The 123,933-nt window shown below is 40.6% G+C and overlaps 9 protein-coding genes across 17 annotated transcripts; 3 read left to right on the plus strand and 6 right to left on the minus strand.

The window, feature by feature from the left end:
- Positions 1-10,852: 10,852 nt before the first annotated feature.
- On the minus strand, positions 10,853-13,593 carry LOC311255094 (uncharacterized protein). The gene is made up of 4 exons (XM_084349277.1): positions 13,461-13,593; positions 13,010-13,332; positions 12,671-12,800; positions 10,853-12,312 (listed from the first exon to the last, which is right to left on the minus strand). The coding sequence occupies exons 2-4, from the start codon at positions 13,305-13,307 to the stop codon at positions 11,964-11,966; spliced, it is 777 nt and encodes a 258-aa protein (XP_084205403.1). The 5' UTR covers positions 13,308-13,332; positions 13,461-13,593; the 3' UTR covers positions 10,853-11,963.
- Positions 13,594-13,641: 48 nt separating this feature from the next.
- On the plus strand, positions 13,642-31,916 carry stx18 (syntaxin 18). Of its 2 annotated transcripts, none has more exons than XM_084349276.1 (11): positions 13,642-13,841; positions 24,868-24,935; positions 27,017-27,132; positions 27,364-27,438; positions 27,681-27,747; positions 27,864-27,955; positions 29,907-29,998; positions 30,375-30,433; positions 30,876-30,945; positions 31,035-31,115; positions 31,213-31,916. In XM_084349276.1, the coding sequence occupies exons 1-11, from the start codon at positions 13,689-13,691 to the stop codon at positions 31,306-31,308; spliced, it is 969 nt and encodes a 322-aa protein (XP_084205402.1). In that variant the 5' UTR covers positions 13,642-13,688; the 3' UTR covers positions 31,309-31,916. The 2 variants fall into 2 exon arrangements, with proteins under 2 accessions (XP_084205402.1, XP_084205401.1); XM_084349275.1 differs by having other exon boundaries at positions 13,645-13,841; positions 27,361-27,438.
- Positions 31,917-32,277: 361 nt separating this feature from the next.
- On the minus strand, positions 32,278-37,648 carry LOC311254321 (neuronal vesicle trafficking-associated protein 1-like). Its single transcript, XM_084348032.1, has 5 exons — positions 37,559-37,648; positions 37,102-37,257; positions 36,703-36,819; positions 35,208-35,318; positions 32,278-33,676 (listed from the first exon to the last, which is right to left on the minus strand). The coding sequence occupies exons 2-5, from the start codon at positions 37,228-37,230 to the stop codon at positions 33,476-33,478; spliced, it is 558 nt and encodes a 185-aa protein (XP_084204158.1). The 5' UTR covers positions 37,231-37,257; positions 37,559-37,648; the 3' UTR covers positions 32,278-33,475.
- A 4,890-nt stretch (positions 37,649-42,538) lies between these two features.
- Positions 42,539-77,224, plus strand: tacc1 (transforming, acidic coiled-coil containing protein 1). 5 transcript variants are annotated; one of them, XM_084347838.1, is made up of 14 exons: positions 42,539-42,650; positions 64,336-64,445; positions 66,814-68,320; positions 68,801-68,842; positions 69,230-69,293; positions 69,951-70,140; positions 71,356-71,423; positions 71,897-72,028; positions 72,129-72,205; positions 72,330-72,373; positions 73,553-73,716; positions 73,800-73,906; positions 74,035-74,155; positions 75,419-77,224. In XM_084347838.1, exons 3-14 carry the CDS (start codon positions 66,885-66,887, stop codon positions 75,482-75,484), a joined length of 2,511 nt encoding a protein of 836 aa, XP_084203964.1. In that variant the 5' UTR covers positions 42,539-42,650; positions 64,336-64,445; positions 66,814-66,884; the 3' UTR covers positions 75,485-77,224. The 5 variants fall into 5 exon arrangements, with proteins under 5 accessions (XP_084203964.1, XP_084203963.1, XP_084203961.1 ...); XM_084347837.1 differs by lacking the exon at positions 42,539-42,650 and adding an exon at positions 57,102-57,246; XM_084347835.1 differs by lacking the exon at positions 42,539-42,650 and adding an exon at positions 61,629-62,312 and having other exon boundaries at positions 71,359-71,423.
- On the minus strand, positions 49,637-57,030 carry aggf1 (angiogenic factor with G patch and FHA domains 1). Of its 2 annotated transcripts, none has more exons than XM_084347840.1 (16): positions 56,931-57,030; positions 56,784-56,845; positions 56,313-56,506; positions 55,438-55,537; positions 55,154-55,347; positions 54,777-54,908; positions 54,445-54,645; positions 54,193-54,262; positions 52,578-52,689; positions 52,270-52,321; positions 52,069-52,170; positions 51,820-51,985; positions 51,066-51,145; positions 50,843-50,970; positions 50,559-50,658; positions 49,637-50,457 (listed from the first exon to the last, which is right to left on the minus strand). In XM_084347840.1, the coding sequence occupies exons 3-16, from the start codon at positions 56,496-56,498 to the stop codon at positions 50,218-50,220; spliced, it is 1,863 nt and encodes a 620-aa protein (XP_084203966.1). In that variant the 5' UTR covers positions 56,499-56,506; positions 56,784-56,845; positions 56,931-57,030; the 3' UTR covers positions 49,637-50,217. The 2 variants fall into 2 exon arrangements, with proteins under 2 accessions (XP_084203966.1, XP_084203965.1); XM_084347839.1 differs by lacking the exon at positions 54,193-54,262 and adding an exon at positions 52,862-53,303 and having other exon boundaries at positions 56,931-57,029.
- Positions 77,225-80,099: 2,875 nt separating the features above from the next.
- loxl2a (lysyl oxidase-like 2a) lies at positions 80,100-110,259 on the plus strand. 2 transcript variants are annotated; one of them, XM_084349710.1, is made up of 14 exons: positions 80,100-80,238; positions 83,151-83,459; positions 85,909-86,084; positions 95,137-95,345; positions 97,519-97,735; positions 99,180-99,363; positions 101,167-101,318; positions 101,401-101,568; positions 104,504-104,669; positions 104,961-105,201; positions 105,568-105,683; positions 105,817-105,953; positions 106,432-106,543; positions 108,975-110,259. In XM_084349710.1, the coding sequence occupies exons 2-14, from the start codon at positions 83,177-83,179 to the stop codon at positions 109,043-109,045; spliced, it is 2,232 nt and encodes a 743-aa protein (XP_084205836.1). In that variant the 5' UTR covers positions 80,100-80,238; positions 83,151-83,176; the 3' UTR covers positions 109,046-110,259. The 2 variants fall into 2 exon arrangements, with proteins under 2 accessions (XP_084205836.1, XP_084205837.1); XM_084349711.1 differs by having other exon boundaries at positions 80,100-80,234.
- Positions 107,466-114,707, minus strand: r3hcc1 (R3H domain and coiled-coil containing 1). Its single transcript, XM_084349712.1, has 9 exons — positions 114,575-114,707; positions 114,112-114,250; positions 113,241-113,378; positions 112,173-112,662; positions 111,755-111,933; positions 111,217-111,287; positions 111,027-111,122; positions 110,698-110,838; positions 107,466-108,733 (listed from the first exon to the last, which is right to left on the minus strand). Exons 2-8 carry the CDS (start codon positions 114,207-114,209, stop codon positions 110,729-110,731), a joined length of 1,182 nt encoding a protein of 393 aa, XP_084205838.1. The 5' UTR covers positions 114,210-114,250; positions 114,575-114,707; the 3' UTR covers positions 107,466-108,733; positions 110,698-110,728.
- A 232-nt stretch (positions 114,708-114,939) lies between these two features.
- On the minus strand, positions 114,940-118,015 carry LOC311254641 (golgin subfamily A member 7-like). The gene is made up of 6 exons (XM_084348515.1): positions 117,923-118,015; positions 117,307-117,429; positions 117,063-117,215; positions 116,600-116,701; positions 116,010-116,069; positions 114,940-115,741 (listed from the first exon to the last, which is right to left on the minus strand). The coding sequence occupies exons 1-5, from the start codon at positions 117,998-118,000 to the stop codon at positions 116,022-116,024; spliced, it is 504 nt and encodes a 167-aa protein (XP_084204641.1). The 5' UTR covers positions 118,001-118,015; the 3' UTR covers positions 114,940-115,741; positions 116,010-116,021.
- A 634-nt stretch (positions 118,016-118,649) lies between these two features.
- On the minus strand, positions 118,650-121,494 carry rplp0 (ribosomal protein, large, P0). Of its 2 annotated transcripts, XM_084349348.1 has the most exons (8): positions 121,412-121,494; positions 121,011-121,119; positions 120,717-120,892; positions 120,378-120,465; positions 119,669-119,815; positions 119,329-119,514; positions 119,077-119,217; positions 118,650-118,872 (listed from the first exon to the last, which is right to left on the minus strand). In XM_084349348.1, the coding sequence occupies exons 2-8, from the start codon at positions 121,062-121,064 to the stop codon at positions 118,717-118,719; spliced, it is 948 nt and encodes a 315-aa protein (XP_084205474.1). In that variant the 5' UTR covers positions 121,065-121,119; positions 121,412-121,494; the 3' UTR covers positions 118,650-118,716. The 2 variants fall into 2 exon arrangements, with proteins under 2 accessions (XP_084205474.1, XP_084205475.1); XM_084349349.1 differs by lacking the exon at positions 121,412-121,494 and having other exon boundaries at positions 120,991-121,128.
- Positions 121,495-123,933: the final 2,439 nt, after the last annotated feature.

The following is a 123,933-nucleotide window of genomic DNA, read 5'->3' on the forward strand; positions in this document are numbered from 1 at the left end:
ATCAGCCATTGTGAAACTCCCTTTAGCCTTTGTCTCTGACTCAAACAAGTTGTGTTTTTGGTACGACCTGCCATTTCAAAGGGGACCCTCTCCTCCGGACAAAGACCAGAGCCAGCAGGGCTCTCCTGAATGACAAAACTTTGAGGAATCAGTTGGTATTTACTGCTGAAGAGGTGGAGTGCATTAAGCCGAGAGACTGATTGTTGTTGTGTTTGCCTTTACTAATTGGCTGGAAGGCAGTAAGCTGCTGATACAATTCAGAGGGAAAACAGTGATCAGAGGAGGAGACGGAGGGGGAAAAAGGGAAGAAAGGAGGAGTGGAAACTGCAGATTAAATAAAAGCATGGTTGGTTGGCTTTCTGAGGGCTGATGAGAACATTAAGATTATAAGGACATGCCAGACAGTGACATGCGGTTAAACCTTGTTTATTCTAAACTAAATTATACTGTGTGTATTCCCACTTGTTGAATGAGATCATGACCCACTTTATCAATGTACAATCATAATGTCTACACAGTGTGTATTTACCACTACAGTGAGTTTATTTTAGGAGCATCCACAGTCCAATGGGGTCCCTTGTCCTTGAGGGAAATCTCAGCGACCGTCACTCCTAAATATGAAGGAGGGAAAACCTGGTTGTGTCTAACCATGGGTACTTGTCTGCTTAGTAATCAGGACAAGCTGTGGGGAGACTTGGCCTAAACCCTCAACCGCAATTTCTTCCTCCGCAGTGGAAGAAGACGAAGAGGGGGGAACGACGGTGAGCGTACGTTTCTGCAGGACGAGCAGAAAAGTAGCCATCCCTGTGATGCGTTGTGAAGAAACGGGGGAAAGCCGCAGGTCTAAAAGAGAAACACTGTATAAATGACACACTGTATATATGTGTTTGTGTGTGCGTGTGCACGTTCGTGTGCGTGTCACAAGTGGACCAAAGGCATGCATCAGTTCATTTTCTGCTGACAAGAGCTACCCCGAAAACAGAGACGCTACTCATCAACTTTTAGGTCAGAGGGAGCCCAAATTGAGTGTGTGACATACAGCCGAGTGGGAGACAGAAAAGGGAGGAGGAGGAAGGGGGAGAGGGGGGACTCGAAATCAATGCGAAAGCCAAAAAGTCAGGCTCTCAAATGGTCATGGTTGAAACCAGTATTCACAGTGAATTTCCGGCCGCGGTGCCATGCCTAAGTCCCCTTGATTATTTTCTGGTTCAGGGGTTGCCGCATTTCAAAGTCTGGTCTCTGCCCACGTCTGTGACTCGGTCTCGTTAAGAGGCCTACATTTCAGCGGGGAAACACACCGAAATCCTCAAGCAAAATTAAAAGTGACTATCAATCACACAGAGTTCTCAGTCTTCCATTCGGGGCGTGGTGGTGTCAGACTGTGTACCTGGACGTTCGGCGGCGTAACACTGCGACACTGAGTGGGCTGATATTTGAGTGTGTTTGTGGAATAGAAGGTTAAATTTACAGTGAGACGGGGAAACTTTCAACCTCGTAAAGCTGAGTGGCTTCTACAGTGAGTGGGCCTTTGTCCTCTGCGAAGATGCTTCAGTGGAAATGTACAATCACCCTCAGTCGAATGAAAAGCACCCAAATCAAATGAACAGTCCGAAGCAGAGCTCTTTCGACGAGGAAGTTGCTTTTTCAATTAAATGTGACCCAGAATCAGATATTGTTAATATACAACAGGCCGACATGCTCGGGTATTATTTGAGATATTGTTTTGATGTGTAGCACAAGAAGAAAAAGTGTTCTTTTTTCATTTTGAGCTGTGGTAAGGCTTTCAGAAAGTCTTATCCAACAAGTATCTAGTACATCCACATTGCCATTGTTAGAATTCAGTTTACTTGTCACGAGAAGTGCTGCACAGCCTGGGTAAATCAGGGTGACCAGATGGGTGAAATTCGGTACAGGGGAGTTGGAGGTGGGCAAGGTCATGTGGTCATGGTGGCAATGAACAGTAAAACACATAAGAGTCAAAAATTAGCGCTACAATTATGTTTATTTATGAAATCATCAACCCAGTCATTAATTCAACAACGTCATGACTTTGCCCTCACAGTAGCTGTTTGTTAATGCGCAGCACTACTGTTGACAGTTATTGAACAACAGCCATCATTCATGTTGGATATTAACTGCTGTAGCCGATGCAGAGACGGCTGCAGTGTGACACCAAAAAAGGGTTTCACAAAGATCAGTATTTAGTGTTTTATCAGGCTATGACTAATCAAACCCCTGGTTTAATCTAATTTTTGGGACAAATTAGGAGATGATTAGTGCTTTAGGACAACTGCTTGTTATTTGGGACTGTCCCGAACTTTTTAGGACGTCTGGTCACCCGAGGGTAAATGGCTAAATAATGTCCTCTGTGACTCTGCAGCAGCTTTTCCAAAGTTAAAAAATAACCCCTAATGATGTCTTCAGGGTTATCTTTGCTTGGACATGAGACTTAAATAAAAAACTAGAAGTGTGGGATTTTAAAGTGCCGGGCATTTAGGAGGCGAGGAGGGTCCAACCCTGCAATCCATTTTGCTCGCAACAACCTCTGACACATAAAATTGCAATGGAAACAGTCGTTCAAGTCAGGAAAACTCAGGGAAGGTCCATCAAGCCTGACTTCACTGACATAAACATACCTGACATTACAGCAATATGGCAGTAAGCAGAGTAACCTCATCATTTTTTTATTTTATGTGGTGTTTGTGTTGTGAAACACGCTGTTGCTTCTAAGTTATTGCCATTTCAATTTCTATTCAGTTGATTTGTGCTTGAGAGAAGTATATGAGAGCATGCTTGTGAAGTTCAGAGAGTTGCCTACAAATAGCAGTTTGCTGGGGGGCGTCCATGTTGCCCTTAGCAGATGCACTGGGATACATTTAGATTGGGAGTCAGGAATAATGACTCAGTATCTACTTCTGACTTGTAATGGATTGCAGTATAAAGAAAGACCATTCAGGTTATCGTAGCCTGTGCTTCTTCGATCTTGAGCATACAAATGCAAAACTAAAATGCTGAAGTAGCACTTTTACATCTGCAACTATTCATATGTTTACCTATCAAGGACTTTGATGATTTATTGTAATTGATTTATTTACAAAATATCGGAAAATAACAATGTAAATGCGCAGAATCAAACGTAGCATCTTCATATCACTTGTTTTGTTACATCAACAGTCCAAAACCTAAAGATATTTAACTTAAAACACATAAACAAAGAAAAGCAACACATGCTCACAATTGAGAAGCTGAAAAGAAGCATTTGCCATTTTGCTTAATAGATAAGAATCTAATCAACTAATTGTTTTGGCACCTCTTCGCATGGAATAATTGCTTTAGTTCTAGCAGTTAATTGAAATGTTTACGATACTCAGCGTTCTGTGGCTTTTATGTCAGACAAAGGCCATGACAGGCGAGTGGCATTTAATGCGTGTGAAGACTGACCTATCAAATCTTGAGAAAAAAATAATCGTCCGTGGGCTCAAACCCCTGCAGGACATAAAAGGAAAAAAAATGAAAGCATTCAGATGAGGGACAAAGTATCTGTTTCACATAGTCCCTGTCGCTGTTCATGATGCCCCTCCGCCCCCCGCCCCCACCAGAAGACATGAAAGAGCGAACCTCATAATAAAATGGAATAAACCATCCTCCAAAGTTGAATTATTGTAATTACGTGTAATTGAGTGTTTGGCAGCAAAACCATTTCCTCCTCGGATCCCGCATGTACTTTTTTGAAAATGACGATCACTTTGTTCTTGGCCCCAGCCACCGATTGACCTTCTCCAATTGCAGTCTTTCCTGAACGGCTGTGACATGAGACAGAGTGGGACTTGGGGCTGGGGGGAGGCGGGGGAGGTAAGGGGGAGCTGCGTGCTATGTTGTCACAAGATGAGTTACTCTCCACCAGTTCCATATGGTTTCAGTCATCTGTTGGGCTCATTTCTCTCTTTTCCCTTTTCTCTCTGCCTATTTATAAATACACGAAGCCGTTTGCGACGTTCAGGCCTTGGCCAGAGGCTGGGGTTAAGAATGGGAGAAACCACCAAGACACAAATTAGTTCTTGTTTCATTCCAGTGTCTCTGAGGAGGTTGGTTTGTTCTGGGGCAGAAGTACATGCCTGTACAGTAGAAGTACATGCCTGAGGATGCATAAAGTGGCCATTGTTTTCGAGTTGGGCTGGTCAGCCGACAGTCTCTCAAGAGAAGAGCACAAGTTTAATTGGCCTCAAATGGTCAACTGTCGTCCTGGAAGGCTTTGTCTGTGCGTTGTGGGTCAACAAAGATTATACAAAAATTACAGACTGTTACATTGATGGAGGAGAAAATTGCAGTATACTGTATGTTACCTATGCAACCACAGTATAACAATCCCCCTGTAAAATAGATTTCCTCTGTGAACCCGCTGACTCGTGCTAACGCCCATAATTCTCAGAGTCATTACGAGCTCAACATTACATTTTCAACATTACAGCTGTCCAGTGAGGATGAGGCAATGGGGCGACCAGTGACCTGCTCTGTAAATGCTTCCATGCAGCTTTTTACCCCTCAAAGACCATTGTGTCATTGTGAACGTACTCGTCCGTGTCAGCTCTGTCAAGTCATAATTGGGTGACCGTGCAGAAGTAGCAAGAAACTGTTCGGTGAATCCCCAACAAATATGTTCAACTTTAGCTCACAGGGCGAAGCAGTGTAACTGTCCGTTACAGAAGCAAGATGATTAATTCTGACCTGCAGGACTGGGTGACATCATATTACACTAAGCCTGTTTGTATTTTTGGTAAGACTTACATATTTCCACAGTAACAGGATGTGACTTTTTAAACCAGACAAGGTGTTTTTTCCTTGGCTAACAGGAAAATAAATGCAGTGCAATCATTTTTAATTAGTTGGTATTAGTTAATATTAAGGTCATAAAAAAGATAAAGTATTAAAAACAGCATATAGGAGAATATAGAAGGGTATAACAGCAAAAAATGTCCACACATCCTCATACCTAAACAACTGAAGTTGATTGTCCTGGTCTCCCAAAACATGCGACTATTGTTACAACACGTACCTGCCCTTCATCATATGGTCATTTTGTTTAGGAAAACTATTTGGTTAGGTTTAGGAAAACATTGTGGTTTGGGTAAAAATCCCTACATTACTTCTATAAGTGCTGTTTAAAAAGTACATTATCTAATTAACTTTCATTTCACTATGTTGGTAAGTTAAAAATAATTCACCATTGACTTCTGGATTCACACTGGACACGAACGGCAGTCTCCTGAATGAAAGTCCTGTGCTGTTTAACACATCTGTCCATCCCCTCTGACCTTTGTACCTCTCCTCCTCACTTCCTCCTTTGCAGCTATAATCATTTCTACAGGCGCTGGAGGTTGCTACCTAACAACAAACATACACATGGATCGTAATAAGCTGCTTTCATTTTCTATATGGTTGTTTTTCTGATGAGGACAGGCTAAAAAAAAGCATAGAAATAGAGTACACACAACAATAAAAAATATAAGCAAAAGGTGCAACAGAGAGAGAGGTGGAAAAAGTTAAGTTATAATGGAAAATATACATTTTTGTATTTATTCGAAGTGGTAAAGGTCCCCTGCTCCACTTGAACTAGTGACGTTGCAGTTCCTGGACCAAATCCCCCAATGGTAACAAAAGATTCTAAGACTTAATGTTATTGATACTTATAAAGAGTAGTAAAGTGATTAAACTGGCAGTTTACAATAAGTAGCATTATTAAGGGTTTACCAAACAGTAATAATTTTCAAGATAATTACATACAGTAAATTCGACTTTTGGTGGATCAAGCTAAAATCTCACTTTGGTCTTCAAAAAAATAAAAATAACCCATGAATTATAATGGAGAAATTGTAATTCTAGTATTCATAGTCGATTTGTCAGCGGGTATCATGCGCTCCCCCTTGATTACATGGACTCCAGCTCAAAAGAAAGTTGCGATTGGGAATGTCAGGTTGCCATTTTCTTATGATTGGCTGATGAAAGGTATAATTTGGGACTGCAAAGACAGCAACTTCAAAAGCTTCCAATGCCATATTAGGCTGGAATGTGAAAGCTGTCCAGGCAAAAAATGATCCAATTTTCTACTGGCTTTAATTACAAAGAGGATCCCCTTTCATTGGTGGGGCAATTGGTGTCCATTTCTGAGGACCATTGTGGAAAATGATCAAGTCAAGCATATCCAGAATGCTTAAATCTGGACTGTCGTAGTGTGGCCATGGCATGATTATATCATATTTGAAAGCATATATCCGTAGTCTCTGTAAGACGACCTCCTCAACTGATGGTAACTAAGAACCAAGAGACGTATAGTGCCAAACAAGACACAATGATAACATTGATAGTTCAATCACTCACTGCCTTAAAGTAGTTTCTTTAATAACCATTTTGTTTGTGCTTGTGGTGAGGGGAAAGACAAAATAAAATAAGTGGTTAAAGGGTAATGTGCCTTGTAACCATGTCATTTTAGAAAGTTTCCCTTTCTTGGTTGTCGCCACGCCAGCAAAATAAAAGCATAAATTGTGGTTAATCCCTAGAGCGGAGACATTGTGCCTGAAGCCTGCTGGTAATGGGCAATGCCCTTTCTAATCTAAATAAAGTTAAGCGTTTGTAACAGCGACTGCATTATAGAAAATCCAATTTGTGATTGCAACATCTGTACTTAACCTATGGGTAGTTCTTTGTTGGTCCAAGCAGCAAAGCTGCATGTCTTTTTCCGTGATTAGTTTTCCAGGAAACTTACATGCACATGACCTTGCATGCAATGCTTATGATTCATATGCAAAAACTCTGTCCTGGTTATTATGGTGGTAAAAATGAATTAACATCTAAATATTCTCAGACGTGCAAACTCATGCACAGAGTACAGAACTCATGTATATGCACAAAAGAGCCTTTTCTCACAGACACAGCTTATACACTGTATCATCCAGCCGACACTAAAATGATCACATTTGATTTGCTTGATTACCATTTGCTTGATTTGCTTGATAAGACATATAAGGAATACATATATTGTTATGGTTAATGAAATTAAAATGGCATCACAACAGCACCGACTCCAAATATCTTTTCTTCTGGGCTCTGAAAAGTCTTCTTCTATTTGTCTTGTTGACATAATGCCAACCAAAGCAAACTGCATGAGTTAATTCACCATCTTGGCCACCGCTTCCCTCTCTACCCCCACCTGTCAAATCCTGTCAGACCATATGTCATGAGGAGCAGGATGTTAGAAAAGAGACCATTCTCACACGTTTGGGTTGTGTCCAGAGGCTTATTTGTAAGCCTGCAGGGTGTGGCAGGTAAGCTTCCACCTCAAAGGGAACAGCTCCCTCCCATGTAATTGCTCCTCATCAGATCAAGCTGCATGACATTCTTTCAGACTGTTTCAAGTGACGACTGCCAAAAGACAGAAAGTTAACTGCCATCAAAGGGGACTATCTCCGTTGATCCAATCTGGATCATGGGCTGATCGGAGATCGTTGTGTCATTAGCTCAGGTTTCAGGCTACACCCCACTGATAAACAATACAAATACATCACACTGAGGGACTGTGAGCAATAAAAAAAACAAGAAAATATAAGGCTAATAATCAAGCAACATGCATAAAGAGGCCCTTAGACAAAACCATGTTCGTCACCCCAATAAGACATCCTCTTATCAGAGCGGGACCGTTCTAGCGAGTCAGAGGAAGGATGCATCCTCAGGCAAACCAGAGATAAGGGCCTTTGATAGAATTAAGCCAACGTCAAACAGCCAGTAGATGAGTTCTGTGAAGATAAAGCAGCCAGGACTGACAGGTCTGATAATAGTCCAAACAAAGAGAAAGTGGAGATTAAGGGGTTCCTTTTCAGGCAGTTAAGTGGACTGCCCAGAGGACACGCCAAAACATGGCTCATCTGTCAGGGACGGGAGGAATGGATACCATCACTGACGCTTCATCCAGGGGACAGATAGTATCTAGGAATGCCTATAAAGAATGCTTAGTCTGTTGTCCCCTCGTTGAGTTTATCATCAGTAGTCTACTTTATCAGCGTGTTTGCATTTTGCATTATTGTATGACACTCTTATTTAAGGCTAAAATAAAAACAATAAATGACAGAGACAAATATGCATAAAATACATAAAATGGTTCGTGGAATGACTTCGTTGGGAAGTGGTTACATTTCCAGTCTCGCTCCTTCACCCGTCGCTGTCCAATTAAGGCAAAAAACTACCTTTTAAAAAGAAAAACAGCCTCCAAGTAAACAAAACATAACCGCTAAGGTCAAAGGGCAGGCAATATTCATGTCGGCTTGACAACAGAACAACTATGAGTGAATTACTAATTACTAAAGTTGGTACCTCTGCAGTTGTCAGAGGGTACGTGGAAAGCCTACCAGCAACACTTATTAATCATAATGTTAATTAATATAATTTATAGTTAATTAAACTTTACTTAATGGTAATATCACTGATTACAAACAATGAAATGCTTTCTAAACTATTAATTAAAGGTAACTATTAAGGTAAGGGTTGTAAAGGTTAAACATTAGTTGCAAATTTACAATAAACAATTGCATAATAAATGATTTATGCAGCATTTCATTGTTTGTTAATAGTGAAAAAACTACTAAGTAAAGTTTAATTAACTATAAAATATAAATGTATTAATGACGGTTATTACAATATTAGTAGTAGTAGTAGTACTATAATAGTATTAAGTCAACAAACTCAACTGAGCTTTTTGTAATTTGAAACTTTTCTAAAAATATACACATTTGTGATAAACAAGAAAATAAACAGCCAAACAGGATTACAAATTGTAGTGAGTGAATACAACAGTAACAAAAAAGCTCAAATGAATCAAACTGTTGAAAAAAACTAAAAGTAATGAGTAGTGTGAGTATGTATAATGAGTTTGTAGTTCATAGTAGAGGCTGCTAATGGATAAACAGTTGAAATTGTTGGCTAAAAGTAAGTATGATGACACAGATGAATCAGCTAAACATAATGGATAAACAGAAATAGTTAAGTAGCCTAATACAACTTCATAGTTGAAATTTTTAACTGAAAATGATGGATGAATTATTGAAACGGTCAGATAAAAGTAATGAATAAACAGTTCAGAAGTTAGGCTTGTGAATAAACAGTGCAAATATGTAGCTAAAAGTAACTACAATGTGAATAATGTGAGAAAAGATGTCTTTTCAGCATCTGAAGGGAACACACTGTGACTCAACAAAACATATTTGGATCAAACTGGTTGCTGAAGTCGCAGCGTGTCATTCCTTTTCCCATGCTAGCCCAGCACAGTACATGCCTGCAGCAAGCTCAATTAGTGAGTTTTATGCCATGGTAAGATAAAAGTTAGGAAACTTTAATGCTCCGTTTGACATCTCATATCAACACATTAAGTATCATAAGGACAGTCATGCCTTTCTGTGCCCATAACCTTGGTCCTTGAAAAGCTGCTCTCTTTCCACAGTCAAAGATCGAATGAAAAAAACAAAAATGAGGGGTTACTGCTGAGGCAGCAGAAAAGGAGAGACAGTCACAGCACTCAGCTGTAACACAGTCTGGCACAACACTAACAAAGGAAATGAGCAAACCACACAGCAAATAACAGACTTTCATTCAACACTCTGGGCCCCACAGCTTACATCTGGGTGCCAACCTCAGTCACTTACAAATAAACGGATTTATGAGGAATATTACGCACAAATTACTACATTTGTCTAGACAGAACATTATTGTAGCTTTACTTACATTGGCATGACCAAATTCAATTTTCATAAATATGTATATTGGTATATGTCAAACATTTACAGCTTCCAAATTTGCACTTAGGTGTAAATGGCATGAATCAGCAAATAAACTACATTTCTCACAGTGTAAATCTATACATGAGTTATACTTGCTGCCAGATGAATTGAATTATACTTCCTACAAAGAATAAATTTGATTTCAAGAATTTGAGAATTTAATAGATGTATTTCCGCAGTTATATGACACAGTGCAATCACCTGGGAAAATATTTTAAGGTTATTTGAGCTTTTGTGAACGTATCACTTGTTCTGTTGTACTTGTACACTTGTGCTATATACTTCTCATGTACTAACATCAATAACAGTGACATCAGCTATCATCAAAATCTAATCAGTGTTTTCAGTCCTCAACAATATGTTTTCAAAGCGGTTTACACGAGAAATGACCATAAAGGGGTAGTAATGAAACATGTCTCATTCCAGTTTTCTTTGTACTGTACTGCAATGATTTATTTGTTTTTCAGTGTGAGACTCTAAAGTGGTAATACTGATCATAATTTTCAGTGTCATACACAACAAAAACTATCTTATGGTAGATCTTATTCTACAGTATTTGCTATATTTATTTTCTAAAACTTCAAAAGCACTGTTATCAGAGTTCAGCTTATTTGGGAAAGATACGCTGCAGCAAGTGGGAAGCCAATGAGGGCTCATGATCTCTCCCCATCATTGTTCGGCAAGTCACTTTCAAAATACAGTATATTGCATCTTACTAGTTACCTTCATTTTAAAGTAATATATTACATTACAATATTACTGTCTGCATAGAGTAATATAAAACTTATTACACTACTTTTTAGTTATTTTCAACAAAATGCCCAAATAACCTGTATAGAACAATTAAATAGCCTAAATCTTATAAATAAACGAATGGCCTTAGACACAGGGATGAGCAGGTAGACAAAGGGTCAAAGTCTGACATATTATGCGATGGGAATTTATATTTTTAATTGTAGGCTCAGTCATATGAAACACAATAGATCTATACCTTCTATCATGTCGCCTATAATGACATGACAAGACAAAAATCTTTTTCTATACCTTTTTATTTTAGTCCACAGAACAAGGAATGCATGGGCATATGTGATTCAAGAATGTACACTAGGCTTCATCATTTAGCCTAAGCCTACGAAATATGGCTCATTTCAGTCACACAGAGACTTAACAAACAACTTATAGGCTCGACTATATTAAACACACGCAAAGTCTATATTAATATGGTCATGTGCAGTGTGGATGGGATGGGATGCAATAAATGCTTCACTTCGGTCGGTAAGACAGATTGTAATGCGTTACATGACATAACTGTAGTAATACATTGCGGCAGTATTACTAGTAACGCGTTATATTACTCCGTTACTGCAACAACACTGCTCACCAGAGGCTACTAGTGGTGGGTTGTGGCACTTGCATGGATGGAGGTGAGACCTAAGGGGGAAAGGACTCATCTCCTGCATGCATTGCATGCTCCTGCTGAGCTGGTTGGGTAGAAAGAAGTGAATTGTTGCCTCATGTGTATCAAAGCAGACTCATGGTTGTCCACAGTTTCCCAAGGCCACACAACAAGCAAACATCAAAGAACTACAGTAGCAGCGACGAAAGCTGACTGTTGCGTCATCTCACGTTGTCCATGTTTCATCAGCTGACAGCCAGTTGTGTGAGAGCAGCAGTTGAACGGAATACTTTAGACATGATAAAGGTCAACTGGCCAATCCTAATCTGGGGAAAAACACCAGCAGATTAGGTATCAAAAACATACATTCATTTTTACTGCAATGACAAAAACAGACCTAGACCTGCAACAACACATCATTTGTAGGTCATCCAGGCCATGATTCCTGTTAGGGGTTGAACAATCCAACCCTTGTGAATCCTGTTTCACAATGATAGGAGAAGCCAAAATCAAAGGATTCAAAAAGCATAGCAATATTTCTAAATGACAGAATATGAAACACATCTCCAACAAAATTGGATTGCTGCTTTTAGTGTTTCACTACACTGTACAAAAACATTACAGATTTCAGCTTCAACACAAACAAATTATGATACTTCTTGAACTTCTGTTGACTTGAATAATCACATGGTCACAGGCAGGCACAAGACTCAACAAAGTGCAACAAGTCATTCTCAATAACTACTTCAGTCCTCTGGAGTTGGCTCTTCCATTTGCTTTTTCATCTGCTTAATTTTCAGTGTGTAATATTCCTCTTGCAGCTTGAGGACGGCCTCTTGTCTTCTAAGCACAGATATTTCCAAATCTGTTCGCTCTTGCAAAGTTGAGCAGTGCACTGAGTGTGGAAATGTAGTGCAAGGAGTATCTAGTGGTTCTGCAGAAGCTGTAAAGCCAGCAGCAGGATGAGCACTAAACTGCACTGCGAATGATTTAGGGATGTTAGTTAAAGTCATTTTTTGTTCTGCTGGAGGAGCGGATGGATCTGGATATGTGGGGAGATCAAGCTCTGTGTGGTTATTTCCATCTTCATCACAGCTGAAAAAAAAAGCTTGTCCATGAATATGTTTAATCAGAATTTAACAGTCAGGTCAACAAAATTACAAAAAACATATTTTCTCACTTCTCACATCCTCTAATGGACTCACTATGAGCTCACTCATCATCTCTCATGGGGAGAATTTATTTGGTAGAAAGTTCCACTGAAAACTGTTAACACTGAGGTTTGTAGACTATCCAAATGTTACTGGGACATTAGGTGCAAGTAAGGGAGAAAATACTGTATTATTTTTTGGAGACAGCAGTGTTTCAATAAATTACTTAATACAATTACGTTCTGCTCTGAGATCACAGTCTAAGCACATGAAAAGAAGCCAACAAATAAAGAATATATTACCTGTTATGTTGAGTTTCCACTAACTCTGAGACTGAAGAGTCTTCTCTATGCTGCTGCTGCATGTTTGAGAGGTTCATCATAGAAATCACGACTTGGGTCACAGTACTGAACTGTTCAAGGGACAGGTCTTCTGTGAATGCAAAGCCACGTTGTGCATTAATTGTTAATGATTACAATACAATATAATATATAAAGTGGTGATGTGAATTTTGTTTTATTCTCAACCCTAACCCTCAAGGTATTGGCTTTTATTACCAGCCTTAGATCATAAACTTAATGACACTAATCATTAGATTAGCATTCAACTTTTATTGCTAACAAATACCAGAATGCCCTCACCTGTACCGGCTTGCCTCTTCAGTCGCTTGATCTCCTCCCTTGACTTTGCCAGCAGGTTCTCCCACTTTTTATTACAGTCAGAAACTGTACGCTGAATCTGTGGAAAGGCATTATTGATGGTTTTGGTGATTTCCTCCCAGGCTTGTCTTTTGTCCTGGATTGAAACACCAGTTCTGCACTTCCCTCTGATTATGTTTTTCTTCTCCTGCATTAACTGAGCAAGAAGAAGACACTCCTGGTCTGTCCAGTTAGGTCTTCTCTTCTTGGTGGATGTCCCTTCAATAAGTTGTTGGGGCATGTCTCTGATGATTGATTTAGATTACCTGTAAGAACATGACTACATTTAATTTTACTATTAAAACTGAACTGTAAAGCCTTACACTTAAGTCTCTTCAAACTTAAGTCTTAATATTTAAGAGATTTTTGTAATTTTAAGATTTTCGCTACCTACCGAGTCGAAGAGTAACTTGATACCACGTCAGACGCTTAAAGGACGTGAATACAGTAAGGTACAGTGCAAGCTGTGTTTAATATTAACTGATAAAACCTTAAGGTAAAATATAAGGCTTTCCTCTCCGTCTCAGGGAAAATCCACAGCGTCGCAGGCTGATGACGTCCTCAACTGGTGACGTGTCAGTTTGTTTACAGGCGTCCCTCTCTGCGCTGCAGCTGCACAGACATGGCTGTGGATATAACTTTACTTTTCAAAGCCAGCGTCAAGACAGTAAAAACCAGGAACAAGGCGATAGGAATAGGCTTTGACTCTACCAAAGATGAGATTTTCAAGAGGAGCAGACCCAAGAGCGGCTTCTCTCCGAAGGCGAAAGAAGTGGTGAGTGTTTCCTCAAGCTAACTTTAGCTAACTGTGCTAGCATCGACACAAACTGACTTTACTTGTGATGACAGCTAAATGCTCGACTGTTGTGGTGAAACTGTTGCTCATGCTGTTTTGTAGAAGCAGCAGTAAGCCAAGGAAACGTGTACAGCACGTTGGGTAATTCTCCGACACGCTCGGTGATGTCAAACTGAAACTCAAGGCTGGAGTTTAGTACAATGTGTACCAGCTGTTCATAGTTAGCCAGGCCTCTCTCGGCAGTGTGTATACAGTATATATCATTATAAATACTGATGAATGCAACATTAATTTAATGGGAGTTAGGAATGGGGAACATGGATACAATAACAGTATATTTTTGTGTTATATTATATGATGACAAAGTAAATGTTCTGGCAACTCAAAAAAAAAGCTAACCAGTGCTAATCAAGCTAATTAAATCAATTGACAAATCAAGGCATTTAACCCCATTGATACTATAATCATATGAAAATCCACTATTGCCATTAAGCAGTCATACTTGTTGATTGGGAGTATTGCCTATACTACATCCAGAGATAATAAAGGGATAACTACAGTGATATAAAAGGTGTGGCGCTATCTCTCACATTTGACAATTTTATATGATCTTAGGTAGCATTATATTGATCAATATGTGGATTTTTTGGAGGGAATTGATGTGATAGCAGCCTCCTATTTACACCCTCTTACATAAAATTGTTATACACTGGAGAGGACAGCATAACTACATCTAGTAAAATGCTCCTGTATTGTCTTATTTGATAATACAGAAATATGATTTCTATTATCTTAGAAAAGGAACAAGTTCATGGTGTTGTACTGGGTAAATATTTACCATATAGTCTTCACTGTGTGTATACTTTAGTCATTTTCAGACCTCTCATTCAAACCAGAAACTTTGATCATATTAGTCCGAGGAGGAGCTTTATTTCCCTGCAAATATGTTTGTATTTTACAGCTCTCCAAAAGAAAATTACTTTTCCTCGAACTGTATTAGTGATGTAGTGGTATTCTATAAACTTAAACTTACTTTTTCCAGGTTACTGGATGCCTTGCCAGTCCATGTATCAAACACAAAGTAGCTTTCCAAAGAGCCATTCTTTACACAGCGGCCTTCTTCTGTCTGTCTTTCACTGCATCATTCTTGCCAGTTTGGCCGCCGCCGTCGTCTTGCATGGTGCCCTCTATTTTAGCGTCAAGGTCAGGAGTTGCAGCTAGCAAATGGGACATGGCTTGACATTAAATATCTTACAGTTGGCCGAAATGTCTGGTCTGAGTGCCTTTTTGGCACATATTTCTACATCTTTGGCACAGGTTTTGCTCCTAACTGCTTCAGACCAGAAATTCATGCATCATACATGTTGCAGCACATTGCTGCTCATATTTACTAGTGCAGTGGCAGGAAGGAATTGATTGTTTAGACTCAGGTATTGCTGCTTCCAGCGATATCATTGACCTACAGAGGACCCTGACCCTCTCTCTACATAGCTCTGGGTATGAGGTAGCCACCGACTGTCCTATAAACTCATGCATGTTTATTGCGTATTGCTGCATCTAGAAATGTGGGAACTGTCCGACTCTGCAGAGCGATGTTTATTGTTTGCAACTTTCTTGAGAACTGCTCATACAAACCACTTCACACTCGTCATGATGCTTCCTTTGGTCCTCAGCACTACACCCACGAGTGTGAAGATGATCGGATTAACTTTTTTGGGGGGAAAATCGGAGGTCAAACAGAGACTCCTTCCATTTTAGCGAAATTGCCCCTCTCTTAACCCACTCACAAAGCTTTGAGGCACTGAGGTCCTGTTTCTACATAGTTCAAACTAATGCTTCCTGAATATTATATTTCAGAAAAAAGTAAACATATCATGGCAAGCAGTTATCAATTGTCATTTTCAAGTAGACATGAATAAAAGCTGCAAAGAACAAGATAGATCACTTACAAAAAGTCATCGACTGTACACAGAGAAATAAAGAATACTAAAATAACATTGAACTCATAAAAATTCCACTATTTATACTTGAACCTTGGTCAGGAATTTTTCAGATCCTGCCCAATGTGGGCAGTTCAGAATATATGACTGCTCTCCTTGAGATCTGGGAAGACAAAAGCTAAGTTGTCTGTAAAAAAAAAAAAAAAAAACATTGGCCAACTGGCCAGACTGAGCAGTTCTTGGCCCAGAATATTTTGTGCCAACTGTCAGGTCCGAGTGCTGCTTCTACCCCAACACTGACAGGCCTGGATTCTTTGCTTTGACCTGATCCGGAAAATTGCCCAAATGTGATCTAAATTTCTACGAAGCCGAAACATTACTTATAAAAATAGTGGAGAGCATTCTCCTCGTTTAGTTTAGATTGAAAGGACCTGGCAAGTTTACTTAAAATGTCTTGAACTAATTAAAACAGGCATTCAACTATAGGTTACAATTACATTGTCAGCGAGGACATTTTTATTAACTCCGTTGAAAGAATTAGCTTATTGTATGTTGATTTAGTTGTAGGAAAATTTCACACAGCCTTAAATACATTGCTGAAAAACCACTCGTCATGGGACACTGACCTTTAAAGCTTGGCTGGAAGGGCAACATTGGCGTTTAATTAGTTCAGGAAACTTCCCAAAACATCTTAAATTGTATTCTTCCATTGACATGCAGAGACATCAATGGTTGGCAGTCGGAGATGGATCATTGGCAACTGAAAGGCTTTGCTCCATGTCAGCCAGAAGTCTGACAGCCAGAAGTCCTTGGCCTGACATGAGTATCATGAACACAAACCTCTTCAAAGGCACCTTGAAGAACCACTTTATGTTTCCCTCGGGGACTCAGGACTCTAACTTGTACCTGATGTCTCCAACCTTAAGTCTGAAGCAAACGTGAGTCCGGTCGCAGCAGCTCTGCACAACCAGGTTTTTGTTATGTTCTGTTACATTGATATTAGAAATGGTGGTTTAATAAAAGCAGTGGTGCTGATTCAAAGAAACCCAAACCTATCCTGCGGTGTGTGCCCTCTGCTCTCCTCCCCCCCTACTGCTGTCTCCCTCGCGCTGCAGATATAATCTCAAACCATCTCAGTGGAGCAGCTTTTGTAGAAATTGAAATTGCGAGTTTGGAATGTCCTGACTGCTTACAGTTATGTTGTGGTTTTCACCCACAACTCAACTATCCATTCTCCTCTGTACAGTCTGAAATAGGCTGCATTTTTTTGTGAGAGTCCCCTCTTCACATGTATGACTCCATAAACACACTGCAATAACATTTTCTTTCGGCTCTCGAACAATTTCTTGGGGAAAGCCGATCCTCCCAAGAGCCAGTGATTAAAGGTGGAAGATCAAAACAGAGAAAATATTAAATTAGGTCCCCAGTAACAATGTTGACGGCCGGCACCTAATGCACAACAGATGTGGGTGCCCTTCAAGACATGCATAACTCTCCAAGTTCCCACTGAAGCTTCACAAAAATAGAAAGAAAACATCAAAGTTGACAAATACACAGTGGTCCTATGAGGCTTTTTCCCTCTCAAAAAGCCACTCAATGAGAAAGGAAATGTAGCTTCTTTCAAGGCAATGAGGGAAAAAAGGCTTGATTGACTAATAAGAGGGCCAGTGTTTACAGGGTGGGGTTTGGTCAGGGGAATCTTTTTACCTCACAGGGGTCGGTTTGGGGCACTGTGATCTCCATTTCACCGCTCACCTCGTCTCTCTATCCACAGCATGCTGCCCTTCTCGAGTTTAAATGGAGGAGGTCACTTTAAAATTGGTAAATTGTGTGTAGAAAATAGTGCCTGGCTCCCTGTTGTGCCTTTAGTATTGGTATTCCAAAATTGGCTCCTTCTCACAGTGTTTTCTTAGAAACTCTGAAAAGTGTGGCCCTCAGCCAGCACTTAAAAGTATGTTGTGCTGTTAGAGGGCGGGGGGCTCTTCCTTATGACAACTTTCACATTGACATAGTATACTCGTATATTCTCAAAACATTTAGTTCTGAGAGAGTCTGGCTTACTTGATATTTTTGTTGGTGACGATCAAGTTTCAAAGTCCAAAGTGCTTTTTAAACATTTGCAATATCATCAAAGTCATGTTTTTGGGTATATAGTGGACTTTATTGGCCCAGATAATGTCAGATTGTGAACATGAAAGTTGAAATGATTTTATAGGATAATTTTCATGATCCTATTGGTGCTGTCATTCAGATGAAACTGGAGCAGATCTTAACAGGTCGTTATGGGCAGCGACAGAGGCAGATGACACACAGCAATAACATTTATGACTTGTCATTAATGTCAACCATTTAGGGAATTATGTGCACAATTGTGGACAACACGTACTGTTTGCATGAAGACTAAAAAACTGACGTAACTGAAGTTACTGTGACAGTATCTGAGATATTGGATTTATTTTCTTTATCAGAGAGCCTTTATGGATTTGTTTGGGAAGAGGGTTTACTTGGGACAGGTTTGCGAAACCAAACTTTATAACAGACAGAATTTCTATCTTTTGTTGTTCATTGTTTAATTGAACTAATCATTTTCAGTCAGTATTTTTTTAACTTGTCTAATCCTAACCTGAAAAAGACACTGGGATAACGTCAAGCTGATGTTGTAAAATTCCTCTATATTTTTAATGTAGAATTTGAAAATGTAAACGACAGTTTTCAGGGCATAAAACCTATGATCTGCTGATCTTTACAAATCCTGATATAATGGTCTAACGATGGCATCACCGTCAGTGCTGACAAAAAATGTTGAAGTCGAAAATCGAATCAATGATTTGGAGAATTGTGACACCTCTGTTCATGGTAGATGCTCATATAGCTAAAATGTACCTCCTCGAATGTTGACAACATAGCCTTACACAGGTCCAATTAATGTTTCCAAGAGTAAAAAACCCACTCATCAAGTCACAAACTACTTGGGCAAAAAGGTAAAAACTTGCTTGCATACAGCTGTCAAAGCTAAGACTGTACTCAGGCAGTATTTGAGCCCATGGGGAAGTGATTTGCAGGGATCACCCTGAGATGAACGTGCTGCTAAATGGTCTCTTTACCAGTTGGCCTAATCTCTGCGCTGTTTTCCCATGAAAGCCAGGCAAATTGAATTTTGGGGCATCTGCTGTCAGGCCTGAGCACAGTCTAGATTTTGTTTCACTGCGTGCAACAAAATGTTTTTGCATGATTCATGAAAATGAAAATGAAAGAGGAAAAAGTGATGAAACGGGGATTTGCAGATGAATGTCAAACTCTAAATGGTGGGATGGACACCAGATACTCTGCAGACTAAATAGTTTAAGTGGAACAAAAGTAATGTTGAGGCTCAATTTAAACATTTAAACATGCAGCAAAACCAAAGCAGCAGCTGTTGACGCTTTTTGAAGAGCGGTGTCAGGCTTTTGTCATTAGGCAATTGTAGTTATTGTGATTTACAATCACTGAAATACTACCAATACACATGACGGCAGGCTGCATACTTGACCCTGACACTCCAAAATACAGAGTCCAAACCATGAAACTGCAACAGATGTGTTTACCTCTAAAAGAGTCTGCTGTTCTTTTAGTTGTAGATTCAGAGGTTAGTGCGATCAGACATGGGGTATTAATTATGTGCCATCATTTCACATTAATAAACGCATCAAGTGAAACTAAACTAAAGCAGATAATGTTAAACTAACAGTAAACATATTGTTTACTTTTTAGTTGTTGTCACCATGAATCTACAGTAGATGAAAAACCATGTTTAAGGCGGAGGTCAACAGAAAAAGATTGTTTTCAGGCAGAGTTACTCTGCTTGCTGCCTCTGAGGTGCAGACTCTGTAAGTCTTGTTTCTGTGTTTGTAATAAAGCCAAAGTCTTACAGAGTTTGTCATCCACAAAGCTGAGATGTCTTCTTGTTTCCACATGTACACAATTTGCTCACAGCTTCTCTTTCTATTCGTCAGATATTATGGGTTTATTCATATTGGATGCCGTTGGATGCTGTTTTTTACATGCACAGTTATTCTGGGTCATATCTTCACAGCAATTGTTTATATGACCTCACTTTCTGAGATTTGGAGAAGAGACAAAAACAAATTCTTCATCTGTGAAATAAAGGACAGATGTCATGTTATCTTCTTCTGAACGTATAATTTTGCACATATTATAATTCACAACATAATATTGGATTAATTGTCATCACCCTTTTTTTTCCTTAAATGTCCTTGTCATTGTCAGATTGATGATGATTTTGGTTTTCTTTTATATTAAAGTTTTTTTTTTATATCCAGCTTCTATCCATTTGTTATGCCTATCGTCAGGAATTGTATTTGTTTTCCTAAATGTTAGAGATATGGCAAAGTTGCACAAGATACAGATCTATTTCCAGGTGTGATGTTTTCCATTTAGCCACCATGACTACAATATCCATTTTTTTAATAAACATATTTAATGCTTGTAATTAATTTTTATCTTTACTATGTTAGTTTAACAAAGCTGAAACTCCTGACCTGACATATCCCGTCCCGTCCCGTCCCGTACAAGCACACACAGCTCAAATAACTTGACAGAAATCAAAAACAATGCAGGTGATGACACACTGACAAAGCTTTGTGAGACAGGCAAGTCGATTATTGTATATTGCCTTAATACAACTAGCATGCAGCTGAATCTGTCTCAATACTATTAGATGGAAACGCTGAGTAACAGAGAGGGAGGGAACCTGTTGATTTACCTGATAAACAGACTTCAAACATGATCTAATTATTTTGAAATATGTCACAGGAATCACAACCAGCACCATCACAGTACTACATAATCACGCTTGTTAAAGAATCGTAACACACACTGCACAATAGATCAAATCTTGCTTTTTTAAAATCAACAAGTTTATCTGTTTGACTCTGATCTGTCACTTGATGTCACACCTGCCCGTCAACATTGCCTCTGTTATCATCCAGTTATGTTGAGTACTGTGGCGGTGACCACATTTTGTGTGTGTGAGTTACATGTGACGGGCCCGGCCAATACATCTGTTTCTAATTAAATTGATTATTGAAACCTGATTAAGTTGCCTTAAAATGGAGCAGTGTACATTGTTTCCATTGAATTTGGTCCAAGACACAAAAAACCTACAAGACCTGTCTCAACGGTGATGTCACCTTTGCGGTCAGCCTCGGTCTCAGATTGTGATAGACAAATAAGTAGGACAGCAACCAGCAATTATTTATGCAATTAATTGTCAAGTCTAGAAAATTTAAAAAGAAAATGTCAATTCACCAGAGCCCAAAGTGTCTTTAAATTGCTTTTGCCAAGTAACAGTCCAAAACACGAAGACTCTTCATTTACATTTAGAAAAGACAAAAGCTGCATGCTACATTTAAGAAGCTGGAACCAGCAAATATTTGACATTTTCTGCTTGAAAAACAACTGATATCATTAAATAATCATCAAAATAATTGCCAACTTGTTACATAATAAGTTATGAAATATTATAATCATCACAGCTCTTCTTAAACGCTTTGAATTTGTTGTAAAAAAAGATGTGGCACAGTCTTACAGCACAGTGGCAGCTATGTTGTTGTCTCAGCTTTATACTCCACTGATGTGCCTCAGTGTTTGTTTCTTTAAGTCCACATTATGTATCCGTGCGTCTGACCTGCATGATCAAAAATGAACAAACACAAAGACTGTATACAAGTGCTGCTTACTACGGCTTTGAATTTAAATAAATTATCCAGTAAAAATGAAAACACATTAATTCAACTTCAGCACATTTCAAAAAAAGGTCAGGGACCGTCCTCATGACTGATCTTGAAAGTTTTCTTTGATGCTACTTTTTGTTTGTTTATAGAGTCGACTGAAGCGCTCTCACTGCGAATAGACATGAGAAGACAAACCCATTAGAGAGTCAGACATAAACATGATAATAAAATCAACATGCGGCAGAGTCTTCTCCGCTGAAGCATCCTCGCATACCTAAACACAACATGGCATGGCGTCAGTATGGATAGCCCACGGTCAGGACACACAGGGGCTTAAACCAAAGCAGGGCAGTCATCAACGAATTCTGTCAGTTACCTGGATTTAACAAAACAAAGAGCCATCCAAAGCCCTTTAGAAATCTGCCAGCTAAGCCTTTTCTCTTTTCTTCCTCATAATAATCCCCCCTGATGGTTTGTTTGGGCTCAATCGGGGCTTGAGGGAAGCAAGGGGGGAAGGAGAAAGTGAGGAGGTAAAGTGGGGGTCTTTGATGATGACGAGATTAGATGTAGCCCGACAGACTGTCTCCTCCTGCCTCACACACACCTATGGCGGTCGCATGCATGCACACTCACATGTAGCTGCGTGCACACATATGTACGGTGAGCCGCATGCACAAGGCCACCCCCTTCCTCATTGTTGAGGAATTACTTGCTCTTTAGGGTCTTAAGTTACAAGAGCAATTGATCCCTCTGACCCCCTGCAAACCCTTGAGGTTGTGCTGGGAATCTGAGCTCCAATGTATACACACAGGAGACAGCTCAACCCCCAGAGCAGCGCTCTTGACACTCCCCGGCACCCCCGCAACAGACATACACACACGCCTCCCACTCATTACGGGTTGTTTTAAATGCTGTGGATTTAGCACTGCCTGCTGGTCAAAAAGGTGCAGTACAGATGGAGTTTTGCGAGTGAATATAGTTTGTACATAAATAAAAGTCTAAAGCCAAGTGCTAATTGCAAGCATAAGATATAGTTTATAGTAAAAGATCAATTAGTCACGCCATGTGATAGGTTATGTTTTCCACTTTGTGGCAGGCCAAGGACAAAGAACTGGAGATGTACTGAAACGCAGACGTGTGCTTCGAGAGTGGTTTTTGTGGCGATAAATAACAATTTTACCACCAGAGCTGATTTTGCAGGGGATAGTGGAGTCAACGGCTTCACAAGATCACATCATGACAACCACCTCATCATGCCAAGCATAGGGCTCCTTTATGTAACTGACTGGAGTTTTACAGGAGGACGCAGGGGCAGCAATTAATGGTTGTTTTTGTTAGCCATTACTGTCGGATTATTGTCTTGTTAAATCGATTAAATGTTGGTAGAATGTCAGCAAATATATAAATATATTTTTAAAAAAATGCCAGGACCCAAGGTGATGCCATAAATGTCTTGTTTTCTCTGACAAACAGTCCAGTCTATGGATGCATAACATGTAGTTATTTCAGCCGATACCAATAACCGATAAATACCTGCTTCTCATGGCTGATATCACGCAGAAACCAGCTAATTTCACATTTTTGCATTTTGAAAAAGAAGCTTATAACTTGTAGATTCAGGGCTACAACTAACGGTTATTTTAATTGTCGATTAATGGGTTGAATTTTTAATCGACAAGTTGTCCGGGCTATAAAATGTCAGAAAATGGTGAAACGTGTCGATCAGTGTTTCCCAAAGCTCAAGATGACGATCTCAAATGTCTCGTTCTGTCCACAACACACTAAAAATATTCAGTTTACTGAAACCAGAAAATATTCACGTTTTTAGAAGCATGAATCAGATAATTTTGACTTTTTTTCTGAAATAAATTACTCAGACCAATTAAGTGACTACGAGAATAGTTGCTGATCAATTTAATGGTTCACAAAATATATATTAATATACTCAGAAAAAGCAGTTTTGGATGAAAAACTCTCCACTGTAAGATACGTATTGTAACACAATTTAATTGCTGAAGAAAACATTATTATAAATGTTCTTAAAAGCACCATTTGCGACCAACAGGATCACTCAGGACATTATAGAAACCATCTTATTCATTACAGGTTTTGTGGTGGTAGTTTTGTAAATACCCAACAATTTCGCAGGAGCTCACTTCAAAGTTTCCTCCTTCACTCGGACACTAAAACACGGACGACGTTTTGAAAGACTTTGAACCATAAGAAAGGTTCTCTTCTCCCCTGAACCTCCCTCTAAGCTCCACTGCTCTGAACAACAATTAACTCTTGACCTCAAATAATTGTGTTATTACAAGGGTTGGTTTGCCTTAACAGCCCCAGTTTGTGCCCCACAGCAGCGTCATTCGTCCCCGAATTACCTTCGAAACCAAAGACGGAGTTCTTGCTCTCTAACAAATTGCTCAGCTCTGTTTATCTTGACACCTTCTTTCAGCATTGAAAAACTTGTCATTTTTCAAACGTCAGCTCATATAAAAAAAACTGCTCCGGGTCACCATGACGCTAGGAGTGAATGTTTGGAGACATTATTAGACGTCTGGTGCCAGGTTACCCCTCACAGGCCAAGGCAATTTGATAATTGAGGTTGTTAGAGTGAAAAAGCTGAAGGCCGAAGACAGCGTCGTTACGCTATCAAAATAATCTCCCACGCTCTGGGGTCGCTGTCACAGTCAAACTCATTGTGTCATTTTTCAATCCTCAGCTTGTCTGACTTCTGTCTTCTTCTGGAGCTAACAGAGCCCGCTGTGTGCATATTCACAGCCACTTGGACCCTGCCAGCAGAGCTCCGCGGACAGGGAAGCAATTTGGTCTTTTTTAATATTTGACCCAATTACAGGAGCAAATATTGGATTGAACCAAGTTTCCTCTGGTTTTCCTGTGCACACATACACTTGGACATTTTCTCGGTGATAAATAGCAACAGTGAATTTAAAAGCTTATTAGAGATGGCTCTGTCAGTGCTCTGTATGCTGCCGCTCATGGTTTTATTTATGAGCCCTGTTTGACGAGGAAATTGCAGGTTTGATTTTTGTATGTCCCAGACTTGATGAATTGTCAAAAGCAAATATTGAGAATACACAGAGAGGATGGACGGACATTGGTCGCCTGTCACATCCAATAACTACAAAATTATACATTTACTCTGGCTCAGTCTAAATGTAGTCAGGAGAAAATAGTTTCCTGGTACACGTCTAAAACCTCTTTCTTAAGCCGTGTTGACATGGTGTTTGAAGGACCAACCGAGGCATTTAAAGAGACTCACTGACATGAAGGTAATGCAGTCAAGTAACGCTTCTTCTCCCTTTATTTTGGCAGATCACGAACATCACCAAGCTCAAAGACTTTCTGCTACAACACAGGAAAGATTACGTGAGCGCTGGAAGGTAAGCCTCTGCAAACAGTCGCAGTGTAATCCACCACAATCAACAACAGCAGCGGTAAAAACCCTTCAAGGCTGCAGCGGGGGCCAGAGCAGAGACAAACACTTTTTTGATTCTGACAGAATTCAGAAGAGGTCAGGAGTCAGGGCTATCGTCGAATATGTCTCCACAGTGTATGTGTGTGTGCTGCAGGGGCCGTCTGCTGGCACGAGGTCAGCAGCGAGTAGGGTGGTCCGTAGCGGCAGGCTCCAGTCTAATTGTCTGGAATAATTGAGCTGCAGCCGAGTGAAGAACAAATCACGCCCTGGGACTAATCCAGGCCTTCCTCCCTTCAAGGCCCCCTCTGTGTTTTGTAGGTGTGGGTGTGTGGAGTCGCCTATGTTTTGTTAACTTTGTTGATAAAACCTCAAGAGAACACATTAACTCAACATTAGCAGTGGGTGGACTGCAGTGTTGTTTAATGGTGGGAAAATCCATCAAGGGAGCCATCGGTGGTAAGTCCCGTCTACCGCGCTATGAGCCGTTCCTGTCTTCTAATTTTCTTATCAACTCCGTTTTTCAGCACTTTGACCTTGCCCGACAAAATAATTAGGGACTATGGATTATTCCAAATACAGTAAGTGTTTAAAGAATTAGTGTAGATAATCGTCATTACACACCATAGCTACAGAATAAGTAAAAAGGCTGAGGTGGTAACCTGTAGGGCTGCACAATTAATTGAAATGTTTTTGAAATCTCAATATTCAGATGGCTAGAAGCTGCACTTTTTTGATAAAGTTAAATGTGTGACAGGAAAGCATCATAATGAAGTACTGTAGTGTTTCAGAGATGCCCTGGCCTACAGTTGTTGTTCTCCAGCTGTAAGAGAGCTCCAACAAATGTCACATCATCATGATTGTAATTGGGGTTTTTTTTAAGTTAAAATTAAAATTGTGTTGCAAGAATTAATCATTCCCACTTATGATGAATCATGAATCATATCAACATCATTATGTCTTTCAAATTAAGCACAGTAAGATTTTTTTTGTCCATATTGTCGAATTTAGTATGTTATAACATGGATCTTAAATAAATTCCTTCTCTGTGTCATCATGAGTATGGTAAAGGATGAATTGTCCAACTTTCTGTTTCATAACTGCATCATTGTTCTTTCCTGCAGCTGAATGGCAGTCAGTAGAGCGTATACCTTCGCCAAGGCCCAGCAGTCCCCTTCAATTCAATCAATCCTAATCCAGTAATAAACTTGATAGCCCATATTTACCATAATAAAGCTCACCAGATCTAGGATCAACACAAATGTTGAAAACACCATATCTTGCAATGTTAAAGAAAGCGAGAGACTTCCTTGATCCGTCCCTTTATCCGGATCCGCACCAAAAGTTAATGGTGTCTATTCTGGGCCGACAATCCTGTTGTCCTGTGTAATCCTGCTGACAAACAAACGAACGGACACAGGTGAAAACATAACCTCTGTGGTGGAGGGACTAAATCTGTTGATTATTTTCTCATTTTGTCTGTGAAATGTCAGAAAATAGTGACACATCACAAGTTCCCAGAGCCCAATGTGACATTAAATGAATTGCTACAGTATGTGCAGGCAGCAGTCCAAAAGTCAAGGATATAAAGAAAATGACTGATTGACTGATATGAAAACAATTTGACTTGTTTTGTTTCAGCTTAAGAATTTTACTATATATTGATTTCAACGTACACTTATACGTATACTGGGACTCTTTGCAATAATTTCTTTGATTAATCGAGCAGTTTTACAATCCAATCCAACCTGCCAAATCCACCTTGACTCCAAAGTAGAGTCATCACCAGCCTTCATGTGTCTTGAGGTATATCTTGAGTCCAGCAGAGGGAGACAGACAAGTGCTCAAATACTCACCATCACCCGACGATAAGAAGGTCCGACGTTTTAGTCACAGTCAAGGTCATTTTTGTGTGGAGTTGCCCGTCTGCCCCATGAGTGATGGGATAGTGTGTCTGCCTCACTTAATGCTCAATAAGGGTATGAATAGAGACTTTGTTTAGATATCCATCAAATGAACTAACTGTGATTGTTCTTGTGCGTTTGACAGTCTCATCTCATCAGATCTTACACGTATGACAGACAATGAGCGAGACCAGATTGACCAGGATGCTCAGATCTTCATGAGGACATGTTCTGAGGCCATCAAGCAGCTACGCAATGAAGGTGCGTGCATGTTTTTATTGTGCAGCACATTAACTACTTTACAAATATTATTGTGGATGTAAAATATGCTTTCAGGTGATGCTAGTTTTGTCTTGCATTGCGCACCATGTATAAAAGATACACATTTTTTTTAAACTTAGGACATTTGATTTGTCATTACTTTTTGGCACTATGCAAAACCTTTGACTTTGTCTTCAGTGAGTGCATGTTTTGCTGTTGTTCCCATAGCAGAGAAGCAGGTGACATCAGCCCAGATAAAGGAGCACAGAGGGGCAGTGCTGGACCTCATTGAAACGTATCTGAAAGGTGAATTCATACAACCTATTACAATTCAGACAGCATACGTCTTATAGCCTGTCCTCTGTGGATCAGTCCAGTTTGATTATCTTCAGACATTTACTGGCTCGGGGAGTAGCTTCTGAGCCCTGCAGGCTGGTTGCACTTGGTTTCAACATGGGCTGCTGTACTAATACTGAAAACCTGAAATCACTGAAGCCATATTTTAGCAAACAGGATGTAAACATCACTTGTCTTTTGATTGTTTAAAGGAGTATGTAAGCTGTACTCTGAGCAGAGAGCAATCAGGGTCAAGAGAATGGTGGACAAGAAGAGGATGTGAGTATCAGCTCCTGTGCTTACACCAGTCACATCATTTATTATTAATTATCCTCGTTTTAGTGACTTTAAAAACTAGCCCCTGACTCACATAACCCCTCGCTCTGTCATTTCAGGTCAAGACTGGCACCGGAGCACCACAGTCGGGTGGTGAAAACGCCGGAGGTGGAGCCCACAGAGGAGAAGACTGTCAAGGAGGAAAGTTCTGGTAAGTTAGTGAGTCCCCTGAGACACTGTACTGTATTTCTGTGGCAACAGAAAAAAGCCCTGCTACATGTGCGTGCTTTGCTGACCGTGACTTGTTCTTTGCTGGTCTGGTATTTTTGTGTTTTTTGCTATTTCTGTGCCCTGTGAAGTGCTTATTTCTTTGCATTCTGTGCCGGTCAAGAAAATATGGGACTTGTGACAGAAATGCACCGCAACTTCTAAATATAGAAGCGAACACTCAAGTTACATTTGCTCAAAAATACTATTTTTAACAGTCATAGCAAGAATGACAGTAAAGCGATCTGTCATTTATTAAAGAAGAATTGTTAATTATTACCTGTATGTTGTCTACAACTGTCTCTGCATTATATAAAAAGTGCTCCCTTCCATTACTCACATTTCTATAGCGGCAGGACTGATCTTTGTGTTTCATCTGAAGTCTCTAATTTGAAATGTGCCGTGCCACAGCGCAGCACCATTATGCCCGATGACTCATTGTTCTTGCTTTGATTAAATCACAACCATTAACTTGTAATTCTGCTGGTTTATGCAATCCAAACCATCAGGCGGAGGGAATCGTTAACATGTAGGGATGCACTTCACAGTTCACAGTGACTAATCGTTAGATGAGATGTCTGAGAACACTGGCTTTTCACAAAGCTGCACATGTCTTCAGCTTCATTCCACCTTTACTGGCCACAGTGGCATTGCCTTTCTAATTTTAAAACAGATTTTAATGACATTATGATGTGTTACAGCTTAATTTTGACAATAAAAGGTTTTGGTTTGGTTTGATAGCAGTGACTCAAAAAGCAAATTGTCTTCACAGTCATTATAGCGTTAACAGGATTATTACGCGGACCATGAAAACTGCTTAAAGACACAGCTTCCTCAACTTAATTATCACAAAAGAGAAGCAAACTGAAGGCACCACAATAAATTCAGCACATTTTTAATTGACCTCATTTTCACTTAAAAATTGCATGTAATTGCAATTATATTTGTTAATGCTGTCACTACATTTAATAATAAAAAAATGTCTCTTATGTGTGAGGAAAACATTCAAGCTGGACTCAACATATAGAGACTCAGCGTTTGCCTTTGGCTGCGTAATGTTTAGACTGTTTGTTTTGACCTTACCACTGAATCTCTCAAACAATAATATTTATGTGCTTGGAGAAGCACATCTTCACTCTCCTCCGTGTAATGAGCCATTTTTAAAAGCTCCACTGAGAGTGCACACCCACGGTATGAGGCGAGGAATGTCTCAGATAATGATTAATCACCACACTTGTACAGTTTATATTACATTAATTCTCACTCGCTGCTTCAGTATTTCAACACTGACTTCTCTTAGGTCCAATGTGGAGAAATGTAAAGTGACTACAAGGCAATCCAATCTATATAAATTCATCGAAATAACCACACAAGAATATATTTCTCCCTGACAGAGAGAATTAACGACTAAATGATCAATAATAGATAGAATATGTAACATTTTCACCATAAAATGTCTAAAAACAACTTGACCATAACTATATATTTTGTTACATTGTGTGATTAAATCAACCCAAATGGTGTCCACCCAGAGAAATTTAAGGTAACAGTGCATTTCTTTTTGTCACCTGCCGCTAACTTTTGGGGAACACCAGATCATACGTCGGAGGGTAAGGAAGGAAGTGACTAATGTAATGTGGACATAGATTTCCTTGTCTGTGAACATTTCTGTCTGAGTTCCATCAGATTTTCATCAGCAATGTAGGTTGTTTAATAATGAAGATAACAACTCCCATGATCCTACGCTGAAGTCTTTTGTTTTCATTGTTCTTAATAAGCGACCCCTAACGGCAGAAATTACATTCCTTTGTGTGTAAATGAGGGAATGACAGAGTAAATGTTGGCAGTTTTTGATACATGAAGACTTTTTAAGTAGTCTGTTTTCTGTCTCTTAGAGAAGAGTGTGTCAGAGGTCGTGGAGAACCCTGTCAACCTGTGGGAGGAGAGCCGAGTGGAGGACGAGCTCTCCCCTGAGGAGATCCAGATGGTGCGCCATCTCAGATGTCATTATTCAATATTCATGTCTCTCAGTATATGTAGATTTGTATGACTCATGTGTGTCTGGTGAACATACAGCTACACTTGGATGACGTGTACATGCATTGGGACTGATTTACACATATACTGCTTTACTGAAGATATTTTTAGGTAGAATTCTTTTGTAGCAATTCAGATAAAAGACAAATTTGGACTTTTGATTTACTTATCCTCATAGAAATAACAAGTATATTCTCACAAAAGTACACACTTACTATTTCCCTTTTGTTCCATATACCTCTTTAAGGGTTTGGTGTTCAGATAATGCAGCATATGCCAACTTCTAGTTACACACTAGTTTTATTATTGCGTGTGTTTTTGTGTAGTTCGAGCAGGAGAACCAGAGGCTGGTGAGTGAGATGAACAGCCTCGTGGACGAAGTGAGGTGAGTCCCGCTTAGCACACATTCCTGTTCTGAACAACATGGCCATCACCGCAGGATATCATTCATGTCATTTCATTCTGTTCACACATCAGTGTTGTGATTTACCCCAGGATCAGTGCTTGTGTTAATGTGTTACACAATGTCACTCCCCCTCCCGCTAAGTAATTACAGCGCCACAGTGACTGAAATGCCAGGTGAGCTAGACAACAATTATGTGATATGCCAGATGTGCATTCAGACAGGATTAAAATGACCCAAGGACATAGGTGTCTGCAGACAAAATTATTACTTTGTTTGACAGAGTAAATCACTGACACGTTTGTTCCCGATTGATCTGAGGTCTTGAGGTGAAAATGACCTGCCCTTGTATTACTAAAGTCATCTGGAAGGGCTTAAATATGCTTTGCAAACTTTTTTAATGAGTTTCTTTTGTTTGCGGCAGGCAAATCGAGGGGAAGGTGGTGGAGATCTCTCGACTGCAGGAGATCTTTGCTGAGAAAGTCCTGCAACAAGTGAGCAGACAACCTTCCTTTTCATTCACTCGTTCACTTAAACGCTGAGTTGTACATAAACACATTGTCCACCTCACTCTCCGTGACAGGAAACGGAGATAGACAGTATTCATCAGCTGGTTGTTGGTGCTACAGAAAACGTCAAAGAAGGAAATGAAGATATACGAGAGGTAACCTACAGCCACTTCAACTACTTTATGCTGTGCTTTTAGGATGATTTCGTAAATCAGTCCAGTAAAATGTCATTTTGTTCACTTCTATCACCAGGCAATCAAAAACAACGCCGGCTTCCGGGTATGGATCCTCTTCTTCCTGGTCATGTGCTCTTTCTCACTCCTCTTTCTGGACTGGTACGACAGCTAACAGAACTAGCCAGCATGGACTCTATACAACAGGAAGCCATCTGGCTCTGGCACATATTGGTTATCTAAAAAAGAAGCGATGGCAACGCTGAGACTGAATGGACAGTTGACCACGCTGGACCTCATGTACGAAGAAGACTCTGTGTTCGAGCGGAGGCAGAAGTTTGTTCTTTCCTGTTGCTAATTGTCTATTTTTGATGTTTAAAAGCACTTCAACGGAGGCGAGCTTTGTATGGCGCACTGTGTCCACTTTATGTGTGTGAATGTTTGGACAGTCAGTCTTTCTCCTTCACTAAAAGCAGTGATAATTGGTTGCAACTGTTCTTGTCTGACTGACTGAAAGAAACATTGATTTTAAAACTACAGGATACTGTGCAGGCTAACATTGACTTTGCTGTCTCACACTATTTAAACACATTTACAACTTACGTCCTTTAATGAACTGTTCATTATAAATAACTGTCAAATGTTGAGAATGTTTTGCTTCCCAGGCAATTATGAGCAGCAGCAACAATTAATTTGATGTCTATCACAATGTAACTGTACTGACACACCACTCAATTTCTAGTAAAACTGAGCAATGCTCTTAATTAAATTCTGTATCCTCTGTCTTTACTTCAGGGACTCATTTATAACATTTGATACATTTCATATTATGTCAAGCTTTCAGATAACATCAAGAGCGGCAGAAAGCCACAGCCTGTCTCACTTCATGTCAGCCAGAGACAGGAAGCTGCCGACAGGGGATTTGACTCACACAGCCTCCTGATATTTTCTGCCTAATCTGTTTATTAGGATTAACCTATATTGTAGTTCAAGCATTACAGCGCTTAGAAATATTTCTTTGATCTCAACTCAAGGGAACTTGAGCTCTTCGATGTATTTATTTTCTGTACTGAGGGAGTTTCAGCATTACTGACAAGATTTACTCCTGAAATAGTTCATGACAGATTCCACTTGGACATTGGTGTGAAATGTGGGCACTTTATTTCAGTTTTCATTTAACATTTCTATGTAGCAAATGCACTTTAATGGTAATCATTACATTGTTTGAAAAAGGTACATAATTTGTGACGGTTTAAGTTTAATGACAAATACAGAAAAAAAGCAACAGGACAAGCGACTACTGTCAGATTGTTCCACTACATCAACCTAAGTCTAGTAGCTGTGATGGCTACCAACGGCCATCTACAGCCTTAATGGTGACATTAATCAATGCTAAGCATTGCACAATACAGTGTCTTCACTAGCAATGCAAAAACATTCAATACAGTAGCATCAAATGTATGCTATGAAAAGTAAACGATAAGTAAGTCTCATGTAGCCGGCAAAGAAAAGCACACAGTGTTCACATGAGTTCAAATGAATGGAGACAATCATCAATGCTGGTTCAAAAGATTTGATGCATCAAACACTAAAAACTCCTTAACAGCACTAAATGCAGAGAGCAGAATGAGCTGTGCCAAAACAACACAATTAAAATATTTTTTTTTTCGCTGGTTAAAAGGTTTCCTTCATGTCGAGCCTCAATTATTCACAACATCATGGACAGTAAAATATTTTCACACAGATGACCTCAGTTGCAAATACGCTGCAAACTTTGTCGCTTCATGAGAAATGTACCACTTGCTGGACCTCACGAGGTCTGACATGCGCTATCAGTACGTTATGTATTTGATAAGAAAGAGGTTTAAAGCAAACGGATTCGGAGTCGTGCGTGCATGTGCGTTAAAACAAGCGACGCAGACACGGGATGGTTCACAGTCATTTCACAATGTGAGTACTAAAGTGAGTTCTGTTACATATGTGTATGTACAAAGACAGTGAGTGTGTGTCTGTATTCCTGTGGCTTTTTCTTTTACACAATTGCCACTCTGTTTTCAAGTGTAAATAAATAATAACATATGCTATTCAAACAAACCATGAATCCACCCCACTGTAAGGCTTGTTTAGCTGAAAACATGCTCAAAATTTCCACTGATTTTCTGCCATAGTACACATCAGTCGACCAAAATACTACATCAACAAGGCAGCAGAGCACCTCAGGCGAGAAAAGTGGATTTTTCACCCACAGAAAGCCCTGGGACTCTGAGGTTTGCTTGAATGGCACAACCCTATTATTTATTTTTTGCTGCAGCAGGTGAGGCCAACTCCTGATCCTAGGTTGGTTAAGCCAGTTTCTGGGCAGTCTCCGTCTCCTGCTGGGTGACCTTCTCCTCAGACATGATGGTCATCCATGGTGATACTGACCGGGTGATGGTCTGCTTGGCTATGTTGTAGTGGTTGATGAGGGTGAAGAGGCGCCCGCGGCCCCCAGGGCCCTGAGGGGGGTAGTTGCCATACATCCCAGCCGGCATGCAGCGACCTTGCTGCTCCAAAGAGAGAGGGGAGCAAGATTAAGTATACCAAGATGAGACAATGTGAAATGAGAGACAACACGCAAGGTGACGAAATTGTTATTCAGGAAAGTGCAATTGAATTCTGAGAAACAAAGAAAGAAAGAGTGAAATATGTCGCTTTAAATGAAAACAGACCGGAGAGCACTTACACGGAAAATGAGTCACAGATTTTACACAAAAGCAACAACCTCTAGGGCTTAAAAATGACATGAAAACTGCAGTTTCTCAAGCAGGCCATGTTAAAATGCCCAACTTTACAGCAGAAATAAACATATTTACAGCCTGGTTTAAAAAATGTGTGTAGTCTCTATAGCTAATTTCCCAGCTTGTGACAACTGTGTGTTTAAAATCATATTTAAATGATATATATAGGCCTTCAAGTATACATTATTAAGGGCATGGGCACTTTGAGTAAGCTGCTAGCTGTCAGCAACCAGGCTTCATTGCGCACACCTCAACTCCACCCACGCTCCTCCCATGGCCCATTTTTGGATTAGCCACTGAGCTTCGCAGTACAGTGCTGTAGGGATAATGTATTTTTCAAGGCTAGACTGAAAGTTAGCATCGCCCTGGTTCCTTCAGCAAAAAGCCCATGGGATTTTTTAATTGGATTTGGATTATTGCTGAAAATAATGTCCGTGGCAAACACAAGTTTATGATACCTTTGTTACATTTTGCTCAGCAAGATGGTCTCTATGATTTTTCGGGATGTGATTGAAATCACCAGAGGTACAAAGCTAACGTTAGGCTATAAACAGACTACACTGCAGGCATTTGTCTTCAACCTAGGCCTATGATTAAACATTATGCTAAAATGCTAAGGTACTGAAATGGCATCATGAATGGAAAAGAGTCATGAAGTCATGAAAATCCATAATAACCCAATAACATCTATTACACAGCAATATTTATTTTTTCAGCAAAGCCCCCTGAGTGTACTGAACTGACAATGGTGTGTTTACTGCTAAATAATTCACCTTTCAAAAGGTGTTATTTGTCAGAAAAGTTGATTTTTGAGTCTCACGCCCCAACATGTCAAATACTGACTCATTGGGATTGTAGGACGGGTCAGCCGCCATCCCAAAGTGTCAAATAGGACCTTTAAGTTCATTCAAAAAGAAACCAAAAGCTGATAAAGTGCAGTGAAATAACTAAAGACCTTCGTATTGAAATGCTGCTTTCACATAGAAAGTTTTCTCATTACAGATCATGTCTGCAAACAGAAAAACAAGTGTCAGAGATATTCAGAGGGAAGATTTTGCAAATGCTTAACTTCACTGCAGCAGATTGTCATATTAACACCATTATGGTGTCTGGCTGCCTGCTGGTTTATCTTTATGGCATAATTATTATATAATAAACCTCATTTATACAGGCTATCAAATGCTTCACAGACTGAAGAACGTTGGTTAACTCTGGTAAAAATATAATGAAAATCCTTATTTCATCAACAAATCAGTGTCAGGCAGGGTCACAAGGGATGATGCTCATGAGTGTTTACCGTGTAGACGAAGCTGTCGGGGCACGGCTGCTCGTACTGGTAGACCTTGTAGACGACCAGGAACACCACACACACCAGGAAGGCCAGGGCACAGATCACCAGCAGGGTCACCTATAGGAGACATCAGCAGCACAACACCTGTGTCACCGCTCTGTGAAGGGACACCAAAAATCTACATGTCTTCAAGAGCGGAAACAAAAAAATTGAATTGTTTTGTGATTATTTCCTCTTTTCTTCATGTTGCAGATTGAACAGTAGGCTGATGTATATACAAATCCGTGGATGTATGTGTCAGTGACTAACAGCCGGCCAGGGCTTATAGGATGTTCTGCATACAGTAACTCAACAGGAGAATGGCTTGTGTGACCATCTGTACAGCCCGGCTCTCACCTCCCAGGGGAGTTATGTAACTGCTACTGGTGTTTCTAGGAAGTGGGAGGGGGTGGGGGGAAGACAAGGTGTGGGAGAAACTGCCTCATTATAGCCGCTGAAGATGTTGAGCCCCAACGTGTGCTCCAGTTATTCATATCAGTCGATAGGAATGATATTTTGCTTGCGGGGAGACAGAGAGACCGTTACATCCTTCAGTGGTGGACTGAGAAAACAGTGAAATCCTGATGCAAACATTGATTCTTGTGGCTGACAGAATATCCTCGAGGATTTCCTTGGATCGGGAGCCAGGTGTACTTTTTGTACTGTGTTTTGGCACAGCTAAGATTGGGTGACAGCGCGCATCAATGCGAATAAGACGATATCCTTTCGGTGTGTCTGTGCGGATCCTGCAGACGGTGCAACACATACACAGCCAAGCAACAGGAGATTATGAAAGAGACTATCTGCGATGAAAGGGGGGCTGCCTGCAGCATTTCAAAGCAGCGTTGTGAGGACGCGAGCTGTGTCTTCTGAGACAGTGATGCGCCTCCTCGCCTCTCAGATGTTTGAGAACTAAAGCTCCACTACTGAAGGGGACTTGACGCACCTCACAGAGGAGGCTTCATCTGTTGATTCTGGCTGTGGAGTGAGAGCGTTTCACAAGTCTGCATTTAGTTTTATGAATATCAAAGTAGGCCAACTAACAAGTGGGGGGGGCCAGCCTTGTGTTTTGATATTTCCCCTCCACGTGAGCATATGTTTGGATCATTAAGCATGATGTGAGCGGTTAAACACATCTGGTGGCCGAGAGGGGGGGGGGCGGTGAGAAGATGCCAGCGTTTGGAGGCCATCGCCATGGCAGCAGCTGAATTAATGAGAGTTTCAGGGCGGGGTTAAGTGAATCATTGTGCATTATGTCTCCCTGTGTAAGCCCGGCAAGATGACAGGCCGCACAGGAGGACACGGGTAAGAGGAAGGATGGCCTGGGCAGAGAGGGGTTGTAACTCGGATTGGTATTGGTGACAAATGTCCCGAGCTGCAGGGACATATGCATGCGTGTAGGAGTGTGAGAGATGCCGGAGATGGAGGTGGAGGTGGAGCGCACGGGCGACGCTCTCCTTACTTTGAGCCGCTCGGAGACTCCTTCGATGATGCTTATTGAGAACTCTGCGATTTTGGGAGATCGTAGCTTCCCCTTCTTGCCCTCTCCGTCATAGTCTGCCTTTGTCTTCACCACCACCTGGTAGAGAGAAGAAAAAAAAAAACACATAACACACACACACATGCACAGCACATGAGAGAGGATCCAATCAGCTCAGAGCACAGAAGCGGCATGGTTATTTGTATTGGGGTTTTTTTTTTTTACATGGAGAGATAATAGATCTGTAACATGAACGTTGTTAACCCCAAAGCAATTAATCGTCCTTCATTTTCACCTGCTTAATTGGACTAATTGTAATGATAGGGCTACACAAATAAAGACAAAGGGCCCCCCGGCTCTCAGTAATAGGTGATATCTTACCTTATCTGGTGGAGGGAACTGCAGCTGACTGGCATCTAATGGTGTTATGAGGGGGATGGTGTCAAACCCGTCTTCAGAGACCACCTTCCCGTTATTTTTCTCGCTGAAATTATTCCCCAGTTTAACCATTTTTCCCTGCGCGACAGATCCACCAACCTGAGGGGGGCAAACACGCTCATTACCGCTCAACGGGAGGCATTAACGACCAATCTCAGCATCCAAGTGTTTCATTCAATTCAATTCATTTTTTTCTGTGTAGGGTTTTTTTTCCCCCCACACATGCAAACAGCAGTAAAGAGAGAGAAAAAATGATGTGCATGAGGCGCTTTGTGGGCCACGAGAAAGCCTGTTATCCACAAAAGCGCAGGAGAGGACACGCAAGGCATCGACATAATGGGACTGATGCATCACCGTGACAGCAAAAGAAAAATATGATTCACCGCATCCAAACACTTACCAGTAGCGTTTTCAAACCGCGTATATCTCCCGATGTGCTGGCTGCAGAGCTCCGACGCTGATATAAGGCTTTTTAGGTGTGACGCAGCCGATTTGCGGAGAGCTGGTGCACAATATGGCCAGCTGGGTCTGCGCGCCGCGTTACCTCCGAGCTGGATGCTGCTGCTGGCGTCTGGCTGCACTGCAAGTGATGTAACATCCTCATCACATCCATCCATACACATCTGATCAGTGGCAGGGACCCAGGAGCTGGAGCCCACTGCCAGCTAAGATTCAGAGTAACAAGAGAGTGTACATGATGGGTTTTTTTTCCATTGTCTCCATTGATGAGGGGAATCCTGTGGTTTTGTTTGTTGTTTATTTCTTGTCATCTTTGCATTCATTCATTATGGTTGTTAAAGCAGACTCAGTGGAAGATAAACTGATGTAAAATCGTGGGAAATTAAAGCTCTTTGGAGATGAGTGTTGATTTGAAAGTAGTACTTTTGAAAAATATTGATTTACTTTGTCCTGGTGGCAGCTGCCTGGTGATGATATAGATGGGGGTGATGAACCAGCACAGAATTATCACCTGAATCTGCAGCTCCAGGCAAATGTCTGGGGCCACAGACATGTGGGGAAAGGGGCCCCTGATGGCCACTCATATTGGCACATTTTGCAGTGACAATTGTAAACCTCCCATAAAGGCACTATACCGTGCACCGCTGCTGCCTCACAATGCTTTATGTGTTGACGATCACTGGCCTTTATTAATATTATTCAATAATTCATAGTGTTATTTAGATTTGTAAAGTCTACAGATGTGAACATTGGAAACTGAATACATTTGGCGTTGGTGTCAGATTATCTAATGGGGATGAAGGCTGGCTGGAGGGGCCCGCTGCTGGGAATTATTGCTATGGGCACCAACAGACTCAAGAATCTCCTCTGGGCAGGTTTTGCAATTTTATTGTTTTGGTTCACCTTGAGAGCTATATAGTGTTTTCTGTTTCAAAACCCACTGCACACTGATCAGCACCAAACAGTAGGCCTATCGGGCACAGTTAGCCACTAGCTTCTGGACATAGCATTAGCAGCTAAAGAGCCGGATGTTTTCCTCACTGAGACCAACCAGACAACCGGATATTATTAATGAGACATTGGGACTTTCACAACCGTGTTTGTTGCGACAAAACCAGGTATTTTAAGCCAAAACATGATCTTTTCTCAACCTTAATCAAGTGTTTTTTGTGTCTAAACCTAACAACCTAACAAGGGCATAAGCACAGTGTTGTGTTGAAATTTGAAACCAAAAGGAGCACTCAAGTTGTACCTGACTGCCCATCCACACCTGACGCCCAAAAGAGGCTGGATAGTACGAGAACTACCACTGGCCCAACCCCTGAGCCAGCAACCAAGACTCCTCAGCAGAGGAGAAACAGTCACTGCAGAAAGGGGACAACCACAATGTTTACAGAGGGAGTTAAAGCTCCTTAAACAATGACTTCAAACCCAGTATTCTTCTCTAACACCACACGTCCATGACTAAATGAGCAACAAAGTTTTAAAAAGACAGTAGCCAAACAACTCACCATCTGTCACCAGATTCAGATCCAAAAACTGATTAATAACCATGAGCACTTCTACTTCTTCCTGCAAACACATCAAATTGAATTTAAATCTAATGTCCTGTCGTCTGTAATTCAAATGTTTTTTTTAAAATACATTTTATATAAATGTGTAAGTGCAGCTTCGCCCTGATCAGTGTATTTATCTTTTATCAGAAACGTGTGTAACATCACTGATCTGGTCGTGTGCAGGGTGTTTTTTAATATATGATAATTCATAGGCCATTTTCATGTGTTGTTTTCTTTCCTCCTATGTGTGATTGTTGTGCACATATTTAATCTCGGGAGGGCAGAGCATGTCCTCCCAGAGCATTCAGTTCAGTAGGCTCTCTCTCTTTATCTTTGCCAAGTGCAGCTGAGTATCCCCTCTGTCTATCGGCATGTAGTGAAGATTTTGACCCCCGACGACCAGAGTGTAATCCAACCACTGATCCCACCCACATCAAACGAGTGAGGAGAGCTCAAGGGAAAAAAGGCAAAACAGAAATCTTTCAAGTGAAACAACCAAAACTGTTCTAACTTTGGCAGAAAATAGTGCGTTCAGGATCAAATCACTCACACAATGTTTTCAGGCCCTTTAAGTGACAGGAGATCACCACATTCATTGGTTCTGTAGTGATCAGCTGTTATCTCCTCACTGAAATAACAATGACTTTGTAGATTTGACACTTAGACGTTTATATTGGTATATTCTTCATATTCGGTCATACAGCTTCTCGTGGATCAGATGTGGTCTGCAGCCAATTGAAAAAGAAAAGACTAGTAGGCTAATGTAATATCTAATTATGCTTCAATAATCAGCTTGAATTATTAACAGCACATCTCCCAGGATACAGTACTTTATCCTCCACCTTCTGATTTTACAAGCCCTTTACAATTCCTCATCATGATGTACCTAGAGATGGTGAAATGAAGCCATGTCTGTGCATACTTCCCTGTAGCTTGTTGCCAGGCTACAGTGTGCATGAAAGGGGGTTAGGAGAGGATGCATAAATGATCATGTCCAGCTTGTTAATCCTTAGTGGAAAAAGGAGGCAGCAGCAGAGAGAAAACGACAGTGATCTCATCACACTTTGAGATAGAAACCACAGCTCTTCTGTGAACTCAGCCTGGCGGCTACATGACAGCTGCAGTGCTTCGGTGTGATGCTGCTCGCTGCTGGGTTGTCGTGATGATGAGTGTGCGATGAGTCTACAGTACAAAGTTATTAGCTATCAGATTTTTCCCCCGTGGCCTGAGAGGTGAAGTCATTGTGTTTCCTGAGAGGAAATATAGTGTGGGGAGGAAGTGAATGTGTACACTGACACAGACTGATAGCTCAGCATTGTAATTATTCATTTGGAAGAGAAGTAATACCGGAGCTGAATGGAGCAGAGGATTAGGGTTTAAATTTGTATGTATTCATACAGACTTGTACACTTTGGTTTCATTGTGCAAATGTTGCCAGAAATAACCAAACTCATGGATGTCTTCTGCTTTATTTGGTATATGAGCTACATTACAAGGTAAAAGAACAGATAAAGTCAACACTGGTTACTTGTATAATAAACTAAACAACACAACATAATGACATTTTGATAGCGGAGCTCCTCTCTGTCACTGTCTGTCACTACTCAACAACTGGCCCAAGAAAATCCAGCCCATAATGAAGCTACTGAATGGCTAAAATGTAATAATATCAGTTTGCATATAATGTCGTTTTGTAGTTTTTAAAGATCCCTTGTGACCTCACAAAATACATTGTTTGCCATTACTCAACAATTAATACGATAATTATGACAACATTTGACACAAATGTCTAGCAGGATAAAAAGATGAATTATGACATTTTATATCCAGAAGGTCAAAGGGTAACTTTTGCATTAAAAAATTCTGGCCATTATTCAACACCAAAGCTCAGGAACAGCAACTTGACTGGATGCACGAAGGCATAAAACCGTGAGGCGGTAATTCTAGTTTTTCACATGATACAGAGCAGTCAGTCAGTCATCAGTGCATAATATAAACTGTAATCTCAGCAGGCCACTGTTGATGCTGTTTCTTACTTATATCACTTATCTATGTTATTTGATTACATGCTTACGACTGCTAGTCTGAAAGCATGTGTTAAAATAATATAGACAAGTGATAATAGACAGCAGGCACTTGTGTATCTGGGCCCTCTGCTGCAGTTGCCTTCTCAGTAAAACCCACTAGAGGGAGACACCTGCTCACTTATTTACAATTCATTGCTGTCTGTGTAATGCATAATGTGATCATTCTTGTATAAGTGTGTGATCATTACCATTACTTTGATTGCCAAAATTGTGAATTTATGATACCGAACTCTCAGTTTTTTTCTAAACAGACTCTACAAAAAGGCAGCACCGCAGTGACAAATTAAGGCAAACAGCTGAACAGATGTTTCTCTTTCATTTACTTTTAACGGCACAGTTTATCTCATTGTAAGTGGGATTTCGAGTAGTTGCCAAGATGATTCAAGAGATTAGTAAAGATGCCAGTGCAAAAAGCACTTAGATCTTTTACTCGAGTCAAAATAGCAATACTACAGTGTAGAAATACTCTGTTACGTATAAAAGTCCTGTTTCACTTTACTTAAATAAAAGTACAAAAGTATCACCATCAAATGTTCATAATGTTCAACCATCATAATGTTTATTATACTTAATTATAATCATTGATGATTTAATCACTTTAATGTGGGGCTTTTATGACTTTATAAAGTGCTGTGCAGCTTGTGAATTTCCCCTCAGGAGGATCAGTTAAGTCTTATCTTAACTTTTAATGCTAGATTATAATTTATCTATTCATTATATTTTGTATCAGCCTATTAATCTTAATTTGCAAAGCAATTAGTCACCGGAGTTATCAAACAAAGCTACCGGAGTAAAACCTACAACACTTTCCTCTGAATTGTAGTGCAGAAAAGTTGCAGAAAAGGGAAACACAAGTACTTGTGAACTGTAAATTGTACTTCAGTGCAGTATGTAAGTAAATGTACTTAGTTATTTTCCACTACTGAAAGGATGAAAGTGTTTATGTAGAACTCAGCTACTAAGTGGTTATATTAGTTTAAATCTAGTAAGTGTAAGTATTAAGTAAGTGTCCAGATAAACTCAGCTGTATGCGTGGACTTGATAAAAATAGCAGCTGAAAATGTCTTAACATGGAACTTACACAGTGTAAATTGTGACTAAACGTTACGTAGCACTGCAAACTGCTGTGTCTTTAAAACCCACTCTGCTCTTGGCTCTTTGCCCAGAAAGTTCATTTCCCATTTCCCATCCAGCCACATGGACTAAGCTCCGCCACGCAGAGAGAACAAGTATTTTCACTCAGAGAGCGGCACCTCCAACAGCAGCCTGAGCTCAGACTCCCTTCAGGACCCTCTGTCACTGACCACAGACTTTTTCATCTAGTTTGTTGTGAAGGACGCAGACCTCCCAGCTGATCCGTCACAGCCTGTGAGCTCTCAGAGAAGCCGAGGTATGATTTACACTCTGAAACTCTTGGTGTGACAGCCAGTCTGCCTGTCAGGTGTCCCGTTATTCATTCTGTGCTGTGAGTACAGTATGTTTGCTCTAGTTAACTGTGTGTCTGGTATTGATCTGCTGACTTTTGGACTGTTGTCAGATGACTCATGAATGTGCTGTGTCTGGTTTAAAAAGTCCTGATGCCATGTGGGAGCTATTGTCTTTTGCATGAACACAAAAGCCTCTTTTCACAAATCTATAATTCCTGTCGCTGGTCAACCCAGCAGTTTCTGGTGGGTGTGATCTACAGAGCTGTGTCTGTACATTGATGCTGTTTTTACAAAGACAGACAGGTTACTGAAAGTTTGCCCACATGAGATTTTTCCCCTTGAGAAAGAATTAGTCACAAAGATATGAATGGAAAGAACTTTGGCAAGAACAATAAGGTTAGGACTGAAAGTATGATTTGTTCAAGTTCTCACAGCAGGCAGCAGTAACCGGGCTGTATAAACAGGATGCAAGTCTGCACACACACACAGACTCACACACTCAACTTGATGCTGTGGTTGAGTGAACAAGGCAGGGGCACCGGCACCACCATCAGCGCCAGGCGAGATGTTTTCCTATAAACTGACCTGTTTGTTGTTGTGGAGAGCTTGCACAGAGGCTGCATCATGTGAGCGATTGTGCTGCTGAGGTTTCTGGGGGTTTTTCTGGGAAGATGAGGTCACAGGGAGACACACCCAGAGGCTCCGAGCAGGAAGGGCCGGGGGTGGAAGACGCTCAGCGGCAGCGCCGACTGAGTCACTTGAAGACATAGTTTTGTTGGAATTTCCATTCAGTTGTGGTATTTCTGTGGTATTAATACTGAGACGCATGGCATGGCATACATGGGAAGGGCCATTTCCCCCTCAGATACACAAACAGAAGCCTTATGACGGCTCTATTACATAATGCGCTTTATTTTCACACAAAAGATGACTTCCTTTATCCAAATTGTGCAATCAAACTTACCATGAAAAGGGTATTTTGAAAGCGGGTACTTCATTAAGTAAAAAACATAAATCACGCTGGAATGTGGTCGGAATGAGGAACATTTCCTCTCAGCCAAACATCAAGATGGATGACCTGTGAACTTCCAGGAGCATTTAAACCCCCACTTCCTGGCCTCTCCTCCCTCACACGGGCACACACATCCAACAAGTGCTTTTCTGTGCTGGAATCTCTTTTGACTGCCTGCCTAGGATCACAAACAAGTTTTAAAACAGTGAAAGCTGTTGCACACTGCAAAAAATGTTAATCTTACCAAGTATATTTGTCTAATTTCTAGTAATAATATCTCATGACACTTAAAGGTTAACTCGACACTTCGACAAATTAAAGTGTGTTTACAGGTCTTGGGGAGTACTGCTCTGTATGTGAAAGAAGTTAAGCCTTTTTTGGCTCCAGAGGAAGCTGCATATTGTCTGATAAATACCCGCCAGTTAAGTCACTCAGCGGCAAAGTTGCATTGTGGGTAATGTAGGCGCAAAGGTTTGAGAAACAGTCCACTTTCTGCATTGCACACCACAACACTGTTGGACTCACTATTAACAGTTTAAAAACAAATGATCTAAATCGATACAGCAGAACCGGAGATATTACCTCAAAACATGTTGCCTTTATTACCCACAATGCAACTTAGCCACTGAGTGACATCACTGGAGGCAATTCATCAGATTACTTGCAGCTTCCTCCGGAGCCACAAAAGGTTTTATAGTACTTTTTTCACATATGCAGTAGTACTCCCCAAGACCTGTTAACACACTTGAGTGTGCAAAGCAAAATTGGTGGACTTACCCTTTAATATAAGACACAGTCACTTAGAAGGAGGCATTTCAGAGAGATACAGGACACTGGTCATTTTCAGTTGTTCCATAGGCTTTTTTTACTTATTACAAGCAAGAAATACATTGTTTTTATTATATTATAAATGTATTTTTGATGTGGCATTTCTTCCAGTGCAGTGTTTTCAGCCTGTGTGCTCTGCTCTGATTTATAGAGGCCCGGTCATTGGTGTGGACGGACGTGGCTGGGAGGGCCAACTGAGCCGGAAGTAAAGAAGGGGAGGGGTGGGGAAGTTGAGTCAACACAGGACTGTTTCTCAGACTTGTGTCGCTTCTGGTCTCGTGCCTCTCAATGGAGTCACAGACTGAGATTGCAATAACACAGAGTTACAGACACAGGCAGGCAGGCAGGAAGACACACATGGACTGGATAAAGTGAAATGAAAGTGAGTTGAGTCTGGCTCAGAAGGCTTATTTTCTGCTTCTGTCTGGAATCCAGATCAAAGAGTGAGGAAACAAGTGTTACCGAAACAGACTTCAAAAATATAATTATTGTTCCTAAGAGAGAGTTAACACAGGAGACAATGCAGTGATGGAATGTAACTAAGTACATTTACTCAAGTACCACGCTTAAGTACAATTTTGAGGTACTTTTCTTGAGTCTTTCCATTTTCTGCTTCCCTATACTTCCTTTCTTCTTCGTCTAACAGGCAAATACTTTACCTTTAGACTCAAGTCTTTACTGAAGTACTATTCATAGTTTAAGTATGATTTTTGGGTACATTTACAACACTGGCAACTAAGTATATTTACTCAATTAATGAACTTAGGTACATTTTTGATGTACTTTGCTTGAGTATTTCTATTTCAGACAACTTTCTGCTTCTGCTCCACTACATCGTAGAGGAAAATATTGTCCTCTTTGCTGCACTACATTTGTCTGACATCTTTATTTACTAATTACTAAAATTAAGATGATTAAGTTTATATAGAAAACAACAAACCACCTATATAAAGTACGGTAGTTAAAATTAACTCCGTCTCGACAGGCTACAACACTGATAGTAATGTAACTGTAATAGTAATCAGGTAATAGAGTATATGATAGGTAGCATTATGGTCACAGAGGCCATTCTGTTGCCTTGAACACTTACTTCTGACACTTTTAAGTACTTTATTGCTCATTCTTTTGTACATTTGCTGAAAACACATTTTGAATAGAGGACTTTTACCTGGAACAGAGTATTTTTACAATGTGATATTGCAACTTTTACTCAAGCAAAAGATTTAAGTACTCTTTCCACCACTGGGAATATGTAAAGTATTGCATCAGCAGTGGCATGTGAAAGAGCACAAAGGCATCAGAGTTTGCTGGGTTGTTACAATCAAAAACATCCGTGTGTCATCTTTCATTTGGACTATCATTTATGCAGCTCTCTTGTCATACTTCCCTGTAACATTTCCTTCCTCATCTCCTTAACTATGATTCACATTAATGTAACCCACATGGCTGTAGCAAAACATACTGTAGTAGAGTGGACTACAAAGAGAGGACTCCTTTTTGTCTGCAGAGCTATTGTCTTCTTTTAGTGGCTGTTTATGTGAGCAGCGTATATTACACAAGGACTTCATTCTGCCACACAGCTGTTTGACTCGCTCTGATAAACACATTGTGACGGGCGTTTCACAGCACAACAAGCTGTGGTCAGCTCGGAGCAACGCAATGCACCAGACAAGCTCTAAAATGCACGCAACTGCACTTCAAGTCCTTTAAATAGTGAAACTGTTGTGACGTTTCCCCTCTGGACTGTATTTGAGTTGTACTTTCCAAAATTACAGGCTCCAGTGAGCAGTGCTGGCAACACAGCCTCGCCCAGCCCTTGACTTGACCATGATGGAAAGCCGTAGAAGTGAATGACGTCCTGCCCAGTGTAGGGAAACTATGAATGATGATGATGAAGAAGGAGTTCCTCCTTACTATTACTGTGTGGTCTCTCTGACACACAGCAGGGAAAGTCAACATAGCACCGACTCTGGCAGTGCTCACAGTCAACCAGTTGATGTCAGGCTTGACCCGATGACAGATCAGGATAACCTGCATGTCTGGACACATTTATTTTATCCCCACCTCCTACAGGGTGGCAGAGCAGTGTGAGAGATTATCCTCTAACACTGCAACCTTTTAAAACAGAACAAAGTCTACTTCTGATCCCTCAAGCAGCCTAAACAAAGAGTTAGTCGCCTCCTCAGATTGTGTCGAAAGAATTTTAGAAGCCAGGCCACATTCACCAAAACACCAGACGGCTCTAAGAGTTATTCACAAGGAACTTCAGAGTTACGGTCAGTCCTAACTCTGACAGGAGTTATGGGTAGTCGTGACTTAGACTTGCCCAGTCTTGCCAGTCAGCTGTTACAGGTAATGTGCCTCATCTTGTCACTGTGTTCGAACAATACAACAATAATAAACTCATATTTTAATGTTGATTTTTGGTGATTTAATAAGAATCAAATCAGCTTACCAACAATTGGAAACACTCTAATGATATTAGAAATGTCTGTCTGTAGAAAGTATTCATCAAATGAAAAATGTCCTCTTCAGATCCACATTTGTTCAAATAATCACCAAATGAAATCAATAAATAAAGCTGACTTCACGGCCATTGGGAGATTATCTTGCTGATGAAGAATTGCTTTGTTTCCTATGAAATTTGATTAGAAGTGCTTTAATTTATATGACTTAATTTAATTTAATTTAATTTAATTCAGTTCATCTATTTTCACGACAGCCAAAGTAACGGCATCAACCCCTCCTCTTTCTTAGCTCAGCCGTTGTCTCAGCAGCTTTGTGAACAGCTCTTAACTTTTAATATCCAACATTCTACAAGGAAAAAGCAAAAATGTGAGAAAAGTCAGACAAATAAAAAGTTTTTTTTCTTAAATATTTTTATACCTCTTTAATTTGTCCATTTTATTTGAAGAACGACAGTATTTTATTCTTAATGTGCTGGATCTTTAACCCATACACCTTCAAACCTCAGTGAGGCAAAAAAAAGAAACTTTTCCTTAAATGATAACTTCTGACTTCTCTTAAAGGTGTACTACGCAGGAACAATGCGTGGACTGTACAAACATAATCCCTCTCAATAATCACTTATGACCTACTAGAAGTGTTTGGTTGTGTCTGTATCTGCTGAGAGCCTGCCCCCTGCCTGTGTTTTCTTCATCAGCGGTTCTAAAGAATGAAACCTGATTGTTGGAGTCTCATTCCCTGGTCGTCAAATACCACCGCTTTCGATCGGTGACTCGCCAACCCAAGGCAAAGGTGCAGATGCCTTGGGTTGGCGAAAGGTTGTTTACAAACAGCAACTGACAAATCCTGCATCGTGTGCCTTTAACTATCAAGACTGGGAGTGAGGACCTAATCTTCATCTAAATACCTAAAACATACCTTGGTTATCTGCAGATGACATGCTCCCTTCTTCTTTGTCTAACCTTATTTAAAAATGCGGCACACAAAAGTGTTTTTAACAAGTCTGTGTGACTGGGTGTGTGACTGTGTGTGTGTGTGTGATGTGATGTGTGGTATGACAAGAGGGATGACCTTTTCCTGTCCCTCGATCTTTGACCCTGTGCGCAGCCCTAAGCTGGATGGGGTGGAAAACAAGGTGTCATTATGAGAGTCATTGCGATGGCAAGTTTTAGTGACGGTGTAAAATTTCCAGGTGGTTTTAACTTTCACACCTGTAGATTCCTATTTGGTTATACCAGTAAGCTGAGAGCACTATTTCTCCTCCTCCTCTTCCTATTTCTGATCTATATATCCCAGATGTTTATTTTGCATGTGAAAGATGCCAAAGTATATAGATTTGATTTATTGCTTTCCAGGCTGAGGCTAGCTTGAACAATCAGAAGGATTATAAACACTTTATCTTGGCCGGCACATAACCCAGATTCTGTTTCGGCTCCAAACTAAAAGAGAACTTGTTTCCACTTGCCTGAGGATGCAATCCGAGGAAAAACTTCTGCCTCAGGAAGAAGTCACATTTTCTCACTGTTAGAAAAGGGAAAGTATAAGATTTATATACACTGGCATTGCTTGTGCTGTACAGATTTCACAACATGTGCACTTCCCAAAAAACACGCTTCAACATGGGGCATCAAAACAGGCAAACACGCAACAGTCAATGAAAAAAACTCAAATCAGCTGATTTTGCTCTAAAGGACTCAGAATCACTTCACATGTTTACCATAATTACATTAGTAAAAAGGCTGAACTTGAACAAACAGTGGCCCAGTGTTCGCCTGAATGCTCTGCCAGTGTCAGGAACTGGTCAAGCCGGATCTCTGGAAGCCTTAAGCCACATCCTCACACAACAAGTCCTACTTCATCTCATGACTCACATCTTTTTATGGCTGAGACTTTCTACCCAATACAGCCAGGCTGGCGAATACGACACAAGCCGATCCCTCCCAGCTTTATTACACTATCAGCTGCTGATAGTTTACTTCCAGCAGTTAAGGGAGGAGACTTGAGTAGGAAGGGCAGGACAGGACCTACCTGTCAACAGAGAAACCTGACAGCAGAGCACCACTGCGAAATCTCACAGGAGCGCAGCAGAGTGATGCCTACGAGCTGAAGGGAAACACTGGTGGAGGTGTTCATACATCGCAGAGAGGGAAGATCAAAATGGGAGGCAATATAAGTCAGAAGAAGGGCAGCAGGAGAGCCAGCTCAAGGAGTCACGGCAACAGTGTCATGTGAGTCAGATCTCTCACCTGTTTGATTCTGATTTTACAGTGAATTATAAAAAAAAATTCTATTGTCACTTGGTATTAATCATTGACTTAAAACTTGTTACTTACAGCTGAAACATGGAATGAGGCGTTTTAGCTCACCCACAGTATGAGCTTATATTTGTGATGTATGTTGTTCTAACAGTACCTGTAGCACTAACTACACTTGCATTCTTTTTCCATTTGGTGTGAGTGGCCTCTGAGTGTACACTTGCACACACATGCAAATTTTCACACACCCCCAGAATGAAACCACAGATACAGATGGACTGTTAAACATGTTTGCACAATGGCCTTATATAGGTATGTGTGTGTGTCCGTGTGCTTTTGAGCAAACAGTGACAATAAAACAGGCAATGAATCATACAGAAGCAAGAGGTTGAACTTGTTCAAAATTTAATGTACAGCATTTTTAAAAATGCAGCTGAGACAGAGTTACACAAAGCTGTTGTGAATGCTCTAACATGATCACTCCCGGGGTTGTCTCAACACATACACAGTTGTTCATCATAGCATGATCTCATTGTGAGAAATATAGCTCCACTGTGTTAATATTTGCCCGAGGCGACTCATGTGCTCTTTATTCTGGGAGGACGCCTCTGTAGGTTGGACTACAGACACATTGGACAGTGAAACACACTGCTCTTTTTCTTTTTGAGACTGTAAACATTCCACACGTTCACTTATGGATAAAACAATCTACAAAAGACAGCGAGTGACTTTTACAAACTGTTAATGCACGGCACCAGACAACCAGCTGACAGATAGTGTTTGTAGATAATTGTGTTCACATTCTGTTCCCTTCAGCAACATTTCCTCCTGCTGAAGGCTGAGTGAAAAACAGAGAAGAAAAAACACTTTTTTCATGTCCTCAGAAAGTAAAAAATACTCCCTTTGCTCATACGCATCGAACCTCCCAGCTTTTAAATCCACAATAAATATAAACACTCTCGCTCATTCCTAACTTTGGCCGTCTTGTGTGTTTGCTGTCTCGCTCTCTTCTGCTCTGACCCAGGCTTTGGGAGAACTATTCTTCTGTGTTTTAGGTGACAGCATGTCAGGCTGGCACGAATCAGCAAACCTCTCGCGCGCTTTCTCCCAGTTCTTCTGAGACTTTGATTTGGTCACAGAAACACTGTCTAGAGACAAGGCTGCACCGGCCCCCAAACCTGACTGGGACTTTCTGATTTTCAGTTCAATCTGTTGAAAAAAGGAATGAGAAAGAAAATCTTTTTTTTTGCTTCACACTATATTTTAGTCAAAACAGAATCTGCCAACAGAACATCACCAGATTGTCTTACCGGGGCTTTCATTCCAGTTCCCTCTTTACCCAGTCCCTCTCCCTTCTTCCAGCCCATCTTTTCCAGCATTTTCCGTCCTTTATTGACTTCACTGATTTCCCTTTAAGAAGACAAGTAAGGCACAATAATACATGATTATCACGTTATCTGTTTTTTTCCTTCTTCAGCATTTCAATGGTCTTCTTTATGTTTGGCTTGTATTGTTTTCTTGTCTTTGTGGAAGCTCATGAGATTCCTAATGAAGACAGAAAGGAAATACAGTAAATCAAATACAAAACACTTACTCATGAACAGAAGCTGGTGCATCATCTCGTTTGAAAACACCCTCGCTGCCCACTGTCTGTCGTCGGGACTCTGCTCGGTCCTTGTATTTTCGGTTCCTCAGGGCTTTGGCCTCCTCATACTCGCTGCTCTGTTTACAGAAAAGCACAGAGGTGATTGGCTGCATAAAGACAAGAAGAGGGTTTAAAACTTAAACTGACTGCTGCTAGTCCTGCCAACACTCACCTGCAGGCCATATTTGGCCTTCATCTGCTTCAGCTCCTTCTGTCTCAGTGCTTCTTTATCCTCTTTGGTGAGAGCGGGGCCTTTGGGACAACACAGAATTAAGCCAAATGTACACACTAGTGGTTCCATTAGATACATTTTACAAAATGATTGTTGCCGCAGCTTCGGAATTTGCTCTGTCAGCACTTTGAGGATGAGCCACTGGAACAGTGACAGGATGTCAATCACTGAAGTCATGACAACAAAATTAACAGTGCGAGTACAGCATTTTCTCCTCAGGCAGAGTGAAAAACAGACAAACAGGGCAGAGATTCTGTAACGGGGGAACAAGAAAAAAGGTTGGCATAACTAGTTAATATCTATTTGGCGAAGGCAATCCCTCACACTGCCAGGGAAATGTCAGTTTCACACACAGGGATTTCATGGTGCATGAAAATTTCATTTGTAAATTAAATATTTAAGTTATGCCCAATATGCATAGTTTTGGTTGGTCAAAATGATGCTTGGGCAGTGGATTTTTTCATCTAACAGAGTCAAAAAGTTAATTTTGCACACACAACCCAGGAACAACAACCTGCTAAAAAAAAATTGTAGAGGATACACTGCATTTTAAAATCATTTTCTTCTCATATCTTCTGACAAGAAAAAGGTAGCAAGTGCAATCTCCCATACAGCCTTTGTTTGAGGAATAGTAAAAATATACTATACTTTCAAACATGTTCTAACCACTTGAGGCTCATCACTGTTGGCTCACCCGTCTTCTCCTCCCTCTTGTACTTGCTGAGGTGAGCCATCACCTGACCAGGCTCACAGCCATCACAGGTATCAGTCCCCGAGTGGATGTGAAAGGACAGCACGGTCTCTCCCATCTTCACCTCATCACCGTGCATCAGTGCATGTGGCTCACACTTGGTTTTGGGCTGCAGAAGAAACATTCGTCGCATTGATGACATTAGATTTTACTATTTTATAAACAGGCAACAATATGAGACAAAATGCTGACCTGTAAAATCCTGTTGCCATTGATGACGGTTCCATTCTGGCTTCCCTGGTCCACCAGCATGTAGCTCTGCTGGTCCTGGTCAAAGTACACCTCCGCATGGAACTGGAACCGAACACAGTTCACAATTAGTAATGGAACATAATCCTGAAATATGCAAATGAATTGTGTCTCCTGGAGAAAACTAAAAGTAAAGAGGAGTACCTTGCTGACTCCCATTTCTGGTATTCGGATTGCATGGTCCATATCTTTCTCTCTGCAACACAAAGACAGCGGATAGTCTTCAAACTATTTTTATGATAAATCAATTCCTCATATTTTCCAGAAGTGAAAGACTACTTTCTAATCGAGAAGATTAAAAGATAGCTCATTCTGTCTTTGGTACTTCAACGTTTTCTACTATGGCGACCCATTCCAAAAAAAGTTTCTCTAACATTTGTTTAGAAAGTATGCAACCTTTTCTTGAAATTTAACTCCTGCTGCCACATGACAAGAGAGAAAATAGCACAAACCTGCCGACGGTGGCTGGAGAGTCGGCTGTAATGATGAAAAGAGTGCCAATCTGCAGAACTGGAGATCTGACCACTGTCACTCTGACACAGGGGGGCCACATGTCTGACATGACTGCAAGAAAAATAAATAAATAAAAAAACATTGTCAGAAAGCTACACTGTTAAGAGACAAATGACGGGTGATAATTAGATGATGTTAGTACCAGACGGAACAAATTAATACAAGCACTAATTGTGAAGACATGTGTCTGAACAAGCTCTGAATTCAGCTTGTTTTTTCTCACCTTCCTGACTCTGAGTCTCCATCTCTGACTCTGGACTTTCCTTGGAAGAGGAGCTACTCGATGATGAGGACGAGGGTGTGGACTCCCACTCCTCTCTCTCCGACTCTGTGATCTCACCCTCTTCTGGTTCGCTGTTCCCCTCAGAGTCATCACTCGATGCTGGGTTCTTTTTCTTCTTTTGCTTTTTTGACTTGGATTTCTTCATTTTCTTCTTTGATCTACCTTTATCATCAGAGCGTGAGCCATTTTTTTGCTTCTTCCTCTTTGACGAAGATTTATCGCTCTCCTCCCGATGTTTAGAAGAGTCTTTTCTACGAGGGGAAACATCCGGACTGCGAGACCTTCGCTTCAGTTTTCGTGATTCAGTGGTCCTCTTAGTTGTTTGCTTTTCGACCCACTCAGTTTCTTCTTCTTCCAACTTTACCTCATCAAATAGGAGTTCCTGCCATCAGACAGTCAAGAGTGAGATTACCATCTCCATTGATGTTCAGTGACAGCGGGCCAGCTGACTTTGTAGATCCCCAGTTCCGTGTGTGCTAGTATGTTTCTACATGGTTTCAGTCTTCATAGACCAGTCGCTGCAAACCTCTACCAAGTTACAGTATTACCAGGGAAATCAACAATCTAAATTGTATTTTGCACAGGTGACCAAATCCTTGAGTAATTTGCGGCTCATGATACTGAACAGAGTCATTGATGTCTATTTCAAACACAAAGTCAGTTGTTAGATTACACAAACAACTATTTGACGTGCTGTGATGATATGACATGACTGGATTCTTTATGATTCAAACTGCAAATATTTACTTTCCTAATTTGACAACCACAATATTAATTGTGATAAAATTGTATCACTTACTTTAGAGCATGTATATTCAAGTTACACTGCCCCGGGGTCACTTTTGCAGAATGACAGAAGGCCAGGTGCCAATTAATAAACAAACACTATTAATATTTATTGAATAAACACATATAACCCATCTTTCTTTGATTTTTTTGTCTTATTAAATTCACTTACAAAGTTAATTAAATTGGTGCAAAGATTGACACGAGGCCTTGACAGATAAGTCTGATATTTTACTGCACTTAATAGCTGCAACTGCATTTTAGTTGTAAATGCTGTGGCTGCATCTGAAAAAATGTATGCAACATAGCTGGAACCTGTTTCATCTGCGACTAACAGAACCTGTGACCTTCACTGCAGTAATATGAGTGATATTAGTATTTATTCCTCCTATTGTAATGGCATTACTATTGAATTAAGGGCCCGTATAAAAAATATCTTCAACTGTTCTTTTGAATTGCTGTGTGAGTTGATATTAAATGGGTACCTCTGTAGGAAGCAGTATTCCAGTAAGAAGAAATCTTCATATTAGCCAATGAGTTAGTCACCTCGTGCACCTAGGTCAGAGGATAATCTTTTAGTCAACTAGCCTCGCATTTATAAATCAAGAAAAAATAAGCTTTGAATACTGAAACCAATCAAGTCAGGAGGGGAACTACAAAGTCAAAAGCCAGCTGTCGGGCACAAACTATAAAAAGCATCTATGTCATGCAATATTAAAAGATCAAGGTGTAGATACCTTATCGTCCTGATGTGAAGTTTTCTTAGAAACTTTCTTTAACTTTCTGCTCTTCTTTTCACCAGTGCTCTTGTCTTGGACAGGCTCTGCAGCAGGTTGTGCAGTGGGCACCTCAATCCTGGAGTGAAACTGGTATCGTCCACTCTCTGCATCATAGTAGTAGTAAATGCCTGTGTTGGCATCATAGTACAACTGACTGGCCTGAGGAAGAGAAAAACATGTATGAGATAAAAAAGACTGGCACACAATTCCTGTCAGATACAAAACTAAACTGCTGCCTAATTTATTCTGCTACAGACAGCCTTATTTTACTAAGAGGGTGTTTGACGAACCGAGTCGTAGTAGAAGCCTGTGCTGTGGTCGTAGTACATCCCAGTAGTCTCATCAAAGACGAACCCAGTCTGTGTCATAGCCTCTTCAGCAGTGACCCTCAACATGTCAGCTATGGATCCTCCATCACCCTCCTGAAAGACATAAAGCCATTTATTGGTCATAATGTAAACTTCAATTTATAAATTAAACCTACCAATTAATATGAACACCTCCTTATTGCAGTATTTTCCATTAGAGTTGATACTATTAACCATGTGATTGATTGTTTAAACCATCAATTCCAATTCTGATAATCAATTTATTAGTCATTTGTGATGTAAAAACACAGAAGTTTTGCAATTACTTTTTGTTAAAGTAACTTTTTAATAAAACAAACCTCAGTTGTGGGTGCAACACTTTTGTCAGGTTGACCTGAAACATCAGCAGTTGCTGCTGCTTCATCTGGTACTGAAGCCTCTGCTGCCTCGCTGACATAAGCTGCCTCCACTGCTGCTTCTGGGTTCAGACCTTCCTGTGTGTCTGAAGGCTCTGGATTCTGATTGTCGCCTCCATAGTAGTAGTTGTAATAATCTGGAACAAAACATTGCAACAGTTTATTAGTTTTCTGACTAACTGAAGGGATTATCTAGTTTATTTAATGTGCATACGAAAGTGACATACCAGTTTCTGTCCATACATATTCTTCTGTCTGCGTTTCACTGTCAACTCGGTCTTTGTCCCTTTTCTTCCGTTCATGAATCTCCGCGCTCAGTTGGTCAACCTGAAACAATACATGTTGACAGATACATTTATTTATTTACAGACATGCTGAAAACACCCACTTTGATGACATAGTAAACAAAGCAAAGATTCTTCAATTTGGACCAATTTAATTAAGGGTTCTCTGCAGTGTTTTCCAACTGATGTGGACCACCTTGTCTAAAATAAAGACCACATCCACTTACATCATAAAAGACTAATACACTTTTAAGAAATTAAATATCAACTGTTAGGGAAAACAGCAGAAATTAAATTTTAGGAAACAGCACGCATTTTGTGACTGTGGCTATCGGTTATTACATGTTATTAGGTTGTCATCTACTAACTGGTTTAAACATTATTTAAAAGGTGAGATGTGTTTGGATCTGACTGACAGGTTCTTGGGGAAACTCTACAGTATTTGACAGCAGTGTCATCACACAGTGCATTTTACAGGAGTAACAAGGATTGCATTAGTGTACTTGCATATCAAGCATCCTGGGAAAATAAAATGTCTACTGGGTGAATTAAGCTATATCTCTTATCATCTGGGTAACAATTTCATTTAATTGATCAATATTTTTTGTATTATATTTAGACAGAACAGACTTTTGACAGTCCAAATCTGAGTAATTTTTGGTTGTCCAAGTCATATCAACACCAAATCTATAAGGGCTTTGCAGTATAAATACGTTTGTGTATGTATGTGTTGACAAAGAGAGAAGATAGATGGTTTAATCACACAGTGGCGTGTTTTGAAGTCATATTGCATGTTAATATCATCAGTATGCACTAACCTGTTTCCTGAGGTCTTCGTTGTAGCTCTCTGTGCTCCTGTGCAGTCTTTCGGACTGCTTCAGTTGTTTCTGTAACTTGGCCAGCTCAGTTCTGCACTCCAGCAGCTCGTGCTTCAGCGACTCGACTTTCAGACGGAGCTCAGCCTCCTCTGACTCCGTGTCCTTTTCTCCATCTTCGTTCTCCATTTGTATAACTGAAGGCGTTAACATTAAACTTTAAAATAAACTCGCACAGGAAAGCAGATTCAGAACATATGGTTAGCCGAAGCTAGCTCCTCTGTCTGTCTCTAGAGTTTGTTAATAAGTATTTCGACAGTGAATAGCACAGTTGGCAAATAGTTCAACACAGCACTTGTGTGGTATATCACCACAAAAATATGTTAACCACCCGCTGACCCTAACTGTGTTAACCTTAAGGTGGGAGGTGGTACCGTTAGTTCGCTAGCTCCGTCTACACGGTGCACTTCTTACCGTTTGCCTCGTTTTCGTCTCTTTGCCAGTGAATTTCCAGTCAGCACGGCACATGAACCGACCTGAAAGTTGAAAAAGGACATTTTGTAACTGCTCTGTGTTTCCGACACAGTCGAGTACATGTTTTGATGATAATTAGACAGTTACAGTTATAACCGTGGTAATGTTTACTGTCCACCCTGTTCGCAACCGCCATTTACCACTCACAACTACGTCACAACGGAAGTACTTCTTCTTCGGGTTTGGCGGACTTCAGCGCCCTCTGTATAGCTGACACAACTCGAAGAGCTTTACTGCCACCCAACGACGAAGTATTTGCATAGTTTTTTAAAATATAAATACAAGTACATCGAGTACATTTGACTTTTTATCTTTTACCTTCACCTTTCTTCAAACTATCTTATCTTAACTTTACAATGTGTAATGTATGTTCTTGTAGCTACACGTCATACTACGGTCCCTGGTAAGTGTCAGCAACGTTGTCAACATTTCATTGACTTCAAAAAGATTTAATTTAAAAATGTCTTGTTGTGAAGTTGATCAGTGTCTTCGTGAATTCGCAATCATGTGTATTTTGTACAGTCAAATAATTGCTAACTGTAAATAAAAAAAGCTTCACGCTTCCGTTAGGTCCGCGGTAATTGTTCTCGGTAATTTAATTGAAGAGTTGTTTTGAGTATAATGAAAGCCCAAAATGATCTGACATGAGTTTTAAAGCTGGTCTTTGAAAGGGCCTTTAAATTGTAGTTCAAACCTCATTATTTCGGTTTAATGCTTGCATGTAGGCATATGTAATTCTGAGCATTTTGAAATAAGGCTTTAAGTTATAGCTTTAAATGATGAGTCTTTAATCATCTAATAACTTTACATAACTAATGAAAATGTCCATGTCACCACAATGAACATTTTTACAGTTTATTAGTGTGCGACAGAGAACACGTTGAGTATAATAGGAATGTGTACTGTATGCAGGTGTGTAACACAATAGCTGTAATATGCTATTTTTAAGTTTGTGTTTTTAATTAATTATGTAGCCTATTATTGGTGATGTTGTTCATCGCTGTCAGAACATGTAAGCAGCATTTTCACTAATGGTAATTTCTTATTAAGGTGCACTTAATAAGGTGTCATTTTGCATGTTCACCACTAGATGTCACAGCAACACACTGATTCTGTTTAGAGATTGAGAGAAATAGTGTGAGTTGTGAGTAGGCCTACTTTTGTGACCTGTGAAAGTACTCATCTCTGGCAGGATGTGGTCATATCTTCTTTTCGTTTTCTGCAAGTAGTTTTAGTTGCAAGTTGATGATTATTCATCTCACACCGTTCAGTTTGTGTCACATACAGCTGTCCGTATTTGCCGTTCGAGGGGCCGACATTTCAGTTTCCCTCACAGTTGTGATCAGGCAAAAGTCAGGACTATATTATGCTAACATTGTTACACACGTCTCTGTCAGTGGCCCTTGCTCCACTTGTCCTTCCACTTCCTCCTCTGTTCCTCAAACACACACACAACTATTCTTCTGGCCATATTTTGATTCAGCTCCTTCCTCTCTGCGTGTCTATATACAGCGTCCAGAGGGAGGGCTGTTGTATAATGATGTGGCTTCACTATTGTCCCCTAAAACTGAAACACAGTCTCTATTTATGGTGAGAGTTTATTTAAAGTGTTGCCCTGTAGACACAGTATAAATATATCATGTGCATATGTGTAAATTACAGAGTGGCTTGGTCAGAAAATATTGTTAGTGGATGTTAAGCCAGACATGGAGATTAAACATACTTGTGTCATTAATCACATTTGTACGGAGACAGGCAGAATTTAAGTTGCTGTGCGAAGGCCAGAGGGTTTTTTGTTTCGAGTTTTAATGACTTTTCTCGAAAATGTCTTTTGGGTTCCACCCACTGTGTTTGAAATCTGAGCACTTCTGAGTTGTGTTTGGATTTAAGTGGACCGTCAGACTCCTTGGCAGGACCACTGATGGCAGTGGCGGTGGTGGTAGAGCAGTCTGTAAGAATGGAGGGGTCTTTTATGTGGAGACACACACACACAGCTGCCTCACGCTACCTACTGATGTTTATTGATGCCATTTTTAGACTAGAAAAGCAGGCATAAAGCTGTCATGTGTGAGTGCGACTGTTTGTTTTTAAAGGAGTGGAAAAGATGATGGGATTCGGTTCAGTTTCCTGTAGTGTGCTTCTAAAAATCTGGCAACAAATAGCCATGATTTTGTGTAAGGGATTGTAATAGAAACCATTTCTTATGTAACCCACTTATCCCAGGCTGACATGAGTCTTCACTCACTGATGCAGGGAGCCATTTAGAATAAACAGAGGAGCCATGGAGACAACAAGTTTAATGCTCTTTCCATTTACACATGCCAACTTATTGTGAAAAATAACCACAAATGAAGAATATACTCCACCATCACACCTTTGATTTAAGGTTTCTCGTGTTGTATTTGTCTATCAGTCAAATGTGATCTAAGCCTATTGTGTGTGGGAAGACAGTATATCTTTTGTTCAGTAAGTCTGAGCCACCCAGGATCTCCTCTGTGGTTCAATTACTTAAAAAGTAGGAAAGCCTGGTGCTTTTGTGAGCGAACGTATCACAGACAAGGAAGAGATACTAATCCCCAGAAGAAAGACACAAATTGATCCTCGAGCACTGATGATAATCACTTCGTAAATCCCTTAACTACTACTTGCACATGATCAGTTTAAGCAGGGTTCGTCCTCATCCTCACCCCAACCTCAGGCTCCACCAGACCCGCACATTTAATTGGGCAGAGGACCAACTCCACCCTTTCTGGTCCAATGTGGAAACTTCGAGCCTGACTGAGGCACGTGTGTCTCTGCTCCTCCAGTGGAATTTGGGAGGAGTTTAGGAGCTGCATGGCCAAATCAAACGCTGGAGGAGTTTCAGGAGGGGGAGTACAGTATTAGAAAACAATTCATACAGGATGCAGTTAAAAAAAACATCAAATATACTATATAGATGATCTTGAAAAAGTAAATAAATTACTATTGCAAACACTGCTGCAAATGTGGGTGATATTAGCCATTTATAAGAGATTTGTCTGTGAAAACTCTATTAGTTGATTTCATCTTGTGAGTGCTGTGTTGGTTTTATCTGTGTAAGCATTTATGAGACTGGTCTATCTTACTGCAGTACTCACTTGACAGACTTTTTAGAGGCTGTAATCATTCCTCTTGTCAATACTGAGCATGAAGATTCTTGTGGCTGACAATATTTATATTCATATTTAAGCAAGTCTAAGAAATAATAATTAATAGAAAAAGTTGTACTGCTTTTTGTTGGCATAAACACATGACATGATCAATCGATATATTCTGTTTGAAACTGTGCATGCCCAGTGTGACTCTCTATGCTTTTCTGTTCTCCGACTTGTTTGTCATCAGCCGACTTACACACACATACGATATATCTCCAATAAGCTACTATCAGCTGCTGTATTGTTTAAGGCAGACAAAAAATGTGACCCAGTCTTTAAGCACAGAAGCTATGGCCACTTTGTTGCTCTGATATGTGTTTCATTTTGCTTTGAAAACTCACAGACTGGTAATTGTCAGACTTACTTTATAGCTGATGCATTTATTCAAATACCACCTGCCTTTAACGATAATATTACACATTATTTATCATGCACTCAAAACAGAGATACAAAGTGCTTTATATGGGAAAATTCAAGATAAAATGCATGAAATAAATAAAAAGAGCATATGAAATATTAAAACTAAAGCTTAAAGTTTCCAGACATCCAGCACTTCATTTCTGATACACAATATATTATTTTTTTACTGGTTGTGATGGGACATAGTATCTTCCAATGATAATGAATGTTGTTTTTATGGACAACAGCTCCTAGCAGGAGCATGTGAATCAGAACAACAAGGGAGCAGGGATGGAGCCTTGGGGAACACCACTGGACATTACCATTACTGAAAAAGTTGTTTTACAAGTTCGATTTAAATCAGTGTAAAGCCAAAACATAGCTCCCACAGTACTGCTGTTTAAAAGACCTGTCATTACACCTGCTTTGCTTTTCTTATGTTGAACCAAACAACGCTGGTATAATGTCATCCCAGTGTGTGATTTTAGGAAACATGTTACAGAGTAAGGAGAGGAATGATGTAGCAGTAGCTCGGCGGCAGACTCATTTTTCAAGGCATTCCTACAAAATAGTATGATCAACGTTGTCAAATAGAGAGCTATGATTAAGTAGAATTTAAAACGTACGATCATCAGCATCAGCTGTTAGTAATAGATACATTTTAGCAGTGTTTCTGGCTGTGATTATGTTACTCATTGTTGTTACTATGTCCTCATTTGATTCTAGCGAACGGCTTTGGCTTTTTTAGCAGCATTACTTGTTGTAAGGACTCTTATACTGTTGAGGTATTTTAGACACATATGTAAATGTAAATGTAAACATATCATGACTAAGATCATGGTTTATTTTCCTTGATGACACTCAACAACACCTGTCAGATGTTACTAGGGGTTTTTTACCATCCATGAATGAGTGCATTGAAGTGGTCTGAGCTGTTACCTAAGCCAGGTATAGCTCCTGGGGCTGTCCAACAGAACTGTTCCCCTGGTCATGCATGCCTGCCGCTGGATGGGAGAAACAGTTAACTGTTTAACAGCCTGGGGGAGCAAAGGAGGCTTTAAGATCCAGCCCCACATTCCTAAACCTCTCTCTGGGCTATAAAATGTGGAGCCCCAACAGTCCGGCTCCTCCTCCTCCTCCTCCTCCTCCTTCAGTGTTTGTTTTCTGACTCCCTCCTTCTGCTTCAGAGTGGAAGAGCGGCCTGACAGGGACGTACCATTCTCCACCCACAGGGCAAATCATTTGGTTGAGTAAAGGGAAGCTGCCTCATTTTGAGAGCTTGGAGCTTCCTGCCTCCCCTGCTGTGTTGGCTGTCAGTGGACTAGCCCGAGGTGGAGGGGAACGGTTGGAGGGGCGTTCAGAGGAGGAGAGTGTGAGAACAGCATTTTGAAACCCAGCTGATCAGAGCTGAGGTATTTTGCCACAGAGGCAGAGGGAGAGGGAGCGTGACTGGAAAAGAGAAGAGAGAAAAGCAGCTGAAATCTGTCTGATTTTAAGACTGAAAATATACAAACAGAAGAGTGGAAAAAGAAATGTCTCCTTCCCTTCATGAGAAACTGGAAACCCATGTGAAGAGAGAGGCTCTGTGGAAAGATGTGAGATCTGTTGGCAGGGTGGAAATCTGAAGAAGAGCACAGAAAAGGAACCGTCAGGTTTTGGAGACCAGCCCGGTGAATCTTTGAGTCGACAGAGGGTTGAAGAAAACCCCAGGGGAAAGAGGAGGGATGTCTTGGCTGTCACCCGTGTCATGGGCCAAATGGACATGGACGGCGGTGCGAGGAGGAGAGGGAGAGGAGGATGAAGATGGGTTGGAAACCAGCGAGGAGAGGGAGCAACGTGGAGAGAGAGGAGAGGAAGAGGAGAGGGAGGATGACGAGAGATCTCAAGGCTGCAGGCAAGTGTTGTGCTGGAGCCCTGAGACTACTGAAGCTGTGATTCACACTGTCTGGACTGGAGACAGGCATTTTCACATGTGTGTCAACATGTTCTAATGTTGATGAGTGTGTCCACCTGTCAGGTTAAGGAATGTCTAATATTAAAAAGGTTAGATGAAAAGGGCATAGGAAAAGAAGAAAAAACATATTCGTTGTGAGATTTGCATCGACTTCTTACGTGCAGAAATGTCTAGTGTGTTATGTTGTCGTGCAGCTCTGACACATTTCTGGTGTGGCCGCCGTGGTGTAGACTGTTTTTCTCAGCCTCACTTCTGTGCCTCCTTCATAAATAACACACACGCCAGCACTGCAGACACAGGTATTGTTTGGTTAGATGATGTAATCATTGCTAACACTCAAACTCAAGCTCTGACACATGCTCAAGGCATCATGGCCTTATTGTCTCTGCTCCTCATGTGTGCTTTGATAACATATTATCTTGGCAGTTGTTCTAAGTGTACACAAGGATTCACAGCTACTTTATTTGTGCTGACATTTTATTGACCGGATAATTTATCAGCACCCTGCCCAAAATCCTGGTGTGTTTACTATCCCAGCAGATGAGCAGTTCTCTAACCATCAATATCTAACTACACTGTGATATGGCCCCCTGTGGTGATCAGATCAGATCGACTGTTGTTGCTATACAATGCTAAAATCACAAGTCAGTGTTCAAAAGGGTCAAAATACTTTGTAGTCTGTATTCAGACACAATGTTCACATCTTATAATAGGATAAATTCATATGTAGTGTCATTTGAGTGTCATTTATTTGCCAATGATAGTCAATGTTTTTTTGCAGATAACATAACATGAGCATGTGTATACAGTAGGGGGGCAAGGATGTAGCCTTGGGGAACACCACTAGACGCCACCATTACTGAAAAATTTCTGTTTAACAAGTACGATTCAAACCACTGCAGGACAACAGATCAGCTATCTAACCAGAGCCTCGTGGTTATCTAACTACATTGTGAAGTGGCTTCTGGCTACTGAAGGTAGCATGCTATCCAGTTAGCCCCAGCCTAAACAGTCTAAAGCTCCTGTGCTAGCAGTGTAAACAATAAAACTCCACATGTCCCCGAGCTCCTAGTCTGAACTGCTAGCTGCAAGGCTAACTGAGCTAACTTGTTTAAGGCAGCTACAGTTAGCAGGGGTTAGCAGTTATGAATTTGACAGTTTCTTACATATTGCACCATATGATAGATAATACAGATACATATGTTGGTAATATAGTGCAGTCTTAAACGTCATACTCTATACTGCTACTCTACTGCAATGTGACAGGAAAAGAGTGGGTTTCCCCATTTCCTCTTTCTCTGACTATACTCAGTCTTGTACTTTCTTTCCATTACTGGCATGAATCAAGCAGTGTCGAGTGTTGCCAAAGCACAATACAACTTCAGAGGAGAAAGTAAAGTATAATATAGATTGATTTGGGACAGTAAAAGCATGTAAAGGCACATTCGAGTTATCTTTCACTATCACTATTCTCTGATCTATAGTTTCACTACTTTAGGCCTCTAAAAAGTATTAAAATAAAACATTGTTTGAAGGGAACATTGCTCTTTGGTTAAACTGCAACATGCTTTGATGAGGGATCATGATTAGACACTCACTTTAGAGGATCACAAGGTAAAACTGGTAGCAAAACACTGCCTAAGATTATGATTTAATAAATCCTAAAGTATCTGGAGTCAAACAATATCTCTGCATGACTAAATAGATTTTGGAGGGGATAGAAATAAAGACTTGCATTTGTCCTTCTACTTGCACATAATGCAGTTAGTGCAGTTCTCTTTATGTAAGTCTCCTTTACAGTTCATAGTGCTGATTCAGCCTTTTGCTTTTGACATAGTTCCAGTATTTATGACACTACTCCTCAGTTATGTAAGGATTTTTCTGTCATCTTACTTTCTCATCTTTTGGATGTTGGTGAAGTTCATGCTCTCTTCCTGTGTGTTTCTCTCTCTGACTTCCACAGCTCTGACTCAGAGGGTCATTTTGGCACTCCTGAAGCTGCAACTCCTGTCCACACCCCTCCCACCTTCCCAGGAGAGCTGGAGAACAACAACGCTGATCCAGACAAAACAGGTGAGGCCACTGCTGAGCAAAGAACGGACAGTGAGGGAGAGAATAAGGAGAGGCAGACTCGACATAGTGTCTAAGATGTAAACACACACGGCAGTAACGCCTCAGGGTAGCTGAAGAATTGCCTTTATTTAGAGTGTCAACAAGAGTCTTGTGATGTTGCTGTCATTTTAGAAACGGAAGAAAACATTTTCTAAAATGTGTCTACAAAGTCATCTTTATACGTTAAAACAGTCACTTTAAAGGTGCAATATATAAAAATTGTTAAAATAAGACTCAAAATAAATAAGCATATTAAAGTAACCACTAACTGCTGCTGACTGTAGCTTCCATTAGCTACAGACTTTTAGCTCAGTTAGCTTTGCAGCTAGCAGTCCAAACTGGGAGCTCGAAGCTGTGGGCAAGTGTTGGTGTTTACACTGCTAGCACAAGAGCTTTGGAACAGAATGGGCCAAGACTAGCTGGTTAGCTAGTTAGCATGCTAAACATGCTCTGCAACACAATACATAGATGGGGTTAGGGGGTTAGTCTATTAATAATTCTAGTTACCTTTGGAATACTATCAACCAAAATCATTATATATTGCACCTTTACATAGCACATTTCGGCATATATGAATTCTGTGTGTGTGACTTCTGTGTCTGAACTGTGGCGTATCAGGTTCACAATACCAGAGTAATTGGATACACATGTCTGTCTGACTGTGCAGGAATGTACCTACCAACTGCATTTAAGCTTGAACTTGTGAGTACCCTTAAAAGTTACTAAATGCTAATATTACATTTTCCCATGGATCATACAAAGGTGTGTTGAATTGCAATGTTGTAGTACAGGTAACTAAGGTTACTCTTACTTAACGTGCTTGGTCTGTAAGCTGGTATGCACACTGAGTTGGTATTTTGGGTGTGATGATGGCGGAAGTGCTGTCATTGTCATTTGAATCATTAAGAGGAGGAGCCTTCAGCAGAGTGTGGGAATGGCTCTGGAATTCAACAGGTTCAACAAAAGCTTCAGTTTTCACCGTTTGCATTGGTAACTGATAGGGATCACAATGAGGGGAGTGACTGAACAAAGCTTGTTATCTGGCCATCATGCAGCTCGCTTTTTAAGGAGGTGTTCAGGAGGCCAGGTGTTGAAGTGAGGGATGTTTTGGTAGGAATAACGTATTCCTGTAAAACAGCCCCGACAAGCTTTTCCAAAAGTGTACATTGTGAGAGTCAACCGGTATAGAGTGAGGAGGGAGTTCACTTGTGTTTCAACCACAAATATCCCTTCCTGCAGCTGTGAAGGAGGAAGTTTAAATCCTGGCAGGCAGGAGCTGAAGTGCCTCTAGAAACTTCTTTGAATGTAAACATGCTGATGGCTGTGTTTGTCCGTGCCCATCCAAAGTCTCCATTACTACACCCGTGTCAGTTTACACATGATGGCAGTTTATAAACATGTTGATAGGTATAGTTGAAGACTTTGTTAAAGCCAAAAAAGGCACCTGATTAAATTAACAGATGGATACTTGAGGGTTTCTTTGCGTGTCCCCTGTGGTGAAATGCATGATAAACTCACATTTGGCTTGAGTTAATATAATAAAATTATTTTTCAACACTGTTTTGCAAGATAAGCATCAAAACAATACAGATGCCATTTACTATGCACAGATAGTTCACATTGATACTAAAATCAAGTATTTCATAACAAAATGTAAACAAATGCAAAACAGTTCATTTTAATAATCAAATTAGACCGTATGTTTTGCATATATTGCAAACCAGCACTGCAGCTGTGTGAAATATATCCTTGCTGTGACATGTTCTGCTTTTATAAACACAAGAGTACAAGAACAAAAGGGATTATTATACTATCCATTGAATATGCATGTGGACACATCTGTATGGACATGTTGGGCAGCAGGAATACTTTGAAAATGAAACTGGAGACACACAAACGTGAATGGAAGTAGGTAGAAACACAGCAGGCAGTGCTAGTCTCCTAGCAACATAATATTACATGAGTGTGGCAGCTATGACAGGCATACTGAAATATGTTGATGTGTCAAAAGGATTGCTGGAGGCAATAATTACACCACACCGGCCGCTGTCCCTGTTGTCCTCAACACCCAACTCAAAATAAACCAAAGCTCTCGTTTTCTCTGTTTTCTAATGCACTGCTTGGTTTAAATGTCATGGCCCTCATAGTAAGACATCACCATGGCAACAGCAGCAATTGGAAGAGTTGGCTGGCTTGTAACCAATCAGACATCACCTACATCTGAGATTAGATTTGATTGGATAGGCAGAAGAGGTGTGCATGCTGTTTTAAGGTTTGCATTTTTAATACATTTTTATTGGTAATTCTGGTGTTTTATGTTCTTCTTCAGATGTGGATAGAGAGGAGCACCTGATAGTGACTGCTCCTGTTTGGGATCAGGATATTTTGAACAGCCACAACATGGGTCAGGACGAGCCTGCAGTGCCCATGGGTGGCCCACTAAAAGTAAACATCCAGACCCTGGAAGCAGAACAAACAGAGAATCTTCCAGAAGATCTGGGCTCTGTGCCTGTCCCTGCTTCATCCCCAGTGAAGGAAACGTTTGAAGTGGCTGAAAGCACAGCGCCATCCTGTGAGCCATCCCAAGCCCCAGTCCCTGTCCTCGTTGCAGATCCTGTCCTGGATGAGGCTCCAGCTCCTGTTCCAGCTCCTGTCCTGGATGAGGCTCCAGTTCCTGTTCCAGCTCCTGTCCTGGGTGAGGCTCCAGCTCCTGTTCCAGCTCCTGTTCTAGCTCCAATACCAGAACCAGAATCAGTCCAGAACATTGAAACTGAAGTCAGCCCAGCTCTGGAGCTTCCTGAGCAGAAACCTGTTGTTGAACCAGAACCACAGTGCAATAGCCTCAACCAGAGCAAGCCCCCTCAAAAGACTAAAACTAGCAAGTCAAAGCCTCCATCTCTGACGGTGAAGGCCTCGCTGGACGATCTTGTCCAAACAAATGAGGAACAAGAACTTCCTGTTCCCAAGGCCACTTACAAATTTGACCCTGACCAGCTGGATGACAGCTTTAACCCCTTCATCAGTGGCGGATCCAAAATCCCAAACTCTCCACCACCTTGTGGTTCAAGCTCTCTCCCCAGACTCGAACCATTGGGCGCCTCATTGCCTGTCTGTGAGGCCAGATCAGCACCTCCAGCAGAGGAGGAGATGATGGAGTCATTGTCAAAGGCAAAGCCTGTGGTGCTTGAGTTCGGTCTGGATGAAGAGAAAGCCAGCAAACCACCTCCCAGGAAATTAGGTGGTAAAAAGACAATCAGCAAACTCGCAGCTAAGAAGCAGAAGTCCAAAGGATCAGCGGCCTCTAGCAAACCAGCACCAGAACCCACAGACTCACAACCAGTGTCAGAACCAGTGTCAGAACCAGTGTCAGAACCAGTTTCACAACCCCTGTCAGAACCAGTTTCTCAACCAATGTCAGAACCAGTTTCTCAACCAGCACCGGAACCAGTTTCAGATCCTCTTCCAGAAACTGCTTTGCCAGGATCTGACTCTACTGCACCTATGAACCTTGATGATGTTCCTATTCCTAAGTCGGGAACGTATAACTTTGATCCCAGTCAGTGGGACGATCCCAACTTCAATCCATTTGGTAGCAATAACAAAATGAGCGGCTCTCCGGTGCTTCCTAAGGGCTCGTACAGTTTTGATCCAGACAATTTTGATGACTCTGTGGACCCTTTTAAACCCTCCAAAGCCCTGAGCACAGAGGAATCGTCCAGTAGCGCCCCTCAGCCGGAGAAAAAAGTAAAAGAAGTGGGCAAACAGAAAGCAGGACAACCGGCGGGGGAGAAGAAAGTGAGGCAGATCCCCAAGAAGAGCAAAGAGAGGACAGCCGTGTAAGTCTTTCTTTATAATTTTAAGGCTCTAACACTATCACCAATAATGCAAAATCATATTTCAATTTATGTTATATGTACGCTCATATAAAGCTTAGATTTATCTTTCTTTGGCTGGATGTGTGCATACCAAACAACGCTTTGAACACATGCCAAACACTTAACACTGCATACTGACCATTGATGCAATTCCCAGGTTATATATAGGCTCCTAAAAGTACTTATAGCTGCAATGCTATGAACTAGTTTCAGCTTTTCTAGCTCTGTCAGCATCTCATGTTTATGCTCAAACCTTTAAACTTTCTTCTGAGTGTCTAACATGCTAAGCTGAACACCTCTAGTCACTCACACGCTCTTCTTTGTCTCTTCCCCCTGCTCCGCTCTCCATTCCCTTTTAATCACTATCCCCTCCATCCTTCATCCTTCCTTCTCTTGTGTGTTACGCAACCCTCAACCTCTGCTTTCGTCCACTTCGATTAGCCCCAGGAAGTCTGAGCAAGTCAAGTTTCTCTGTTTTCTGTTGTAAGTACTCTCCCTATCGACGCTCTCTTTCTTTCTTTCTTTCGTGCATGCTGGCTTCCCATTTTACACTCATCATGGCATGTGCTAGGGTCAGGACTGACCTGTTGAAGGAGCATGAGAGGGAAATGATGTCTTCCTTGGTTTCAACTCAACTCACAAGGCCATCCCCTGTTACATCAACAAGTTATTTTGTCCCATCTTGTGACCCTCCAGAAATTCGGCAGCACTAGTATGGTTATATGTGTTACTCATTTAATATGGCAGAGAAATGCTTGAAGCTCTGTGGTTGTAGAAACAGGAGGAAGAGGAATTAAAATGTTTAAGGATCACTGCTTTTGGATCTACTTATTCTGACACTTTTATTGTCATCATGTGCTTGTTCTGTAGGAATTCCTGTAAACTTCAGAAATACGATGAGAGCCAGTCCTTGGTGCTTGACGTGTGCAATCAGGTAATGTGTGTTCTCCTGTGTGAGCTGGAAATGTCTCATCTTACTGCAGTGACACTGCATTGTCCATTATTCAGCAGCTGTCTAACCTCTCAGCCTCACCTCAACACACACGCATACACTGTGTACACTGTGACACAAGCAGACAGTAGCATCAGCAGTGTCGCCAGCTCTGCAGTGCTGGCTTGGCATGGTGACAGATCTGTGACTTATCACTCTGCAGTCGAATAATAGTCTGCTGCCCCCACGTGCCCTCGACATTATCACCTCCTCTATCCTAAGGTGATATCCTCAAGATATTATGTAACACCAGAATCTGTAAGATAACTTATTGAAACAGAGTTTGTCAAGGCCAAAAAGTGTTACCTTGTGTGTTGTGTTACCTCCCCAGCATTATTTGTTCATGTTTTAATATACTGTATATAAGGCCCTTTTCAGACCTGGTATTAACATCCATCCTGACACTGTGTCAATCGATCCAACCTCTCAACAAATAACTGTAATATCTCCAGACTCCCTTAACAAATCGCACAATTTTGAGAGCTGTCCACTTGTGATCGGATCAGTCAGGACGGATGATAACACAAGGTATGAACAGCCTCTATGTGTGAAATAAAATCCCACTATAATGTTGAGCCTTTCTTTCCCCTTTATGTCCAGGAGGAGGATGAGGTGGTGGTTCAGACCCCAGAGATCACTCAGAGAGTTCATCACGCCACTGACGAGGAGAAGCTTGCCTCCACCGGCATTATGGGCCAGACATCAGACAGCCAGGAGGAGAGAGGAGAACCTGAATGCAATAAACCACCTGCGAAAAAACAGCAAATCAAGGATATACCTGTTATAGATGGTATGTTTGGCTCTTCAAATCCTCCAGTGTGTAGAGATCAGAGCAGTGTTTGGAGTGGTAAAGAGACTTTTTGGCTCCACAGATCAGAAAAGGGGTCATTTTAGGTTGATTATTAAGTCAAATAAATACATGCTAAAGATGACAATTTTTTCCCTTTAAGTAAACTTTAGTGTAAGGACTAATTGACCCAGCTGTCCCTTGACAATGCACGTTTTATCAAGACTATCACCTTGATTCCAAAAAAGTTGGAACGCTGTGTCAAACATAGTCCTAAGTAAAATCCAAATGCAGTGATTTGCTAATCATTTTTTAGCTATATTCACTTAAAAACAGTGCAGAAACAATACTTTTTTTTTTTTTTAGCAACATGTTTTCAAACAAGTAGGGAATGGGGCAGCAACAGACAGGGAAAGTTGTGAAATGATCAAAATCATCTGTTCGACAGGGACAGGTTAATTGGTAACAGGTGATAGTATCATGATTGGGTATGAAAGGGGCATCCTCAAAGGCTCAGTTGTTGACTAGCAAGGATGGGACGAGGTACAACACTTTCTGAACATCTGCGTGGGCAAATAGTCCAAGATTTTAAGAACCACATTTCTCAGCCCACTATTGCAAAGAATTGAGAGATTTCACAATCTACAATCCATAATATCATCAAAAGATTCAGATTATAGTTGCTTATTTATGTAACCCATTACTATCCAACCTTGGTGATATATTTAAGTTAGTAGTCATTTACTGAACAAATGAGGCAGTGTATGCGCGAGGCATGCTGGTATAGACGTCGGCATGACCAGAATGCTGCCTTTTACAAGAGTAGTGTAGAGTAAAGGGTAGGTGAATCTGGAAAATGCGAACAATGAGAGTGGTTCAGTTACATAGTTTTCTTATCCAGTACTGTACTGGAGGCTGCAAAGCCCCGCGAATGTGTCGAACTTTATGATGAAGAAAAATGTAGCATGCGTGCTCAGCAAAACGCAATCCGGGATATGGGACACTATTGTACACTGGGGAACAAGAAAACAGAAGCAAGGCAATTTAACAAAAACAAACAGTGCTCACATTCTTAATGATGAAGTTCAGGCAAGTTTTTGACATTGAGCACAGAGGCTGCTGTGTAGATCTGCCTCTTCTTTGTAACTTAAACATGGGTTATTAGAACAATTTACAGCTGTCAGTTAGATATTTCTTTGTTTCATTGTTCTCTCCTAGAAGTTCCTGAGACTAAGATGGCAGATCACCTGGAGGAGAAGGACATCTGCAGTTTGAAAGAGGAAATAGTGAGTAGAGTCTAAAAAACAGCTGGGAATCAGGGTGAATATTTAGACATAACTGGCTTGTTTTGGGACATGTTCTGTATTTAATTTGGGAAGAAGAAAGTGTAGTTTAACCATAATTTCAGTCACACTACATTTTTCTCATACTGGGACCACAGTTAACTTGTGTTTTGCATTCTGATGCCCCTCTAGCTATTTTTGCTGCAGTGATCTTATAGCTTTTACTCTCGCAATATTTGACAACCACACTTGAACCCTCAGGTTATACAAATGTTTGATTATTAAAATCAACTTTAACATGAACTGTTGTCCCTGAGCATTCCCAGCAAATAATGTGATCCTAAATGAAAAAAACCCCAGCAGAAGCAGTGAGGTGTGATGTGCCATAAGGGATCTGCATATGAAATGTGAGGATCATGGATGTTCTTGTCAGATCTTGGACTGAGCACGCTGTGTGTTCTCTGCATGTTCCACAGAGTGAGATATCCATCTGCCAAACAACGAAGGTGACCAGCAGTGAGGCCCCAGACATTGCAGCGCTGTCCCAGGACAACATCCCACTGAGTGAGATGGACAAGGCTGCTGTACTCACCCTGATCAGAGAAGAGGTACGTCACACACAGTCAGAGACGGCACTCGTTTAATGAAGTTAATCTGATGGTGATTAATTCATAGATCTGAACATTTTTTTTCTTCATGCCAAATCAGATCATCACTAAAGAGATCGAGGTCAACGAGTGGAAGAGGAAGTACGAGGACAGCAGAGTTGAGGTTATGGAGATGAGGTACGAAGCTTTAGTGTTTCCACTGAACTTTGCTTCACATTTAGAAATATTACAGTGCAAAAATATAAATGATTTAGAGAAAGTAAGTTGACACATGGTGTACTTTCTATCCTTTCTCTGACAGGAAAATAGTGGCAGAATATGAGAAAACAGTGGCACAGATGATTGGTAAGTTGCTGCCACCTGGTGGGGGTTTATCATACATGGGTTTGTTTGTCTAACCGGCACCTCATGCATCCAGAATGCCTTACTATAAGTAGCCTGTGTATTTCAGGACCGCTCCCCCAACATTGTGACTCTTACAGGATACTTTAAATTTAAGGATGCATTACATAAGGACACACTGTACTTAAGATGTGTACAGTCAAGTACATTTTCGTTGTTGTGTCTGCTGTAGTACAGTGACAATTAGGTTCCTGTGTCAATTTCTCAGCTTTATTCTGAGAGTGTTTACATCTTCATCAGAGAAACAACAAGTTTCTCTTTTCATCAGAGAAAAGAGAAACTTGTTGTTTGTATGTTTTGGATCACTGTCCTGCTACTGTCTTAAAATTAGAGAACTACTAATATAAAAAGGGCTTAGAGTCCCACACCCAGTATCGATGTGAACACACTCAAGCACCTATGAGAGTTGGCACTAATCTGCATTTCATTACAACTTCCCCTTATTCACTTCCCTCCTGCCCTTGATGTTACGCAAGAGTGTATGTCACACAGGGGCCACTTTAGGAGCAGAATGAAAGTGTGTTGGGGATTTACATGGACTGCACTTACCCTTGTAGGTTTTCAGCAGCAAACTGTCATGGATTGACTGCCAGTTGTAGGCTTAGAGCTCTACTGCTTTTAATAAATAATCTTAAATAACGGCAGACTCATTTCAGTGAGGCAACCATGTATTTACAGATAGTGTTGCAAACAAATAAATGGCACAAGCTGAAGAGTTTTACTTACATTAATGCCACCTGACCATGTATTTCCATGCACCAAATGCAAAACTGCAATGCATTGTGGGTGATTTACACCTCTGGAGTGATCTTCACTGTTGACTTGACCCCATCTGAGGGTCAAGTCCAACAAGTTCACTTCAGTTTTTCAGACAAATGGAACGACACTTATGATGGCAGTGCAGAGAAAGTCAGTGAGGGCATGTTATAGACTGTTGGAAAGCAGCCTTAATATAGCCTCTGTTCAATGTCAAACACAGTGTACTGGAGTAGCTTACAGATACAAAACAATGGAAATATACCACTGCTCTGCAACTGTCTTTGCTTGTATTGTTGCATTAACATGTGGTATACAGCTTTTATTTCCTTTAATCTGATATCTTGACTTTTCTGATGTTTGCAGAGGACGAGCAGCAGCAGAAGACCCTGTCCTGTAGTAAGTCAGTCAGGCAGCTGACCATAGAGAGAGATCAGGCCATAGCCGACCTCAACTCTGTGGAGCGCTCCTTCGCCGACCTCTTCAGGAGGTATGAGAACATGAAGGGAGTCCTGGAGGGCTTCAAGAAGGTGAGTAGAGTGTCAGTATGACTCTCACTGGATGCATCAGCCCCCACAGCCACATAATTGATTATGTCCCTCTGTCTCTCCAGAATGAGGAGGTGCTGAAGAAGTGTGCGCAGGACTACCTGATGCGGATCAAGCAGGAAGAGCAGCGATACCAAACACTCAAAGTGCACGCTGAGGAGAAACTGGACAAGTAAGCTTCCACGTCTGCTAGATAAAGTCGTGTGACAGGTTTTTAAACCTGAATATCTATTCACATTTCAAGGCTAGACTCTCATTTTGACATCCTATCTCTTGTCTCCTTCACTTCCCGTCTAAAAGGGCTAATGAGGAGATAGCCCAGGTACGTGCCAAAGCCACCGCTGAGGGTGTCGCACTAAATGCCAGCCTGAGGAAGGAGCAGATGAAGGTGGATTCACTTGAGAGAGCTGTCCTTCAGAAGGTAGGGCATCTGCAAACATGATTAAAATGGATTAATTGTGTTTAAGGCAGGGTGTGCTGAAAAACAATCTGGATAATTGAGGTTAAACACCTTTCACTGAGAGTGCTGTTTGCCTGTTGGCTTATAGGTTTTTCTTGTCAAGTCTGATAACAGGTGCCAAACAAGGCATGTTTAAACATCAATGAGTTAATTGTGGTATGTGGGAATCATTACTGTAAACAAGTAAGATCACAGTAGAGATCTCTTGTGGGTTTTATTTCACCAGATTACAACACTATTGTTTTCTAAGGTTAAGACCACAATTCCCAAAAAAAAAACCCTATTGTTTCCTGTCCCTTTATTGTGTTTGTTTTGTCTTCAAGCTGAGTGAGAGGAATAAATGTGTTGTCCCATTATCTTTTACAAATTCCTGCAGTGATTTAAAAAGTGCTTCATTTGCAGTAGTCTGTAAAATCACTTGAAGTCCTTCAACATGTGCAGGCACTGAGCACAGACTTCATAAACATCTGTGAACACACTGGCACAGCATCTGACACTAGGGGGCAGTGTTTATATACAGAAACCAGAACCTCGAGAGAATTAAAGAGAAATATAGACACAGAACATCTCTGATAACTCCTGAAAATAAATAAGAACACGTTTGTTTTTTTATCACTGTTTTATTAATTACGACTTTGATTAAATAAAAGTAGAAATGCCATATGTCTAAAAATACCTGAAAGTACTGAATTCAAAATGTTATTAAAGTAATAAGTAAGTATTATCAGCAAACATTCTTAAAGTATCAAAATAAAAGTATAAGTATATACTGAAGTATATAAGATAGTATAGTAAAATATATTGTTCTGATTTGATCACTAACAGATAAATGTAAGAGCATTTTATAGTTGTAATAATCATTGTGGAGCCAATTCCAGATACTTTGTACAATATTGTAGTACTGCATCATATCATAAACATATTTGTAATGAAACACTAATGACTAACCATATGTGTCAAATAAATGTTGTGGAGTAAAAAGTACATCATTTTCCTCTGAAATGTTGTTGATTAGAAGTATAAAGTGTTTAAGTGTTGCATTGCACCACTGGGTAGTGTTGAACACAGCAGAATTTAAATGTTGTAGGCGAGCACATGGACTCTTCTGCTATAGTGTAAAGATTCAAAGATTTTTATTGTTCCTGTACAAAATTGTGTTTCTGTTGTGTCCTTTTAGCTTTAACCCCAATGTCTAAACACTGTTCCTCTCTCTGTCTCTCACAGAATCAAGAGATCGAGGAGCTCACGAAGATCTGCGACGAACTGATCGCCAAACTGGGAACAGAATAAGAGGCCTTTAAATCAAACTGCAGCATTGATGTAAATTCAGTACATTATCACATTCAAGCACAAGTCAACCTTTTTTTCTCTTTGCTCATATGTTTGTTTTTTTAAGCACATTCAAAATTACAGAACTGTTGGTATTTTCATCTTTTCAGACTGAAATATGATACCAGAACAATAACTGATCATTGTGTTAAGCATGTTATGGCCGTTTAAGAAGCACAAATTTATCAATAGATATATTTTATTTTGAAGGAGAAGCACCATGACTTGATGATCTTTAATTAAGGATCTACAGTAAAGACTAATTTTATGCTTCAAATTATCATTAGTTTTAAACTCTCCTTGGAAATGTGTGCATTTCAGAAACAAAAACAGCTATTTTGTTGTACTCCATTACCATTTTATACAGCATGTTTAACACAAAACTGTAGGGAATAATGTGGGAACTAAGGGAAAGACGATGTGGATACACAGCACAGACATCCTTGACCACAGTACGTCTCCATGTAAGTACCTGTGTCGATGATACAATCTTCAGAAAGGACTAATCTCTCTATTGAGTGCCTAAACTGATCATAGTGCATTAGTTTTCTGGCCTATAAATATTTCTTGCTTCCATTTCTTTTGTGATACAGTTTAATTCTGCTGCTTATCTCTTCTTTCATCAGCAAATGAACTGAAAGTCATTTTACAGAGTATTTCTTAAGTTGCTTGTGAGGATGTTTGTCCTTCTTGTTCCACAGGATTACATATTCAATGTGTGATAAAGTCCTCAGTTATGCAGAGTGTGAAGTTGAACCGCAGAGTTTTGACATCATGCACATTATGCCCCCAGTAAATCTCTGGGGTTGTTAAATATTGAGAGCACTTAAGAGAATCATAAATTCTGATCTGTAATATTTTATTCATTTGATGATGGTTTGACAGTGATGGCCGGAAAATAAAGCCTGGTTTGAAGCTTAAACAGTAAAAACTTTGCTCTTATTATACTGTATTATTCAACCATGTGCCATGTTTAATTTTCTCGCTCTGTGTTTGAGTGCTGAAAAGTTCCTGTTCTGTCGCTGCCACGTAGATATCGTAGGACTGTATTCAATTCATTTTCCTGTGAGCCCAGATGTTGCTGGCGTGCCTTTATTTTGTTAAAAAAGAGATGTTTCCTTAGTTCCTTCTTGCAGTTTTCTTTCCAAACTATGTTGCCAAAGTGTACTGTATATAGTATATATATATTGTTTATGATCAAAATATCCTGAACAACAATGAGTTATAATGGGTTTCAGTTTTGATGCTTTACCTGCAACAGATGAATGGCGGGCTACTCTTTAAGGTCTGTGTTTTTATGAGCAGACGTTCATCATGTAAAAATATCTTCATTGCCAACATCAGCATTTTCTGGTCAGATTGAGCCAGTAGGAGCGCACAAGTGTATTTTTTGGTCAGATGTGTCTCGGACATAAAGGACAGATTCCTTCTTTCACGTCAGCACAATCAATTGCCAAACATAATTGTAAAATGAGATGGATGTCAATGTGACTCTTTGTCCTGGTGTAGTGGTGTGACATTAGTCTGAAGGTGCTTTTCAATGCAAATCCATTGTTGCAGTACAATATGTGTAAATTTTATACTTTATGAAAAGATTTTTTGTTCCTAATATTTGTAAATTTGAAGAATTAAGTATACTCAGATGTATGTTACCTGCTATATTTTGTGCATTCCTGAATAAATGGCTAAGATTTAATATTATGCCTGTTTCCTCCTTTGCCTGAATCATTTAAGCTGAGAACATGACAAACAAGAAACACATAACATCCTCGTTGTTCCTGTTATCATGCAAACTGTCATTGTTTATTCCTACAGGGAAGCCAGAAGACCAAATTCTTGTGGGGAGTGCACTTTTTCCCATCATGCTGTCAGTGGCTTTTTGTTTGTTAGACAGCAGCTGCAGTCATAAATGTATCAACAAAGTTGTGAAGTTGTGTTAGTCTGTTGTGTTGCAACTTGACTGCAAAGAGGGCCTCCTCTCTGCTCCGACTGCTATAGCAGAACTGTAAATCACATTTTGGACTGACAGAAGAAGAAATAAAGTTGGCAAGTAACTCTTCTTTACCTAATATTGTGCCAACACTTTTAATTAGTGAATCCATTTAGCGGAGGAACAGGCTGACTGCTTACTGTCCAGAACAGGTAACTTAATGATGTTTACTCAGACAAAACAAGTGGCCACCCTCGTTAAATCCCAATTGCTTTCACCCCTGAAGACAAACCAGTTTGAAGCAGGGTAGTTCACCAAATGTGGCCAACAAGTTTTATTTTTGTAGCCACTCAGTGCCACCAGAGACACTTCAGACTTATTTCTACACGTTGAACAATGTCTAAGGAATCTAAATCTGTAACAGACAGCTGACAGAGACAAGAAGCAGTCCTCTTGTTGGAGAAGTCAAAAGGTGTCACATACAAAAATACAGAATATATCAGCAATGAAAAGGTGTTTACTATAGAGTAACGCACCCAATCAAGCCTCTCAGTGCAGCTTTTCTTTTGTAAAACAACTCATGCTGTGTTTGATTTTTTCTTACCTTCATTTAAGCAGGAAAAGTCTCTTTAAGATTAAAAATATATTTTTCAAGAGAGTCCCGGCCAAGAAAAATGGTAGCACAGTTACACAGTTGCAGACATAAAACAAACATTTAACAATTAAAGTGAAGACAGATAGCAAATTGCTAAGTCATTAAACATTCATCAACATTCAAAAGCATCTACCACGTGTCTTTTCTTCCAAGTCATTTAGAATCACTTTAAATACATTCAGTGAGACCAAGCTCCTGCAGATGCAGACAATTTAATGACTGATCCCAAACTGAAGGTGCAGCATACTTAAATTCCCTTTTGCCAAGCTGGGAGCAGACTTTAGGGCAGTTCGTAGAAATAAATCTCAGGAGCAGAGGCTGTAACTTCCTGTACTTTTTTAAAAGATGTAGTCTTGCAGTTAGGAAGGAGGCAGGACAAGAATAGCCTTGTGTATAGAAATATACAGATGGTTGAGTCTACACGTGGACAAGGCAGACCTGATCACAGTTCCCTGTCTGGCTTAAGGACACGTCAGCATTTTAGATATTTGCTGACATTCAAGGCTCGTATCAGTTCATATGCATCAGGAATTAAATAAAGATTCAGATGAAATGTGTACGATAATTGGAACAGAAGAAAAACAGAAGCCTAGATATATACATATTTTCAGTTTTAATCATTTCTCAATCATGTTATTTATCAGTAAATGTAAGACTTATCTGTTCTTACATATTGCTGAAATGTTTAACAGTCCTTGCTTACATGTAAGTCTTTGCAGTACCTTCTCACCACACGGTGGTGTCCTTAAACACCACAGTCCCACAAACAAAGGGTGTGTCCTGATGCAACCTATAGTTTAATCTGACACATCAGTCCGAAAGGGGAACAACACAACATGAACAAATTAGCATCAAAATATGCAGACAGGAGCTAGAGGCAATATTTTGTTTGTTAGAGAGGAAAACGAAGGCTTTGCATTCATTATTTTCAATTCCTTCTGCCAAGAGCGACTTGCTGTACAGATTTTTGGCAGCTCTTACATGTCTACAAAATGTCCTTGAGGGTTAAAGCTAAGGGAGGGGAAGGATCACTTATAATCTGGAAAGCTTTTTTCCTTATATTTGATTTATATTTCAAGCTTGGTTACATATGGGGCTTTCCCTGAATAGCAAAGCAGGTCAAGATGTGACTATGACAGTGAAATTGGTTCTCCTTTGTGAGAACATTCACTATCATTTTATCACAGATTTGGTCTACAAACTCTTTAGAAATGATCTTTCTGTCTTTGACTTGATTTGTCAATCACTCCTTTATCTCATCTGAACCCGTCAGCCATGGTATGGTGGGAAGAAAGCCAGTGGGCTTGACTGCACTTGCTGAAAGTTGTTGTCTACAGCTGTCATTTACACAGTCTATATGGACAGGAGAAACAAAAACAATGATCCAACGGTGGCTAAAAGTGTTGATTTAGAGTGAACTCCGCAGTACTACACCACTTACACATTAAAAGAGTCACTTGGTTCAAACTGGATATCAAAAATATGATAAAATGGAACATTACAGATGGATTTAGCACCCTGCAGCGCCCACAACATCTCATCATCTAACCACAGATGCTATTAAAACTCATATTTCACAACTGAATCATCAACAGTGAGCTGTGGGGAAAGTCTGGGATGTGGGGGCAGTTTTGAGTTCATAGTCAAACTAGTGTAAAGAAAGAGTTCCTCCTCCTGGAAAGGGAGAGAACATTGGCCTATAGCACATAACAGTTCTTTAATGAATAAACTGCACTCCTCACAAGAGTACTCCTTAAACTTCTTGATTAGACATTAACAGAGAGTGTCAGTCTCATGCTCAAGGCTATAAAGCTATCAGATGTTAGTTAATGGAAATCCAGCGCCAGGATCTTTCCAGCTCCTGTAGTGTGCTTTTGTAACCCTGGTGGCTGGACCGGAGAGGGCGGGGTCAGGATGCTGAGGCGGCCTCTGATTGGCTGCTCCGTGTGGTGAGGAGTGGGCCTGGAGCGCGCGGCCAGCTGTGAGGGGAGCAGAGCGACCAGGCAGCGGAGTACTAAAGGGACAAAGAGCCGCTGCTTCTCACCCCATCCTCTGCAACAGGTCGGAGACCAACCGCACCGGCTGAGTCTGAGGAAGAGTCCGCTGCTTGTTCTTCATCTGTCAGAGTCAGTAAGTGTTTCCTCTCAACTTCTCAGTTATCCCACGAGCCAGCCGTTGGGGAGTTGGTCCGCACGTGCATTAATGTGTGGAACACTGACATATCAAACTTATCTGTAAAGTTTGGGACTTTCTTTTGTTTTTAAACACAACATTCGGCTCTCAGTTTGCATGTTTATCAATTTCAAAGTTTTTAAAGTTTTTTAAAAATGTTGTTATCTGTTCCACATTGTGTTTGTTCCGAGTTTAAAGTGTTGCAGCCTCCAAAAGTTAGCTTAATCACAGCACGGGCTAACGTTACGACAGTGTGATTCATTGTTGTAATGCCTAAATAATAAACCCACATCTGAACAGTAATTACCATCACTTTAATATATATTTTTTTTACCATTAGTCTGGTGATAACACTGGACACGTTTCCTGAAGATGTCCTCTGACATCATGAGGTCTTTCCTATGTCACCCATTGTGTGATATGTGCTGACCAGAGCTTAACAGGCGCTTGATGGTCGATTTTTAGCTTTTTTGAAATGAACAATAGATTACACAAGAGCTCTGGCTTTGACTAGGAGAACAATAAATTCAGCATGTGGATTTTTGGATTTTCTAGTTGACTTGACAACACTTGGCCACCTTTCACTGACAGGCAGCTTTCACTTATTGTTTGGCCTTATTGTTCTCATGCAAGACAGCAGGTTTTACATTTCTGCTGTGTTGCATGAGTTTAAAACCAGCTGTAAATAAAAGTCAAGTTTCTGAGCCAGGTTAAACTGATGACTGTGAACATTGTTCTGTCACAAGTGGGTGTGTCTCTACAGGTTTATATATAGAATATACATAACATATACACTTTCCAGAAATGGGTACGTGGAGTTGGCACGTGCTGCCTTGAATGACGTTTGTTCACTCAAAGTACGCCCTGAACTCTAATGGACTAATTTAAATCTCATGTATGGTTGATTCTTACTGCATGTGTGAACATTCAGCTTTAATCAAAGCAGCTCCATCCTCCTGCTGAAATTGTTCCTTTCATGGGAAGATGAACCAGATGTGTTACTCCGGGGATCACCAGCAGATGTCTGCCAATTTATCAGCTGTTTACTGTGTGACGCTTTTTTTTTCAAGCTCCGCCGTGTGTTTGGCTGTTACTATGACATCAACTCAGAAAACAACCCCCCTTCTCCCCTCTTCCCTATATACGTGGAGGTCTCCTGACTTTCACTGTCTTCTTCCTCTTCCCTTTACTCCGGGAACATTCCTCCTTAGGGGCTTTTGGTCACCCCGTTGACACTTTCATGGTTTGCCATGAAATATAGAGGTGGAGTCAACTTTCCCTGTGAAGCTCATTGCTGCAGCCTCCAGGCACAGATCAGCAGATAAATGAGGGGGGCAGCACCCACCCTGCAGGAGCTCACATTTGCTCCCCATTAAACTGTCATAGAGACAGAGAGAGGAATCCTTGTCTCAGCAACATAACCTCACCCAAATTCTCCTTCTCTCTCTTATCGGCAGTCACGTTTTCAGTATTTTCTCAATATATTGTAAAACTGTGGTGAATTCAGTTCTTGATTCACAAGCTTATACTTGTGGTTGCATCGGGGCCAGTGAGGGGTCTCTGGGAGCGCGATGATGGCCAAACCAAACTATTACTGCACAAGACTTTATACGGAAACTGCTCACTCGCTCAATTTATGGACAAAACTACCACACACCACAAATTACTGTCTGCCTCTGCAATATTGAGCTCTTGGTTTAACTCTTTGGAATGTAATTTAAAAGTCCATTTAATTTAGAAATGTTCATCATAAGGCATACAGCCCTGCAAAGGCAGAGAGCAGTAACTACAGGAGCAGTAAAATTAAGGAAAAAAGGGTTTTATAAGTTTTCAGGCTGGACCAAAGGCTTAAAAAGTTTGTAACGCTTTCATTTTTTGTCTGAATATTGTACCCAAAACAGCCGTATAACCCACACAATACCTTAAAAGAATGCAGATGCAGCACTCTGCCTTTGGACAAGCTCACAGGATGCTTAGAGAAACTGCTCTATCTACCAATAAAATGTGATTTTTATTCATTTTATGTCGTTTTTTTGTTTTTTTTTAAGAAAATGTACTTAATTCCATTATTATTCGTAGTCCAAAGTTTACAGGAATTAAGTGTTTTTGTAAATTAAACTTAATTTAGCGGAGTTTCTGTCTGTCAGTAGTAGAGTACTTTTGTAAACATACAGTACAGTTTATCAAAATAAATGTAATACAGTAATTTACATTTTAGTAATAGTATGTGTAGCTTAACCACGCCAAATGAAACAAAATTCACTAGAGTCAAAAAATAAGATGTCTGAAGCGACTGAGATTGGCTCGGCTAGCTACCTAGTAGGTGTGTAGCTTTTTTCTCCGTTAACATAAATTGACTGAGTTGCTGCCTTCATTCATTGCTGTATGTCGATTAACAGACCAAAAAACTAAAATGTCAGCTCATCAAAATGGATATTTAAAATACAGATAACAACTATAGTAGGAAATCAATACAGGAGCTTTAGTTTTAGCTAAGCTTAACACGGCTCTTTCATAGCTAACTTTCACTGACTCTTACTTTAGCTGTCTTGTCGGCAGCTGTCATTGAATTGTAAAGAGTGCAGTGATGGGTCTTGCATATAACCAAGCAAGAGTGCAGTAACTACTCAAGTACATTTTATTGTAAATACACATTTAAAAAGTAGTTTTTACTGACTCATGTCTAAGGCATAATATTTTTGGTATAATAAAAAAGATATCAGAATGTCAGATAGAGGTTACAACTCAATTCGGACCAAATATATTGTTACTACCATTGTAGGACAGTATAGTCCACTCCAGTGGTACACAGCTTAAAACAGCTTCTGTTACCAATGTTTACAGTCTTTTGCCTTGTTATCTCCTTCTAGACCACTGCCTTTGCCCCCCTTGCATCATGCTGCGCCCAGTTGCAGTCCAATGTCTCGTGTCCACCTTGCTGTCCATTTGGGCGCTGTCCAACGCCCAGTCAGACTCTAACGCCCCTGTAATCCAGCTACGTCTAGCCGGGGAGAAGAGGAAACACTACGAGGGGCGAGTGGAAGTTTTCTACAATGGAGAGTGGGGGACTGTGTGCGATGATGACTTCTCCATCTACGCCGCCCAAGTGGTGTGCAGAGAGCTCGGCTTCATGGATGCCGAGTCTTGGTCACCTTCAGGAAAGTACGGAAGAGGAGAAGGTAAGAAATCTAGTTTATTAGGAGTATTATCTCATGAAAACCCTCAAAAAACCATGTCAGTCTAGAAAGTCTAAAAGTCTAAAAAACTGCCAGCCAACCACACACATTCAAAGGCAGTATATCTCTTCATGCTGTTTCATATGTCGCATGGAAATCCTTGAGTGAGGTACATGTTTCCCCCTGTCTGACTGCTAATACCCTCAGGCACTGGTTTCCCCATTAGAGGAGCACTGAGACACACCAATCAGTCCTGCACATAAGGAGGTGGGGGGCTGGAAACACTGGGCGTGCAAACCAGACACACACACAGACGTAATCTCATCTCCTCTCACTTTGTCGTGTATGAATTCCTCCATTGCTGTAAAAACACTGATGAGATTCCCAACTCTGTGACTCTGGCTACTGGTGGTAAGTGTCAGTCGGTAGCTGTTAATTAACTCAGTGTTTCTTGTTAAGGGCCCATGTTTTCCCACTGGGTTGGCCACATGCAGCCAGCCACTTCAAAAGTGAAGTAATTACGTTAGTTCCTGGCTTCCCAACGCACCGCAGTCATTATAGCAATTTCAAGAATCACATTCATGGAGTAATACACCCCATGCATATATTGTTGCACGTGCATAATATTTTACAAGGAGCAATTAACGAGCAGTTTGATGTATGCGGCTGTGCAGACAGACAACTGTTTGCATTGCACATAAGCAATGACTTATGTATATAAAGATGGGGGCTTGCGGGATTGGGTTAGGGTATGTCTCTAAAAGTTTACTAAAAGACACTTACGCAACTATGAATTTTGTAAAGGAGGGGGAGGAAGTTTAATTTTAACTTCAAATGTAAGCAGAGAAAACATTCAGCCATTTATCATGACAGAATTACCAAACATCTTTACAGTAATGATCTTTTCCTGGTAAATAGATGTTTGGTTTGTAGGAGAATTATTTTGAAAGAGTATTTGAGGCCTAGGCAATCTGTGGGCATGTGAGTGAATGGAAACTATCTGCGTTTTCTTGTTGTTGGTGGAGACACGTGTCTATAAAAAGTGATCAAGAACATTTTCCATTTCCCATCATGATGACTTATGCACCAGTGAAAGAAACAAACCAAATGTCTCTAATTGAAGACATAACTACATAACAAGCACGAGGACGTTTGAATCAAGTCTGCAATGTGTGAAGAAAATATGAGAAAATATGAAGGCTGCTTTGCACCAACAAAGGATGGACTGCAGCTGCACAATTTATTTAGATCATCTTAAGAACACTGTGCTTTGTCCAGTGTGTTATGATTTTGAGTATAAGGCTGTGTGTTTGGCTTAAAGTGCCAATAAAAGCTCAATCAGAAAATTCATGGCTCCCTGCGCACTGTGCCCCCTGCTCTATTCACTGGCTTGTGAAATTACATTCCCATAGGGCCTGCAAAGTTTTAACACAGCAATTCAGATTTATCACAACTGGCAGCGCTGAATATTTGTTTAGACAAAGGTGAACCGAGACCAAGCTGGTTCTCAATTGGAAACTCTGCTGTATTTCAGCTCCAGAGGACTTGGCTCTTATTGTGAAATTTTTTTCCAGAAGTAAACATGTCTCTGCCAGGAGGCGGCTACGTGACCGTATAACATGCTGTCACTTTCTTGGTATGATCAGGATGTTCCTCAGCAAACATGTTGAGACTGTCAGAGTGATTAGCAGTCCGTTGGTGGTTTCCATGGCCACAGTGATGTGCTTTCCCTCACTGCTGATTCAGAACAGCCAGCTGGACAGCAGATGATCCGCCTCAGCCGTGACACTCATTCATTTGGCAGGTTCTGGCTGAAAGAATGCGTCAGGTTATGTCGGAGAGCAAACACATCTCCACGTGAGTTGGTTTGCTGTCTCTGCGGCTAGACTTCAGTGGAAATGCTGAAGAGTCTTAAACTGTCAAGCTAGGATGTCATAACCACACATCCATTTATATTTTCTCTTTAATTAATTAATCTCATAATCGGGAAAGTTACTGGGGATTGAAGCTTTTGATCCCATGCGGCTCAGTGTGAAGAGCCCTGCAAGTGTAGAGCGTTTGATTTGTGAAAGTCTCAGAATCCCCCCTCACATTGTGAGTCCAAAACCCAAAAGTATTGAATTTACTATTACAAATTACCAAGTACAGCCAAAAAATTTAGAAGCTGGAGCTAAGCCATGTTTGAAAGAGTAATCTGTTGATCTGCTAACCAGTTAATCGATTAATGGTTTCAATTCAACATTGTACAACAAAAAAATACAATACAAGTCATACAGAAAAAGAACAAAGGCAAGTTCCTGTAAAGGCTCTATATTTTCAAGTAAAACCATTTTGTTCTTTGGCTATATCAACTCAAATTTAAACAAAGCAAACACAAACTCCTGCAAGAAGATCTTTATTTGCATCACAATGTGTATCCATTTGTGTGCACCTTTGCCTCTCTACGTTTCAGGCCGTATCTGGCTCGACAACTTGCACTGCACTGGTAGAGAGAACAGCCTCGCTCAGTGTGAGTCCAATGGCTTCGGTGTGTCTGACTGCAAACATTCAGAAGATGTCGGAGTCGCGTGCTCCCAGAAGCGCATTCCAGGCTTCAAGTTCATCCGGAACCAGGCCGAGAGCGAGGAGGTAGGTTCCCACAGAGCAGCACACTCACAAATAAACCTGCACATGTATAGTACACTTGCAGTAAATAGATCCATGTTTGTAAACTCATATAAACACCAGGGTGGGATCTCTTCATCACGTAATTAATAACAGTCAAGTAGCATCCAGACGGTGGTGCAACACATGGTTCAAGTACACACATGTAACCTGAACAGATGTTCAGTGCAATAAATAAAAAAGAACAAAGGTTAGGCCTGGGATGAAAGAAAACCTTATCATTGTGCATTGCTCCTCATAGCTCCAAGTGAATATTTTCCTCATATCTGTCCAGACTGATCCAGACAGATCAGTGGACTGAATGTCCTGTCTGTCTGTATACATTTAGATGAGCAATATTGTTCAGTCTTTATATTTTTGTAGTTTAACATTGTAACATTATGAAACAAGTCCTAAACAATATAACCAGAAGTTGTTGTCAGATGCGATATCCATCATCTGATTGTCTTTTTGATTTACTGGATAATGTTCACAGTCCTCCTCCAAACCTGGCCCTTGAGAAACATCTGCTTTCACTAAGTTTTCAGATCAAGTCCTTTTCTAAGCTCTCAGTACAGTATGTACTAGCTAGTTTCAAAGTACTGGTTTACCCAATCAGATTGTATCATTAAAACTTAAGCTAGTAAAGACTCTAGTAATGTGTAAATGGGTTGCCAAGAAACATCTGTAGCCCTTTCCTATTGATTAAAAGCAATCAACCATGAGAAAAATTAATTATTGTAGCATCACAAGCTTTCACCTAACTGCTAAAACTTACAGTTTCAGGAGGCCAAATGATATAACTTTACAGCAAATCGTTTATAAATGTAGGTATCACATGTTTTATTTTAACAGTATTATGCATAGGCTACATGAAGAAATATGTTGGACTTTGTAGTATTAGCAAAAGTGCAGAAATAAGCTAACCTGACCGTTATTTGGTCATTTAGTCTAATGGTGTCGGCCGAATGCTTTGGAATTAGAGATATATTGTGTTGTTTGTGTGCAATGTAATTTATAACTTTCTAGTCATTATTAAACAGGATTTTGATCAATTTCAGGTCAGATGTATCAATCATTACCTACTTTACTATTCACTCTCGGTTGATATATTAGCAAGCTAACATTAGTTTTGTCAGGTAACCTGGATATCTAGATATATACAACAGCTACACCTGGAAGTTTATGTTTCACGAACAATAAATCTCAGTGATAAGAATTTCCAACCAGCTGTTACCACTAACTTGTGTATTTTATACTCTGTATGATTAAATGGATACAACTAGTAATCAGAATAATGGCCTATTACTGGGTAATAAATCAGATGTCTGGAAAAAATGAGGCAACAGTTCCTCCATGTAGGTAGTAACATCTGCCATGACATGATGCCTCTAAAATGATCCACTAGTCAGCATTTAATGTCGAGCTGTCCACTCCACCAATTGCACTAATGACTTTCCCGGGCTCCTATTAGTCTCTCCGTGCCCACACCAGACCCCCACACTGCAGCTGGGGAGATTTTGGAGATGACTCAGAGATGTGAAAGACCATCCTGTCTGGCTGCAGGGAACGCCGTGTGCACCGGATGGAAAGTCAGTGTGGGTTTGTGAACGTGCAGATGGGAGAAAAAGGGAGGGAGATGAGCTTGTCAGAGAACAAGTAATTTAGAGGACACAGCCATGGAGGGGTTTCCCTACTTAGCAGCGATTCTTTGGCAGTTTAAAGACAGTCAGTGCTTCAACATTTTATGACTGCATTCATACCAGAGCATTTTGTTTGTCGGGTTTGAGATTTGGCTGTGTTCAGATTCTCAGCATCAGCCAGAACAGTGACTGTGTTTTTACTGGATTCAGTTAAGACAAAGCGCCTGAGGAGGGCTTGTGAAACCTCTGTGTAACTTTCTCATGCCTTGTAGCGTCATGTGAATGAAGGAATAGATGAAAAGAGAGCTCTTTAATCACAGGCTACTGTACCCTATTCAAAACGTCCTTATTTTTACTGGTCGTGTATGTAAGCAGCACTCTCTTGTTCCATATTTGTCTTGTGTGTTTAGGCTCTCTGGGGTGTTACTACAGGTCAGTCCTCCACCCTGTAAATATTTCCCCGGTGTGGCTGTAGCCTTTCAAGTCGCAGGGGAGAGGAATGGGAAAAGGTGTAGCTACACCTCTTTGACCATGCTTGGGCTGACGTCAGTAATGGGCAGCACTGTTCCTTCAATCTGCTTATTCACAGTATGAATTGACATTCTGTGCTCAATCTGGAAAGTTAACACCCTAACCGAGTGTGAAGAGGTCAGTGTATAAAGGTGAAGCAATCTGTATTTTTGCTTCGATGTGAATGCTGTCTAACTTTAATGATGGTAAATCTTTATATGCACGAAATATGAAAGGTACCAGTGAATTCTCTATACTATATACTTTTATACTTTAAGCATTGAGTAGATTGTCAGTATTGTTTCAGGGTAAGTCACAAGTTCACAAAGTTGCTTCGAACTGCAATTATTTTGTTTTTGTGAGGGATACATCATGAGACTACTTTAGAGTATGTGGGGACATGTGAAGATAAGACCAGAACAGCTCTTTCTCTCTCTGGCAAGTTCAGCTTTGACCACAAATAACAGTCTACTGAAAACGTCAGTCTGTCATTAATGAAAACAGCAGCTTCCACTGACACGAGTTGTAATCGAAGACATTTTATCCCGTAGAATAAGCAGAACTAATGTTAGGGCATCTGCAGTTTTGCAAAGTCAATATCAACTTTCTGAAAAGTAATGTCAGAGTGTGTTTCTCAGATAGTCCAAGCTCCGTCAGAATTCAAACCTCAGAACTGATGCTTTTACTAACGAACACCAGTCTTTAATGTTATCTGCCACTGATCTGTCCTCTGAAGACAAAAGCCAGGTCTCTCACCTTGTCAGCTACGTATGCAACCCTCCCAGCACAACAAGAGAACATACATTCCTGGGTGACTGAGTCATTGTCATGAATCTATTATTTTAACATACAGCACCTAATACCCCACACCATTGCAACAGTACCCACATGCCTTATTTGTCTATCTTACCAGACAAGTTGCTTTATTTGTTAGCCTATGTTTGTGTGTGACAGAGGGAAGAAATTATAACACATACGGTCTTTGAGTCAGTAGGGGGTGGATAACATTTGTCAGAGCCAAACACTAAGATGGCAGAAAACTTTGTTTTTCATTAGTGGGGGAATTTTCAACCAAATCTGCCATGTTCACGTGTGAATTGCATGCTGCACGTGTCCACAGGATCATTGCTTAATGCATCTCCTTCATTAGAAGATGCCTGAAATGTCAGTGTGTATATGTTTTCCTCATAGGAATGAGAAAGAAATGAGCAGCTGCAGTTGCCCACCACACCACTTTGTGTGTTCACTCCAGCCAAACACATCAAGAATCAAAACAAAGACGTCAGAAGCCAGTTGTAATAACAGAATGCCGCAGTTAAAAGCCTTTCGAATCTTTGCACATCTAAACAGGCCAAAGGTTGCACTTCTCCATCAGGCATGACGGTGTCTGCTTACAAAAGTTTCACTTCCTCGCATTCGCTGCTATACAACAAAAGGAAACCCGAGCCAAAGTTGGATTTGCCTCCAACATGATGTATGCGAGAGGCTTGTGAGGAGGAGAGTGATCGAGAGGAGAAAAGGTTGATGCATGTAAGGAGGCTGTAGCCAGTCTCTGTCCTGTGGATAGAGTAGCAGACAAATCCACCACATGTTCAACAGCTGGATCCCACTACAGCCTTAGCTCTCTTTTTGGGCTGCAGAGTCAAGACTTTTATTATTCATACCATCACTTTATGATTACCATTCACACAATCTGCTGTGCTAACTCATGGTATGCAGGTTGTACACGTACGCATCAAGACTCGTCTCACATCTCACAGTGAAATGTTAACATAATACAGTTTTCATTACAGGGGCATAAATTAAAGGCCCAGTCCACAGTTCGGTGTACATTGATGTTTCAGCTTTTCAATACAAACCGTTTAAACTTAAAAGAATAGTTAAAAGCTATTTGCTTTCTTGCAAAGAGTTAGATGAGATGATTGATACCACTTTCATGTTGGCTTAGCTTAACATGAAAATTGGGAACCAGTCAGCCTAGCTCTATCCAAAGGTAACAATATCTGCCTACAAGAACCTCTTAAACTCATTATTAACAATATATCTTGCCTGTTTTATCAGGACAAATACAAAGTGCAAAAACAGCAAGTTGTGGTTTTTATCTTAGGTTACATCCACTATTTCTTGGTTGGGAGCAGTGAGCTGACACGACTCCAGGAAGTAACTGTTTGCAAAAGAAATTTAGTAGCATGTAACCACCTGTCCACCCATCCATCCATCCATTTTCTTCCGCTTATCCGGGGTCGGGTCGCGGTGGCAGCAGGCTAAGCATTTATTTATTCCAGACATCCTTTTCCCCAGCAACACTCCTTCCAGCTCCTCTTGGGAGATCCCGAGGCGTTCTCAGGCCAGATGAGATGTGTAATCCCTCCAGCGAGTGCTGCTTCTGCCCCAGGGTCTCCTCACAGTTGGTCGTGCCCAGAAAACCTCCAAAGGGAGGTGCAGAGGAGGCACACTAATCAGATGCTTGAACCAACTCAGCTTTTGCCTTTCGATGTGAAGTAGCAGCGGCTCTAGTCTGAGCTCCCTCAGGATGTCCGAGCACTTGTATCATCCAACTCTCAGCAAGAAAAACAATAATAATTTCAAAATCAATATTATTTTTATAAATATTTAATGAGTTATGTGTGTATTATAGCCTGTTAACCAGGTCTCAACATTTCAATGATAAGATATTGTCTATTTTCATTTTATTACACTGAATTTAATCTACCAGTCTGACATGAGGAGTGTGTGTGCATATGCATACTTCTAGTCTACCTATAGTAATGATTCTGTTCCTCTTAGTTGCCATGATGGCAGAGGTACACTGATGGATATTCCAGGTGCAAAGCACACAGCTACTCTCACACACTCCCACACACACTTCCTCAGTTATGTCAGTCAGTCAGGCAAACTGGGGGCCAGTGAGGCAGAAAGTGGGGTGGGGCAGATGTGAAAGTCATTTCAAAGAGCCTTGCTGTTCTCCTGCTTTTCATCTAAACTGTGGCGTGATTATCGTTTGTACTTGCCATGTTTTGTAAGGTGGGGCGGGAGGTACGTGACTGGGTGGGTGGGTGTGTGTCTCTGCAGCACGTGCAGATAAACGTGCAGCGCGGCTGGAAGGCTGAATAAAGCGGAAGAAATGCACAGTAGTGGAAGCATTAGTCAGACTCTGGCTAGACCAAAGTCTCATGTTCACACATCTACTTACTGAGGGGGGCCCAGTCAGAAAAACAAGTCTGCGCTCCAGTCGGAAAGAGTTCAGTAATGGCCAAAGCCCACTTCAGAGAATAGTAATGTATTGTGCTATATGAGGAATGTTTTTCTTTCTTTTTTTTAAACTCACCACTTGCAAACAGAACCAAGAATATGTGACTTTATTTGAGAAGTATTGCGACATTTGTTTTGAAAAATGGATGATGATTCATGTTTGTTGTTGTAATGCTGGCTTTTTATTTTTACACCACAGACAGCAATGCTTTAGTCAGTTCCAGCTAACTATTCTAGTCTAATCTCATCTAGTTATTTAAATGATTAAATATCGGCTCTTTATACAAAAAAAAACAGCAGAAGGAATGAATCACAGTTCTACAGTAAGTCCAGTTGAGAATTCACCTCAGTATGACCTGCAGATTGGAAAGCCTAAACTCATTACATACTTTCCTTCCACATCGAGGCAGATCTTGTTCCCAAAACCTTCACAGTTTGGAGTCAAACTGATCATGATGATAAACATTTGCATTTCCTGTTCTTCAAGGAATAGTTTGACTTTCTGGGAAAATATATTTTTTGTATCCTTGCTGAGTGTTAGATGAGAAGGTACTGCTCTCATGTGTGGGCTTGAAATATGAAGTTACTATTAGCAGCTGCTCAGCTTAGCTTAAAGACCGGAAATGCCACTTTTACTCTTTGGTTTTTGTGTGTATTTAATGAATAAGATATACATTTATAATTACTAACCTTTTAAACGTGCTTGTAGGCAGATTTAGCTATTTTTGGACAGAGCCAAGCTAGCTGTTCAGCCCATTTTACCAATCTTCCCATCATCTGTACTTCCCCTGATTTTAAAGTTCAGATTTCCAAATCGATATTATGGTTGTTTTTTTTTTTGCGGACTTTTTTCAAATTTTTAATCATAGAATATAAAAGAGAATGTTATCATGGGTCAAAAAGTTTTTTGTGCTGTCTAGTAATTTTCCGCCCTTTCTCAACAAGGAGTACTAAAAAAGTGACCAATGTGTATATTTGGACATCAGCCAAACAGGATAATGCTGAGTTTATGTCTGGTGGTCTGGTTTTTGGAGGGGAAATGCCTGGACTGATCCCAGCTGTGGCTATCTGTCCTCTTCTCTTTAGTCTCACACGTTCAGACGGCCAGTTTCCTCTGTGTGTGCCAAATGCAACACCAGTCAGACCATCTCAGTGCCCCATTTCATACTCACCTCGTACCCCTTGTCCTGTCTGGTATTTCTCTCCTCTCACCTGGCCTCCCTTTGATCGCACACATTTTCTGTTTGATTTCATGTTCTGTATCAGATGAACCACAGTTTAGCCATTTATGAGTGTGGTTTTCACATTCGTCTTCTTTTCATTATTACTTGTTTTTAATTAGCTTCATGTTTTTATAGTACAATTAAAATTTAATTTTATTTCTTTTTATTGAAGCAAATTAAACCAAAGCACTGAGATAGCCTTTAAATTGAGAACAGCAGATCCCTGATCGTGATCACGTTTCTTCACCTTTCCATCCTGCCAGGCACAGACGGAAAACACTCTGTCATGCCATAGCCTGCAGGAATCTCTCCATGAAAGAGCGGTTTTTACCCACTCAAACCGCTGCGGTCAGGGGAGGACTGGGGTCACTGTAGAAACAGTCTGACTCGGTCGTTGCTCCTCCTGCATTTCAGGCTTTACTGTTTAGAGACCTTGAAGCCTTGAACATTCCCTGAGGCTGACGCCATCTCAGGAAACCACCCTGTGGGCGAACGTTTAATATTTCTGGGAGACATGCCTGGATGTTGGTTTTTTTGCAGAGTTAAAGAAGCTGGCTGTTACCAAATTACTAAGCTCAGCATCTGCATACCACACAGCAGCTCAGAGTTTTGGCTCTTTTGGGCACCCATGGTGCAACTTCACACCCAGCCAGGAGCAAACTGCACAACTTGGACCAAGGATGAACAATGGCAGAGTTATTAGGTAGCTGTTGCCTCATAAAGCCCCAGAGGTCAAAGGTTACCATTCCTTCCTGATTTAGAGGTCTTCAGGACACATGATACTAATTGTGGTTGGTGACCCCAGTTTGAACAACCCTTTACAGAAGACCACCCGCATTCACTTTCCCAACCTGAGTCCACTGCAGCATCAGTCTTTGAAATCTTGATCTATAATTAAAATTTCATATATAACATTTTTCTTTTAAACTTCCCCTGTCAGTGCTCTCTTTCTGACTGTCCAAGAAATCTAAGATGAAGAGGTGAGAAGCCTTTCAAAAGATTTTTTGCCTGGATTCCTCCTTCACGTCCCCAAAGGTTAAAGACTAGTGATTCTCTATTTGTGCTCTACTGCATCCTTCCAGCTTCTTGGCTCACTGTTATAACGACACTGATGTAGTTTATGTCATACATAAATATCCAGTAACTTTTCCACACTTGTTAAATACTATTTAGTCCCTTTTTTTCTGAGGAAACAAAAACACAGTTGGCTGGTTTTGACAGATCCATGATGTCAAGTTTGATGTATTGAATCCACCAACTCCCTGTGGGCCCGTACATCACAGCTCTAAACTCTGCTGATGTAACAAAGATGGAGGAAAAATTCCAGACATTCATCCAACCTCCTAAAGGCCTCTCTGCAGCACTCAACAAGTTTAAACAAAAAAGATTACATTGACGGATTTTTCAACTTGACTTTTTGTATTTTCAAGCATATGTGCAGGCTGCATCCCTAAAAGGCCACAGTGGGATTTCAAACGCTTTTCATTCCCTCATTCCCTCTTCCCTCCACTTCCCTTATGACTCATAGGCCGTATTGTATTTACAATATATCAAGTGCAAAAGTATGCGTAAAATCCAGACTACAAATAACCAACATCATCCTTTAAATAACATTCTTGTCTTTTAGACAACGCTCAGAAAATTTGAGATTATGTAAACCTCACTTCTTATATAAAAATGTTTATAAAGTAATGACTCTCTGTCAGTATGGTTTATGAAAGCTTCAAGGTAGACTTCAGTTAGTTGAATGTATTGTTCAACGGATACATGATTTAGAGAGAATTTTGCAGATGACTCCATTGAAAAGGAATGCTCTAAAGTATTTCATGAACATAAATTTCCACCATGGACTTTTATGGGCTCCTTTATTTGACATGTTTAGCATTCAAAAAAGACACCATTGAGATGCTACTGATAAGAGGTCGAAGCACAGACAATTCCAGTCTGTTTTTTTATGGCAACCTACCAAAAACTTGATATTTTCTGCCACCAGTATCTTTCAATTTTTCATGTTTTGTTTTTATATTTCAGCTATTCCCGTTCTGCCCTGATTTTACTTTAAAACATCCAAACATCATTCAGAACTCCATGAGCCATTAAACTTTGAAGTAAGAGACTAATGAAACTGTTAGCACCTCTTTGAGGCAGGTTGACCTTCCTACCCTATTAATCTAATTTACAAAGAAGAGTTGAGCACAGTCATGCTTCGCGCTAAATGCTAATGTCATCACACTAACATTCACACAGTGGCAATGCTAACATGCTGAGGTTTCAGGTCTTAGTTTATGTATTGGCATGCAAACATTTGCCAACTAACACTAAATACAAACTCACAGCTGAGGCTGATGGGAATTGCTAACAATTTTGACCTGATTGCCATTAAAACAGTTCCTCTGTTGTGTGTCTCAGGGTTTGACGGTGCAGGTGGAGGACGTGAGGATCAGAGCCACATACTCTCACAGGAAAAGGATTCCCATCACTGACGGCTTTTTGGAGGTGAAAGACGGAGGCAAGTGGAGACAGATCTGTAACGAGGACTGGACAGAGAAGAACAGCAGGGTCATCTGTGGCATGTACGGCTTCCCTGGGGAGAAACGTGTGAACATGCGACCCTACAAGTGAGTAATGGTGCTGGTGGTGCTGGGAACCAGCAGCAGAGTTTAAATAAGGACATAATGACAGTCTCCACATGAGTTGGAGTCTAACATAAACATTTAGCTTTTATATGAGTTAATTACAGTTTACGTTATGGGAATAAAGCAGCGCTATATATAATGAATCATTTCAAATTCACACCCGTGTTGAAAAAAACCCTGTTTTCTTTTGAGGTGCACCACACATTCCTGTATGAAACAAACACTTTCTGTGTAAAAAATATTGCATTTCCTGGAAAGTAAATTAGTACCTTTTTTAACTGTTGATTTTTGGTTTTACTCAATTTAGGAATGTTTGACCATATCAAACTGATGTTAGGAAACGTTACACAGCCACGTTTGCTTACACTGGTCATCACTCAGCCCCTCATCCCTCTGCACACTGAGATTAAACAGACTTGAGTCTGGAGATTCTTGACAAGAGGCCAAACACTGCAAGAGGAAGTTTTAGAGGATGAAGGATGGGCCTTGCTGGGAAAAGCACTGAGAAACAGTGGCTCTTTTGGCTGCGTCTAATTGTTTCCCTCTGAGTCAGAATGTTGACATGCTGTCCTTCTTAAATGTCACTGTCAATATGTCGCCTAACAAAAAAACAGCTATTTCCTAGAACACTCTGTGTCATCATTTTCATCTGTTAAGACGGGACTGAAGTTCAAAACAGAACAGATGTGAAACTCATGTGAGTGAATACGCACATGAGCAAATCTCCAGATCAAGAGAACAACATGTTTCTCCCTTAAACAGCTCAGCCTGCGGGGTAAAGTAGAAGAATTAAACTCTTTTTTTTAGAATAAATGCATCTGCCTGCCCTCCAAAAGAAACATACCCTGGTTGGTTGGTCTCCTGTATTGTTTACACACATACAAATGGACCTAATTATCCAAATCTATTCATTCTTCTGAAGGCTCCCAGAACCACAGTTCAACCAGAGTCAAATCAAGACCAGAGAAACGTGACTAATACATTTATTTACAAATACTGCGAGTCAACCGGAGTGATCATGTATAATGTGTTCTGGGATGCACCTGGAGCTAATTGTCTCTATTTTTATAGCTCTGGCAGACATGATCTCGTCTGATTAGATGCAAATCATAACATGTGAATGCTTTTAAAATGAAGGAAGGATAAGACGCAGCAAACCAGCAAAAAACACTGATTTCTGTTTATCACCTAAGATCACAAATCTTGTGAGGTTTTACAGCATGTGATGCTGCCATGGTCTCACGTGGTTCATTGTTTCACAGAGGTGAAAGATCGCATTAAATCTGTCCTTTTATGTGGAGCAACAAAGAACTGTTCTATTCACCAAACATGCCCATTACAGCCCAACGAAATTAAAAACTCTCAGTTAAATTTGGCATCTCTTCAAATTTCAGGGAAAATAAAATGTTCTTGTGTTCAAACCAACTTGGAGCCACATTCTGTTGACAGCATCTGGATAAGCTGTCAGAACTGAAAGGCTGTAAATGGAGCCCATACTGGTTTCATTACATGGTCTGTGTCTTCGAAGGCCAGGACCTGCTTCAAGGTCTACTATTGTTGGGCTCCTCAATGACCCTTGGTTGATGACTTCCATTGAAGTGCGGGGGTCACGAGAATGTTAAGGTATTCTCACAACAATACTCCCATTGTGCTTCACAGCATAGGATGGGCATTGTTGATGTCCTCACACTAAATAACAAAATATCCTATTTCCCATAAAGCAGCTCCTAAATATTTCAGTGAAGTGTGAGAAAGAATGGTTCATTTTATGTGCTTTTCTGCATGAAAGAAGAAATACTGTGGGGGGATTTTAAAAAGACCTTTCTGACAAATCTTTTCAAACATGCTCGATGTCTAAGCCTGTCACCAGCAGTTGAACACACCAAGTGGTGCAATTCATACCAAAGAATAACAAAAAAGACTGACTGAATATTCACTGTAATGGATTCCCTTTATGAAACTGCTGCAGGTTTGGGCATGAACTGGTACCCATGCATACCTGAAAAGTTGAAAAATGAGAGTCCTCATTAAATCATCTAAAAACTATGACATGCTTTCTTATATAGTTGGAAGTGATATAAACTTATACAAATGAACAGAAAAAACAAACAGTATTAATTACAATAGTTTGTTTTCTTATATCATATCTTCCCAGGTTGCTGGCCAAGCGTCGTAAGAAGAACTACTGGGGTTTCTCTGTCAACTGCACCGGCAACGAGGCTGAACTGTCCGATTGTAAGCTGGGCCGAGAGATAGACCTGAAGGGCAACCGCACCTGTGAGCAGGGCATGCCTGTAGTGGTCAGCTGTGTGCCTGGACGTGCCTTTGCTCCCAGTGTCAGCGTCGGCTTCAGCAAGGCCTACAGGGTGGAGGTAGGTCATCTTGTGAATGCTTGGCTGCTCAGGGGTTAGTGGTTAGCTCTGTCACTTTACAACAAGAGTATCCTGTGTTTAAAACTGAGCTCTCATCTTTTCTCTGTGGAGTTTGCATGTAATCCCAGTGTCATAGTGGACAACAGGGATCGTCATCAGTTTATGTGCAGCGCTACACTAGCTACATACAATAAGTGTACAAAAATCTGTCTGGGTGCCATTTTTGAAAGGACAGACAGCTTCCCTACTGATTACAACAGTGCATTCTGAAATAAAGAGACAGGAAGGAACACTGGGCTATAACTGCAATACACAGCACAGACTGGATAAAATCGATAAATCACTGTGTGAATGCAGGCAGCATTTCATGCAAAGGAGGGCAGATTTTGTCAGAACAGTTGTGTTTTTTGTTTATAGTAATCCCATCTGGAGGTCTTCCTTTGTGGGAGAAGAACTATAAACTGAAAAATATCAGCTGCCTCAGTAGAAATTTTATGGCACCATATGGATGATGTTAGTTTGACACACTGCAGATGTTTGTGACATTTCCTGAATAACTTGTTGTTAACATCTGAATTCAGTAACTTTTAATTTTTCAAAAGAAATGCAGATTTTAAATTAATTCAAAATCTATTTGCTGTCCACATGTGTTCCTGCATTATTGAGAAATTCTGGTGAAAGTAATGAAAGCTGTCACAAAATTCTGAGAAGATGTATGCTGCACTTTCAAAGCTTCTACTATAAAGGTGACTTTCCATATTTAGTGGTCACACTGAAGTTTCAGTTCTGTATTCATAATTGACAATGTTTGCTAGCAAAAGACATGTATGTCTTTGTGGGTGAGGGTGCTTGAAAACATTGTTATCTACAAAAGGGGGGCCCCTGCAAAAAAAGTTTGGGAACCTCTGCATTATAAGAACCACAAATAAAAAGTTGAATAATCACATGAATCATGATATACTATCCTATAATCATTTCCTGATACTGTATATTCAGAGTCCAGCACTGGATTACAACATGTCCTGCTGATTAATCAAATGGCCCTGTAGTCAAGCATCTGGAAACATTTGAATAGATGAACACTAAACATTGGTCATCTATACAATTACATCATCAGTATCAGTATTCCCACTTAGTGTTTATTATTTATATGTTAACTTATTACCAATGTAACACCTATTTTCTCAAAACAAGGAACCATTGTAACCCAATGTAGACCAAATAAAGCCAGGAGTAAAGGGTCAGTTAGTTTTGTTATAATTTCAGCTTATCTAATGCAGTTATATTAAGAATATTGTACATATTTTACCAAAGTGGTTTTTAGACAGCGCCCAAGCCATTCAAATGTAGCTGGATATTGCAAGTATGCCCAAATGAAAACAGTTGAATAACCAATGGCTGTGACATTTCTCTAATTCTAGTTTTCTGTGTACTGTTTCCGCAGCAACCCTTGGTGCGTCTGAGAGGCGGAGCTATGATTGGTGAGGGCCGAGTGGAGGTGTTGAAGAACGGGGAGTGGGGTACGGTGTGTGACGACAACTGGGACATTCGAGCTGCCACCGTGGTGTGTCGAGAGCTGGGCTTCGGTAGCGCCAAAGAGGCCTTGACTGGCGCCCGACTGGGACAAGGTATGACTATAAAGATTGGTCAATTTTTAACATGGTACTGCTGGTAAAGGGACGCTTGTATGGAGTCTACAGTGTACAAACATTAAACAATAATTATTATTTCTATCTCTCATTTATTCTTTTATTAATTTAGATATTTTTATAATTAGAATAGGAACTTAACACCCAGTTTTAGCTTGAACACACCCACTTCACTCAAATCAATGCTCCTAATTATTAAGAAAATCAAAAGTGTATGTAAATGTACTTACCCTTCAAACACTCGTAGAAATTACCAAAAAAAAGCTGTTGTACTGATTTTTTTTAGTTTCAGAAGAAATCATGGAAATGAAACTCTTTTGCACACTCCCGACTCCAAACACTGGAACAGTGCCTCATCACGCACCTGTCTTTGTAAATTCCAACATTTTAACCGTTCTTGAGATAGTGTTGAACTTAACTGATCACAGCTTTTTAGCTTTGATTAAGATTCACATTTACAACATTTATCATTCAACAAAAGTAAAACCACAGCTTCAAGCAGAACTCATTCCCAGCTGTGAAAATGAAAGGTGTGATCTGGAACCAGAGACCTCCACCTCCACATTTTCTTTGGCCTCTACATCACCACCTGTTTTTGTCCCACTTCAATCAGTCTAGACCTTTAGTCAGCATATAAAGGCACTGGGGAATGTATGGAGTAGCACATTAATGTTTATACCTTGACCCAGGACCTGATTCTGTGAAATGCAATATACCACGTTGTTATTAGAATCATATGTGCACTGGAACAGTTGTTCTCTCCTCCGCCTTTTTCCCACAGCAAAACACAAGAGCGCACAAAATGTTCCAGCAGAGAAAACAGGCTTTATGGGTTTCAGAGGAAGAATTCTTTGTTGGAGAGTGCACAAGGTTATTTTAGGGATTTCTTTATGGCTGACCACTGGATCCAAAAATGGTGCCACACACAGACTACAGACTTCAAATAGCTGATTGTGTTTGTTTTCAGAAGTCACTGAAGTGGACTCAGCTAGAATGCAAATAAAATTGAAATGGCACGTTATTTTCCGGATTTCTATGGGGAACTAGGAATAGTTCTTATACAATCTAAATATTTCAGCTGATAAAAGATACAAACTTATATTAAGTTTTGCTTCACCCACTTTGATTTTTTTGTGCCATGCATTTTATAAGTATAATATTTAATCTGCAATCAATCAGCACTGTGTTCTTCATGTTGTGAATTGTTTTCCTCCTGCGCCTGCCAGTCCGTCTCCGTCTCTGTCTCTGGCTGTACTTTCAGGGATCACATCACTAGAGACATTCCTGCTCAGTCACATGGGAAGAAAACCAGCACGGAGCGAGTACTCGCACATGTTATTGTGGAAACTCCTCTACACTGAAATGACCTTTTTTTTAACTTGAAAAAAAGATGCAGAGAGAAAATTTGTATTTTTTACAGGCCTCAAGCGTCTCATTTTCATTGGACATAGCTGACTGCTTGTTTCCTTTGCGCTATATTTCCAGGGAACAGGAAATCTTACATCTGTCTTATGATGGACTTGTTGTTCTAACAAAACACACAAGCAGGCGAGGCTACTGCTGTTGTACTCAGGGATAGTGAGCAGAACAGGCTCGTGTTTCCCAAAAACGTTGTTTCTTCCAAAGATCAGCTTTCTTCTTTCCAGTAATGGCAATAGATGACAGCTCTTCTGAGGCTACTTACCGTAATGCACATGGTGCACCTGTTCGTCCAGTCACAGTTATATTAGTCATAAATTCAACAGAATTACTATTTTATGTGCCTGATGTGTCTCTATGTAGGGATCGGGCCAGTCCACATGAACGAGGTGCAGTGCTCCGGGTTTGAAAAGTCACTGACCGAGTGTTACTTCAACCGTGACGCTCTGGGCTGCAGCCATGAGGAAGACGCAGCAGTCAGGTGTCACGTTCCTGCAATGGGCTTCAACAAAAGAGTGAGTACCTCTTTATATACTGCTCAAAAACATAAAGATTTGTATAGAGCTGGAGGACACATCTGTCCGTCTCTGTCCTCAGCTTCGGTTAAGTGGCGGGCGTAATCCCTATGAGGGGCGTGTGGAGGTGCTGGGAGAGAGGAACGGCTCTCTGGTGTGGGGCACAGTGTGCAGTGACAGCTGGGGGACCATGGAGGCCATGGTGGTGTGCAGACAGCTTGGCTTGGGCTTTGCCAGCCACGCTTTCCAGGTAAGGTCCACATCTACTTCCGACAAATCATTTTTAAGTTGAGCTTATCTTTACTGTGCAGGAGATGGTTTTGGGTTTAGTTTGGGCCCTGGCACAACACTGGAACTTGATATGTTGCTGTTATATGTGTACACATGTGGCAGTGTGTCTTTACAGTGCTATTATACTCATCTCAGTGTCTCTTTCTTTGATCCTCCATAACTAAATATTAGAAAACAAAAGCTATAAATTGACAGCCGGAGAATGTTAAAAATGTATCCCTGAAACTAGGCTTTAGTTTGGTTGGTGCAACCGATGTAAAGTCCAACGTAGACCAACTTAGCAGTTAGGATCAAGCTTAGTTAAGACCAGTTGGATCAAACCATCCCATGAGTGTAAGTTAATATAAAGTATACAGTTTCCACCATGGTTCATAACATTTTGGTACATTTTGGGACACATTGGGACACTACATTGTCCTAGAGATTGACAGTAAGTAATTACAGTCATTTCTATTTCCAATGTGCTGTAATTTCCATTTACATATTTGTCATGTTAAAATGGAAAGTAATACACACACCTACAGTGGATGTTTCCTGTTTCCAGAGTGCAGAGTGGGGTCTGTCTGCACCTCAGGCCAGTCTAAGTCTTATCTAATGTCCCCCAAAGTGCCATGAGTCAACATGTGTGTGTGCGTGTTAGTGGATGCCATTAACTCTCACTCTAACAAGCTTGAGTTTTATTGATCCCAGAGGGCAAAACAAGGATGTCACCATCCTAGAAACATCAAAAACACACAGTAAGTGCAGGGAGCCGGTCAGAGATGGTAAACCTGTGCTGCAGATGAGTTTTAAACTCCTCAGCGGGAGGGATGGGGAAAGCCTTCATTTGCTGTTTGAAGTTTAGTGGAGCTTTCCACCACAAAAGCCTCTGGCGTGACTTGGCAGCGTCATAGTCCTGTCCTGCTTACGTTTACCTCTTGGTGTTCAAAGGAAACCCCAGCACTCCCTTTTAAATCATGAGGTGAGAGGCTGGTAAAGTTAGAGACCCCCCTCGTGTTTTTTGTCATTTCTATTTTAAGGCTGAAACCAGTGTGGTACTTGTGGTTTAAGATGATATAAGTCTGGAAAGTATGCGTAAATTATTGGGACGTGACTTGATAACAGCAGGGGTTTTTATGACGGGAACTTGGACAGGATCTGTAGGAGGCTGTTTATCTCACTAAAGTCTGTTTGGGGCAATTATGTGCAATGCACTTCTAATGGAGCAGCACGTAAACTTGTCCTCACGTGTTTGTGGTTGCTGCTGGAGCAATCGCCCTTTAGTCAAGTACAGGTCAACACCACCAGTGTGAAATAAAGTCTACTTGTTATTACATGTATATATTTCACTATATTCTCTGCCAAATCAAATAATCAGGAAAAGGTATCCTAATAACAAACCGTAAGTTGCCATTACATAAGTGTTCTCATGTTAACGGCAGGTTGAGGAGTGATAAATGTCTGCTCTTTGTTATCTCAGCGGAGCACAGCCCCTCCAGAGACTCTTTCCTGTCTGACTGTTAAATACTTCTGCAGGCAAACCCCAACACCAGATGGAACAAATAACACAGAGCCTAAACTATACCACTGTATGTCTGTGTACCTCGACCAACCAGCAAGTCCTCCCACATCCATATCCCTCAGCTCAATTTCTCTCTTATGAATCCCCCGCTTCCCTGGAAGATGATGGAAACTATGAGGTCTTTTTTACAGGTCATGTCCCTGCGGTCTTCCAAATGTTGTAATAAGGCTGAGTCAGGACTGTGAGGACAGCAGAGACGCACTGGCTGCTTGTGTGATGTGTCAGAGACTCTTTGATTCGATTTGCCTTGTGGGACAACTGGGATAACATGTCAGTAAATTAAATACAGGAGGAAAATTAAGATAATAAGTCTCCTCAAAACGCTCCCACACAAACAGCTGGTGCAACGTGATCTTCATCTGTTTGATTTCAGCTGACTCTGGAATAAATTAATGAGCTTATGTAACAAAGATGCCGACTTGAGACTTGAAATTAAGTCAGATTTAAAGCAATCCTTTGTCATATGGAAAGTACCCTTATTCACTTTCTGGCAGAAAGCGAGAGAAAAGGACCGATACCACTCACATGTCCATATGTATAAATATGAAGCTACAGCTGGTTAGCATAGCTTAGCACAAAGACTGGAAACGGGGAAAATGCATGCCTGGCTCTGTGTGAATACAGCAGTCTCTCTCATGTATTATGGTACATGCAAGGGACAAACTAAAACTAGGTTACATTTCAGTTTTTGTAGAGAACAAATGAGATATTTTAATTCTCTTTATAGGTGTTGGTAAGCAGATTTTGTTACTGTTAGCAGTTACAAGTCATTGTAGATATGACAATGCTATCAATCCTCTCATTTATTGTCAGCAAGAATGACAATAGCTGTATTTCTCAAAATATTGTATTTGTTTCAATCACAAAAATGAGGACTTGAGAATTGAAATGGACTTGACTCGATTTAGACGTGACTGCATAAAGCTTTGACTCGTCTTTGACCGGGAAACAGAAACTTTTAAGTCTGATATGGACTGGAAACGTCTGGGAAAATCCCAGAACAATAAAAATGTTTATATTTGATATTTAATTATTAGGCCTGTGCATTGAAGGGTCGCAGTAACATAACATAAACACTTAAAAGACAGTTTTGAACGGGAATTGTTCAAATAATGGCTTGTCATTGTGATAGTCTTCATTCAGAGATCAGGAAGGCTTGCAGCTTATGAAAACATGTTTTTAAAAAATGATTCGCTCCCAACAACACCTTTACAATATCAATATTTTCAGCAGCACTTTTCTGTAGCGTTACAGGTCGGTCCAGACCAACTGAGAAGCAGCTTGTTGGTCTTCGGTTGAGTAATATCAGTTTTCTCTGCTTCTCTGTTATCAGGAAACTTACTACTGGCAGGGGGATGCCTCCGCTGATGCAGTCGTTATGAGTGGAGTGAGATGTTCAGGGACTGAGCTGACTCTGGATCAGTGTCTGCATCATGGGAGACACATCGACTGTCCAAAAGGAGGTGGACGCTTCGCTGCTGGTGTCTCTTGTACTCAGGGTAAGAAGCTTTATAATACAAATACTGTACATTTCTTACTTACTTAGTTTTTCATGGAAGACATTTTGACCTGTCACAGTAGGCAAAACACATGTAAATGATAAACTCTCCTGAGAACATGCCTGCTGTGAAAATGGCTTTGAACAAGAAAAAAAAAAGTTTTTAAATGAAATAAAATATGTGGAAAATACTGCATTATCACGGTTGGATGCAAAGTCAATAAAACTCTTAGTTTCGGTTAAAACATGCTGTTCCTTACCACCACGCACCTTGTTGCTCTCTCCCTCCCAGCGGCACCAGACCTGGTCCTTGATGCCCAGGTTGTGGAGCAGACCACCTACCTGGAGGACAGACCCATGTACATTCTGAAGTGTGCCCAAGAGGAGCACTGTCTGTCCAGTAGTGCCGACAACGCCGACCCCAGCTCCTACCGCCGCCTTCTGCGCTTCTCCTCCCAGATCCACAACAACGGCCAGACAGACTTCAGACCACGGGCGGCGCACCACTCCTGGATCTGGCATGAGTGTCACAGGTGAGAACTACAGTTTGTAGTTTGGATCTGTTACTCTAACATGATTACAAGGGAGGAAGTGTTGTTCCTGCTAATGCTAGACGTCAAATTGTTATGAATTCCTTGGAAAAAAGCAGATAAAAATACATTGTATGTGTGAAACTAATTCCAACCATATGGCTTTAACCTTTAAGGCATTTTAATGCAAAACAATTTCACACTAAATATTTAACATCTCAATGTCTTAAAAATCTCTCTATCCCACCGGCATTGAGACTTCTCCCTGTACTCCCTGCTGTGAGAGCATGTATGTTATTTCGGCATTGCTAAATATAGGTTTATGTATATAGGATGATTCAACGTTGTGTTTTTCCTTGTCAAATCCAGACATTACCACAGTATGGAGGTTTTCACCCACTATGACTTGCTGAGTCTAAACGGCACTAAAGTGGCGGAGGGACACAAAGCCAGCTTCTGTCTGGAGGACACTCATTGTGATGAGGGTAAATGCAGCTTCCTTCTTTCCTTTTTTATTGTTATAACATACTGTGGCTGAGTTTACACAATTTCTTTTTATAAATAAGAACTTTTAAATCTCTCATATGAAATATTAAGAAGTGCTCTGACTCCTGACAGGTATCCAGAAGAAGTATGAATGTGCAAACTTCGGGGCACAGGGCATCTCAGTCGGCTGCTCGGACACCTACAGGCACGACATCGACTGTCAGTGGATCGACATCACAGACCTGAAGCCTGGCGACTACCTCTTCCAGGTAAAACGTTCGGTCTGCCGGTCGAGCCATAGCAGATAAAGCACATGTGCTGCTGGAAAGATCGTCTCATCTCCAGCCAGTGTAGTCTTGTAGACCAAACAGATACCAAGAATGTCCACGTCTCTGCATTCAGCAGAGTTTGGCATTCAGCCTCAGTCTACTCTTACTCAGAGTTAAATAAGCGTACTGGGGTTGTTGAAGGAAACTTTGGCTGCTGAAGAGACTTAAATTTATGGTCTCTTGATTTTGAGACAAACCGACATCCTCCACTAGAAAATCATCTTTTGGAATCAGTTGCAGCAGTAACTTCTTTTTGAGACAGCCACTCTGTTAATCACCCTGCTACCTTTTTAGTCTACTGCCACTGTCACTAAATCTGTGTTATTCTGACCTTAGGAATACTTAAAAAATAACATACATATGTATAAATGCATTGATGCTTCCAGGTGTTTAACAAATGTGTTTCTTGCTCTCCCAGGTTGTAATAAACCCAAACTTTGAGGTTGCAGAATCAGATTACACCAACAACATTATGAAGTGCCGCTCCCGGTACGATGGACAGCGGATATGGACATACAACTGTCGTATAGGTGAGACCATCGCCTTAAAGTATCTCAATCTCCTCTGCATTACTGTTAAAATTATATCAACTAGTGTCAGGTTTGGTGGAAAAATTAGGCAACCAAATATTAAATATGAGTACTTTTTCTTTCTAACTGATATAATTTAGTTTTTCTACAATTTACCAGATTTAGATTTAAACATATTAAAAGGTGTGAATCATGACTTTAACATTGTTAACTTCTACTATTTTTGTTTTGTTTTTTCAAATCCAACGTGCTGAAGTCAGGCCTACAAAAAACAGTGTTACTGTACCAGTACATTCTGGCTTCACTCTATATACTGTATTTTTATGTCAAATATCACACCACTGAAACTTCTAATATACAATGAATCGAGTGAAAACCTCTTCTTTTCCATGAAAATACTCCATGAATGCAGTCAGTTCCTCAAGTAACGGACATATAGACGGATGACAAATTAAAGGAAAAACCAAAAAGTGTCTTATTAATGTGTTGGACCACCACGTGCCGTCAGAACAGCTTCAGTGCACGTTGACGTTGCTTCTACAAGTCTCTGAACTCTACTGGAGGGATGGAGCATCATTCTTCTAAAAAAGATTCCCTCGTTTGGTGTTTTGATGGTGGTGGTAAACAGCGCTGTCTAACACTTTGGGCCAAAATTCAGTCAGGTTGACATCTGGTGACTGTGAAGGCCACAACATGTGATTCACATAATTTCATACTCATCAAAACACCCAGTGTTGTGTCCTACAGATGGAAACATTGTCATCCTGGAAGAGAACATCAGGATAGAAATGTTTGATCACAGGCTGAAGGAGATCACTCCTAACAACTGTGTGTTGATTTGCAGTGACCCTTCTCTTTAAGGGGACAGGTGGACCAAAAATATTCCTGCAAAATGCCCCCCACAGTATAACAGAGTCACGACTGGTGTTTCTCCACTCATTTATTCAGATTTTTTCTTTAATTTGTGACCCGTCTGTAGGTCATGTTATACAGACATACCACAGCACAAGTCCCGTCACTCTCACATCAGGCGCAAAAGATCATTTCAAGGAAACATCCCATTTCAGTAAGACAAAAATAAAATATTCAACATCTTCTTTTACGTGATACAAACTCACACAATTCTCTCTTAATGGCATTTTGGACACCGTCTTTACAGAGGTAAGATTGGTGTTAAGTGAATAACTATAGAAACAGGTACAGAGGACCTAACATTCCAAGTTTCCAAAGCACAAACATTAGTTGATCATAAACTTCTGAAATCTAGTTTCTTCTCATTTTCTGTAGTGAGTGAGATATAACTTTAACACTTTGCCTGGCAACATCCCTAAAGACATTTTGTTATTTAGAGGAAAATAATAAATACTAAGAACAACTGAACATCATGCAACTTTTTTTTTTAATTTTTTTTTTTTTTACAAAGTTTTAAAATGAACTAGAACATTAAAAATATCCATTGAGTCCAGTATACCACTGCTGTTACATGTGTTTCCTTTACAACTGTTTCTCAAATGAAATGCTGGCTTTTGAAAACAATACTTAGTGTTATATCTCTAACAGATCAGATTCTGTTAACGGATCTACATTTCTCTCGTCAGTTAAACTTGTGCACTCCATATAAAAATCTAGCTGTGAATACAACGCAAGATTTAAGAGATTTATTTAAACAAAACCTGAGAATTAAACTGTGGAGGAAGTCAACATTACTTTAAGTTAGATAAGAACTTTATGTAGAATTGTGCAACCAATCCTGCTTCACCTTGGCAAGGAGGAAGCTTAATTTCCCTTCCAGGAAATTGAACGCCCTTGAAACGCACTTGAGTTTCAAGGCAACATGCAACCAAATCAAAACAGGCTATGAGCTTCTCCAGTGCCTTTTTTCAATTGAAATCACTGTGTGCATCAGATATGTCCATACCAAGAATAATGTCCAAAGGGGTAAGGTAACAGCGACAGAACAGCAGCTTTGACGCTGGTGATTCAGTGTCTTGCTCAAGGACACTTCAGCAGGGTGGATGTTGATGTGGTGCAGGCAACTCTGGCCAGTCTCCTCCTTCGCCATGAAAACCTGTTGTACCAATCAGTGAAGCAGGCGGACAGTGCTGGACGGTAGTCTAGCTAGCTGTTTGTGGCAGCTGTAGAGCCACCACAGAGAGCCAGTAAATGGAGGCAGACCTCTGCTGGACCTTCCTGGAGAAAATAGAAAGAGCGTTGGATGATATTATGGCAAGCATTGTATCACAAGATGGTACAAAATAAACCTTTCATTCATGGTCGCCTCATCACATCAGGGGGAGTTATTGTGTGTTGTTACAGTTTTTGCTCAGATGGTGTGATTTTATCATTAGCACCATCTTTTGGCATTTGATTTGTATTATGCTCCACAGTATTGCTCTGGTCTTCATCACCCTTTCCCTGTCTGACTTCACAGGTGGCTCACTGGGTTCAGATACAGAGGAAACATTCCCTGGATTGCTGACAAACCAGATTTCTCACCGGTAGATCAAAGATGGACAATGCAGTCGGACAAACATTAGGGAAGTTTATATTAATATTTGACAACCACTAGAGGGAGCTGCACTGCTGTGCTTCCTCGGCGCAGTGCTGGATTGTTGTTGAGATCAGGGCTCAACTGGTACAATGGACAATAATTTAATGGGAAAATGAACTGCTTGCTTACCAAATCTATTAACCACATTCAGCTGTATAAAGTGTTCCTATCGTTTAGTGCCTTCATCAGTGAAATGAAGGATTTGACTTGGTGCTTATTGGGAGAGATGTCAGGGAGGGTTGCAGCCAAATAACTTAAATTAAATGTGCCAACAGTCGTCTTCTTAGCCAAAGTTTCAAACCAAAAACCATTCGATCAGACCTCAACCATTATGTTGCGTTTTCTTGGGATGAATGAAAATATTCTACTGCTAGATCTGGTGCTACAACTGATTCTTGCACTGTATGTTTTTCTCAAAAATAGATTAATTGAAAGGGGTGTGTTTAAGTCAAATTCACTTCCACAGTATTGGTTATTTAAATGCTTTAACTAGAGACTGAAAACAAATACAGTGCATTATTTTAATAACTGTACAGTAACAATGTCACAATGTCAACGACAGAACTGACAATTCAAATGACTCCTGTTTTTATAAAGACTATTTAACTTTCTACAAAACATGACATTTTATATATAGGCTGCCAAAAGTTGGATATATTTTTACATTGTCTGTCAGAAACCCTCCAGTGTTGAATACAATTATGACAACAGCTACTTGGCTTTGTTTCCTAGTGAAGATTTTCCATCATATATTGTCAGAACTAAGCTGAGTGAGAAAGTGCTTTTTTTTTCCTCTCTGGATTTTATGTTCCACATACTTGAGCTCACTTTTAAAACTGTATTATTTATTGATTTTTTTTTTCTTGGTAGCTACAGTAGACACACATTTATCTTAATGATCTGTGCATCTCCTCAGCTTTTTTCTCACTGTCTGAGCTTTGTTACATCATTACTGTCAGGGACTTCTATAACATTGTGGATGTACTGTAATGCCACATATGTATGTGAAAATGCCACCTCCTCATTCTGTAAATTTGTTTTTTTTAATGTAACATATGTCTTGTCATATGTACTTGTCGCTTGCTGCCTGACTGTTTTTATTTTGTATGCATGGGTGAATGTGGACGAGCATAACATTTTTCAAATAAAAAATGTTCAAAGCAGATCCCAGATTATATGACGAACCTTTTTTTATGATGTTTTTGCATGTATAAATGCTTTCAAATGAACCCAGGATAAAAGTGACACATAGCAGTAACATGACATGTAAGTACTGTATATTCCACAGGTAATGGTTTTACATGCGCTATCCTAAGTTTAGTGTTCCGATCACTGTGAAAATTATAGTTGGACAAAGACATAACAGTGTTACCTAAGTAAATATGACAAAAACACAAGATTGTGATTAGCAGGCAAGGCGGCCCAGAACGTAAAGCCTTGCCAACTTTTCCGTGCCAAGAGAAATCATAACAGTGGAACACATGCTGACTTTCAGGCCAAGAAAAATTAATTCATTTCCAATTATTCCAAGAAAGCCATCTCCACTGTTTACTATGTGGACTTAAAATGCCTCAAACTTTGCCACTTGTATTAGTCTGTTCACCTGCATTGGCCAACAGTCTGAGCATTTTCCTTTAAAATCGCTGCACTCTGTTTCGTCCCTGCAGCCCCAGGGCTCTGGTCACCATCCTCTGGGCAACAGCACAGTCCGTCCTCGGGCGTTCCTTCACCGGCTGGATAAACTCTGGCACACAGCACAGAAACATCCACATCATCCAGTGTTGAAACGGAAAACTAATTCCCAGACTAAATACTTGTTACCACAAAAAGGCTCCAAGATATTAACATAATTAGGGTATTATCTCCCAGACCTCAACATGTTTATTATTTAAAGTAGCTACAGGGCTCAATTAAGCTACGTGAATCACCTACCTGCACATCTAATGGCCTTGGCTTTGGCTTTTTTACTCCCTTCAGTCAGTGCTCTCGTCTTTAGCAGTGGATGGCAGATGGAGAGGGCGTTAATCGCTGCAGATGACATTGCTATATATTAGTACATTTTTAGTCATCATCTTTTCCCTCAATCCCGGCATCATCATTATTGTGCAACAAGGACTCTTACCTGCCGACTCACTGGAGAAAACCCCCAGAGCATGTGTGTTGTCAATCCACTTGATCTTAATTCCACCATCACTGAGACAGACAGGAGAGCACGTTATGAATTTCGGAGCTAAATCAGTTGTTTGAGATTGTTTAGGAGTACTTACATTGGACATACAAGATGTTTTTCAGTCTCAGATTTGAACTTTCTGAAGTAGAGTTAATACAGAAAAGGAAGCGTGAGAGAAAAAAAACCTGGAAGAAAACATGAATGCTTTTATTTCTATTTAGAACATGGGGTCGTGGTGAACTTCACCCTCTTGTGGCCAAAATGAGTTATACAAAAACAAACACCACAATTTTTTTTTTACAAAAATTCAAAAACTTTTCCACTCCTTCTCTCAGATGAAAGAAAAATTATAAAAATGTCAAATGGATTGTTTCCTCACATGCCTCTCTCTCAAAGCTTCCATAGAAATGTATCTAAACCAGACATTACAAATCTTTGAAGAATGAAGAAATGAAGAAATGAAGAAACTCAGATCGTAAAGGACTCGCACCTGTACTCTGTGAAAGCGTCCAAGAGATTATCCGTTTTGAACATAACTGGGAAGTCATAGATCTCGATCACATGGCGAAACTCATCCGGGTTGATATTACCCACGTTCACATACAAGGAGTAGTCATTATGAACTTGCTCAATGGAAACAGTCACCGCCTCTTTCAGGTGGGCCTTGATCTGATAGGACAAACACAAATAACTGGTTAAAATTTTGGGTGCTAATGTGGCTTCATCATGACAGAGATAAATGTAATAAGTTGTTAGTCCAAAAAACATTAAGTGCAGACCAATGGAAAATACCCTGATGGTAAGAGATGGTTATTGATATATGTTTATCTATAAGACGTGCAAGTTAAGAATTGGTAGAAAAGGTAAAAAAAAAATAATCCCGCCATCAAAACCATGCATAGACTTACCTCTTCAGTTAAATTCCTGAATCCCACACTATCAAGATCTTCCTCATCATTCTCATCCTCTTCCAGAGTCATGTCAGCGAAACAGGACGTAGTCTCGTCACAGACCGTGGGTTCTGCTTCGTGCAACATTGGCCCCTGAGGACAAACCTCTGGACTGTCACCAACATGGTTGAGGATAGCGTCTGTTACACTGGGGGGACATTCCTGTCCGGATGTGGATATGGTCTTTGTGTTTTCTGTAGTTTCCGGACAGTTACAAGAGTCAGATGAACTGATGCAGCTACTGCTACTTGAGACAGGACTGGCCAACTCATAGTCTCCTGAGGGTCCATGAGAGTTTTGTAAGGTCATTCTCTCCCGTGCAGCCCGGGGCATGTAGAGGGGTTTGTCCGGCCTCTTAGGCCCTCGGCTTCGGGCTGCAGTTGCAGGTTTAGGCTCTTCATATGCGCTGTTGTTGGTCTCTGAGTCAATGTCTTCCTCTACTTCATCTCTACAAAAAGATAGAAATGCTTTTACATTGGAACAAATAAGACACAACTAAACAGAAGAATCAGGGACTGAAGAAAAACAACAAAGACCTTTCTTTTTTGCCACATAGCTGGTGTAGTGCACATACAACGTAACACAGCAAAGATGGTTATTGCACTAAAATCTGTGAATATTCTAGCTACAAGATCTAAAACATAATTTTCAAAAATTGCAACTTTTGCATGGTATGTTTGTCTCTGCACTCACCTTTGTATTAAAACCGTCCCTTGAAATTGATTACTTTAAGACCTTTCTTCTTTAAAGTCAACATTAAACATCACTCATAGCTGCTCTACATCCTGCACTAAAGAAACTGGGATTTTTCTCAATCTCATTGGATAAACCTGTTTAAAACAATACAGATTAATTGAATCTTTGAGTTTGACATCTGAAGATTGTATGCATCCACTGTGTGATCCCACCTGATCGGAAGTCGGTTGCTCATATATCAGAAGTTCAAAGATAGATTTAAGTTTGGCAAACAATGTGAACATGATCTACTTTAAGTATCCAGGCCTACTTTCAGTCAACGTTCAGTACCTGAGCTCAGAATGGCACACCACTACCCTACGGCACCAGCTCTCCCCCACTGAGAAGGTGGTGAGGTTTGGCAGGTCCTCTACTTGGTTGTGAATCAGGTATCGCAGTCTGCTGGGTAGAGGGGGGAACAGGAGGACACTGGACAGAGACACAGGGCATGAAGGAGAAAGACAGTAAGGCCATATTTTCTTTTGACAGTATAAAAGCAACCACAGTTGCTTTTAGGCTTTAAGGCAACTGTATGTAATATCTTAATTTTAAGGGAGCAGGGTCTATTTTGTGAACAACAGGTTAATAAGAGTGCAGTGAGAATAGACAGCTAGACCTAAGCACATTAGAAACAATCGCTTATTTAAAAAGGTACAAAATTAAATTCATTCAATAGGACTGAAAGTTTGAGTTTTAAAGTACAGAAGGTCAGTCTACTCAAGTTGAGTGTTTACTTGTTAAGTTTCAAGTGCTTTTGCTTACTTACAACAAAAGGCAGCTTTTTTTATTTATTATTTATTTATTACTAAAAATAATAGTTGTCTCCTTGTTGCTGATGAGGACCTTATTTCCCTGATCACACACAGGGCAGAGTGACAAACTGTGTCAATGAAGAGCAGCAAGTCAGGCACAATTCTAGATTGCACAAAAAAACATCCATCTTCAGTCTTAAGTGCCACTTCTCTCACATGAGCTTCAAAGGTAAGACAGAGGTATTTATGATGTTATATGTCCTTTGGACGCTGGTGGGAAGATTTACAATGGCATTATGGGTTTTGAAGATTAAAACACATTTTATCTGACCAGTGAAACTGCAAACTGATGCTACAGATGTTAAACTGATCAGTCCAGTTGTCAGTTTTCCTGATGGTGGTATCCTTACCGCGTGCGCTTGCTCTTCTTTTGGTACGTCTCCAACTCATCCTTGACTTGATGCAAGAACTGACATATTTGTTTCGGGAGATAGCCGTTATATTCCATCGATACAAGGATACGCCAGGGTGGACAGAGAAGGACAGCTCCTGTGGACAGTGTGGGGAGGTTATTACATATTATTAGCGACCTAGGTTCTGTTAGCTGTACCGGTAAAAAACGTCACAAAGGCAAATTCACTGTCACCGTAACACTTTCTAGCTAGCTAGCAGCAATGTACAGACAGGTAAGCCAACATGACATTAAGTACGTAAATTAGGGCTAAGGAAAACAGAAAGCTAGCCGGTTATGTTGTGTTTTCATTTCCTGAAACTACACATGAACAACTCACAACCAAGCTAGCTGACTTGGGTTAACAATAACGCACGTAAGGTAGCTGTCAGTATACCGGACGTTGGCAAAAGTGCGCTTACCGTTATGGTTAAAGTGTACTGATTTGACTTGGGGTTATCTTAAAGAGATGCCGTGACCATAGGAGCTAAGGTGACTTCATAAAAAGTAACAGACATCAGTGGTTCAGTAGCTAGCTATCGTTTTTTAGCCACCGGAAGCAGATGTTTCAGGGCACCAAAACTTCCGGTTTGGTTACTTCAGAATAAAAGCGCCGTTCTTTCAAATCTAGCCAAACCAAATTGCATAACATACTAATGTAGTTTGTACGTTAAATTTTAATTATTATTGAAAAACCAAATGGTACTACAGCTCTCTTTAAAGTCGTCTGCATTTATAGATATTATAAAAAGATAGATATTGGAATAAGGTCAAACACAAGGAGCTCTGCAGATTTCAGGAAAAGGATATTTATTTAGATAAAACAGAACAATATTTGTAAGAAAAGTACAACAGTTGTATCAAACACCAACTATAGCAATCATCTGTGGAGTTCAGAGTGTTTAAGGTTTCTGTGGTGTTTGATGACAATGAAAAGGAGGATGACATTCGCAATATAGATAGTAAATCTTTTGACAAACAGGTTAACAGGACTGTTGAATATGATTTGGTGCAGTTGTACGATGAAACGGCAGAGATGGATATTTCTCATAATGTACTAGATCATGTCATTATTTTGTGATAACAGTAAACATGCTCCATCTTTGAGGTCACAAAAAACTCAATTTCAGAACTTTCTATGTGTTTCACACGACATGATTTCCCCTCCAAAAGTCACATTCATGCACAGATAAGAAAACATTTGCCCCAACAAAGACAACAACCAGCTCCATCCCGACCTATTTCTTTAACAATTCTTGACGACTACACATTATTTGACTCTATATTATTGGCAAAACAATACGCAAGTCAAATCACTTATATTTACCATGGTCAGAGAGTTGGAATTAACACAATGGCACTATTCATAAACACTGGTCTTGATCATCTAGGACCTGATTTAAACAATTCTGCATGTATAAAAAGACATGAAAACACATTTACAAACATATAAGGATAGGCAGACAGTAGAGTACTTATAAATAACAGAGAAAAGGATCAGATCAAAAGTATATACATCCATTCAGGTGAAGCAGGACATTTGAATACGTGCCACCAGACAGATGAAGAGTATCTGGTCAGTCATCAGCCTATTCAGAGGTAGAGAGACAGAAGAAAATGATTTTAGCATTTAGAAAAGTATTGGGTATAAACAATAGAGATCTCAGTTTTACAGCCTTTTTTATGTTTTGACTAGATGGTAGTAAATGATGCAATCAAAAAGGTCAGAGATCAGTTTGACTGCAGCTGAAGATGGGCTTCATGTCTGACATATTGGGAAAACCCCTGAATAAAATTCTGATTTCTCGAGTTAAAGGTCAAGTGTGTAGGACAAAATACATCGGAAGAACTCCATACCCCCAAGTTTCTTTATCTTCCAGAGCCAATACTTCTGTCTTCAAAAATGGTTATTTCAACCTAAAACAGAGCAAGTTAAGGGAAATACACAATGCTACATAAACATTTTCTAATTATAATAATTAACAAGAATGTACTTTACTTAACTATATTAAAATGTACTACCAAAATTATATGATTATAAAACATATTAAGGTTGAGAAGAGAGTACCAAGTCAGAGATGGTGTGTAAAATGATCCCCACATAAAAGAGTAAGTTTGCCAAGCATGTAGGTGGAAATATCTATAATTGGAGGAGGCATTACCCAAACCTACCAGCCTAATATTACATCAGTGTATACTTTTCTACCCCACTGTTTACTGCCTTATGTCAACACACTGTGTACACAGTGCAAGCTACAGACTTGACTCCTGAGCAATTCTGGCTAATCTGGAGATAGGACATTCAAAATCCCACAGGAAAAACATGATTATGAGCCATCATGTAGAAAAAAACAGACATACTCTTTAGACAACTTGGGTTGCATATTGTCCTGGCTCTAGCACTGCTGATAATTTGATTCATGAATTATCATCCAGGTGAAGGATACAACTCTCAGGCCTCTTTCTATGGGGTCAGTCAACAGCAAGCCCCTGGGAGCATATACCTTCTCATTCTGGTCCTTGATGTACCTGGCAATCTTCTTTAACACCTGAACACAGACAGACAGACAGAAACACACACATTTTAAGATATACAGCGATATGTGGATCTGTCCAACCCACCAGAAGGCGGCAAAACTATCGATACTTCAATACTTTTCCAATAATGTGTTTAAACCGATACAATATCTGCACTTGATAATATCGAAGGTAATTATCTGTTATATTACATTATTAATATTGTGATGGTATGTGTTCAGCGGCCTCTCTGGTAAAGCACTGTGTGCAATCATTGATTTAAAACACAAGTAAAGATTCATCCTATTTTGCGTGGCTAGGACTTTATTTTCCTTTTAGCATGATATCATAAGAGGTATTTGAGGATTTCTTTTTTCTTAATACCAGCTTTACCTTTTCATAGTGTGTCTCCATACAGAGAAAGACTGTATAGGCGGTTAGACAAGCCAGGCAGCCCTCCAAATAAGACTTTCCCCCTAGTTTCTCTGCTTCTGCATACAGGTTGTTTAGAGCCTGAATGGTCTCCTCAAACTGCTGTTTATCGAGCTGTAACCACACAAAGATTTAGACATTAGACACAATTTTTTTTTTAATGTTAAATCAACAATCATAACATCCATGCAAACACTGTACATACCCTTGACTCAAGTTCAGAGGGGAACTTGGTCTGGAACTTGCAGATGGTTCCTGAGCTGTAGTCTCTCTGGATGAACACTTTGGAGGAGACAGCTGGCTGCTGGAGGTCCTGTAAGCTGTGGGTCTGGACACAGAAACTGAATTTAGGTGACTGTCCTTCATGAAGATTATCTGTTTGAAGGGTTGTAACAGTACCACCTACTGCAAAGCTACCTACACTAGGGAGAGGTAAATCGCTCACACTATTAATATGAAGCTGTTAGCCAAGTTAATTTTATTGGCTAGTAGCTAACTTTGCCACATCTAAGGTCATATATTCTTCTGATCAGATGACAACTACAACCTTTGTTATGTAAACCATGTCGCTGATGGTTATTGTAACACATTATATAACATTGTTCTACGATCTGCTTATGATATGAGGTAACGTTAGCTAACAAGCTAGCTGATAACACGTTAGCTTACGTTTGCTGACCCATCAACGCCGCTGGAAAGTACGTCTATGTTAGCCTTTATCATCACCAAAATCAATAAGTCACCATAAACATGTTAAATATACAGGCATCCAATTACATGTCATTCTTTTAAAACGGAAAAAAAGACCCAAAAACCCTTACCTCAGCCATAGTGGACGATTCCCCCGAAAGCTGCTGCGCATCTATGCTGCTGTTGGCCCTGTGCGACTTCCGGCTCATTGTTTTCAAAATAAGTCTTTTGAACCGAGGAATGAATAAGTAAACAATATCCAACATTTAGACCCATGTATGAGTGGAAGTTGCCAACACTTTATACATTGAATATCAAGTAGAAAAGGTTAGTTGTAGTGATGGGCCACAATATCAGTCCATGTTAATATATTAAAAAATACAAAAAACGTAAGTTGTAGGTGTCGTAATCATGGCCACTCACTGCATCAGCCCTGATACATTTTGCTTTGTCTATTGAAGCGTTTTATGGGAGTTTGACAACTGCAGTATAGTCCAATTTATAAACGATTGTCGCGCAATTTGTTAGTGGCTATACATTTATAGCAATTGATATTTTATCAGCGTCGTTAATTCCCAGTAAGTTAAATGAGCAAGATACCCATTAATTGTGGCATTTTATTTTGAAGGCAGACACACCCAAATAGGAAGTCGAGTCCCACCTAAGACAATGTTTGACGTAAGACGAAACGTCACATCCTGTGCAAGGAATACTTCAGCAGTCATTTGAGTCAGAAGACTTGGGAATCCGTGCACCCAAGTAAACCCTGAGTAACTCACATTTACAAGCACTAGATTCTTCCAATATCCTCTGCAAACAGTTATTTCAAAACAAAAAAAAAGATCTTCACAGAGCACATAGAGTTGAAGTTTTTTTATTGAATCATGGTCTTATTTGATTCATGGTTCTGTTCGCTGTATTTGGATTAGTCGAACAGACCGAAGCCCATGTCGTCATCCGATTCCTCAGACTCTTCCTTAGCCTCCTCCTTAGCAGCAGCTGGGGCTGCAGCGGTCTCTGCAGCAGCTGCTGAAGGTGCTGCGACAGCAAACGCAGATGGGTCAGCCAGGAAGGCCTTGACCTGTGGGGACAAAAGGGTATGACATTTTCAATTACAAGTCGTTTTGTCTGTCAAGGTTTATTAAAGCATTCTAGTAGATACTGAAGGGACATCTGAGACAGGTGTCCAACCGACTAAAGCCACTGCCCTTTGTTTAATCTATGCACCAACTGCTCCGCTACCCATCATACAGGTTAACCACTGGGATAAGACTGATGTCCATACCTTGTCTGCCAGGGGGAAGGAGTAGTCTGTCTCTACAGCGACAGCCAGGACTCTCTTGTAGCCATTGATGACAGAGTGGGGCACAGAGGCCAATGTGGGGTAACCAATCGCCAGACACACACTAGCGATGTTCCTCACACCCTGGGAAGAGAAAGTGTAATGTCATGAGCAATTTGCAGCAACACAATACAAAGTAAACCATGTGAATTAAGTTTACTATTAAGGGCTTTCTCTACATGCACAGCATCTCACCTCCAGGAATCTGGTATGCAGAGAAGCCTCTGTGATGTCAAGCACCTCAGGACTGTAAACGCTGCCATTGTCATACACCTGCTGGATGTTGAGTCCGTAGGAGAAGGGTGAGATGTTCAGCATGTTGAGGAGCGTGGCCTCGCTGGCACCAACCTTGTCACTGGTCCTGATCAGACTGACATCACTCTGGGGAGAGAAATGCTCATTACTTACTGATCTACACATACAATATTCATTTTGACATGCATTTCACTGTAACAGTCCGGGATACTAGCTTTTATTTAATGACGTCACTCCAACAGTGAAAATCCAGTTACTATAGTATAGCTGTCAAACTCACCAAGATTTCAATGGTTCCCCTAGAGATCTTGGTGGTGATACCCAGAGCCTGGAAGAAAGAGGTCTTCTCAGGACCCAGACCAGTGTTCTGGGCAGGCACAGTCACATCACAAGGGGCGATGGCTCCGGCACGGGCAGCTGCAGGTACCTGGGGTATAGAGAGACATCAATTTAGTACCACACTTCACTAGAATCAAGTTTTTAAACAAGTCAGGTCTTTACGTGGGTGCCTAAGACTCAACTAAAGTTTGTAATTCAGTGTCTGAAACCTTACGTGCCTGGCAGTCAAAGGATGGTGACATGACAGGTATAGCGAGGAAACAGGTTATTGTTTGCAGGGGGAACGACAAAGCAGTACTGCACAAGCTGCATTGTAACTTATCCTGCACTTTGACCAAGTCATACAATAGATTTGGGTTTATAGGTAGAATTAGTCAAAACTAATGTAGTCAGACTTGCAATATTTTATACCCAGCGTGACATACAGTCAGGATGTAGTGTGTGGCACTATTAAATGGATTACCAGAAATGTGCCAAAATATTTTGTATTCTTTCAGCAGGAGCCAAAATGAAGTCCATATATTAACTTAGTTTGTTTTATCATCGACAGCGATGAGTTGTACGGGTACACACCTAAATGACCCACACCAACTAGTTGCATTTGTGCTAGGCATTTGCACTCCCATAGTCAGATTTGTCAGGATTCTCACCTTGTTTGCCAGCAGCAGATCCCTGATCTCAGCCAGATCCTCCTTGGTGAAGACAAAGCCCACATTTCCTTTAATGTGGGGCAGGAGCCTGTAAAATCACAGATTGGCTGTTAGATATGTGAGCAAGTCTACAGTTTAACAAAGAAACAAAGTTTGGAAGTGTCTGAAACCTTACGTGCCTGGCAGTCAAATGATGATGACTGACAGGTATAGCGAGGAAACATGTCATTTTTTGCAGGGGGAACGACAAAGCAGCACCAAACAAGCTGCATTGTAACTTATCCTGCACTTCCCTAACTGATGGCTCAAGGTAGCATAAGTAGAGAAAACTAAACTCACTTCTCCAGGGCTGGGTTGTTCTCCAGGTGGCCACGGATGGCTTTGCGCATCATGGTGTTTTTCCCCATGAGCACCACAGCCTTGTCTCGCAGAGACAGACGGATGGTCTGCATCTGCTTGGAGCCCACATTGTCTGCACCCACAATGAAGCATTTTGGATAGTCATCCAGAAGTTGCTAAAAGAAATAGAGTAATGTATATCAGTAAAAATAAATCGATTTTAAGAGACTTAAATATACAGTAGAATGTTGGATATTTGTAAATATAAACTTACGTAAGTCAAGTCCTACTTACGATGATTTTCATAAAATAGTTGGACTTCCACGTGGCCCTGTCTTCCCTGGGCATCTTTGCAGTGCTTCCAAGGATCGCTTAAACAGCTGATTTAAAGACAAGGTTGTACCTACAACAAAAAAGGAAAACATTATTGAATTTGATTTTATAAAACATCAACCTAAATAATCATGGCGCAGCTAGACATGCGCTCGACAGCTAACGTTAGCCGGCTAATAGCAAGCTAGCAATATTTTAACAGGCCGCACTAGCTTAAGTCAAGACACCGCACTTTTAAAAGACACAAAACACATCTTTAAATGCTGTAGACGGTTACATCATTAATACAAATATATAATTTCGTATAATTTTGCTACATAGCAGGCTTTTCGTTTTCTAAAATAGCGAGGGAATATCCTTACCTAACACAAGAGGGTCGCGTGAAAGAAAGAGGAAGGAGAATGGCCGCGAGTAGAATATATGTCATATGAGTGACCAATCACGATGGAGCAGTGGGCGTCAGCTATACAGCTATTGGATGGTTGCTGTGCCCATCACCTCTGTTGCCATACTACCACCAATAAGAAGAATATCGCCAAAGCTAACGCTTTACCAAGTAAATCCGGTGTCAACGTCAAGTGACAAACTTGATGTGAAGACAGATGTTGTGTTTGTCGAACAGGCTCAATTGTAACTACAATTCGCACAATTAATGGCAGTGTTAGCAAATAAGCTAACACTCTCGATAGCAGAGTAAGTCATGGCACAGCCGGCTCTGCTGCTTCCGTCCGAAGTGTGGAACCACGTTTTTGGGTATCTGTCAGCGGCAGACAAGTCCAGCGTCCGGGCATCCTGCAAGTATTTCAGAAAACTTGTCGACCACGGCTCTCTCTGGAAAGACTGGTCAGTAGTTCTGGATTTTCGATACCGCTCTTACAACAGTAAGTTCTGGTCCACCCTTCGCCGCAGGAAAGTCACCAGTGTGGTGATGAAGAGCAACAAAGCTAAAAACTGGAAACAGCTCGCCCTGTCTCTGCCTGCCCTCACCACTGTGGTGATAGACCAGAGCTCCCAGGTGAGCCTCGACTGCTTGAAGGACTTTCCTCAGTTGAAGCGTCTGGCTATTAGAAGCAGTTCCTCTCTTCTTCTGCTGGATGACTCCACAGTGTGCCACCCCCAGCAGCTCACCCACCTCAGCATGTGTGATGTTACATTCCCCACCACATCAATGAGTAGCTTCATTTCTGCTGTCTCCCAGTTCACAAATCTTACATCTCTGGTCTGTCATCATGTGGGAATCATTGGAGAAACCATTTCGATGATTCACTCCATTCTTACCTGCCTGCCTAAGCTGAAGCATCTCTCATTGTCCATACTGAGCGGCCTCTTCAGTTTTCCCAGACCCAACCCAGGACCCTTACAAGCTGGTGCCCCACCCTTGTCCAGTTTGGAGCTTATTAACTGCATGGATCATTTATTCCCAGAAGATGCAATGAGGCTGATGCCTCGCCTGAAGCGTCTTGCTGTTTTCTACAGCCACTCACATCTCGTCCCAGAAAGATGGCCATTCCCTGGGTGTCACCTGGAAACATGGCTGAGTGACCTCCCTCAACTGTCAACCCTGGTCATCGTCAAGGGCCCGCCTCTTAAGAAGTATGTCACCGCCATTCCAGCCACAGTGACCAGCCTCACACTGTGTGTTGGTGGATTATCCTCAGAGGACATGGCAGCTGTGGTAGAGCAGGTACCAAATCTCCTGCACCTTCACATAGACCTCTGGCCCTCACATTTGGGAGCTCGCACAGCTCAGCTCCCACAACTTTTTCCAAAGCTCAAAAGTCTCAAAATTCGCCACGAACATGTACCAGAGGAAGATTTCTTACAGCTGCACCAGCTGCAGGATCTGGAATACTTGGAGATTCTTGACAGTCGCCCGCACGTCTCTGAACTTACTGGAAAGCTCCAGGCTCTCACACAGCACAGACTTCAGGTGACAACTTCTCCATGCCAGAGAGACGTGTTGTCTTGTCCTTGTGTTTATCAGATGTATTGAATCCCTGTCTTTGAGCAGGCCAACTTAACCAGTTGAGCTGCAGTGATTAGTTGTCATTTTCAAGCAACATTTGTTTAACATTTGCTGGTTCCAGCTTCTTAAATGTTCAGGATCTTTTGCTTTTCTTTACTATTTATGACAGCAAATGAAGAGTTTCTGGTTTTGGACTCTTGGTTCATGTTAATAATCATCTGATTAATCAATATTGGAAATATCTTGAGTTCAAAAAATCTTTAGTTGCAGCCCTGATCAGTGAAGAACCTGTGCAGCTCAAATTAATATATGTGGTTTTGATTTCCAAGATAATTGGATCGTGGATTTACCTCAAACTACAGATTTATCATATAGTTCATTTGGTTTGACTGATTTGGGCATCAGCAGTGCCTTGCCATACATCCCACTGTTAACAAATAAGTGGGTCCTAACCTGGCGGTTAACCCCTGACAAGGGGTCACAAAATAAATGTACTGTAAGTGGTCATGAAATTATTACTTATCAAGCATTCTTTTGATTTCAGGGATCCTTACCCCAAAGGTTGGAAAGCTGTAAATGCTGTATCAAACATCTAATGTCCAGTATTTGATATATACACAAAGTGCACCTTTTATTGTTGCCTTTTTTGGTCACATTTAGGACATCATACATCATTTCAGATTTTGTACCTTTTTTGTAAAACTGCCCGCTAATGCTGGGCTAGCATTTATTTTTTATGCATCACACTCAGGTGACCTGTTCTTTAGATTTCAAACGCAAATTAACATTTGTAAACTGTTTGCTACAATCCTACAAATAATTTTAAAAATCGAGCCAATGACTTGCTCTCTGTGTGTTTGAATATTTTATGAAAATCTTGTGTGCCAAACATTTGGTTTAATGCAAAAACACTGAAAA

Source organism: Pagrus pagrus (genome assembly GCF_965226575.1).
Source record: "Pagrus pagrus genome assembly, chromosome: 3".
In the NCBI taxonomy this organism is placed as follows: domain Eukaryota; kingdom Metazoa; phylum Chordata; class Actinopteri; order Spariformes; family Sparidae; genus Pagrus; species Pagrus pagrus.

Bases quoted from the DNA above. Each gene is read 5' to 3' on its own strand.
- aggf1 (XM_084347839.1), bottom strand. From the start codon at position 56,498: ATGGAGAACGAAGATGGAGAAAAGGACACGGAGTCAGAGGAGGCTGAG. The intron at 55,348-55,437 runs GTATGTCACTTT...GTTTTGTTCCAG, and splicing joins ATATGTATGGACAGAAACTG to ATTATTACAACTACTACTAT. The intron at 53,304-54,444 runs GTATCTACACCT...GTCTGATGGCAG, and splicing joins CTTCACATCAGGACGATAAG to GAACTCCTATTTGATGAGGT.
- loxl2a (XM_084349710.1), top strand. From the start codon at position 83,177: ATGCTGCGCCCAGTTGCAGTCCAATGTCTCGTGTCCACCTTGCTGTCC. The intron at 101,319-101,400 runs GTGAGTACCTCT...CTCTGTCCTCAG, and splicing joins CAATGGGCTTCAACAAAAGA to CTTCGGTTAAGTGGCGGGCG. The intron at 101,569-104,503 runs GTAAGGTCCACA...CTCTGTTATCAG, and splicing joins TTGCCAGCCACGCTTTCCAG to GAAACTTACTACTGGCAGGG.
- stx18 (XM_084349275.1), top strand. From the start codon at position 13,689: ATGGCTGTGGATATAACTTTACTTTTCAAAGCCAGCGTCAAGACAGTA. The intron at 24,936-27,016 runs GTAAGCCTCTGC...TGCGTTTGACAG, and splicing joins GATTACGTGAGCGCTGGAAG to TCTCATCTCATCAGATCTTA. The intron at 27,439-27,680 runs GTGAATTCATAC...GATTGTTTAAAG, and splicing joins CATTGAAACGTATCTGAAAG to GAGTATGTAAGCTGTACTCT.
- r3hcc1 (XM_084349712.1), bottom strand. From the start codon at position 114,209: ATGGAATATAACGGCTATCTCCCGAAACAAATATGTCAGTTCTTGCAT. The intron at 111,288-111,754 runs GTGCGAGTCCTT...TGTCTGTCTCAG, and splicing joins GACGCTTTCACAGAGTACAG to TGATGGTGGAATTAAGATCA. The intron at 110,839-111,026 runs GTAGGTGATTCA...GCTGTGTGCCAG, and splicing joins CAAGGCCATTAGATGTGCAG to AGTTTATCCAGCCGGTGAAG.
- rplp0 (XM_084349348.1), bottom strand. From the start codon at position 121,064: ATGCCCAGGGAAGACAGGGCCACGTGGAAGTCCAACTATTTTATGAAA. The intron at 119,816-120,377 runs GTGAGAATCCTG...TCTATACCCCAG, and splicing joins ATCTGCTGCTGGCAAACAAG to GTACCTGCAGCTGCCCGTGC. The intron at 118,873-119,076 runs GTATGGACATCA...TTGTCCCCACAG, and splicing joins CCTTCCCCCTGGCAGACAAG to GTCAAGGCCTTCCTGGCTGA.
- LOC311254321 (XM_084348032.1), bottom strand. From the start codon at position 37,230: ATGGTTAAACTGGGGAATAATTTCAGCGAGAAAAATAACGGGAAGGTG. The intron at 36,820-37,101 runs GTAAGATATCAC...TCTCTCTACCAG, and splicing joins AGTTCCCTCCACCAGATAAG to GTGGTGGTGAAGACAAAGGC. The intron at 35,319-36,702 runs GTAAGGAGAGCG...TGTCTCCTATAG, and splicing joins GAGTCTCCGAGCGGCTCAAA to GTGACCCTGCTGGTGATCTG.
- LOC311255094 (XM_084349277.1), bottom strand. From the start codon at position 13,307: ATGCCCCAACAACTTATTGAAGGGACATCCACCAAGAAGAGAAGACCT. The intron at 12,801-13,009 runs GTGAGGGCATTC...TTGCATTCACAG, and splicing joins GAAGAGGCAAGCCGGTACAG to AAGACCTGTCCCTTGAACAG. The intron at 12,313-12,670 runs GTAATATATTCT...TTTTTTTTTCAG, and splicing joins GTGGAAACTCAACATAACAG to CTGTGATGAAGATGGAAATA.
- LOC311254641 (XM_084348515.1), bottom strand. From the start codon at position 118,000: ATGAGCCGGAAGTCGCACAGGGCCAACAGCAGCATAGATGCGCAGCAG. The intron at 117,216-117,306 runs GTATGTACAGTG...GTGTGGTTACAG, and splicing joins CCTCTGAACTTGAGTCAAGG to CTCGATAAACAGCAGTTTGA. The intron at 116,070-116,599 runs GTATCCTTCACC...GCTCTGTTTTAG, and splicing joins TAGAAAGAGGCCTGAGAGTT to GTTGAAATAACCATTTTTGA.
- tacc1 (XM_084347834.1), top strand. From the start codon at position 62,143: ATGTCTTGGCTGTCACCCGTGTCATGGGCCAAATGGACATGGACGGCG. The intron at 70,141-71,355 runs GTATGTTTGGCT...GTTCTCTCCTAG, and splicing joins GGATATACCTGTTATAGATG to AAGTTCCTGAGACTAAGATG. The intron at 72,374-73,552 runs GTAAGTTGCTGC...TGATGTTTGCAG, and splicing joins AACAGTGGCACAGATGATTG to AGGACGAGCAGCAGCAGAAG.